Raw genomic sequence first — 144179 nt, 5'->3', positions numbered from 1 at the left:
GAAACGTAAATTCAGACCTAGAAATTTTAACATAGGCTGCAAAAAAAAAAAAAATTATATATATATATATATATATATATATATATATATATATTCTACATGCTAAGTCAGGAAAAGGGCAAGCTCTCCATACAAGTTCACTTTGGTACCTGGGACAAAGTTTGTGGAAGTCATTGGTGTCTATGATACAATTATGATGCAATGTTGTTTTCTCTACTTTCGGTTCGGAACGAGGGCATTTTACATTCCACTCCACCAATCAGGGGAGAGGGTGTGCCCGAAAGCGCTGCCATTTTGCAGAAGTTTGCCTGGAGGCCAGACTAATCAAGACAGAATCCATCTGCTATGTTCTGGAGCTTCACAGAGAAGCGGACAAAGAAAGACACAAGGGGGATTGAATGAAGAACAAGAAGATGCAAGAGAAGAATAGGAACTACGCTGGAAGGAGACAGGCACACAGAAGTGATCGGCGGAGAAGTTAGGAAGACATTCAGAGAGAACGTGAATGAGAGTGTGAGTGAATGAGAAAGAGTGTGAAAGAGCATGAGTAAGAGTAACATAGTAACATACATAGTAACATAGTTCATAAGGTTGAAAAAAGACCAAAGTCCATCAAGTTCAACCTATATACATATTGTGTCCCTACTGTGTTGATCCAGAGGAAGGCAAAAAACCCTTATGAAGCAGATGCCAATTGCCCCATACCAGGGGGAAAATTCCTTCCCGACTCCAAATATGGCAATCAGAATAAATCCCTGGATCAACGTTCTGTCCCTATTAATCTAATATCCATAACTTGTAATATTATTGCTTTCAAGAAACACGTCCAGGCTCCTTTTGAACTCTTTTATTGAGTTTACCATCACCACTTCCTCTGGCAGAGAGTTCCATAATCTCACCGCTCTTACTGTAAAGAACCCCCGTCTGTGCTGGTGTAGAAACCTTCTTTCCTCCAGCCGTAGAGGATGTCCCCTTGTTATAGATACAGTCCTGGGTATAAATAGGTCCTGGGAGTGATCTCTGTACTGTCCCCTTATATATTTATACATAGTTATTAAGTCCCCCCTAAGCCGTCTTTTTTCCAAACTAAATAACCCCAATTCTGATAATCTTTCTGGGTACTGTAGTCCTCCCATTCCCCTTATTACTCTGGTTGCCCGTCTTTGAACCCTCTCCAGCTCCACTATATCTTTCTTGTACACTGGTGCCCAGTACTGTACACAGTATTCCATGTGTGGTCTGACTAGTGACTTGTACAGGGGTAGAATTATTTCCTTGTCGTGGGCATCTATGCCCCTTTTGATGCACCCCATGATTTTATTTGCCTTAGCAGCAGCTGCCTGACACTGGTCGCTACAGGTAAATTTACTGTTAACTAAAACTCCTAAGTCCTTTTCCATGTCAGTCGTCCCCAGTGTTTTCCCATTTAATACATATTCCCAGCCTGGATTTTTCTTCCCCATGTGCATAACCTTACATTTATCTGTGTTGAACCTCATCTGCCACATCCCAGCCCAAGCCTCCAACCTATGCAGATCCATTTGTAATCGTGCGCTGTCCTCTATTGTGTTAACCACGTTACAGAGCTTAGTATCGTCTGCAAAGATTGATACTTTACTATGCAATCCCTCTACAAGGTCATTAATAAATATATTAAAAAGAATAGGACCTAAAACTGACCCCTGTGGTACCCCACTAGCAACAGTCACCCACTCAGAGTATGTACCATTAATAACCACCCTCTGTTTCCTATCACTGAGCCAGTTACTTACCCACATACACACATTCTCCCCCAGCCCAAGCATTCTCATTTTATGTACGAGCCTTTTATGTGGCACCGTATCAAATGCTTTGGAAAAATCAAGATATACGACATCCAGCGATTCACCCCGATCCAGTCTTGAGCTCACCTCCTCATAAAAGCTGATCAGGTTAGTTTGACAGGACCGATCCCTTGTAAACCCATGCTGATATGGAGTCATACACTTATTTTCATTGAGATACTCCAAAATAGCATCTCTTAGGAAACCCTCAAACAGTTTACACACAACAGAAGTTAAACTAACAGGCCTATAATTCCCCGGGTCACTTTTTGTCCCCTTTTTGAATATTGGCACAACATTTGCTATGCGCCAGTCCTGGGGAACAGACCCTGTCACTATAGAGTCCTTGAATATTAGAAATAGGGGTCTGTCTATTACATTACTTAACTCCCTTAGAACGCGGGGGTGAATGCCATCTGGACCTGGTGATTTGTCTATTTTGATTTTTTTTAGGCGGCACTGCACTTCTTCCTGCGTTAGACAGGCGACATGTACTGGGGCATTTATCTCATCCTGCTGTATATTACCTGGCATTTCATTTTCCTCTGTGAATACAGCAGAGAAGAATATATTTAATAGATTAGCTTTTTCCTGATCCCCGTCTATAACTTCTCCCTCATTACTTTTTAAGGGGCCAACGCTTTCATTGTTAACCTTTTTACTATTTATATAGTTAAAGAACATTTTGGGGTTTGTTTTACTCTCTTTGGCAATGAGTCTTTCTGTCTCCAATTTTGCTGCTTTTATCTGATTTTTACATATTTTATTTTTTTCCCGATAGCTTTTTAGTGCTTCCTCACTGCCTTCCTGTTTTAGTAGCTTAAATGCCTTTTTTTTGCCATTTATTGCCCCCTTTACATTTTTATTTATCCACATTGGTTTTCTCTTGTTCCTGACTCTTTTATTCCCATACGGTATGTACCTTTCACAGTGAGAATTTAAGATATTCTTAAAAATCTCCCATTGAGCGTCTGTACTCTTGTTTTTGAGGACATTTTCCCAATTTACAGTGTTAAGGGCTTCTCTTAGTTGATCAAACTTTGCCCTCCTAAAGTGCATAGTTCTTGTGGCTCCTCTAAGAGTTCCCTTATTGAAGGACAAGTTATAATGTATCATATTGTGATCACTATTTCCTAGATGTCCCCTGACCTGCACATTAGTTACTCTGTCAGGTCTGTTGGTTAATATTAAGTCCAGTAGGGCGCCCCCTCTGGTCGGGTCCTGTACCATTTGGGACAGATAATTATCCTTACTTATAGTCAGAAACCGGTTTCCTTTATGAGATTCACAGGTCTCGGTTTCCCAGTTTATGTCGGGATAGTTAAAGTCCCCCATAGTAACCACCTCATTGTGATTAGCTGCCTTGTTTATTTGCTTTAATAATTGATCTTCTGCTGCTTCCATTATATTTGGTGGCTTATAGCAAACCCCGATCAGTATTTTATTATTTTTCTTTCCATATATTTCTACCCATAATGACTCCACATTATCATTTCCCTCACATATATTCTCCCGCAGTGTGGCCTTTAGGCTGGACTTTACATAAAGGCAAACTCCTCCCCCTTTTCGTTTTTTCCGATCCTTCCTGAATAGACTATACCCCTGTATGTTAACCGCCCAGTCATAGCTATCATCCAACCATGTCTCTGTTATACCCACTATGTCATAATTTTCTTCAGACATTATTAACTCCAGTTCGTCAGTTTTATTGGTCAGACTTCTGGCATTAGTAAGCATACAATTTAGAGGTGTATGGTTTTTTTCCCTATGAAGCCTATCCCTATTAACTATTATAACCCCTCCCTCTGCTCCACCCCCAGGTACATTTATAAGCCCCAGCTCTCTATCTACACTATCTTCCCCTTCTATATTGTAGTTTCCCTCCCCCCCTTTCCCTAGTTTAAACACTCCTCCACCCTTCTGACCATCTTCTCCCCAAGCACAGCTGCACCCTCCCCATTGAGGTGCAGCCCGTCCCTACCGTAGAGCCTGTATCCGACAGAGAAGTCGGCCCAGTTCTCCATGAACCCAAACCCCTCCTTCCTACACCAGGTTCTGAGCCACTTGTTTAGCTCCCTAATCTCCCGCTGCCTCTCTGGTGTGGCACGTGGTACAGGTAATATTTCAGAAAATACTACCTTGGAGGTCCTTGCCTTAAGCTTGCTACCTAAGTCCCTGAAATCATTTTTAAGGACACTCCGCCTCCCTCTCACTTTGTCATTGGTGCCAATGTGCACCATGACTGCTGGGTCTTCTCCAGCCCCTCCCAGTAATCTGTCAACCCGATCCGCGATGTGCCGAACTCGAGCGCCAGGCAGACAACACACTGTTCGGCGATCCCGGTCTTTGTGACAGATCGCCCTGTCTGTCCCCCTAATAATTGAGTCCCCCACTACCAGCACCTGTCTGGTCTGCCCTGCGCTCCTCCTTCCCTCCTTACTGGAGCAGACACCCCTCTGGTGGTCAGAGGCAGTGACTTGCTGCAGTACTGCTAACTCTGAACTAACATCCCCCTCATCTGCCAACCGGGCAAACTTGTTGGGGTGTGCTAGATCAGGACTAGCCTCCCTGGCGCTTTTCCCCCTACCCCGCCTTCTAACTGTAACCCAGCTAGCTGCCTGACTGTCTTGTACCTCCATCCCACTATCCTCCCCCACCTCTACCTGCGAGAGAGCTTGCTCAGTGAGCAGCAGACTCCTCTCCAAGTTGTCAATAGATCTCAGTGTTGCCAGTTGCTCCTCTAGACTCAGGATTTGTGCTTCCAAATGAGCAACCCGCACACATCTCGCACAGCAATATGCACCCTCGAAGCGCTGCTCAAGGATTGCATACATTGAGCAAGATGTACACCTGACCGCATTGTCAAACATGGAGGACATCTTGGCAATGGGGATAGCTCCAATAACTGGCAAAAACAGACAGTAAGGCGCAAAATATATATAAATATATTATATGCAATCACAAGGATTTATACTTTACCCTCCTTCTTGCTTTTTAACTCCTTCTTTGCTTGTAACTCCTCACTTAGAGATGTCACTTAGGAGATTCGCCCCAGCTCAGGATTCGCTTGTGTGTCCAAGCTAAATGCAACTGCAAAAGCCAAGCAGAACTCACAGAGAAGGTTACTTAATTAGCAACACACCTGAAATAGCCCTTACCCTTTTTTATTTTGCTATTTTCAACAAAACTTTACACTGAACACAACACAAACAAACACAGTGCTCCCCCTTGCAATAGTAATGAATATACTCTCCTTCTTTGCTTGTAACTCCTCACTTAGAGATGTCACTTAGGAGATTCGCCCCAGCTCAGGATTCGCTTGTGTGTCCAAGCTAAATGCAACTGCAAAAGCCAAGCAGAACTCACAGAGAAGGTTACTTAATTAGCAAAGGAAATTCAAATTATTTGTTTTCGGATTTGTACGAATCCATGTGCACTTAAGGCTGAAACGTTGGGTAAGATGTCACAGGTACAGGATAATGCTCTTCGTCGTCCACTACAGTGCTTGTGAAAACAAGGTGGTCGGTGATCCAAACTTTGATAGGGCCACAGTGGAGCTGAGTCCCTAGTCTTCATCTTCTGGGGCTGCATTCCCCCAAAAGTATATGCAGCCTATCCCTTCCCACCCAGGCAAAAGCCTTGGGTGGGCTGGATCTTCTAGGGTTTCCCCTATAGGAGACCCACTGAAGTCTTCAGGTCCACAAACAAAAGTCTTCAAGGGGGAATGGGGGCGATACAGTGGTGCTTAACTCATTCGAAAGCAAAAATCAAGTGTGCACTAAAATAAAAACAAAACTGAGGGGTCCAGGTGCTATAAAAAACATCCACAGGCCCCAGCCAATGCCTGGTAAGTTAACCCCCCCCCTCCACCATCGGCCATAGGCCAGGGAAGTTTAAGGGTGGGTATAAAAATGTGCACCAAGAAGGGATCCGGGTGAATATAGTGCACTTATCAACCCATGCACACCACTCCGAGTGCCGAGTGCCCCAGCTGATCCATGCCAGCGGACACTATAACGGCCTCAGGCTTTCTGAAGCAGGTCCAAGCCTTATGGCCAGAGGACCAAGCTTTCCTTCTCTCATAGGTACTCACTTGATTTTAGCCAACAGGCCACGAAGCGGCTGTTACACTAATGAAATGTACTGTTCATTGTGGAGAATATATTATATTAGCAGTACTGAAATGCTGTCTGTTTTTTGTTTGATATGTGCTCATTATTGTGATGTAGTCTGGGTAGACAATCCTTTTATGGTTAAAGCCACCTTTCTTATAGTTAAGGCAGCATTTGTTGTGCCTCTTTGTACGTACATAGATCTTCAGGTGCTTTCATTAGAGCAGCCATTTCAAAAATAGACTCTAATATTTGTTTATAGGATAAAATAAAATCGGATTCTTCTTCCTTCTTCTGGCTAGGGAAATCATTTTTTTTGCATGTACTTTTCTAAGCACGTTCTGAGCAAGACTGTTGTAATGAAAGTATCCACTCTCTGACAAAGTTAAGCATGAAGGCATCTTATAAAAGGAACGATGCAATGTCCCATACAGACCCCCAGTGTGTGAGAACTTTAATATATATTCTACCCTGTATACTCATAGCTATCACAGGACAGGTCTGTGCTTCACTGATCTCCACCTCTATCACACTGGCCACCAAGGATGGAGCTCCATCAATGGCTGCAGGACCAACTGGGATGAACCAGTGCCTCATTATTATTAAAGAAGCCCCTAGAATTATGTTACATGACTGTAATAATACAAGATATGAGATTTACTAACTTATATTTGCCCTGAAGATTTTATTGCATAAACAGCTTGCAAATAATTACATCTATATAAAAATTTCATGATGGCTCATTAGCCATGCCATGAAAAGCAAACAGCAAATGTTTTTCCACCACTGGAGGAATTAGAAGGTAAGACAGACTGTGACTCCTTACTATTTTACATGTTCACAAGTTACTTTTTAACCCTCACCTTCAAATGGATTGCTCTGTTTAATTTCTTTTGACAGTTTCTCTTAGACTGGTGCATTCGTATTCAAGGGAACCTGAAAATGAACACGAAGGGTGTGTTTTCGTGGTTCAGCCCAAATACCGAACATACGAACATGGCGGCGGCAAAACGTAGACGAAGACACACAACACTAAAAAATCTTTGTGTGCGTCTGCATCTTCGTTTACTAATCTCCCTGGTCCCTTCCCCATCTAGCCTACCTGAGCTATGGAGCATAGCAGGCGTTAATGGGAGCGGAAACCCGTAGGCCAATAGACTCACTTGCACGGCCCTTTAACTCCTGACGGCGCAACTTGACCTGGGCAGACCATGGTGCATTTCATTGGTTGATGGCAGAAGAGGCCACTGCCGGCGACCAATAGAGTTGCTCGTATGGACATTTAAAATCCTGGTGTCAAAGCTGCTGCGTAGTGCGTACTGCGTTAACCCCGTTTTAACCCCTTGTACAAAAAAATGTACACGAATATTCGCCCAAACCGAACACAGGAACTGGCGAATATACATGGAATATCAAGATTTTCCCCCCACGAAGACGAAAACGAAGAGTTGGCCGGTGCCCAAGTCTAGTTTCTCTGTTCAAGAGCTATCTTTAATTTTAGGCTGTTTTCATTTGTAAATGGGTACTTAATTACCAAATCAAGGACTCATTTTGGGATTGACTGGAGAACCAACAAATCATATTTAAATACATATAAATAGCCTGCAACCCTGTGCTTTAAATTAAAAAAGGAAAGCAGTTAATAAGTAAATACTGTAAATGCTAAATATGAAATGCACTGGTTTAATAATTTAATCTGCGCAACAGTTTATTTTAACACAAAAGAATCCTGCCACACCTTCCATATATAACATCATATCATAAATATCTTGGTGTATATAAGGATCACATTTTCAATATAGGGAAACTCCTAACAAATTGTATACCAAAGAAGAAAAAGAGTTCTACACAAGCCCTTAAAATATATTATTTTATTATACAAAAAAATATATAAAAACACACACAATATTTCATAAGTTTGGACAACAGAGGTCTCTAGGAAACAAATCAGAGCATATGGAGGAACTATAATTGCATATATATAAAGTGACTCATGTGCATATGGACAATCAATAAAGAATAAGGTGCTTTATCACTTCAATAATGCTATCAATTGCTCACTATGGAGTGCACCCATTAATTCTATAGCATATAATGTTCTTATGGCGTACATAAATAATCTAATAATCAATAGAATGTCCATAAAGTGCTATCGTGCTTACCCATAATTACAGCCTCCACTTCCCCTATGCCGTTTCGGTTCTCCTTTTTCAAGGGGTCGCTATTATTGCCTTGTTGTGTAGATGTATATATACCCCTCCCATAGGAAGTTACGTGCCGAAACCAAATTGGCGCCAATTTAATAATAAAATAATATATTTTTTATAACATAAGGGCTTGTGTAGAACTCTTTTTCTTCTTTGGTATGCAACAGTTTGCCTAAATTCAGAATATACAACTGCACTTTTTCTCATCACACATCCTGTAGTGCGCAAGCGACGTCGATCGTCTCAGCACTCCTATTGGGATTAATTAACAACCCCTTCTAGAATGCCATGACTTTTAAATTGAAGAGGTACTAGAAAGAGGCTCTCCAAAGTATTTCACGTCTTTTCCATTGATTCTGCACTGCTTACGACAGTAGGTCACGCCAGCAGCTCTAGATGACGTCGTAACAAGCACAATACGGCACAAAGCCTTCATTTTTGTACTCTATAAAATGAGATCTCATGACCTCTTGCATCTGCTTTCTCTGTGAAATGAAAGGGAAAGAAATAGAGGCAGACATCCATTTATGCAAATATTTAGGATACATTTTTTATTGGTAACCTGGACCAGTTTCATAAATATGAATAAGATTAATTACCGAAAAAGATAAGCTTATAGATATAGTGTTTTAAATGGAAGGAAATCCAATCTATATGTAAAGCATAGGCTTGATGTTGTGTGTCATAGTATGTGACTACATTTGGACTCCTTCCTGCTGATTTGTAGAGAGGGCTACAATTTAGATCTGCTGTGCTAATTATAATTCCAGCACTGTTTAGATATTGCTGAGACCGGTTTTGTCCACCTTTACAATGGGAATAGGCTATGCATTGTAAAATAATCTTAGCGTACAACGCAAGACACTATTAAATCAGCAATGTAATAGGATAGAACCTGATGGCTGCTTCAAACCGAAGATAATATCTTGCCTGCAGGCCATCAGTTAGACAATACTGACACTAGCATCAGTCTTATTGTACTCGTGGTTGAATTATAGCAATTACAGAAGACAGGACCCTTGCCACTAATGGTCAGGTAAAGTACTTACATGAATATTTTAAGCTCTACTCGCAGTAGACTTGATACAGGCTTTTGGCATAGATTAGTGGTGGCCATTGTTTAAGATTGTATTGATAAGATAGAATTCTTTTTTCTTTATTTTAATAAACATTCTCTATTAATTCAGTAATTCTGTCTGTGCTTTCATATATTTGTACATTCTTAGCGCAGCAGTCTCAATATACAATTCCAAGCAAATGGTTTCTGGTGAGATTTTGCATTTCTGCCTGGCTAACAGGGTTCTTCATTGCTTAGTACAAGCAGAACTGAGCCAAATAGCAAACTTAAGTGAAGTAAGTGGTTAAAAGTCTTCCATATCAGGGTAACCAGGAAGTTGTAGCGAGCCAAGTATGCTCTACAACCAAGGCCTAAGGTCATTAAATGTTCCACATCATCATTATTCTTCAAGGGATGTTCATTCATTTTTTTGAATGCCAACCCAGAGAGATATATTATATTGACAGGTCATGTACTTACCTGAAGCTTTTCACATTGTATTTTGATACAAATAGCCAATGTGGTCTCTGTATGAAAATGTTTCTTGTACTTTGAAAAGTGGACTTATCACTAAAGCAATCAGCGGGATGGCTAGCTTTCTGTTCTGGTGCATTTTGGGCAATACTCTTGGCTTGTATATTCCACTGTGTAGGGTTGCAACAAACTATGAGGCTCAAGGTCCCTTGCAATAAAAACTCTTTAACTGGACTTTGACTCCTAATAGACCTGATTATCCCTAAAATGACAGATCACCTTGGATTTGTACTCTCGGCTGTTGGAATACAACATCCCAGGTTCACATGTTGTACAACTGATACCCTATCAGGCAGATACTGATCTCTCTTTGCCTTCTCTTGGCCTTCCTGTTGCTGCTAGGTTCGCAATTTTATTTATTTGTTCCAGATACTACCCATATTCCATTTTCCCAGAGTTCCTTTGGTTCCCACATTCATGTGCACCAGTACGCCGACTTTGTGTTGTTGCTTAATTCCTGCAGTTCCGTTGGTTCTAGTGTTGCTTTTCTCTGTATAGTTTTTCATCGATTACTGGTACACTGTCCTTAGCTTGTGTCATCATACATTACTTGTTTCCACACACCTGTGTTCCCTACCTGTCTCAATATTCTACTTCTGACGTGCCACCATAGTCTAAACTTCTGAGAGAGTGGCATTAACGGAGTTTTCTTTTTGTGGCCCATGCAGCAAAAGTAGTACTTGCCAAAAAATAAATGGCAGTGCTAGCACCCTGCAAGAACAGAATCCTAATATAATCTGGCACGCACTTGACAGCTTCTGCTTGCCATGTTGCCATAACAGCGACACCTTGCCACCAAGTAGCTGTGAAGTGCCTAATTAAAATGATATATCATACACATGGAGTGTTGCACTTTTGGCACCCTTACATAGAAAAATGAACATGTTTAAGATAGATGTACACCGTTTTTATATAACTATTGTTTTTGTAGAAGAACTGGGCACTTAAAGTGCGACTGTGACTTTTTGTTGCTGCTTTGTTCTATTAATCACTTGAACTGCAGAGTGTTTTTTCAGTATTCTACACAAGGACTTGTATATTAAAGATTTTGACATTAAAATGTCATTGTGAAAATATTCCTCTGTTGTGCCAATGTCCTTTGTCCTTTTTATAGATTGCTGGTGTCAGCATATCATAGCCTTTGCCTGATAAAGAAGACAAAAGATGGACAGAGCATTGTAACCATTTGAAAGCGTTGGTTCATTTTGTAACAGTTTAGTTATTTAATAAACTATGTTTCATAAATCCTTTGGAGTTTCTATGGTTCCTTAAAAAAATATCAGTAATATTATTACATAAAGCAATAGTTTTAACCATTTTCTCCAAATACACAAAATGTTTTACAAAATTGTAGTAAGTATTTTGTAAATTAACCTTTTTATCTACATGGTATGGATCTCCAACAGACCAATATACCTTTTTTATATTCTGTCTTTATTGTGTTAGCCAAATTGCATGTGATGCTAAATATAAATTGGTTATTATACCTAGGGCCATTTAAAATTGAGTACCACAAAGTTCAGTCCTTGCCCCCAGTAATGTATTTATTAATGATCTTAAGCGCTCTGGTTGTAAATTTTCAGATTGTTCCCTAGGGAAGGATCCATGGAGAAAATCTATTTAAATGGTGGAGAGTATAAAAATAATCAACAAGAACGTTCCAGGCCAGTACAAATACATATACAATATAAATATAACCCATACAAGGTTGTTACAGTTCCATTTATGAATTACATTCAACTAAGGGCATTTTAAAAGAGAATTCTCATAAAAATATCTTATTGTAAGTTTGAAATAAAATGTTGTATAAAGTTGTGATGTGTATCCGCAGATCTATAGGTCACCATTGTATTAAATCATGTTATATCATAGGTCATTTTCCCTGCTCGACCACCAAACTGAGCTTATTCCTTACGGCTCTTCTAAGTCCAAATCCAATATGCTATAATATCTAGGGCCAGGCCCGTTCTGACAATAGGGCACGGCGGGCAAAATTCCTGTTGTGGCTGGTGCCATTCGTGAGGCTGACATGTTTATGTATGTGGCCCCCAGGTGGATGCGCTGTTGGATGCTGCAAAAGTGTGGATTTAATTTATCGCCTAGTGGCCTTACAGTTCCAGTGCTGAGTTTTTTAATGTTAATAGTTCTCTGTAATCTCTATCTGGTGTCTTTCTTCCCATCCCCTATGCATGTTTATGTTAATACATTTTGTGGCGCACACGTCAAAAGGAAGATGACAGATTGCAAACACCTTGGAATAGATTATGACATGTATAGTGATTTGCAGGCTATGTTTTCTTTTCTAATCACTGTCCATTTTTCATTATACAAAGACACAATTGACAATTCTGAGATACGGCCACCATTTTCTGCCCTCAGTAGAGGTGTTGTGCTAAATTTTCAAGCAGCATTTTGTGTGCACAGTTGTTTCGATAGATGACAATTTGCTCTGTAGAAAATACATTCATCATGTATTAAAAAAAAAAACTCCCTGAAAAATAGAGATCCTAAATGACTCTACTTAACTTTGTCATAAAGGATAAACCCTGGTAAAATAAGAGTCAGTGGCACTGTTTCCAAGTCATATAGAACACAGGGGAGGCAAAATGTGCAGAACAGACAATTCTGCAGTATGCAGGAAGGAATGGATTATGGTGCGCAGGATTAAACGGATTTCAAAGTGCCCAGGGAAATACAAAATTAGGACTCGGTGATTTAGTGTATATATGGTTGAATGTGCAATGCACAGAAATTGAGGCTATGTACAGACAGTGAGGATTAAAATGTGTGTGGTAGGATGGTACAGACAGGCGCAATGAAACACAGCACAGGCAGAATACTTTGAAAGGTACGGTATTAACGAAGGTAACAGGAACAGCAAGTACAGGCAGTAAGTCTCTAGGGAGGATGCCCACTGGCAGGGCGGACGGCAGGACGCCCACTGGCAAGGCCGACGGCAGGACACCCACTGGCAGGGCAGACGGCAGGAAGCCCACTGGCAGGGCAGACGGCAGGACGCCCAATGGCAGGGCAGACAGCAGGACGCCCATTAGCAGGGCAGACAGCAGGACGCCCAATGGCAGGGCAGACGGCAGGACGCCCAATGGCAGGGCAGACGGCAGGAACAACACAGGGTCAGGTACAGGGCCAAAGCAGAGCGGTCCAAACACTTTAATGCAAAGGCCCTGACTGAAGGGCAGGGCAGGTCTTTTAAAGGCAGGGCTTCACTCAGGTAATAAGGCTCAGCTGTATTTGGTAATCTGATTCTGAGCACTCCAGAGGGAGGAGGGTGGCCACTAGTGGTAGCAGATGGACATGACAGCAAAATAATTACGCATGGTCCGGGCTAGCAGGGTGGAATCCTGACACTGGGTTTTCTGGAACGTTGAACTACTTGACTTCACTCTACAGTATAAAGAGCCATCATAGAAGCCAGCAAAGCAAAAGCTGGAGGATACCTTTAGAGTGAACGGCCAAGATTGGCCATTGGGGCGCACAAGGGAAATGCTGATGTCTGTATGGATGATTTATGCACTGCTTTAATATGCAGTTGTCTGGTGGGTGCACAGAGCCTCACACTGTGAAGGTGTAGAGAGCGGCTGTGTGTATACAGCAGGCGGCTGCATACCTGTGATTTATTGTCGCTGGTCTCAAAGTTCTTTAGTTGAAGTAAATTTTCTCCATATTTCTACAGGGTCATATTCTCCATAAGCATAGTTGTCAAAAACGCTATATATATACTAGAACATGTATGATAGCTATGACTGTGTCACAGCTCTTGGCAATCTCAGCAGATGCAAACGTGCATACCAAAATTAAAAAGATATCCATTTATTGGTTGAGTGATGGTGCATCACCCTATTGCCCACATATTGGAGGTATGTCCAATGGCATTAGTTTTCAGGAGCAAAAAGAATAGGTTATTCCTTTGCACAATTTCTTGATGTTTTTGTGTCAATGCCACCTGGAATGCATACATTCCAAAGTCCTGCTTTAAAAGAGACTTTTTAGATCCAAAATCCTCTGTCTCTTTCTTCCTCTGAAGTCCCTCTTCTATAGGATCTGAGAATGTATGATGGGGGTGCAACACAATGCTTGACAGTCCTAAAACTTACAATAATGTATGTATGTAACAAAGGTGTGTTTTCTACAGTGAATTGTATAATTAAAATATATTATTCTACCTCAAAACAACCATCAGTTGGTCACAATGGTACCTAAAAAGTCTTGGTATGGCACACCTCTAACCTCACAAAAAGAAGGTCCCCATCTTTAACAATTTGAAATATTCCTGCAGTTGTTTGTGCCCATTCAGCCAAAAGAGCATTGAGGTCAGGCACTGATTTTGGATGAGAATTCCTGGCTCGCAATCAGCATTCCAATTCATCCTAAAAGGTGTTTAGTGACATTAAGCTCAGGGCTCTGTGCGGGCCACTCAAGTTCCTCCACACCAAACTCATCCGAACATGTCTTTTTATGGACCTTGCTGTGCACTGGGGCACAGACATGCTGAAAGAGGAAACAGCCTTTCCCAAACTGGTGCCACAAAGTTAAAAGCATAGCATTGTCCAAAATGAGCTTGCATGCTCTAGCATTAACATTACCCTTCACCGGAAATAAGGGGCCTAGCTCAAAACCTGAACCATTATCCTTCCTCCAATAAACTTTACAGTGGGCGGTATACCTTATGATAGGTAGAATTCTCCTAGCATCCGCCAGATTGAGATTCACCCATCAGACTTCCAGATTCATGAATGATTCATCACTCCAGTGAGCATGTTTCCACTGCTCCAGTAGCATACACAAAAAGAAAGGTTGGAATGCAGCACTCAGCAGTAAAATGGTGCACGAGCCAGGGTACCACCAAGTCCCTCAATAAATCCAAAATAAAGAAGCAAAGGCTCAGCACTCAAATGATAAGGTGAGTTTATTTCACGCAGGCAACGTTTCGACGCACAGGTCTTTCTCAAGACCTGTGTGTCGAAACGTTGCCTGCGTGAAATAAACTCACCTTATCATTTGAGTGCTGAGCCTTTGCTTCTTTATTTTGGATCCACTGCTCCAGTGGCAGTGTGCTTTACACTGCCGACGCTTGGCATTGCACATAGCGATCTTCGGCTTGCCTGCTTAGCCATGGAAACCAATTCATGAAACTCCCAACGCATAGTGCTTATGCTGTTGTTGCTTGCAATGGCAATTTGGAACTCTGTGAGTTTGCATGGTGTACTGCTTCATGTCTGAGCTGTTGTTACTCCTAAACATCCCTACTCCCCAATTATAGCAATGATCCCTCTAAGCTTTATAAATTTATGTGCACACAAGACAGGCGTCTCCTCACCATAGGACTGGACTTGAATGGACTAGAGGTGCTGGGCCGGTTGCAGAGATCATGGATCTCGTTATAACCTGTCCAGAATAAAGGGAGCAGGAGGCCTGCTCATGCAGACCTGTTTTTCCTTTGCTGCCTCACGATGCTGCAAGCAATTGATGCTCAGTGTTGGGATATAATGTCATATCTCAGTGCTCAGGTCAGAAGCTGCTCGCACTGAAACTCACACTCCCACCACAAGACTTTAGATAACAGATGGGGAGAAAGTGGAGATAGATTGTAAGAAAACGGAGAGGTAAAGATAAAGATATAGGGGAGAGAGAGAAGGGGTATAATGGTATGTGGTATAAAGGTATAATGAGATGTGGAAAAGGGGGAGAGATAATCAGAAAGTAAAGGCATAGGGAGACATGGGAGAGCTAATAAGAACAATGAGAGATGGGGACAAAGGGGAGAGATAAAGAGGAGCAGAGATAGCGAAAGAAGATGGATTACGAGAAAAGAGAGATGAGATAAAAGGAGGGAGATAATGAGAAATCAAGAGAAAGGGATGGGGAGAAAAGAGAGATATAAAGTGAAATAGGAGGATAGATAAAAAAGAAGAGAGATAATGAGGAAGGGGTCAGAGAAAATGGGCAGAAATAAAAGAGAAAGAAAGAATAGGAAAAAAGGAGAAAAAGGGGGAAAGATAAAGAGAAGGGGTTGGGGAAAGATAAAGAGAAGGGGTTGGGAGAAAAAGACAACAAATAGAGATGAAACAAAAGGGAAGCAATACAGAGAAGGGGAAGAGATAGAAAGGAGCGATAACAAGAAGGACAGGATCAAAAGAAGGGGTGAGATAAAGAGAAAGAAGAGAAATAAGGAGCAAGGGGAGATTTGAGAAACAGGAGATATAGGGAGAAGAGGGACAGGGAAAGAGAGGAGGAGAGATAAAGAGAAATGAGAGAGATAATGAGAAACCAGAGGATCAAAGAGAAGGGGAGAGAGAAGAGAAAGGGTGAGATAATGACATAGTGAGACCTGTGGCTGCAATCTGGGTGCTGGGTAAATCTTGTGGGTTCAATCTGGGCAAGTCATGTGTCTGTGTGTAATCTAAATGCTGGGGCAAATCCTGTAGATGCAACCTGGCTGCTGGGGCAAATTAGCATCCCTTTAAATATGTGACAAACAGCTAAAGTTAACTATTACCAGTATAGAATCCCTTTGTGATAAATACATAATGTACACACAAATATCATTGCAATATGTATATCTTCTTTGGTTTGGATTCCCTGCATAATTAATGAATGCTAATATCAATGAGTGTGGAAGAGGTCAGCATCTCACCACACAGCAAACCTCGGTTATTACACAATAGAGCTTTTAGGACCCCGCGGAGTGCCGGCGGATGCTGATGTGGCCCCGCCTACCGCCCGCCCCCCTTGTGTTCAGCGGAGGGGCATAGTGTTTGGATGGCGCGAGGACAGAGTGGTGGAGCGCGCGGTGAGTGCGGGCGGCAGGTGCAGCCAGTGCGAGGCTGATTCTCCAGGTAAGTCACGGGAGGGATTAACCTGTGCAGTGCTGGCGGCAAGTGACAGCCACTGGTTGCCTTATTCGGGGGAGGAGGGAGGGAGCTAGCTGCCTATGCAACCTCTAACGATATGCCTTTAGGTGAGCGCTTGTTGCACCTGTTTACTTTTTGCCCCGCGGGGCATTTAATGTGCTCACCGTTGTGTGTCTGTGCGAGTCACCTGCGCTGCCTACATATCAGCGTTTGCGTACTGTACATGTGCAGTGTGTGTTTGCAGTGTGTGTTGTTATGCAGAGGTTGGCTGAAGGTTTGCAGAAAGCGTTGCTGTATTAACTCTTCCGCTGCTGACACAGGAGTGTACGGAGCTGTTCACATCTCCGGAGGTGCTGATCTACTATGTCTACGGAGCACACATTAGTGATGGCTTCAGTGACTTAAATCACATGTGATCTTTTCTAGCGCTGAATGTCTGTAATGGTGAGGAACACTGCTTTCTATGGAGAATATGGTCTATGTACATGTATTTGTACTAATGATCTGCACTGTGAAACTTGCTTGTGTACATGAGATTAGCACTAGGATCTATATATATATATTTATATATCATTCAGCCAGGATAGATGAACATATGTTAACTTCCTTCTCATGGAGATGATGAACTGTACAGGTCATTGTTAGTTATATATGTATATATATGTATCCATTGGTCCCTAATCTTCTACAATGACACAGGTAAGGAACACAGTGTAATGCAGAGCTGGCCACCTGGCAGAGCCACAGCTTTAGTTAAGCCACAACTCATATGATCCTCAGCCAGTCATTTAGGCCACAGATTGGATGGGAGTCACAGGGTACAGGCTTGTCTTAGTTAGCCCATATATTGTGCATAAAGGCAAAGCATACATGAATCCTGGCAAAGTTGGGATCCCATTTAAACAGAAACGAAGCATCTAGTCTGCCTGTTTTTAGGGACTGTAGGGACTCAGAGGTTAATCAGCTCATGGTCTTGTCTTAGTGTATTAGCCTCTACCACTGATAATGAGAGGCCATTCCACGTATTCACCACCCCTCTCAAACTGTTTTCCACTGCCATTCGAAGCCCTGTTTTGGGGCTCTTTCTGCAAAATGTTCTCTGACTTTTCAGATAGTGTAGTGCTGTGTCTTTCTGTGCTTTGATTGACATTCTGAATAATACAGGACTTATATGTTATCTAGGTTAGCTTTTAATTAGAGCTGTGCTGCATGAATAGTAAACTTTCTTAATTATGTAATCAAAAGCATTGTATTTGTCGAAATACGTATGATTAAGCCACGGAGAACCAGTCCAGCAGGTAGTACAAGAGGCAAGATGGATCATGAAGGTCATAGGCAATCCGTTATCAGCAGTCACACCCAGCCTCTTCACTTAAGTGGCTGTGATGTCACGAAAAAACCACCTGACTTGTGACATCACTTGGATGGAATCCTTTGATTGCTGTATCAAAGTGACCTCTACACAGTTGCGATCTACACAGTCAGGTCTAGCTATTATCTTTTGGTTTATTGCGAACAGAACATTCTCCATCAACGACATTCTAAATAATATGATACACGTGCAGTTCCCTGGATCAAAAACAAACATAGAAATCTAACAGCCGAATGAGGACTCCTGTATTCATTAGGACTCCTGTATTCATTAGGAGTTTAATAAATGGAAAATATATGTCAAAGATTCTGACGTTTTATTTTGATGTTCTGGGAAATTAACCCTTTTTGTGAAGGATTAGCAGTGTTATAATTTCTTCATAATTTAATATTCTTACACAGATCCTTGGGGGGCTTCTTTAACCTCTTTATCAGCTGTTACTGAAGCCATTATCACAAAATGTAATGTTTTCTGTTATCTGCTGCTGGTGGCAAATGATATAGATATATAAGAGCAGCTAGCACAGATTCTATACTATACACAGAAATGTTCCAGCTAAGCAGTCGTGTAAATGATAAAACAGAGGTGAGATGTCCTGCTATGCAGTTTGGAAGCGGTGTAGATGTGACAGTTTCATAATATTTTTGTTGACTGTACATGTCCATGATGCTGTATGGAAACTGATGCTATGACAGTTAAAAAGTGGGAATATCTAGTATCTTGCTATGACATTCATGGTTTATATCCACTAAAGTAGAAATTTGCATAGTCGTTGCTGTTTCAACCCAACAAACCCAGTGAACTTCTTATTGAAGAAGAGCTTACTTGGGACTATGTAATGACAATATAAGTCACTGAGATTATTGGGGAGTCACACCAGTTATTAAACTCTGCAGTTTGCAGGGCCAGAAGATACTCAGTGGGGTGGTCCCTTCATAATGCATAGTGAAGTAAAAAAAATTGAAACTTCAACTGTCCTGCAAACTCCTGATTCATTGAATAAACCCCTCAAAGCAGTGAAGATCCAAAAAGTCACACCAAATGGATGGGGACAGTAAGAATACATAAACTGTAATATAATGATTGGAGTCCATGTAGATGTACATGGTCTACAGTGACAATACATAGACCTTGAGGACTGGGTTGTGAGTCACTAATATAGGACATTGTCTTAAAACTGACACAGTGCAAGTATTGTGTTACGAGGAATGGCGTTGCTATAGGCGGATGTAATGCTATGATGATTGGATGGATAGTTCAGATGAATAGTTGAAATTATGGTTGTAAAATTGTTTTTTGTAACATTTGAAATGAGTGAAAATATTAAATGTGCAATAAGGATTGTAAGCTGTGTTTATAGATATACAGAACAAAAGAAAGATGGGAAGCCACGAGGGTGTAATAGTCATTCTATTAAGATGATGAGTAATGTTATGATAGATGTAAAGGTCATACTATAAAGACTGAACCGTGAGTAAATGGATAGAACAATGTGGTTATGTAAGCAATGCAGATAAAAAGAAAGCACAATGAAAACTTGAGGCAGTGCAAGTGCATATGTAGAGGCAATGTAAGGACTGGAAGCAGTGCGGTTGGGTGTGTAGAGTGCAGTGTGAGTATAGGAAGCAGTGCGGTTGGGTGTACAGTTTGTGGTGTGAGGATTGGAGGCAGTACAATAGAGTGTAGCGTATAGTGTGAGGATTGGAAGCAGTGCGGTAAGGTGTGTAAAGTGCAGTGTGAGGATTGGAAGTCGTGCGATTGGGCATGTAAAATGTAGTGTGAGGATTGGAAGCAGTGCAGTTGGGTGTACAGTTTGCGTTGTGAGCATTGGACGCAGTGCAGTAGAGTGTAAAGTGCAGTGTGAGGATTGGAATCAGTGCAGTTTGGTGTATAGGGTGCAATGTGAGGATTGGAAGCAGTGAAGTAGAGTGTAGTGTACAGTGTGAGGATTAAAAGCAGTGCAGTAGAGTGTAGAGTACATTGTGAGGGTTGGAAGCAGTGTGGTAGGGTGTGTAGAGTGCAGTGTGAGTACTGGATGCAGTGCTGTTGGGTGTGTAAAGTGCAATGTGAGAATTGGAATTAGTCTGGATGGGTGTGCAGATTGCAGGGAGAGGACTGGATGGAGTGTGAGGATTGGATATAGTGTGTATTAGGTATGTAAGGTTCTGTACGAGATCGGGAGCAGGGCTGTATGTAGGTGCTATGTAGATGATGCTATGAGGCGTTTACTTGGTTAGCAAAGGTTCACCTAGTTTCAGCACCGTGAAATCGACACCAGCAAAGGTCATGAAATTTGTACAATTTGCCGTGGGTGCAGTTGGCAAATTCTCAGAGTGTGGCAGTTGGTGTTAATCACTTCTAATCTAAGAGCATTGTTGGCTCAGGACTAGGTCGATATGAAATGGCTTTTTAGTCTTCTGCATCAAACTCCCTTCTTCATGCAGGTGCTACAGTTTTAATCGTGTACCTGCTCCGGGGACTCTGAGCCGTGTAAACTCTATGCAGTCTATAAACATATCTTATTATTGTAATTTATTGATATATATATATCCTGACAAGGATAGCTTCATTCACTCTTTCTGCAGCGGACACTAAGCTTTTGACCTGGAACTTGAGAAAATGGAAAATCTCCCTAGGATTAATAACATTTGTTGGTAGCTTTAAGATACAGCCGTAAGCATACATATTTAAGCAAATATAACATGTTTCAATGTATCTACGCCCAGATCTAATATAACTCAAGATGTTCTGTACCATAATTTTTAAATTCTGAGGACCATAGCTCTTAAAGGTACAGTAACATCACCCCCCCAACTTTTTTACTAGATAATTCCCTACTTGTCTCTACACAAAGCAAATAGTTTTTTTTTTAATAAGCACTATACTTTCTGTAAGAGGTAAACCCCTTTTCTGATTATGAACAGGCTGTGTTACAGTGGCATGGAACGAGCCAGCTGGGTTCAATTCTGAGACTCCTGCAAGGCAGAAATTTATTGGGAAAGCCTGATGTCACTAAATTGCTGACTGAATTGCATAGTTTGGATCTCTGATTTCACAAAAAAATTGCATGCGGTAATCCTGAAGCTGAATAAGGACTGATTGGGGTTTGAGCCTACACATCAAGAAAAACTGGCAGACTAGATGGGCTGAATGGCTCTTATCTGCCGTCAATAATAATTACAAATAATTATTTTGCACTTTTAAGCTTAATTCATTAATCAACGCTGTAAGGCGACAAGACAAGCAATGGAACAGAAAAGTGAGAACTCTATAAATAAGTATCTGCCAGGTTAAAATTTGGATGTGCTTAAAGAAGCAATGGAAAATGCAGTTTTAATATACAGTTTATTGTGCCCAATGACTTCGTAACACCTAACACCAATGAGTTACGGTTATCAGACAGCCGTGCATGTTCTGTCTGGATTGCAAACTCTTTAGGACAGAAATTTCATGCTTGCCTTTTATGGGCCCTCTTTAGTGAAGAAATTATATATATATATATATATATATATATATATATATATACGAATGGTGCTTTTTATACAGACATGACAGGGGTGCATTTTGATTTAGGTAACATTATGACTTGCAAAGGCTCTTCTGTTTGTATGTCTATTAGCAAAGCGGCTGAAATTGCAGATCACTTCTAAGTGTTATATACCACAGTGCTGGTGAATGATGACTAAATAACAACCTCTAGACTGCCGCTGCTCTTATCCTTATTATTGTCTAAGAACTGAATTATTGCATCTTATTGTTACCTCTAGGGCAGGGGTTCTCAAACTGCGGCCCTCCAGCTGCTGCAGGACTACATCTCCCATAATGCTCCTTCAGCTAAGGGGCTGGCTGAGGAGTATGGGAGATGTAGTCCTGCAGCAGCTGGAGGGCCGCAGTTTGAGAACCCCTGCTCTAGGGCATGACAGTCAGCAGTCTGAGCTGGTCTAATCTGAAATCTACTCAAAGTGGGTTGCGTGTATATTCCAAAAGCTGCTGATTGGTTGATTGTGATTGGTATTTTGTAGTTTGTGATTGGTAGTTTGTAGATAGCAGTTGGATCAGTATTACTGCCTAGATCAGCAATGGCAGTCCTATGGGCACAACTGGAAATGCCAAGGCCTCTTGTGGCACATGGCAAGGTTGATGTCCAAGCGGTTTATTTTTTTGAATCGGTCCAAAAATAAAGGGAGCGCAGGGTCAGTTCATATAGAGTGCCTGGTATTTGGTAGCATCTCAGATGAAACCCATGTGCTGCTGCCACTGGCCTCTTCTACCTTAAGATTTGTGAAAAGAAGGGTTAAACATAAAGCAGATGATTATTCAGATGATTCAGATTGCTGCATTTCCCCCCAACTATATTATATATAGTTAATGGGTTCAGCTAGTCTTTGTAGGGTGAGAGAAGAGAGACTAATGTACGAGAAATTAATTAGGCAATGCTGGCCCTCTTATATCTACAAAATGATTGACAAATTAAAACACAAGCTATAGACAGTGTCATTGATTAATTGACTTACTATTGCTATTTATTGTTTTATTTAGCACCATTATATTCCCCAGCGCTGTACAATGGGTAAACTGAACATGTATTATATACTGTAACATAACAATTTGACTTACAGAAACAAGAGGTAAGGAGAGCTCTGCTCAAAACGAGCTTACAATCTTATGCTGAAAGCTGTGACCATTAAATGTGGTACAATATCAGTTAAAATTGCATTCTAAACTTGATATAAATCAGTCTGTTTGTAAGTGACCAAAGCCTGACCTTTTTTTTAGTTAATGATCTTTACTCATATTCATTTTTCCTCTTGGATCTCAAAGTCCCAAACTTAAGATATGACATTGGGGAAGTCTTTTCCGCTAAATGTGTATCAAGCTTCCATTACAATTAATGGACATACCAGCAGAGGACCACATGCAGGAAGTGTACCTAGGTAAGCATTCCACTTCTTCAGTAGAGTCAGCCTCACTTTCCAAGTTTTTTCTTTTTTTTTTGTACATTGGCGTTTTTTTTGTACATTGGCGGCGGAAAAGGTTGTAATGAAATGTCCCCTGCCATGACACCCAGATAATGGGCTGTTCCCTGCAACAAAGCAGAGGCAAAGACATAATGAATTTTGAAAAGAAATCTCCAAAAATAATCAGTTGGCACAGCTGTGTTTTTTATTTTGCAGGAAAGCGAAAAGCAAACTGTGTTGAAATTAGGGTAATGGTTTAAAAACTGAATTGAAAAATCCTAAAACTCTACATCGCCACATAAACAAAAATGCCATTAGGAACGTATTGTTCTGCCTGGCTGCTGAATGTTTAATGATTTGCTCTGCATTTGAAGTTAGAATTTCAAAATAGTGATAACTTTTACCTAAAAAGAAGGCAACAATTAACTAAATTACCATTTAATATTTAAAAGGAAAAAAAGTCAGAGGCTTAGATGTAATGTGAGAAAGGGTCAGATGTAACGTAAAGAAGTTTTACTATACTAAGATGGTGGTAGATAAATGTAACAGCCTCCCAGCAAAAGTTGTATAGTCTAATACAGGAAGGGGGTTTAAACATGCATGGGATAGACATATGGCTGTATCCTGAAGACGAGGCTATAGACTGATTAAGATCTGAGTCTTACATCATGAAAAATGGGCCGAATGGTTCTTATCTGCTGGTGTTCCTATGTTAAGATAAGTTTTTGTCAACATGAGTTATACACAGGGCCGGCCTTTGGGGTGTGCGACCTGTGCGACCGCACAGGGCGCCACACTGCAGGGGGCGCCGCCTCCCGGTCCGCCGACGCCGTCCGACGACAACACGGGGTCCGACGACGACGCCGCCGCCGCTGTGGGGTCCGCTGCCGCCCCCTCTGGACCTAGATTAAAACATCGGGGGGTTTTTTTGTTGTTTTTTTAACTTTATTTAAAATCCTCCATGTTAAATAAAGTTTTTTTTAACTTTATTTAACATGGAGGATGTTAAATAAAGTTAAAACAAACAAAAAAAACCCCCAATGTTTTCATTTATGACCCGGGCAGGGGCGCCGAGCGGTTGCTCGTGAAGTTCTCAGCAACTGTTCGCCGCCCCTTACTCTCCGTGACTCCGTCTCGGTGCCGGCATCTCATGTTGAGCGCCGGACTATTCCGGCGCTCAACATGAGATGCCGGCAGGACTCCTCAAGGTAAGTTAGGATAAGGAGAAGTAGGGAGAGGGGGGGTAGTTTGAAGGGGCAGGGGGTGTAGTTTGAAGGGGCAGAGGGGGGGGTAGTTTGAAGGGGCAGAGGGGGGGTAGTTTGAAGGGGCAGAGTGGGGGTAGTTTGAAGGGACAGAGGGGGGGGTAGTTTGAAGGGACAGAGGGGGGGTAGTTTGAAGGGACAGAGGGGGGGTAGTTTGAAGGGGCAGGGGGGGTAGTTTGAAGGGACAGAGGGGGGTAGTTTGAAGGGGCAGGGGGGGTAGTGAGGGGGGGCACCAGAGGAGTAGTTCGCACAGGGCGCCAGAACACCTAAGGCCGGCTCTGGTTATACACAACATTGTTGTTTAAAAACAGTAATGTTTCTTCATTCACAGAGGTGAAAAGTTGTATCTCCTTGTGTTTACTATGCATTGTGAAGGGACTGAACTGGAAAGACTTCCATATAATTTATGCAAGTCAAATTTTCTTAATTACCGTATTTGCTCGATTATAAGACGACCCTGATTATAAGACTGAATATTAACTTAGGAAAAAAAGAAAAAGCCTGAATATAAGACGACCCTATAGGAAAAAAGTTTTACCAGTAAATCTTAATTCATCTAAACTATTTTATTTTAATAAAAGCTATGATTGAGAAAAATATTTTGGTTTTATTTCCTTCTGTTTTCCAACCTGCCCCCCAGTTATGCACATCTGCCCCAGAAATGCCTTATACCCCCTATATGCCACTGTGCCCCATGATATGCCTTTTAACCCTCTAAATGCCACTGTGCCCCATGATATGCCTTTTAACCCTATATGCCGCTGTGCCCCATGATATGCCTTTTGACCACCTATGTGCCACTCTGCCTCCAGAAATGCCTTATACCCCTATATGCCACTCTGGCATTTAGAGGGTTAAAAGGCATATTATGGGGAAGAGTGGCATATAGGGAGGTTTAAGGCATTCAGGAGGCAGAGTGGGATTAAGGGGGTTAAAAGGCATTTCACAGAGCACTCTGCCTCCAGAAATGCCTTATGCCCCCCATTTAACACTCCCCCGCCCCCCCCAAACTTACCGGTGCTTCTGACTTCCCTGTCATGTAGCCGGGGCAGATGGACGCAGACAACCCCCGCTGCTAGTCACGCCTCCTTCCAGCTGCAGCGGAAGTTGTCTACGCGAATCTCGTAGACATCTACCACGCTGCCCCAGCTACACACCGGGGACTGTAAGTGGGGCAGGGGGGGCAGGTCCCCTGCAGCTGCGGGGGATCTGGATCTTAGTCGTCTCCTAGTCAGAACTATTTGAGGTCTGATTAAGACGATCCCGATTATAAGACGAGGGGTATTTTTCAGAGCATTTGCTCTGAAAAAAACCTCATCTTATAATCGAGCAAATATGGTAATTAATTGTATTTTTTAACTCGTCCCTTGCTGACTATTTTGTTCTGTAGCTTACCTTCCTCAAAACTGCTAGGTACTTCCTGTTTAGCTCTAGGGAGCCCGTTTACTAAAGTCTGTAAATTTAACATGAAAGACAAATCTTCATAGACTGACATATACAGCTAATTGGTAGATTTGTGTAAATCGACCAAAACAATTTAGACACATTTTTTGTTTCGTTGTTTTGTCCATTCCTTTTCGGACAACGAATTTTGTTTCCTGCCCTTTTGGTTCAGACCAAAATCGGAGGGCCTTTTTCATTTGGAAACAAACGTTGTTGTCACTGACCCTCATTCGCTCTTCCATGCTCTTTCACATTCTCTCACACTCTCACTCATGCTCTCTCATTCTCGATCTCACACTCTTCCATGCTCTTTCACATTCTCTTACACTCTCGCTGTATGTCTTCCTATCTTTTCCTTGTTCTTCCAGTCGAGGAGAGGGTGTGTCCAGATGCTCTGCCATTTTGTGGAAGTTAACCAGGAGGACAGAATAATGAAGACAGAGCTGAGAAAGAGAAATGTTTCTGCACTTGTCTTTCTCCACGAATTTATTTGAATTATTCTGGCCTCTCTGTACACTTCCGCAAAAGAGTGGAGCCACAAGAAAAGCCTCTCCTTCCTTTTGCCCTTTTGCAGAAGTTCACCCGGGGCGGCATGTCCACGGAGAAGCATACGAAGAAAGAAGACACAAGAAGCAGCAGATGAAGAAGGAAGACAGAAGAACAAGAAGATGAAAGAGAAGAAGCGGAGCTGTGCCACAAGGATACAGGGACACAGACGTGGTCGGTAAGGAAGACATTCAGAGAAAGAGTGCATTAGAGTGTGAGAGAATGTGAGAGAACGTGAATACGAGTGTGAGAGACCATGATTGAGAGTGAAAGAACCAACAAAATTCAAACGCAAATTTTTAGCTCTTTGCTTCACTTTTGTGAATGTGTATGAAATGACAAAATTGGTAAATTTTGTTAAAATTGAAATCTGCACGAATGTTCACCACCTTCACAGTCAATTCCCAGGTCAAGTAAGTGAGATCTTACCTCGAATTATGCTTTATAAGATATTTGTGTACTTTTAATGGCCACAATTAAATGTTTATTTTATTTACTGTTGGCCAGTTCCCCCTTCTACAGAATTCCTGTTAATTAATCAATAGGTATTGGGTTCTGAAAACAGAAAACCTCTTGAATATTAAGGTATGTAAGTTACATTAATAGGTACATAAAAAATATAAGTGCTTCTGCCCATATCAGAATTCCCCAGATGTATCACCACTAATCATTTGGGCCTCCCCTAAGTACTTTGTAAAAATGAATGTATTTTTAATGTCCTGTAAAGCAACTTTATTAAAAATAAATCAGTCATGGCAAACTGGGATGATCTTTCTTGCAAGTAAAATGAAGCTGAGAGACCTCTCATTGTCAGAGGTGATGGAGCAAACATGCTAACAAGAAGAGACAACCCTTTAAAATCTATAACATATATATATATATATATATATATATATATATACTTTTAATTTGAGTACTTTTGATTGTGCCATAAAAATAAATACTAATAAATACTAATGCCAAATTGGTAAAGTAGGGAAAATAAACGCTGATGACAATTTCCAGTGTAAAAATGTTGGCAAAAAATGAGACTTTTCAAGTTTTTTTCAAGTCAGGACCCCCCTCCATATATTGGCACCTGGAATTTATAGCTTATCAGACTGTTACCATAGAAACTGTAGCTAGCATTTGATAACAAATATACTACACCTAGGGATAGTAGATACAACAGAGGTTATAGCACACTGCTGCTCACTTCAGCTTATGTGCCTGTGTCATTTTAACTTAAAGTGACAGTCTAATGTCCCTGACGCCCCTACTATAGAGGAGCGCATATTAACCCCTTAATGACAAAGCATTGCTTTTCAATGGGTTTAGGGACCGCCCATTGTCCTTAAGGGGCGAAAGTACCAAAACAAATATTTACCTTGCAATGCTGCAGAATCCTCTTTATTGCTCCATAATCTAAAATTTCTTGCCACTTATTGGCTACTTAAGCTGTCAGTCAATGGCAGTAAAGTACTTCCAATTAAGTCAATGGGAGTATGTCCTGTGACTAATTGACAGCTTAAGCAGCCAATCAATGGCAGGAAACTGTTCTTATTGAAATCAGTGGGTAGACTTTACACATGTACACTGGGATCTAAACAGACCGCCTGCATGTACCATTCAGCAGAGCCAGGTGACTGTAGGTAAATATATTACATGCAAGTAGATGCATTCGGCGAATACATCTCCTGCAGGACATTTAGGTGTAGGACTGTATTTCTTATCTGATGTCAAATTCTGTTTTTAATAAATTAGACTGTATATGAGAAGAGGGCAGTTTATCATGGCACAGATTTATAAAATAAACGTTTTCTATCACTGTTATCAAAATGGCTAATGTTAAGTACTTATATAAGTACGTAATAATAATACTACTAATATAGGGTATAGATTCCAGGTTGGTCACTGTTCTGTCTGTGTTAAGCCAGACCACAATATCACATTGGATTCATTCAGCCTTGTTGCTATGGCAACAGCCATGTAAGGATCATTATTTAAAGCAGCTAGATGTTCTGCAGACTAAAATGGTAATTGACTTAAAATGATCATTTGAGTGTTTTATTACAATTATTCAACATTCGTTGCAGGCTTACGTTCAACTTCATCTCTATTGCTTTCAGGTCCCTTCATTAGCCAACGCTAAAGGCTGATATTATCATTGGGATTAGATCTCCAGCTATCTCTCTACTCCACAATATTTATGCAGAACTAAACATAGTTTTTACAACACTGTACACATCAAGAGGCTAGTGCATACAATACAGTCTATTCTGGTATGTGTTATGATCATGTATTAGTTTGGTTTGAACAACATTCAAATAGACGGTGGGTTTTCCCAGGTCCGGGCAGCATGCGTTGAACTGGCTGGAGACTATAGTGACAAATCACCCCTGCCACTTTAACATCTGGGGTCTGATCATCCATTTACGTAATCCTCATTCGTTAGGGATCCCCCTCAATCCACTGAAATATTGAATGATCCATTTGTACTGTTGTAGACATTCAGTTAAATGCAATAAAGACTGACTTTTTGGCAGCACTGTTTTAAGGCTAGGTGTATGTATACTACACAATGATGCTGCCTGCCAGCTCTGTTAAAGTTACACTCAAGACATCATATGCTTTTCAATGCTTGTGATAGCTGTGATCCACCTTACACTTTGCCTTTTTTCATCCAAGTGTATAGAGGGCTTCATCCAAAACTTCCCATGCATATGCTCTATTTCCCAAACCACCTCCAGCTGTCTGCCTTTCAGCAGATGCATTTGAGATCCCCCAAAAAAGGGGAACCACTGATGCCCTCAAGGGACCAAGTTGAACACCACCCACAAAAAGGTGATTTTTTGGGAACCCACTTATATCATCGGGTCATCAAAAATGTGTGAAAGTGATAGAGAGCAGGTATAGCACAGAAAATGGCAACATATTCTAAAATGGCAACATTTTAGAATATTTAGAAGTTTGTAAATAACTAGATTTTAAGGGTTATGGGGGAGGAGAAAGTACTGTATGTTTATGTGGTATATATATTTTTGGAGAGAGTATTGTCTAGCATGAACAGTGATATCTGACAAAGCTACCAAGCTTTTACTTTGCAGTCAGTGTTTATTTTCTCTGTTTATGATTAATGGGAATGAAAGGAGCATATTCATACACATACTGCTCAGCATTGTGTCCAAGTAAATGTACAAATTAAAATATGGAAGCTTGCAGGTTGTGTGTTTCTCACCTTATTTACAGATTTCATTATACCCCATACACTCTCTAAGTGCAACATAACTGATAATATTAATGTTAAAGGTGCTGTTTCACTTGCCCCTCTAGGTTTAGGAGTAACATTTTCCTATTAGAAAGCTCTCCTAGAACTGTGGAAGACATGACGCAGAGTGCAACATAATCACCTAAATGTCAGACGTCCTTATGCAAGCCACATAATATCACCAAAATAGCAAAAATATTCTTTGGAAGTTGTCTAGCCATTGTCTGGTTAGAAAGGCCAACACACAATTGTAACAAACACTGGGTGCATTGCCAGTAAATCACACTGGGAAAACAAGAATCAAAGGACGCTTTAACAAAACTTTGTCTTGGTTTTGCCGAATGTCTTCCAAAAAAGAGTAGGGCAGTGCACATGAATAAATAGCAGCGACACTAAATTTAATTTAATAAACCAAGAGCAGAAGTGACAAAAATCCCAAACATTTCGGCGAGTGTATCCCTAGATAGTCTGCGGCCCCAAACAGCCTCACCGCTGTTGCTGATCACACCGCTGTTGCTGATCGCACTATGATCTATCTCTGTTTTCTACCTTTCTCCTTCTCTTCGCGATCATGAGCTGGAGAGAGTCAGAGAACAGTAAGAAACCGTGTTCCTCTTGGTCCTATGCCAAAGGTTTAAAAAGTATCAGTTTTTTTAGTTTATATTATGTAGTTAGCTCATTGGGTGTTAGCAGGGAATTCGTTAGATATGGTTAGGGTTAAAATGTTTATGCATACAATATGGTTAAAAAAAGCATTTGTGAGTATATTGAATAAGAAAAGGGGAAATAATGGTTGAAGAATGCATGGCTTGTTAATGTTAATGATTTTTTAAAATTCCCCACTAAAAAAATAAGTTCAGCACGGAGGAAGATCACAAGTGCATGTTCGTATAATTAATGGATGCAACAATTAATAAATTGAATATATTGGTAACCTATGATGCCTGAATATTTAAGTGCTTTATAATGACTAATGAGAAGACCCCTTAGGGAGAATGCTGTATATGAAACATTAACATTTTCCATCAAGATATTTGCCACCTGACATTAATTTTCCCCCAACAAAACATATCAAACGTGTTGTTGATGAATGTAACGTTTAACTGCTTGCATGACGGAATTTATTGAAAGTCCTTTACATAGCTGTATGAGAAACAAGAATGGCTGTTTTACATTATGGTGGACAGAATATTGTGGACTTGGTCTAAAACACATTCTTGAAATTTGGGGAAAGATTTATAATCATGGTTTTGTCAGATCATAGTGTCATTTAAGAGGTCCATGGTGTCCAGAGAGCAAAGAAAAAATGGAATATCTGCTGTATTAACACGGTGTTTTGTAGTGTCCTTAACCTGTAGAACTAAAAACCAGGATGATCCTGTGCTGGAGTACCACAAACATCTATAAATATGAGTGACTCTCTGTTACCATTATATATATATATATATATATATATATATATATATATATATTTATATATATATATATATAAAATAAAATGCATTATATTTATCTAATGTAATATATACATAATATACATTTTGTATTTTTACTACAATACATAATTTTGTAGACTGTAGCAAAAATGCCCTTGGCGTGTTAACATCATTCTTTAGATTTGCATTATAGTTCCAATTATAATAGGAAATTCCATAAAATTTTCTACACATCCCATATTTTCCTGAAAGCATGTGACATTCTGTGCCTAAGAGGCAACTCCTTTTGTGCAGTGCTTTCCTGTTTACATTTATTTTTGTTTTGTTGAACATAAGAAGACAGTGTTACAAAGAATTACTAGTATCAGATTAATATGTTTTCACATATCTAGTTTTTTTTAAGGCAGCTACATATTAGTTTTGTGCATGAATTCCATCTTTATTATCAACTGTTTATCATATTCCCTCTGGGAAATAATGGAATGGCTCCGTCTTAATCACCCAGCCTGATGCTCTGACTAAGGAAAGTCTATGGAGGAAAGAGTAAGAGTTTTATTGTTTAAGCAGGACTTGATTAGCATTACTATAAGGAATCATCTTAACTTGGTGTTTGAACAGGGAAAGTTACCTACATTATTGCATGATTGCATACGATGGCAGCCTCCAGGAAGTTAGAGCAAAATGAAATAAAACCACATTTGTTTCTCAATTCTGACCTAAATTATGGTTACAGAGAAAAATAAGTTTCTATGGGATATGCCCTTTAAAGAAAACATGTTGAGGGGTGAGGAAGAATGGTACAAGTGCAGAGATGAATATAGGATTTTTGTATGTGAGAACTAATTCATATATCTGGAGAGAAGAAGTTGTCCAATCAGTCCAGGCAGCATTCTAAGCCCATGTTCCTAATTGGTACATACATTCCTATTTGTGTACGCACAATGTCAGTGTGCATCACTTTTACTGTATGAAACATATAGAGAAAGTGTATAGAGGATCCAGTCACAGTGGGATCAACCTTATTGTAGCCTTACATTGAATTAGTCGCGGTAGAAGTTTAAACAAAAAAAAATATTTTGTGCGGAATCTACAAACTTAATCTGCTTTACACTTAATCAGTTTTATTTATTATTAGGTTTCATAACATTGTAATTAAAGAACTCTTAAAACCCTGTCGGGGTTGAACAGACAGCAATGCCTTAAAGCTAGATCTGTGTGAAAGTCCATTAACCACATAAGAGAAATGATACTCAAAAACCAGGGAAAGTAATTAAAATCTAGCTTGTTAGGAAACTACGGCTTACCCATTTACTGCGAGTGGGGTTGTGTAGTGTGTTTAAAGCTATATTCAAAATATTTCTGATTGCTGTTTTAAAGAGAGGAGGAGCAGAGCTTCATTTGGATATAGTCTGCCTCCATCTTAGTCATTTTAAGCAGCATTCCAGCCCAGCTTTCATGTTAAATGCGTATTGCTCTCCATTTTGCAGTGCATTTTACTACATGCAAATAGTTGTAGGCATTATTGGGATAATTTTACCTCCCTTAACTCCTCCCCTAGCTTCCTCTTTTGAAAGCAGTGAGGATTCCACAGTATGCACCTTGCACATGCTCAGTAGCGCTCCAGTTCAAGTCATTGGAAGTTGAGTTCCTATTCATCAATGGGAGTAGCGGCAACTACTCACTGATTTTTTGGTAGCATACATTTATTAGGCTGCTACATTAGTGACTTCAGTTGGAGTACATCTGAACATGAGGATGTCTACATAATAATAGTTTGATTATTATTGGTTTCAGTAGACACTGCTGCTGGGGGGGACTTATGTCTCATTTTCTAGCTATGTTAACTGAAGAACCTATGGTTGCATCCAGTAAAAAAATAAATTTGGGGCTAGGCTGTTACTTTAAGACCTAGAGCTGTCATTGTAAAATAATGGACAGCGCTGGATCATTAACAGCTGGTTGATGGCTTTGCTTGTCACTGCAAGCTGGAAACACCTGAGCTTCTACTGTTGGATGGGACATCCTGCTGAACTTCTGCTTAATGAATGTAGGATGCACTTTGCATACATCTGGTGGCAGACACGACTTTACATATTTAATGCTCTGGATGACAAATAAAGGAGAATGGGAGATCTAAAGGATGTTCATTTGCAGAAAGGGAAATTAAAGAGTGTTCATACACCCAAATTAACACTGAGATGAGCTTCCTTAGTACATTTCCTCCTATTAAAAAAAGCTAATTTCCCATTATAAATATTACATTTAATAGTTATGGAAAATAGTTTTTTAATTTATTGGGCTAAAATTGGCCCAGTGTTTCCTTTTTTTCTATTAAAGCCCTTATAAATGTAATGATGCCCTTGTACTCAGTAGTAACATGTGAATCTCTGGAGAAATAAAGTGCATGTGTCCCCGGTGTAAGCCATTAATTCTCAGGACCCCTTAAGAAGATCTGCTTAAATGACCCAAGCTTTTAAAGCAGCTACATCTGTGTTATTAAACATGTGCATATTTTGAGGAAAACTGTATTTCTGATAGGCTTCCAAGTACTGGCTTTGAAATTCAGTTTTAAGCTAATGGTTTCCGTATTTTCTGAATAAATGCTGGGACAGTTTGGTGGTCGAGACAATAATTACACATCTGAAATTTTACATTACTCTTCATCACGCTTTTAGATTTACTTGTCTACAACACATGGTCTTATCTTTCTTCCGTTGCCTTCTTCCCCACCAATATCAAAGTATCCATTGACTTTCTTCTGTAACCTCAATGCATATTGGTTAGTGATGAATAAAGTTCCCCCTAGTGTTAGTAGTATTATGTTATTCCTGGTATACTTTTAATTTTGTTACATATTGTAACACAGCTTCTCATATAAAAAAAAAAAAAAAAGATTTATAAAAAAAAACAACAACACACAAATAGTTAACCTTCCTTGGCAGCGCTGGGTTAGAAACAAGGAGCATAATCTATTGTACGTGGCAAATCAAACCGTGTGACAGCCTTATCCCTGCACTTCATTAGGAGTTGTGAGAGGACAGATGTAGTCTCACTTTATGATTGAATCAAAGCTGGAGGATGCTGAGCTTTGTCAGTGTGTCAGCAGAAATGTGAGTCACCGGAGCAGAATAAAATGCTCCGACAAACAGTAATTTGGAGTCGTACCGCAACCCATATTAGCTTTATTATAAGACGGTGAATCACAAGCCTAATTAATTTCTTTGACCTCATTCAAAATTAGTGGGTGCCAAATGCTGATTTGGTGATCAAGCTACAGGGGGGCCATTGATATATAATGCTAATGTTTCGTTTTACTGTTGTCTTATACCTTCTGTAGTAGAACATAACAAAACGTTTTATATAAAAGGCCACTTTTAGTGTGAAGGACCAGATGTTACTAATTTAGCCATTTTCAGAGGGTTAATAATAACTGTAGTCCTGAAAACGGCAACAGTTACCAATTGTTTTTTGTAACAGCTATTTAATAAAAAGTAACATGGAGAAGAATGATGACATTGCGATGCACTGTTAGGTAATAATAACCCATGATGGCAAAAAGGCTGTGTTTTTTGGTTGGGCCGCCATCACTTCCAATTCTGGCCTGTTAAAAGATACAAAAATCTCATTTTATTGACTAATATTGATGGTTAACTAATATGTTGCATACTACTGGAGACTACATTGCATATTTATTATTATTATTAGTAGTAGTAGTAGTAGTATTATTATAGTTGTTTAAAAGGGTCAAGATAACTTTACAAAGAAGCTTTGTGGTATTAGGCGAACAATAGGTTATAAAAGGTAAGAAATCACTCCGATGATGAGCTTTTTAGGTATCGTGGTGAGCATTTCACACAGTAAGGGTGTTACTAGAGCAACAGTATAACTGCGCATCAGTGAACTTAACACCCTGCAGGAGTCCTTTTAGTAGTAAATGCTTTAAAATATAATTTCGGCTTTTGCCACCACAAATCCAATTAAGAATGAAAGACCAACTGTTGTGTGTTTCCTGTTTATGTTCCGTTTTGGCTGTTCTTGAGTGTGTAATGAAATCCTCATGTTCCCAAGTTTATGTGGGCTTTAAGATATGACTGTTAAAAGCTGTCATGTCTCATTTGTATGGGCCTGGCATCTCTAGATGGTGACCTTGCTCTACATCTTGCCAACAAGCAAGAGCCCAGAATGTTGTATTCAGTAGATGGCTAAGCGGTATTCATTCATGAGTACCCCATATAAACAGTTCTGTTTAAATGTCAACATTGAGTTTCTTTGATCTTACAACGTGCAAAGAATAGTATGTATTATTACAGTTTACAAATACTATCCTACTTGAGAAACACTTGGTTTCTTTGACTTCACTCATCTCAGGACATCCTAGTGTAAAAAGTGCAGAACAGATGGGAAACCCTGGTCTCATACCAAAGGAATCTGTGACCAGCAGATGAGTGCTGTGGTAATTAACGCTATTGATCGATAATATGATGTGTGCAGATTATGGATTATATGGGAAGGTCCCCAATGGTGTAATGCGGGATAGAAAAACTGAATGAAGTGTTTGTTATACAGTATGGTAAGTGATACAGGGGGGCTGGTCCTTCAAACCTGCTACAAACCATCATCTCAGCCTAGTGCTTTCAATTTAATTTATTTTTCTCTCCTGTCTCCATAGAAATATAGACCGACGCTGCGTGCTGACTTATATCCTGAAGTACCCTTGGATTTTTGCTCTTTGAATGCTGCAATTGTTACAATTTATCGTGAGGATACTTAGCGGAATTGCAAGTTTGGATTTTAAACGATACCCATGCCATATGTCAGGATCTTACTATAATGGATATTGTGCCTGCCTTGGTCATATCAGACAGGCCTTCCAGATCAATAACTCTTTTAAGCTGTGAGTACTTGTGATGTGGATGAGAAGGTCAGAAGCAAGTCCACTCTCCACCTTGTAATCATCTGGATATATAAAGCCTTTGTCATCCCTTAATTCCTCTGCCAGCAAGTTTGGATTATTTCTTGTTGCTTGTTTTTTCCTGTGACTGGTATGGTAAGTATCATTTCTACGTTGTTTTAACAACCATAGTTCTATACCATTCAGTTATGTTTTTAATACTAAGTATATTACTATGGTTTCTACTATTCTGGTTTTTTTCCCCAACACGTAGCTCATATCCTGTTTTTTTGGTTTGGGTTTTTTTGCACTTTGGGCAAACAAGCCATATGTAATATGTACTACCCAATTTTCATTGGTTGCCCAGCCTCCATTTCTGTAGTTATGGGGCACTCTGCTATAAAGGAACTGGAGAAATTCAACCTAGTTCGAATACTCAAATGTTGCTTACTTATAGTTAAGTATTAAAACATTCTGCACACTTGATGCTTTGATAGTCTGGCTTGTTAGGAGGGGGAGCACAAGCTACTGGATTGCCTTGTTGAGTTGTACCTTTCAGTTCTGTGTATGTCAGGCAGTCTAGGTTGTCTTAAGTGCAGTAAACTGGACTTTCCCTGCTCGGATCAACAGAAGTATGTTTGCTTCACTGTCTCTCATGAATCCGATACCCGAGAACCTATGCTTGGTTCCTTTCGACCCTCCTCAGGGAATCATTCCAACCAGCCATTCTCGGAGTTCGTTACCCTCTTGCAGCTGAGTTTATCAATGTACTGTGTAACATTAAATGTTTTGTGTTCATCCTCAAATATATTTCTAGCGATTTTATTATATTTGAAATATAGAAATAAAATATTTTTTAAGACAATTTTGTTTATATTTAGATTTGTAATATTTTATGTAATCTAATCTAATCTACTAATTCTAATTTAAAATCTATCTTCTTGTATGCATGAGTCCTCATTCATCAAACTATCTTTTCATTAATCAAAAATTGACTAATCGCTGCATAGATAACACATAGTCATAGGCCTCTAAATCTTACCAAATTGAAAAGATACCAAATGAACATGGTGATTGATGTGTCAATAGATATGGTCGAATGTAGTGTTTTGTTTTTTAACTACTGTTGATTGAATGATGGAAACACTGTCCATACAACTTCCATACATAGACAGGTGTTGTTATTCAGAGTAAAACCGAAGCTTTTACTAGTCGACACATATAAACAGAACAAACCTTTCCGTTAACATGAAAGATATATAATATATTTCCAATTAGTTCAGCAATGTTTTTAAAAACAATTACCCATTTTTAACTGCTTGGATTAAAACACTTAGTAAAGCATTTCCTGGCAAATATAATTTACATTTCTGTGATCCTGAAAGTCTTGGTGCCAAAAGCTGTTAGCACCTGCTAAGGACTACGGAAAAGCTTATATTTACATTCACTGCAGTCGGAAGTTCTCCAATGGATGCTTTAGAATAATTTAATTTATTCATTTTATCACCTTATATTCTAATTAATTATGAGGATAGCGAAATGCTGGAACATTCTCGCCCAGGCAGCAAATGTAAAGCCAAGCCCCCACCCTCTAATAATTAAACTGCGCACACACACACACTCTTGCCAATAGTGGAGCCTGTCTTCATAGTTGCTCACACAAAGTGAAAACTTACCTCACTAATGGCACTACCAATATTACATGGCCCCATTGCTTGTTGGCCCAATTCAACATCAGTCCTGTTTGAAGAACTTGGACTGTCCTCTCCCAGGGCCAGACTGTCCTTGTATAAACATAATTCTCAGCTAGCATCCCAAAAGATAATGAATGTGTTTATAGCTTTATGAGCATTACAGAAACTACATAACGGAACCTGCTGGTACTCTATAAATAGAGTTGTAATGTAATGTTTCTAGCCTTGCTCTGTAGTATTTAGAGTTATGTCAGCCATCTCATTTGTTTCTAAATCTATTTTCCTGACAGTATTCAATGTTTTTTCCTGAATGTTTGTAAAAAAAACAACAAAATTGATGGTAACAAAATTGCATAGCATTTTTATATTTCTTGTGCCATTCATGTTCCTAACCGTCCCGGATTTACCTCTTTATGCCCCTAATTTCAAGAAGGCATTGAAGATAAGCTGATGACAAGTGAGTTGTGTGTGTCTGCTTGAATATATTTGCCTGGGTATGTGTGCATGCGTTTCTGGGTGTGTGCGTCTGTCTGTGTCTGGGTATGTTAGCCTTTGTGGGTATAGTAGTGCATATGTGTGTCTGGGTAAGTGTATTTTTGTGTTTGGGTATGTTAGTGTGCATGAGTTAGTGTGAGTTTCTGGTTGTGTTCGTGTGAGTATTCATGCACATGCATGTTAGTCTGAGTGGTTTTGTTAGTTTGAGTGTCTGGGTATATTAGTCTGAGTGCCTGTGTGTGTGAGTGTCTGATTGTATTAGTGTCTGGGACCTAGTTACTGTGTGTTAGTGTTGAATGTCTAGTTGTGCAAGTGTGTCTGGTTGTGTGTGTTAGTTTGAGTGTCAGAGTATGTCTCTGCATTTGGGTACATGTGAGTACAGTATGTGTACATGTGTATTAGTGTAGAGTGTGTATGGGAGTGTGTGTTAGTGTGCCGATTGTGTTAATGTTAATATCTGGTTGTGTTAGTCTTTGGATGTGTGTGTTAGTATGAGTGTCTGTGTTTGTTTGAGTGTCTGGGTGTGCGAGTGTTACTGTGTTGCATGTTATGTTGCTTGCTGTAAGGTGAAGATTTAAAAAGGTGACCCTCAATGCTTGCTTCTTGCATATACAGTACTGTGCAAAGGTTTCAGGCAGGTGTGAAAAAATGCTGTAGGTAAGAATGCTTTCAAAAAGAAAATTTTTTATAGTTTACCTTTTATCATTTAACAAAATCAAAATAAAATATTAGGTGTGGCCACCCTTTTCCTTCAAAACAGCATCCATTCTTCTAGGTACACTTGCACACAGATTTTTAAGGAACTCAGCAGCTAGGTTGTTCCAAACATCTTGGAGAACTAACCGCAGTTGCTTCTCTCTTTTCATGTAACCCCAGACAGACTCAATGATGTTGAGATTTCTGTGGGGGCCACATCATCACTTCCAGAACTCCTTGTTCCTCTTTATGGTGAAGGTAGTTCTTAATGACCTTGGCTGTATGTTTGAGGTTGTTGTCAGAATGAATTTGGGGCCTATCAGATGCCTCCCTGATGGCATTACATGAGGGATTAGGTTCTACCTGTACTTCTCATTATTGAGGAGACAATTCTGACCAAATCCCCCAACTCCATTTGCAGAAATCCAGACCCAAACTGCAAGGAACCTCCAGCATGCCTCACCGCTGCCTGCAAATTTTGTCTGATCGTTTCAGAGCACCGGCTGCCATTTTTTTACACCCCAGCTGTGTTTTCTTGAATAGTTGAGTCCGCTTGGGATTGTTTCTACATTGCAGGTATGGCAGACATCTCTGGACAGTAGATCTGTGTATCAAGGTCCCACTGTTTTCTGCCAATGCTGATCAGATGGCACTGCTGGACATCTTCTGATTGCGAAAGGAAATAAGTATGATGTGTCCTTCATCTGCTGCACTTTTTTCTTGGCCAAGCACTGTGTCTACAGCCCTCAACATTGCCTCTTTCTTTGTTCTTCTTCAAAAGAGCTTGGACAGAACATCTGGAAACCCCTGTCTGCCTTTAAATTTCTGCCTAGGAGAGATCTTGCTGATGTGTCTTGTTGCCGTGCTCAGTCTTGACATGCTGTATGACGTCTGACATTAAACTGTCTTCAGCAATCTCACCTTGTTAGTGGGTTTATGCTGTTCCTCATCCAGCTTTACTCTTCCTACACAGCCGTTTCTGTTTCGCTTAATGATTGTGTTTTAACCTACATCTTAAATTGCTGATCATTAGCACCTGTATAATTGTTTAATCATACACATACTGTAACTATATGCCTAGAAAATCACTGACTTTGTGCAAGTGTACATAGAAGAATTGTTGCAATTTTTAAGACAAAGGGTGGTCACGCCAAATATTGGTTTGGTTTAGATTTTTCTTCTCACTTTGCATTTTGTTAAATGATAAAAATAAACTATAAACACATTTATTTTTGGAAGCATTCTTGCTTTATAGCATTTTCTCACACTTGCCCAAAACTTTTGCACGTACACTATATATATATATATATTGTATGTCTGTATATACTGTGTATGTATATATGCACTGCTCAAAATAATAAAGGGAACACTAAGATTACACATCCTAGATCTGAATGAATGTCAGGCCTTTGATACTGTCCCACATAGAAGACTTATAAATAAACTGCAATCTCTGGGTTTAGATCCCAATGTTGTTGAATGGATTAGGGAGTGGCTGAGTGACAGACAACAGAGGGTTGTAGTCAATGGCGTATATTCAGAACAAGGTCTTGTTACCAGTGGGATACCTCAGGGATCTGTACTCGGACCCATTCTCTTTAATATTTTTATTAGTGATATTGCAGATGGTCTTGATGGAAAGGTATGTTTATTTGCTGACGATACAAAAATTTGCAATAGGGTTGATGTTCCTGGAGGAAGAAGGCAAATGGCAAATGATCTAGGTAAACTGGAAAAATGGTCAGAGCTGTGGCAATTGCCATTTAATGTAGATAAATGCAAAGTAATGCACCTGGGGCATAAAAACCCAAGGGCAGAGTATAGAATATTTGATACTGTCCTAACCTCAACGTGTGAGGAAAGGGATTTAGGGGTAATTATTTCTGAGGATTTAAAGGTAGGCAGACAATGCAGTAGAGCAGCAGGTAATGCTAGCAGAATGCTTGGTTGTATAGCGAGAGGCATTAGCAGTAGAAAGAGGGAAGTGCTCATGCCGTTGTACAGATCACTGGTGAGACCTCACAGAAGGATATAGAAATGTTGGAGAAGGGCTACTAAAATGGTTTATGGATTACAAGATAAACCTTACCAAGACAGGTTAAAGGATCTTGACCTATATAGCCTGGAAAAAAGACGTGACAGGGGGGATATGATAGAAACATTTAAATACTTAAAGGGACTCAACAAGGTAAAGGAAGAAAGTTTATTTAAAAGGAGAAATACTACTACAACAAGAGGACACAACCATAAACTAGAGGGGCAAAGGTTTAATGGTAACATCAGAAAATATAACTTTACGGAAAGGGTAGTGGACGCATGGAATAGCCTTCTAGCAGAAGTGGTAGATGTTAATACAGTAAGGTCATTTAAGCAAGCATGGGATAGGCATAAAGCCAAGCTAGATATAGGATAAGGGCAAGTACTAAAGGAAAGTACTCGGAGGTTGGGCAGACTGGATGGGCCTACTGGTTCTTATCTGCCGTCACTTTCTATGTTTCTAATCATATTACATACTTTCGTCTTTACATAGTTGAATGTGCTGACAACACAATCACACAAAAATTCTCAATGGAAATCAAATTTATCAACCCATGGAGGTCTGGATTTGGAGTCACACTCAAAATCAAAATGGAAAACCACACTACAGGCTGATCCAACTTTGATGTAATGTCCTTAAAACAAGTCACAATGAGGCTCAGTAGTGTGTGTGGCCTCCACGTGCCTGTATGACCTCCCTACACCGCCTGGGCATGCTCCTGATGAGGTTGCGGATGGTCTCCTGAGGGATGTTCTCCCAGACCTGGACTAAAGCATCCGGCAACTCCTGGACAGTCTGTGGTGCAACGTGGCATTGGTGGATGGAGCGAAACATGATATCCCAGATGTGCTCAATCGGATTCAGGTTTGGGGAGCGGGCGGGCCAGTCCATAGCATCAATGCCTTCCTCTTGCAGGAACTGCAGACACACTCCAGCCACATGAGGTCTAGCATTGTCTTGCATTAGGAGGAACCCAGGGCCAACCGCACCAGCATATGGTCTCACAAGGGGTCTGAGGATCTCATCTCGGTACCTAATGGCAGTCAGGCTACCTCTGGCAAGCACATGGAGGGCTGTGCGGCCCACCCCACATCATTACTGACCCACCGCCAAACTGGTCATGCTGGAGGATGTTGCAGGAAGCAGAACGTTCTCCACGGCGTCTCCAGACTCTGTCACGTCTGTCACATGTGCTCAGTGTGAACCTGCTTTCATCTGTGAAGAGCACAGGGCGCCAGTGGCGAATATGCCAATCCTGGTGTTCTCTGGCAAATGCCAAACGTCCTGCACGGTGTTGGGCTGTAAGCACAACCCCCACCTATACATGTTGGGCCCTCATACCACCCTCATGGAGTCTGTTTCTGACCGTTTGAGTGGACACATGCACATTTGTGGCCTGCTGGAGGTCATTTTGCAGGGCTCTGGCAGTGCTCCTCCTGCTCCTCCTTGCACAAAGGCGGAGGTAGCGGTCCTGCTGCTGGGTTGTTGCCCTCTTACGGCCTCCTCCACGTCTCCTGATGTACTGGCCTGTCTCCTGGTAGCGCCTCCATGCTCTGGACACTACGCTGACAGACGCAGCAAACCCACTTGTGTGGGTTGTAGACTCCGTCTCATGCTACCACTGGAGTGAAAACACCGCCAGCGTTCAAAAGTGACCAAAACATCAGCCAGGAAGCATAGGAACTGAGAAGTGGTCTGTGGTCACCACCTGCAGAACCACTCCTTTATTGGGGGTGTCTTGCTTATTGCCTATAATTTCCACCTGTTGTCTGTTCCATTTGCACAACATCATGTGAAATTGATTGTCCATCAGTGTTGCTTCCTGAGTGGACAGTGTGATTTCACAGAAGTGTGATTGACTTCGAGTTACATTGTGTTGTTTAAGTGTTCCCTTTATTATTTTGAGCAGTGTATATATACCGTATTTGCTTGATTATAAGACAAGGTTTTTCAGAGCATCATCTTATCTTATATACTCCTCAAATATAGGTCTCCACCCTGCCGCTGTGACAAAACGGGGGACCCCCCTCCAAAAAATACATAAATAGGGAGGGACATAAACAGGTTAGAGAAACAGATTATACTGAGCTAACCCTTATTTATCCAACCCAACCCCTAACATTAACCACCAATAAAAGTAAATAAAACGCTCACCTAGGCCCACCCCCTAGCTCTGTCAGGACCCCCTCCGCTAAGCTGTGCTTGCTCCAAAGGCTTCAGGAGGGTAAACACCCATGGGAGTTAAAATAGACTATTTCATAAAGTGAAGGGCCAAATGGAAAAATCGGGAAGCAAAATTCTATGTTCCTTTCACTGTCCCTGTGTTTGTTTAGCTGTGTTTATGAAGAAATGCTGCATTGTTACTTACCCGAATGCCCTAGGGCATTTTGCCCTCTTACAGATGGGTTTCAGCGTCATGTCTTTTATCAGAGAGCTACCTTTATTAGAAAGGCTAGTGTGCCGGTCAGTGGCGACTCTAGAAACAATATATAGGGGGGGCACACAAGATATCACATTCAAACTGGGGGGGCATTCATAATTTCCAAAAATAATGTGCTATGGAATTATACTTTTGTTATTGGGCTAAAATAATACTTGATCATTCAACATGGGAAGCCTGAAGCCACAATTGAGTGCAACTAATCCTTGAAATAAATATTATAACACAATAAATAACTTTTCCACTAAATGATTTCAGGGCCTTGAACGTTTTGTCCCCTGAAGTCACTACAACTTCAGGAGGGCATTTTATCTCTGGATAAATATAAATTAAATAATTCCTACTGTAAGTTAAGTGCCAGGAACAGATGACCAAACACACACACCAACACAGGCTCTGTCACACCGACACCCAGACACACACACCAGGACAGGCTCTGTCACACCAACACCCAGACACACACACCAGGACAGGCTCTGCCACACCGACACCCAGACACACACACCAGGACAGGCTCTGCCACACCGACAACCAAAAACACACACACCCACACACATCAGGACAGGCTCTGCCACACCCACATCCAAACACACACACACACCAGGACAGGCTCTGACACACTGACACCCAGACACACACACCAACACAGGCTCTGTCACACCAACACTCAGACACACACACCAACACAGGCTCTGTCACACCAACACTCAGACACACACATACCAGGACAGGCTCTGCGACACCGACAACCAAACATACACACACACACCAGGACAGGCTCTGCCACACAGACACCCACACACATCAGGACAGGCTTTGCCACATCCAAACACACACACACACACCAGGACAGGCTCTGCCACACAGACACCCACACACACCAGGACAGGCTCTGCCACACTGACAACTGAACACACACATCAGGGCAGGCTCTTCCACACCCACATCCAAACACACACACACACACACAGACAGGCTCTGACACACTGACACCCAAACACACACCCTAGGACAGGCTCTGCCACACTGACAACTAAACACACACCAGGACAGGCTCTGCCACACCAACACCTATACACACACACCCGAGGACAGGCTCTGCTACACTGATAACCAAAAACACACAAACAGCAGGACACAATCCACGTCACAGACGTCTGCATCAGGATGGATTTTTCACACTGCATTGTCGTTTATACCCCCCTTAGTGTTTTTGCCCCTGCTGCCCATATATATTAATATTAGCCCCAGTTGCCGATAGCAGGTATAGATCAACACATTAACACACAAACCAAGCTTTGCATGGATAGATCAACTGAAATTCACCTGTGATCTCAGCACTAAAGATATATATCAAATAAACAGAATCAGACATACAAATCCTGTATTTGCAGGTATACAGTAGTATATAAAACGTAGCATTGCAGGTATAGATCAAATAAATACATGGAAACAGCATTGCAGGTATTAATCAACTGAATAAGACATACAAACACTGTATTTGCAGGTATACATAAATAATGTATGGAAATATATAGATATGGATCTACAGAATAACGCAAAAACCCAGCTTTGCAGGTAAAGATCAATTGGAATTCACATAAAAACACGGCATTAAAAGGTATATTTAAAACCCCCTAAATTACATTCATAGATCACAGGTTGCGCACCCCAAAGCCGGCCCTGCCGTCCACACTGCCCACACAGCAATCACACTCCTATCATACCCAGGCAACCAGTAAATGCTGGTACCTAGGCATGATGGGACTGTGCTTGCTGTGATTGCTGTTAGCAATCACACTCCTATCATGCCAGGTCAGCCAGTACATGCTGGTACAGGGTGGCTGTAAGTGATGTGCAGACCCCATACTGCTGGCAGCATCAATACACAAGGGGGGCAGCTAGCTAGGTTTTAGCATGTACTGACTGACTTGGCATGATAGGAGTGTGATTGCTAACAGCAATCAAAGTCCCATCATGCCTAGGTTCCAGCACTTACACATCCAACCAGTAAATGCTGAAACCTGGGCATGATGGGACTGTGATTGCTGTTAGCAATCACACTCCTATCATGCCAAGTCAGCCAGTACATGCTGGTACAGGATGGCTGTAAGTGATGTGCAGACCCCATACTGCTGGCAGCATCCATAGACAAGGGGGGCAGCTAGCTAGGTTTCAGCATGTACTGGCTGACTTGGCATGATAGGAGTTTGATTGCTAACAGCAATCAAAGTCCCATCATGCCTAGGTTCCAGCACTTACACATCCAACCAGTAAATGCTGAAACCTAGGGATGATGGGACTGTGATTGCTGTTAGCAATCACACTCCTATCATGCCAAGTCAGCCAGTACATGCTGGTACAGGATGGCTGTAAGTGATGTGCAGACCCCATACTGCTGGCAGCATCCATAGACAAGGGGGGCAGCTAGCTAGGTTTCAGCATGTACTGGCTGACTTGGCATGATAGTTCCAGCACTTACACATCCATGCTATCACACACTTCATTCACAGATTCATTCCCTCAATCATACATTCTCATTCAAACTCCCTCCCCACCCCCTTACCTGCACTGCAGCTCCTTGATGCCGCTCACAGACTTCAGCAGAGGGCGCGGCCTCCCTCTGCGTTCTCTGGTAAAGCACAGAGGAAGCGGGACTGGAGCAGAGTCATGTGATGTCACGTGAACTCTGCTAGGTTCCGCTTCCTCTTTGCAGTACAGAAGACCCTCCCACAGGTAAGTAGCTGGGCTCGAGGTGCGGCCCGCGTAAGATCGGTTGCCTTGGCTGCCGATCTTACTCGGGCCGCACCCTCTCTCTCCTCGGCGTTTAAAAATAAATTAAAAAAAAGAAAGAAAGACGGGATCCAAATTTAGCAGGGGGGCAACAGGGGGGGCAAAGATTAACCTAGGGGGGGCAATTGCCCCCCTGTAGCGACGCCACTGGTGCCGGTACATGCTAAATGGAGTGCCTTCAGCAATAAGAAAAGCATGGATCTTTTTTATAAAGATTTGCACCTATTATATTTTACCTGACTGTGAAGACAACTGTCCAGCTCAGGAGCTCGGCTTCCTTTGTAGACATTCAGCTTCTGGGGCAGGGGAGGGCTGGCAATATGGAGTCCGGGAGGTAGGTTAGTCTAAGTCAGCCAGTAATAAACCAATCCAAAATACATTTGGCACTCAATGCAGTCCTGCCTAAAACACATTTTGTGAATGGTGCTGAATAGACACAATAATCTTTGGTTATCCAAGGGCATGTGTATAGACATCAGTTACAAAACACAGTGGATGTCTGGAAAGAGCTCTTAGAACAAATCGAATATCAACCGGCTATGGAAAGATGTTTGTCAGATTTAAATAAATACCAGCAAATGTGGTTACCTTGGGAAAAACACACGCTGCACTAAAATGAGAACTGCTGATTTGAATAATATTATACATTTACTATTCAAGACTCTAGTAATACTAACATCCCGGTGCTAAAGAATGATGTAAATCTTACGTCATGTTTGTCATACGTATGTGTTGAATATATCCAAATATTGCAACTTTTTTAACAGTTATAAATGTTTTTTTTTTAGCAAACGGTATTTTGGATGTATCTTGTATGTTTTTTACTCTTTTATATGGTTTGCTAAATAAAATTGTAAAAAACCAAAACATAGTGGATGTGACTGAGCAAAAAAACAAACAAAACTAAAAAAAACTGTAAAAATGGAAAACTAACATTACCATGAATAGCCATATCAGTGCTAAATGGCATTAAGCATAAGAAAATACAACAGGCGAAATTTAAATGATGTCCCACAAATTATTTGGGTCTTGATGAGTAACATTATACAGAACAACATTTTTTACATTTATTATGTTGTTTTTTTTTGTGCAATATGTTTTCCAGCCTCCTGCTCGGCAAGGAGATGCTTCCTGAACGTGGCTGAGACCGCAGCCGCCGGAATATGCCGCAGGGGGGCTGTTCTGCCAACGCCACGGACCGTGTGAGGGAACCACCCAGCACCGGCCCAGGGAGGCATGGTGACGACCTTCAAGATTGCGGTGCTCGGGGCCCAAGGGGTGGGGAAGAGCGCCATTGTTCGCCAGTTCCTGTACAACGAGTTCAGCGAGACCTGTGTCCCGACGAAGACTCGCCGTGTCTTCCTGCCAGCTGTTGTCATGAATGGCCACGTCCACGAACTACAGATCATGGACTTCCCTCCCATTTCTTCTTTTCCAGTCAATACCCTACAAGTGAGTGGATTCTGAAAAATACATGAATGGACCTTCACCACTTTCTGAACACAATGTTGAATCTTTGACTTTGGGGCCAAAGCTTCACATGAGTGTTGTTAACTAAAATACACAGCTGTGGTAATGTGGGTGATCATGAGATGTCAATAGACGACAAAATTTCCCAATATATTGAGTTACTTACACAGAGTAGGAACTGTAGAGAACATTAGGTATATTGAAAGATGCTTAGAGTAGGTGCAGTTAATTGCACATTCATCTACCATACAATTACCCTTTTGCTTGCCCTCCTCCCTGAACCTGTATTACAGACGAGGCGGTAAATGTCATTGGTATTGTGGAAGGTTCAGTTCCCAGTCCCAGCATTTTTTTTTAACATTCAGAGTAACGTAATGATTTCGACACAAGTCCATCAAGTTCAACCTTTCTGTTCATCCAAAAGAACACAAAAAACGCCCACATTGAAGCAATATCCAATTGTGCCACAAAAAGGGTCCAAGTTCCTTCTTGACTCCAAAATCTGATTTCTCAATGGTTCAACGGGCTATAACTAATCTCATCCTTATAGCAATTTATATCCCTGTATATTCTTCTTTGCTAAAAAATAAAACATCCAGCCTAAATTTAAAGCGGTCTTTTGAACTTTATAGCGCAATGTCTGCTGGTAGTGAATTCCACATATTTATCGCTCTTAGTTTTCTCTGCTTGAAGTGGAAATTCCTTTCATCAAGTCTGAACAGATGACTACTATTCGTGAACAGAGCGTCAGAGAGTGGCTGGTATTGTCCCTGTATTGTATCATGATATCATATTGCCTCTAAGACTTCCTTTTTTCTAACTTAACTACATTTTCCAGCCTTTCTTCATAAACTTTATAGCCCGCCTGTGCTCTTTTTCAAGTTCCGTAATGTTTTTAAGAACAGGTGCCTAGACTTACACTGCATGTTCAAGGTGACGTATTACCAATGGCTTATACAGAGGCAAAATTATATTTTCCTCACAATATCCTATTTTATACATGCCAATATCTTACTGGCCCCTGCAGCAGTTTACTGATATTGAACACTGCTGCTAAGTTTATTGTCTGCAATTCCCAGGTTGTTTCCATTTAACGATTTATCTAACACAACCTCATTTTAGCTATAATTTATACATTTATTTATTTTTCCCAAAATGTATAACTTTGCATTTGTCATTATTAAATCTCATCTGCCACTTGGCTGCCCGGTCCTCCAATTTAACCAAATCTCCTTTCAGGGAAGTAATGTCTAGTTCAGACCGTACTAACTTACCAAACACTGTCCACTACAAGATCATTAATAAAGACATTAAATACCAGTGGACCAAGAACAGATCCCTGAGGAATGCCATTTACCACTTTTGTCCAGTGAGATAATTTTCCATTAACAACATCTCTGAAGTCTTATCTAGTTTTCAATCCAGGTTCAAAAATGTAGCCTATGCCTATATCTTTTAATTTTTACTGTAACTTTTTATGAGGAACTGTATCAAATGCTTTACCAAAATCCAAATAATGAAAGACTCTGATCTTAAGTTTTGCTCACCTTTTCACAAAATGCAATTAGTCTGATACCATTCGCCCTTTGTAAAACCATTGACTAATTTACCAATGGTGTTATTGGATAAAAAGTGTCTTCATAAATATTATCCCTTAACAAGCTTTTAAACAACTTCACCACCACAGATGTCAGGCTCATTGTCCTGTCATGCATTGATTTGTAAACATGTAGACGTTGGATCTTTATTGGTATACACAGAGGCAAAAAAATGTATTTTAAACCTTCTGCCTTCCCCTAATTATGGACAACCATGTTTTTCCGATTGCTGGTTCAAGGATGACACTTATGTTTTATGTTGCCGTGACCTTGATTTGACTTGATTAAGTTAAGCATTTATTTGGTATAGGAGAGTGATCAGATAAAGTCGGCCCCAATATACATTAAACCCGCGGGAAAATGTTGCAGGCAGTCATACGTTTTTTGCCATGTCTAATATCCCGTTGTCGTTCCTTTATACGACAAGTGTAAGATATTAGTGTTCTGTAAGTGAAGTCCCTATATACGAAAACATAAATAAAGGTCATTACTGCACTTTACCGTATATCTTTACTGGATGGTGGGTAATCTTGTTCTCCCCTGCATCATTTTTTTAATAATAAAAATAATTGTACTTTTTCTTGCTGTGCGTTCACTCCAATCATTTTTCCTTCCCACCTCCCTCTGGAATATTTTATTCTTTCTGTGATGTTGCTGGTTACATAACCACCGCTTCTTCAGGCAGGGGAAATCCTGTCGCTACACTGTCTTTTGAAGTTGTCTTCCCCCGGACTCCTATCTCACAGCATCTTCCCACGCTGAGATGTGAAAGCTTTAACCCCTGGAGGCAGGAGGGGTGACCCTTTCTCATTCGCCCCTCCTTATCACCCATGATAAGGAGCTATGTGTGGTTTATGGTGACAGGAGGAACGAGTGAAGATGAGAATCGAATGAAACAGCACTTATTTCTATTTAAAAGGGAGAGAGTACATAGAGATTCACTATCACAATGTAGAGCCACATTGGAGTAGGTGACAGTAGAGTCTGGTTAAGGCTCACATGGCGCATCTGACTTGTCTTTGACCTAAGTCAGAGTTTTAATTGGCTGTGGATTATTTGAGTTGTAGTCCAAAAACACCTGAAGTGCCTTGTCTGACTAGCTTTGGTGAATTTTCAGAACAGTTCCCCCTCCAGAGTCAAGTGAAAAGAACTTTATACACAAGAATAAATAGTCCTTCCAGTTCACTAAACTCAAAACCAGGTCACTCCGTTTAGGAAAAGTAGATCAGTACTTTGTACGGAGAGAAATAGGTTAGCCATGGCTCCCACAGTGGTCCCTGTAATTATTGTATAGGTTTTCAGAGATGTCTGTGGACATACTTCGTTTAGAGCTCATGAGAATATTGGGCCTATTCCCAAATTCTACAAAAAAATGTCAGGCTATGGTATAGCTGTAAGGATCAATGAGCAGTTTCATTTATGGCGCAACAGCAGTATACAGGATTTAAAAGAATCAGAAGAAAAAAGTCTGAGCACAAGAAGTGGCGCATCAAGGATACCTGGATTAGTAAATTGAAACAATTGCAAGTGTTTGATTAACAGTTTCTGCCATTCCGTCCTGAAAGATTGCTGTGATCAAGATTAACTTACCTGTGTGACCCTGCGTGGTACAATGGTGGTGCTAACGTTGTTCCTTTGTTACAGGAGTGGGCAGACTCATGTTGCCGGGGGCTCAGGAGCGCACATGCCTACATACTCGTGTATGACATCTGTTGCTTTGACAGCTTTGAATACATCAAGACCCTAAGGCAACAGATCCTGGAAACAAGGTATGTAACAAACACCCAGGGACCTTCTGTGCAATAGATGACACAGTCTGCCCTGAAATAGTGCAGGTAGCTGTTCTTTGATTTTTTTATAATACTTAGCTGATGGTCCTCCTTACTTTCTTCAGAGTAAAATGGAAAAGAAGAATAAACTATGTAGCTATGTAGTGATTTAAAGTAGATTTATCTACGTTGCTGTCTGAGCCATTTTTGGAGTCCAGCTGTTACCTGGTTTACAGTATGTATTGAATTAGTTTGTTCATGATTTAAAGGATACAGTTTATTTTGTACAGTTTTTCACACACACATCGAGAGTATAATCATCCCTACATAGCTATTTCATAGATCGGCTTTCTTGTGTCTCCCGAGCTAGAAACAGTATGGATTAGAAACAGATATGATCTGTTCACCATAGTAACCAGTACAGGTCCAAACAGTAAGAACATTTCTTTGGTTCCTGTGCAACTTTTCAAATTTTACACTAGACTCACAATCAGGCCCGGACTTGGACAAATAATAGGCATTAAAGACTGAGCAGCCCATTTTTATTTATTTATTGTTAAAGCCCACCCTTCATGTACCATCTTTGCATTTCCCCAAATCACTTAAACATTCATGATAGACACAAACACTTACTCACTCATTCACACAAATCATTAACACATACTCATTAATGCAGTCTCACAAATCATTCAAGCAATTCATCCACACATGAATTCATTAATTCTCATACGCATTCACACACTTCATCCACACATAGGCCGCATAGGCCCAGTCAGTCCAGTCCTGACTGAGCCTAATTTAAGGTAGGGGCCTGGATCTGCAGCTCCATCAGCCCCTACGTCAATCCGGCCCTGGGCTGCTCGGCCCACCGGGAAAATGCCCGGCGTGCCCAATGGCCAGTCTGGGCCTGCTCACAATATTAGACAATATTTTCTTTTAAAGATGGACCCCAATAATGAGTTGGTCAGTTTCTGAGTTTTGGGCAAAAATATCTAGTCCAATTAGTATTGTTCTCTAACATTGCCAAGGTAGACAAGAGTCTGCCAGATTAATTGCTTACACTATTTTTTTGTCGTGCTACAGAGTCATTGGAACTTCTGAGACCCCCATCATTATAGTGGGTAACAAGCGTGACCTACAGAGAGGTCGGGTCATCCCACGCTGGAACGTGTCCCACCTGGTGAAAAAGACATGGAAATGTGGTTATATTGAGTGTTCAGCCAAGTATAATTGGCACATATTGCTACTTTTCAGTGAACTGCTAAAGAGCGTGGGCTGTGCGCGTTGCAAACATGTTCATGCTGCAATACGCTTCCAAGGGGCCCTTCGCCGCAATCGCTGCTCTGTCATGTGAAGACCTCCTGTGTTCAGATGAGAAGGCTGAAGTCTCTTTAGCTTCTGACACAACAGAACAAAATTACTTGGTTTGACAGAGTTTGCTCCAACAAATGAACACTTGCTATGTGATGATACAGGATCTGCCACATGATCCCAATTTCATAGGTTTATAGGTATTTCCATCAGATGTCAAATGACCTTCCACCAGTACCTATGGAAAAGAGTGACTTGCTTTATATATAACACCTGGCTCATTTGATAGTCTTAAAGAAACTGATCTGCAGTATAATTTCTGCTCACGGCTCACGGAGCATCCATTTCTACTGGAAACTGGGACCTGTGTGGTCTCTTTCATGTTTTGTTGGCTTTGATTTAAATCTAACCAGCGTCTTCAAACATTCTAGAATGGATTGTTGGGTAGTAGAGCCAATTGCAGCAAAATACTAAACCTCTCAGGCAGATGGACCCCATGTGTGCCCTCTCTAAGAGAAGGGTATTGCGATTACTTTTGGCTACCTTTGCTGTTCTTCTGATCACACTCTTCCACTATTCATTACAGGGTATGTATCAAAGTATAAGTAGTTCACCAAATGTTAAAGTGACCTTGCCAGTGACATTCTTTTCTTCTGCCTATGTATGAAACAACTGCTTCTTCAGTATCATCTTTTGCACTGTAATAACTTGACTTTGCCAAGATATATTTCATACATAGATACAATGTTGCTATGGCACTAATAAAATCACTTTACTTTTGGGAGTGCCACTTTTATTTTGATCTACGAAGGCTACTGTGCGTGTCTGGCTTAGGTTCTTCTCCAACCATTTGGCAGGCAATACATGGAATCACTAAATATTGCTCTGTATCACCAAGCACTCTAGCTAAAGGCGCTGTATGGCCTACGTAACTGTAACATTTATAGCTTGTCCTTCTTCCTTTGGGTACCTGGTTTACTGTTTGAACAACAGAAGGGTTGCACACAATTTACAATGAGTTGAGGTGAAAAACATTTAATCACACTGGTTTTACAATTTGTTATTTAACGATTTATTTGTTATTAAAGGTTTATTATGAAGTTGTTAAATGCAACTAATCTGGTGTCCATAAAGCACAGTTGGATCCATACTTAACTATGAGGATCCAACTACACATTATGGACACAGCAGGCTCCTGTGCTGCCAGAGACCAGCTTCTACATTAAAGACCAAGGATAAGGTGGCAGGTGGAAGTGACCACCTGCATGTAAATGACATTTTTTCAAACAAACCTTAAATTGAAAGATTCTGCAAACATTAGTTTTATGTTAAGATTTGCTTAACTGTTTTTTAAGGCTCAAAAAAGTTTATTGCTGCTCTAACTATGCATTATGTTGGGCCAGCTCTGCTCTCCTGGCAAGAAAAACCTGCAGAATCAATAAACTCCAAAGTGCAAAAGACCCTTTTTGTATTTAGTAAAATAAAAAAGAAACTATTAAAGCGAGGTTCACATGCCTAGTGCTCCATTATAAAAATCATGGTTGTACTTTGATCTTCTTCATCCTCCTCCTTATCTACCTTGTAAGCATCTGTAGGCTTTTATTGAGCCATCCCCTTTCATCTCCCACACTTTAGAAATCATTTATCATTTCAACAATAACTGTGGTGTGACAGCCATTACCAGAGAGCAGTCTAAATAAGCAGGTTCTTGAAACTTCATCTACACAGAGTAGATTTGACTCTGAATCCAAATCGATTGTTTAACCAGCCAAAAATGTACTTTTTTGTGTATGTGTATGTATTTTCAACTCAGTTACTTTTATACACAGTTAAATGTTTCTTGGGATAAAATCAAGGTATCTAAGTGCAATAGGAACCCATAGTCCTCAAAGCATATTTGTAAAAGTACAGCTCCCATTATACAAATGTTATACTTCTAAAGACAATCTGGCCATCACAGATGTATTTTTGCAGCTGGAGAGCAAGCCCGGGAGATGAGATTTGCAGGATATCACGAATAAGCAGTCAGATCTCTCAAGATCCGATTGTGCCCCTGTCAAATAATACAGACTAAAAATTCTAACTTAGTCCATTACCAGGTTTAACCTTAATGCTTATTTCCAGTTCATTATACATATTTTTGTTGCCATGGTGTTAATTTCAATGTTTTGTCTTTATCCTCTAGCCATCTTTGTTCTTGTTCAGATTGTTGGGATTGACAAATAAAAAAAGTGGATTTAAGACCTTACATGAGTAATAAAAAAGTAAAAATTTCTTCAATTTCATGTTTAGATGATGTTGCTATTATAGATGTACATATACAGCTCAAAGTAATGCTTTTGTAAATTGAGGAATTATATTAGTAGTATTGATAGCATTTTTCTAGTGTGCATGGTAAAAACCATTTTCTGTCTCACCAAATGGGGCCCCTTTCTTTGTCTTTTATGTATGTCACTGAAGAGAGTAAATTGAATGACTCCTTAAAATCAAGGCAAATAATATATTCGCGCTAAAGAAAGAATATGTGGAACTATGTAACAAATGCAGATGGAATAATTCTGGCTGTTATCTAAATTTAGGTTGAATTCAAACAGCTACCTCTGGTGGTGTAGTTTAGTACTGCAGATTATGTAGCTATACGGCATTTGTTATTTTTACAACCATTACATAAGTTATGGTGGGTAAAAGGTGATGGAAACCCTTCCACTTAAATTTAAGGGGTAGTAGAAGTATTATTAAACACTCATCTACAGACACCAGACACGCCAGAAGGCTTGTTTTTCCCTCAGAAATCTCATGGTGCTTTCACAACCACAAGGGATTCTGGGTAGGCACATGCAAATAAGGTTCACAATTATATATATATAGAGGCAAAAGTGATAATTGTGAACCTTATTTGCATGTGCCTACCCAGAATCCCTTGTGGTTGTGAAAGCACCATGAGATTTCTGAGGGAAAAACATGCCTTCTGGCTTGTCTGGTGTCTGTAGATGAGTGTTTAATGATACTTATTTTTACAACAAAATATTACCATTTTAGAGAATTGAACTTACATATAAATGTTCCTAGGTTATGTACTACATATGTGAATGTCTGGAAGAAACAGTAATAAGATTTACTTTTTAGGAACATAATATTGATCAGCTCTCTGTGCTCACCTGAGTAGAAACACCACATTTAAAAAGATATTTACATGTTACTAAAAGTGAGACACATATTTATGACTCCACCATTTGTTAGTACCATTTTTTTCTATTCATTCATTTATTGTTATTAAATGTGGTGTCTGCTAACTAAACTGGGAGTTTGCAGAAGGGTTGAACATTTCAGCTTGGAGATACCACTATGATTTATGAAAGTTAAACCCAGAATCTCACTGGAGTTTACCATGAAAATGCATAGTGATATCAAGGAGCTGACATGTTCAGTGTTCCTGCAAACTCCCATTCAGTGAATATACCTTAAGGAATTATCTGTCCTTATAAATAGGTATAATTACTAAACAGTACGTTTGTGAGGTATTTTTGGCTACAATTTATTAACCACTTCAACAACCCACGTCTTTCTTAAGTTCCTGGTGTCTATTTGTGAAAGGCTGAGATGACTTGAGTGGCCAGTTAAGATGCTGAGGCATACATGACTCTATTGGCTTAAATTAAGTGACATCATTCACTGATATCAACTCAGTTTATATTTTCGGCCAACTTGACTGGGTTGTAGTAGAAAGCATAGCATCACGTCTCATAAATGCAAGTTGAATATGGCTTAGAGTGCAACAAACCCAACCAAAACCAACTCCACAGGAAGAGGTTGGTTGACCAGAACTGGTCATAATAGACTGACCAACTTATCTGCTATACTCAACAGAATCTTAGAGAGCAATTTGACATTAAACGCTCAACAACATCTCAATTCCTATTAGACAAGTTACAGTCTATGTTTGATTTGTTGAGGTCAGATGAGCTATCTCTGTAAGTCAACAGTGAATTAACCTGACAGTTCAATTTACTTTATTGTATCCAGTTTTGAACCGCATTAGTATTTTTTTGAAATGTAAGTTTTATTGTTCTAAGGTTTATTAGGATTTTGTTTTTATAAAAAAGGGGTTGACATTTTTTTAATGCAGTAGGGATTGCACAAAAGTTGGCAAAAAACACTGACTGATATGCAACTCCAATTGAAAATGAGAAAATGAAAATAGATGCACATCCTTTAAATATGGACTAGTTAAAATTAATTGATTCATTGTTTACTATTATTTAAAAAAATGGCTATTACTTAATTTGCGTTGTGAAATGGATTTGCCACAGTCTATGTATATTCCATCCATTTTACATTAATGTGTATGAATTCATATGTATCGCTTTGCCATGCCATTATGAAGTTGAAACTGCCTCTGTGACAGCTTGAAGCAAAAAAAAAATATCTAGTAGGACAGAAAATAAAACCAAGTTCAGAGTTGTGAAAAAGAATATATATTTTTTCCCCAGGTTATTTGAGTCAATAAAATACAAAAGAGCTTTAAAAAGTCTGATTAATATTGAGTTTTGATTTTCGTGCATGACATCATGCTGCATGACATCATAGGTGAAAAAAATGTCATTTAGTAAAGATTTCCTCTGTGCACTGAATATTTACACAAAATGGAATTATATAAACATGCATTTCTGTGCTTTTTTTATGAATCAATTTCAATTTAAATCCAGGTAATGTACATTAGTAGTATTTGCATCCAATCACACATACTATAAAACAAATTGTCATATCAACCAGAAGACTCCAGATTATACCAAAAGATGCACACGCGATCATTCTTGGGAAGCCATATTTCTTCTCACTGTTTAATGTTTATTTATGTTATATACGTTTTTAAATAACTAAGTTGTGTGTTATGAGATGTTATGTTGCTGCTCAGCACAAACTGGATTATGAAGGTCACTCCTTTCTTATTTATTTCTTTAGAAGATGATTGTTTTAAGTACCAGAAGCCAGTTTATACAAGATATCACACTATACTGTAATGCCTGTTTAGTAAGAGCTGAAATAATTTCTAGTATCTCACGTCACTGCCCATTGTATGGTTTACTTTGTGGTAAAGTGAAAATCAAACCTAGTAGTAAATACCAGTGCGATCAGCCATTGTTCCCCATGTCCTGTCGGACTCGGTCATGTTTCTATACTGTAGGTCATGAATTAATTGCTGCAGCATATTAGGGTGTTTGTGTGAAAGAACTCTTACTACATATACCCACACATGTCTACATTTAAAATGGTTTGTGAAGCTGCTTTTCTGTTTCTCATCATACAATATGTTAAATATGTCTGCAATCTCTTATACAACATGATTTTTAATAGAGAACCCTGATCAATGCTTGATTTTCACACCCACAAATATGGTAACTACTGCATTGAAAAGGCCGGGCCTCCCAATGGATCAGATGCTAGCAATCTACTATGATGATTTAGAAATATGTCATGAGTGCCCTGTAAATGGTGTCTTTATGGCTTGACAAAGAGAAAGATGGTGTGTTAATGATTGCTAACACACACTTTCACTTAGGATCTGTGGATTGTTATTAGACTAAACTAATAAAAGCCGGATGGAGAACATTATTGATCTGAATGGCTTGTGTTTTCAGGTTATTATTCCTGACATTAAAACATTCTTGTGGCAGAATTCATAGCTCTATAAATTTGTGCTAAGCACTCCCATAAGTATCAAAGCAGTACAACATACTATGGACCCAGAGTTTCTTAAAGGCACACCAGATTGCATATATACGTTGCATTGAATACAAAGAAACATAGGCAAATGTCTTATACCCAGGATTCTTCATCCTCATCAGTTCTGTTTGGATTTTCTACACTGCTGTTTTGATTGTTATGGGAATTTGTAACCTTTGTAGAAGCAGAGTGTTCTGAAGACCAGGCTCCACCATCAGAATCCAGGTCTTCTCCACTGACCACTGTGCTCTGTGACACATTCCGACTCCTGGCCCCTGTCGAATTTTGAATATTGTTTTGTGAGCTCCCTGCTTCTTGTGCCTTGGTTTTCGTTTGTGTTTGCCTATATGTAATGGGAGTGGGGATTCTGGATGGCTTTTTTTCAGGTCTGTTGTCCCGACGAGGGCGTATTTTTGGTCTTAGCTTAAGTTTAAAAATTGACGGAACCCTTTCTGGTTTTTTCAGGCTTCTTTTTGGTTTGGATGTTTGTAATGACTTGGATTGTTCAACACTAGCTTCATCGTTAGGACATTTGACAGATGACGTTTCATTATTACCTGAAGGCTCAGAAGTTTTCATTCTGGCTTCCATTGCCAGTTGTCGAGCTCTTTGAGAAGGCAATTGTTTCACTTTGTTTACTTTGGCTTCGGATAAAGGTGATTTCTTTCTAACAAAACCTTTCTGTGGTCCTGATCCTGGTTGTTTCTTCTTATGTGCAGAAGGCAAATCAGTTTCTGTAACATCACACATTGCGTCTTTTGATGGTATTTTGGAAATCCAGTTTTCAACATCTACCCTGTTTAGTTTCAACCGCCCTGTGGCAAGTTCTGAGATCACATCATCATAGTTTGTACCCTGCCATTTGGTGTTTATGTAAACCCCACTCCTTGGCACTTCCTTTTCTCCACATGGTGTCTTCAATGCATTTGTAAAAGATGGCACAGAAGATATGGATGATCTATTCATTTTAAAATCATGAACAGCAGAATCACTAGCTATACTGCATTCAGGGGTAAAATCATCAAGTCTGCTTTCTAAGTTGTTTTCATCTGAATCTTCTTCTAAAACTTTGATATTTGATAAGATTTCATCTTCCAAACTCTGATACATTGCTTTCTCTTGTTCTGGATTGATGGGTAAAGGTGTATATTGTATATCTCGCGCTATGTTATTTAAAACCTTTGTAGCTCCTAAATTGGTATTTGTTTGCTTGGGTTGTGTTCTTAAAGTATAGATGACATCCTTGTCTTTTAACTGTGTTGTTCCATTCTTATGAAGCTGGATTATCGGGGTAGACCGACCAGATCGTACATTACAGTGGTGGGCATCTTTTTCAGGTATACTTCTTGCACTAAGCTTCTCATGATTTGTGATGTGTTCACTGCTCATAGACTTGCTTCTGTCCCTGTTTTGTGAATCACTTTGGTAGCCTCTGCTTGGTGTAGGAGGCCTGTTGTAAACTGGTGTGGATACCACACCATTCCTTGTATGTAACTCCTGTTTTGCTGAATAGCTTGGTTGTTTGGTTGGAGAAGGTGGTCGCTCTGCATTTGCTGAATTCGTTTTAAACTTATAGTCTGTGACTTTGCTTTGCTGACTGTGAGCCATATGCATCTGCTTGGAAGGGCTTGGTGGCCTTATGAATCGAGAAGGTGTCTTAGGTCGTAACTCCTGAGAAGTTGCAGACTGCTGGACAGTCTTTGACATCTGGGTGTTGTCCTTATCTATTGCAGACTGAACTCTACTGTGTGAAATACGTAAATGGCCAATATGAACATCCTCTGTCAGAGTTTCCTTTAGACTCCGGGCCTGACTTTTTAACAGACTCTCTTGCTGAAATGCACAAGAATGTTCCAAAGCTTCAGAGTTTTCATCTTCACTTCCAGTAATTTGGGAACTCAAAAATGATGTGGAGAAGTTATTCCTGTCTTGCACAAACTTTGAGGAGAGGTGTAGATATCCAGCTTGACCCTCCTCACTGAACAGATGTCTCCTGGAAGGAGTGGTTGAGCGTGCCCTGTAACAGATAAGAAAGACATTTGTTGGCATAATTATTGCTTGCCTTTATAATGTAAAACAGTGAATACCGAAATCAATACCACCAGTATGTTTGGAATTGTATGCATTTATGCTTTCAATGTTTCCAGTGGTGCTATTTCTAGTAAAACACCCAATTTATTTCACAGTGGATATGTAGCATGTGTGATGTTCAACAAAAAGTGGGCTTTTCATGGGTTTTTTGTTGTTGTTCTAGTTGTTTTCAATATTAGTTATTACATTCATATAGCTAAGGATCTCCTAACTTTAACAGTTGTGACTGTTTCATAAGTCATGTCATTTCTGTCAGTTGTTAAACATTGATGAACATGAGAAGAGTCAGAAAACCTACACTCTTAGGAGGCTGATGAAGAGGCTGCTATATACTGTCTGGGATATTTGTAAACCATGGGAACTAACAGAGTTCACTCCATTTATGCAAGTCCTTTACCAAGCACTGCTCGTGAATATAGTTCTAGTCCACAAGGAAGCAGCGCAGGCAAGGTGCAGCCTCACAATCCCAGCTGCACCCTGTATCTCTTCATCCATCGAATTAGGAAACCTGTGTAAGAATGCTAAGAGGGTTGGATTGGGGAGTGGAGAAAAACATTCTGAAACATGGGGAATGAAGATTAAAAATGTTAAATCTTTAGAGGGTAGCTGAAAAGTTAGTCACAACTTCAATTCAATTTTGAAAGTGGTCTTTTTTTGCATGTTACCGCTAGTTAATGGGGAAGTTAGAAGTTTCTTTACCTTGGCATAACTTGAGTTGCTAGCTGTAAAACCCCATATAAGATAAAGCTTGGGTAATCCATAAACTGTAATAAAAAAATCCCTAATTTAACACACTTGGCAACACATATGTGGAATCAATGGACCCTACTGAATTGTTTTACCTGGCTGAATATTTCCAGCAGCAAAAGCGTAATGTATTAAAGATTATACATCTTTTGCTTCTAGCATAATGATATATTCAAAGTAGTTCTGGGGATTATTTTGTAATGCTTTCAAATACTGTTGGAGGTAGGATACAGTGAATATTCATTGAAAACACCAGTGGACATTTAAACTCTGTATTAGTCAGGATTAAGTTCAGTAAGCCATAAGTAGGTGGGGAAAAAAGTAAGTCACCCTTATATCACTTAATTACACAGAAACAATCTCTACAACACTCCATTTATCTCTAACCACGTTACTAATACAGGTCTTACTAAATATTAATGTTCACTGAAATGGTTACCAGAAAAGCAAAATCAATACAGAGCCCTGAACGGGCACCTTTAAAAACATATGATTTGAAAGAGAAAGTCTTATAAGAAAGGCCGCTAAAAGTAGCAAAACAATGTATCCAAGCAATAAATATATCCTGTTTCTATGATTAGATTGTTTTGGGTCATGGTCAGCAGTCTTTGTTTGTGTTTTACTTCCGACCACCGGAGTTAATTCCTATTGACGCATTTGAGTTGCATACAACTGGATTGCACATTCTATCTGACAAATGAATTTTTGGGTTGTTTCACTTCATTTAATGTAATATTTTATGCTACAGTCTTTAGTTGGCTTTCCTTACTTTTTTTGAACCAACTTCGAAAAAGTTGAGCGTGAGAAAGCTTATACAGCTATAATTGTCCCATTTTTTCCCCTCCTGGTTGAAGAACTGTTCTCGTAAAAAGCAAGCTTTAGTTTAATTGCATGTGAAATAAAATACACTATAAACCCTACCATGAAAATCAAATTTAAAAACTGTTGATGCCAATTGGACAACTGATACATGTCTCCCTTACCCTGAGCTAGGATTTATATATAACCCAGTCACAGGCCATATAAACATGTTGTGGTTAGGATTTTTGTGTACCTGGCTGGAATATTGGTCTTGTGATCTGGTAGAAGATGAGTCCTAAACCCTGTTGTCTTGTTTAGACCTTCTGGAGATGTTGAAGATAAAAGTGATTTATTATTGATGCCAGGGGTGTAGGTATTCCAGTCCACGGGTGGTAATGGACTCTGGGACCTGTTCACGATCAGTGTTGTGTAGGATTTGTTGGCGTTGTCAGGTCTTGATGTTAAATGGGTTTTGATCTCGTGAACAGGGGTTGCTTGCCTCTGTGGACCCCCCAGTTTCAAAGCTTGTTTATGAGCTGTAAGACACAAACATTTATTAGTATGTAAGGAACAATCATTTTAAACCTTTTCTGTAAGCACAAAGTTATGTAGGTTTATGCCTCAGCTCTCAAGTTATTCAGCTTATTTGGTCAGTACTCTTTTACTTCTTGAGACAGGTAGAAGTTTACATTGTAGATGGTGTAAGGTTACCTTTATTCAGCGTAGGAGTCATATTAAGCAAGCCTTTCCTATTAGATATACATTTCTTATTAAGACCTTTTTAGTTTCTGGTTTCCCATAAGTGTAGTGGTGTTCTGCTTTTGTGTAGCTTGGCTATATACTCACAGTGCTTATGATGTTCAAACTTCAGGTGTGGTTCAATTGCTAAACTGTATTCCCTACTGTACTCATTAGGTCCATACTGCTCTTTTTTAAAAGTACCACAAATAACCCCATTATCAACCCTTCCAATTCGATCCTATTGTTTTAGAAGATAAATTTTGCTAATAAATAAAAAGTGAGACCATACAGGCCACCTAAAATGCATTATGTCAACAATAATACACAATAAATGTGTGTTTTAGATATAATAATATTCTTTTGATTTTATTGTATATTGATCATCTACCTGATGCATCTATACCTTACTACATATTTTTAGACATGCATATTACAATAAGAGAGGCTTTATTGAATTGTACCTGACATGCCCAAAAGAACCAAGAGGTCCTGCTGTAAAAATTATTTTTGGAAAATCTGTGTAGTTTCGGAAAATCATGCATCAAGATCCACCAGAATTGCTCATAAACTTGGTTGTGAACTGTTAGATAATGCTCTTATAACATACTGTGATATGAACAGAATGTTACTGAGAGAATGTACAACAATGGGAAGACCATGACGTTACGTGGTATACGCTAATACCCTTTCCAGCAGCACCACTAATGACTTTTTTATTGTCTATTTTCTGTGATAATTAAATATCTGCATACAATGGAACATTCATTAAAGTATATATTCAAGCCCATAATTTAGCAATGTATGAGCTCATAAATTCCACACATTTGATTTTGTTAATTGGGAAATATCTTCATAATTTTGTTTGACAGTGATGTACAATACGTTAGAGAAGGTCACTTTGGTTAATTGAACTTCAAATTAAATAATTTGTCAGCATAACATCTCTTCTTTGTCGTCTTCAACGCAATGTTACACTGAAGAATGCATTTGTAAAATCTTGGCCCTGGATGGTAACAGACTGGATTGCTAAAATAAGCTTTCCCATTGACCTTGCTAAAGACGGAACACCATCACTCTTCCAACCCTGTGCTTGTTAGACAACAGATTGCATGCAAAGAAAGCAGGACTGGCAGCTCTGTCATTTGACAAGCAATGAATACATTTGGCCCACTAGAATTTGTATTTAAATAAATTGGTAAATGTGAAAAAAAAACAAAAAACCTTTTACATCACAGAGTCATAAGCAAGGGTGGCGTTATGGTTTTAGAGATCCAAGCAAAAATATTTAGCCCGCACCTTAAGTAAACTTGGTAAAAAATGACAATTACACAAACAAAGGATTCCAAGTTAGTTAAACAAAATTCTAATGATAAAAATATAAGTGAAATTTGTGCCTCACCCCTCCCACATCCTCTGGGGAGATCCTTAGTCCAGCGGGAGCTACTAAATCTGCTTATAATATGCTTATAATGTAGCATTACCTCTGCTTGTAAGCAATGTACAGAACGTTGCTTATATCGCATACTCATAAGCAACATATTGAAAGCTGATTACATAACACACAATATACAAAAGGACTATACATGCACTGTAGAGAAAGCTAATGACACTTGTGACTTTGGTGTATACATACAAAGAGATGTGCAGCGACAGGGGTCGTGTTTATCCAGATAATGCTCTAGGGTATCCCAGCCTCCCCCTACTCTGACCATCACATGGTTGCGTAGGATCTGTAAGAAAAAATCAACCCGTTAACATGAAAAACACAGTCGTGCATAGAAAGAAAAAAAATGTCTAAAAGGGTATTTTCTATTATAGTGCTGTGATATGTAATTCTCCTCTACGCTTTTTTTGTTTAATATTGCTATAATGAGCGAGCATCAAGGGATCCTGTATCATTAATAACTGAAGAATCAACAATTGTCACTAGATGGCAACATTTTGTTACAATACCTGCTGCATTTTATATATTTATTTTATTATTGTTTTTGTATTGGAAATATTGTTAGTTGCCTATTAGGGTGTTTCTCTCAACACAAAATGCATTTTAAATAAGTGTGGGTGCATTTGAAAGATCTTATACCATCTCTAAAAAAAACACATGACAAATGGGGTATAAGTGTACTGATTTAAAAAAAAAAGACTTTAGTAAGCAATGCTTCTTAATACTGACCCTAACGAAAATGAGTGTATTTGACTCTCCAACTTTGTACTTTCCCTCAGAGACTTTGACCATGGAAAACTGCATGGGACAAGTACACCTGCTCACCAAGTGCTGCACCTGTTGAAGTAACAAGAAATTGTTATGCCTACTTACAGTTTAATAAACCCAGGAACAAGCCTATCCAAGCAACGCAATAATATAGTAGCCTAAATCACACTTAACACACAGGCTACAACAAAATATTCAATGTCCATTGGCCCTGACCAAGACCCTCACCAAAAAAGACCTGGTAGAAAGTGCAGCTCCACAGTTGCAGCTCCCCTCATGCAATCTTAGGACAATTGACACAGATTGGTTGAAGCAGCCAATCAGTAGCAGGAAGTGTCTCCCATCGGAACCAGGTCTCTGTCCTCATCATTCTGTGAGCCAGGGGCCATGATTACCTTCACTTACAGGCCTTGAAACTCCTACAGCATAACCAGGGGTGCGCTCAACCCGTGCCCCCATGAGGAGTGCAAGCTGCACTTACTCTGTAAAGTAAAAGAGATGGGGAGTAGTGTGTGTGTTTGTGTGTGTACTGTGCTGTACTGTAGATAGTTTCTGTGTTGGAGGGAGTTCCCCAGTGCGAGCGGATACTATTCCTTAGCCAGATGTGGCACTACCTGCCTGGGCCTGTGGATTTTGTCTGGGGGAGATTTCCAGAATCTGTCTCAGGTCTGTCTGTTTGGACAGTCAGTGAGTAGTTGGGATGGCAGCAATTTATAACCCAGACAGGGGTCCAATTTTTGTGCACTTTTGCGTAAATAAAATACACAGTTTGCTTGAAATACTTTGTTCCTAAGCCTTGTTGCCCTAAAAGACCATGCTTACAATTCTTGGACGTGATATTTATGACCCTTGGCTACAGGGTTTAGTAACAATATAATGCAGTGCCCTCCACTAATACTGGCACCCTTGATAAACGTGAGCGAAGAAGGCTGTGAAAATGTGTCTTTATTGTTTAACCTTTTGATTGTTTCTTAAAAAAATACACAAAAATACTTTGCTCTAATGGATATCAAACAGTTACAAACACATCACAGATCCAGTTCATCCCAAGCATATCCAATGGGGTTGAGGTCAAGGCTATGTGTGGGCCAACCAAGTTCTTCCACACTCATCCAACCATGTCTTTATGGACCTTGCTTTGTGCATTAGGGAACCGTCATGCCGGAATAGAATTGCATTGTTCAATACGTCTTGCTATGCTGAAGGGGACATACCGAGACGTCTGTGAGCATATGGTGTGTGGGTTACCGTACCACATAACTGTGAGTGTGTTTGTCAGCATATAGTGCTAGAGTGTGTGTATTTGTGTACAGTGTTAGCACATGTGTGGGTGTCACATACAGTGTTATGACTGTATGTATCAGCATCTGGAGTGTCAGAGGTTAGCCTAGGGTTAGTGGCGTCTGGGAAATGGAGAGGAGGAACAGGAGAAAGAATCTGTGTGTATGGGAATGTGTACACATTAGAGTGACTGGGTTTTAGAATGAGTTTGCATGTTAGTGTGTGTTTGTTATGGGGACCCAATGAAATACTGCACACAGACACCACTAACCATAGGCTCACTCTTGAGTATAACAAACACTCAATGGTTCATCAGCACTATAATACAGTATATATGAATGTAACCTGTAAATGTAGATGTAAGGAAAATGTAAGTTTGCTTTGACAATGCATATGTACTGAATCCCCTTGTGAATTCTATGTATATGTTTTATCAAAAGCTCAGATTGGCGGTGCCTGTATTTCAGTAATAAACTCCATTTATTTTTACATCAGCTATTCATGATAGCGCTCTGAATGGCACAGCGTGAGTGTTCAAACCAGATGATATCCACAGTTTCACACAGTGCCAGGCACCTGGGATTTTGAAGCCTGGAAATTGATTCTCCTTAACTAAATTATGATTGACAAGACAATCTCCATTGATAATTTACAATAATTTGAAGAGCTCTAAACATTCATTATACTGACAATTTATACAAATATATAACATTTAATTTTAAAAAAATGAGCCTTAGATTATATGCATATCAGCAGCAAAACACATAAATAAAGAAAATACATTTTTCTACCAGCCTTACTTTGTTACATAAGTACCTACGAATAGGTCAAACAGTACCTAAAAAGATCCCTAGGCCCACCTCCAACCATACACACTAAAATAAACTTTCCCTTCAGTGGTTGTTTGAAATTGTGGTATTTTAGATTACATTAATTTCCATGCAAAGGACATCATTTTTTCTTAAGCTTTTTGTCTTAAGTTTACATCAGTGTGGTGAAACTTGGACAGTATAAATTTGTATCTTATCAAGATGTTGGCTGGTGGTAAATCAAACATGTCTCCCGCAAGCCAAGGAAAAGGAGTGCAGGGAAAGAGGCAAATGCATAGGAGATTCTGCTGAATGCTTCCATGCATTTCCAGGGGGAGAAATGATAATTTAAAGGGGACTATTAGCATATGTATTAAAGCGCAAATGATGGCTGGAGAAATATGATGATGGTGGGGGAATGAAGGTAGTTCCCCAAGGAAGTTGATTATACACAAATTATTTTCTTCATGTTTTCCTTTCACCACTGAAATATGACTCACCATTTGATCCAGGTTTTTGAAGTCACAGAGTTTTTTTTGGGGTTTAGGAATTGGAATTTCCACTGGAGGCAAGTCCAGCTCCTCGCGAATCTCCTCCTCTATCTGTTCCTCCATTTGTATGAGCATGGGAGCACTCATGCCAAAACGAGATGCCCGGCGGGCCAGTTCTAACAAGCACAGAACAAAGTTCTTTTCATTCTTCCTCAGAACCAGGTCTTCTGTCTCAAACATCAAGACGTCTGAAGGGTCAGAACAGTAAAGACATGTTAGGAATGGATGATCAGTTTTCTGATTATAGTATAGATTATCAGTGCCCAGAGACTTGTATCTAATAGTTAGCCATTACAAGTTGATGGAGGCATTACATCTTCATTTCATATCTCTCATTTCCATCTCTCTGCAATCAAGTGTTAAACTATTGTTGGTCTACCTTATGCTGGACATTTTACTAAAAACTTTTCACTGAACATCTAAAAAATAGGCAACCTGACAGATGAACATATTTTTGTGGAACATAAAGAGCTAATTTCTTTAAAAAAGAAATAAAAATATGTCGTACCTTTAATGTCCATTTCCTTTCTGCACCATTGAATGAAGTTGGACACATTATCTCTAGCTAAGAATGTCCCAGGCTGGGCCAAAGCATTGAATTTCACTCCTGAATTTGGTAGCTGGAGTTTCCGTGCTTGGACAGGGTACTCCACAGAAAATTCCCTGGCCACTTGAGTCACATGATTGGCATGCTGACAGAGTACAGAACCAGTCTCCAGGACCTCAGTAAAGTTATCAATTGTAATATCCAAGTTGTATAGCTCCGTCAGCCATTCAGCCAAGTCCTCTTTCATGGCAAACAGGTACTGCTCACTGGACCTAAATGGTCGGATACTGCGGACACTGCCCCCCTGGTGGGCTGACATGATGACAATAAAATAAAGTAACTTGGATGAGTACAAACTCAGAGAGAATACATTCACACACAGAGGCCTTTCATAGACTTCCCACTACTGCAGTAGTTCCAAATCATAGTTTTTGCTGCCAAAAAAAGTCTTTTTGAGCAGAAGGAGCATCACCTGTAATAAGAAATAAAAGTATATTTTATTTTATATATATATATACTGTATATATATTACATAATTCCCACTGTCTTACATATTGATTAGTGCACACAAAACAAAAGATAGTTTCTTTTTTTGCAGATTTAAAGAAGAAGCTGAATTTCTTTTGTAATAGACACATAAGAAAATGCCTGTAAAATTACAGGTCTGTGTTCACCTAAAATGCCCTAAGACGCCAAGGGCTCATTCTGCTGACTGCTGTTCAAACGCTGAACTCATAGTAAGACAATCAACAGGTGGATTCTCCATGTTATGCAAAAGGACTCCTTTTATAAAAGTCAAAAAGAACTATTGTCTCAGGCTAATATTGAGACAATGATGGGAGGAGCAGTTAACAGACACATCCATATGAAGCTCATAATTCATACACTTCTACATACTGATTTTACAGGGAAGTTACAATACAATTAGAAAAAATATATATTTACTGCTTATGTTTACTGTCTAGACTAGACTACTAATTCCACATACTCTTAGGACCCTGTTAATGGGTAGGCAATTTTTCATCCAAGGGGCAGCCCAGCCAAGTGGCCCAATAACATAGTGGTGCACACACTTGGAACACAGAAAAGCCCAGTTATTATTTGTACTACATTACCCCAGAAATTCTTTGTAACAGTGAATACAGTGGTCAATGACATCAAGAGAGCCTTGGCATGACCTAGTGTCTGACATATTTTGACCCAGTACTGGGTCCCAAACTCAAGTTTAAAAAAAGCCAAGACCAAAATACAAAAGGGTAGACCGAGATATATAGTTTGTCCTAGGCCAGCCCCTCTCAAAAGGTAATTTCTAATTATATATATATATATATATATTTCCTTTTTTTTGTAACAAAATAATAGACTGCATATACATGACATTCATGCACACTTGCTTTTTTTGTATGGATCCCTCAAAGACTTATAATTACAATAATCATTGCCTTGGAAATCCCACATTTTATTCCTGAGTGACGTTACCCTTAAAATGAAACACCATTGGTGAAACCAAAAAGACACTTCTCATACTTGATCATAACTGGTCCTTTGCCAAATAGCATAGAAAGCCTCTTTGTCACCACACCACACACAATGTCCTCTTGTTTACATTTAGAATGATAATATAGACACAGACCTCCTGTGTATGCCCCCCCCCCCAGCATTACATGGACTTGAGTACCAAGCCTATTTTTACACATTGGGGAAACCAAACCAAAAACCCTACATTTATTTCCACAGATCACTTTATTGATTTATTTAGTTAACATCCACCCCAGTGAAAGGTACAACCAGTCTTTTTTAACTATCCTAAATATTTGAAATTTTTTTTTTACAATATATCAGAAAATGCATCTCTCTATGCTTATCTATAATTCTCTATATTTCTTTTTTTGTTTGTTTTCTTAATCCCCCCCCACTTAAATCCCAAAACACAAAGTCAACATAAAAAAAAAATAATGAAACTTACATCCACCCCTCCAAACTTCTATATCGAAGACCTCCTTGTGTTGTTGTGGTCTTGTGTCATTCTTTGTTGAGCGTGACTAACTCTTTTTTCATCAGTTAAATCTTCCAGATACAGGAAGCATATCACTCTCACCCAAGTAAAAACCTGTATTAAAAATGCCTATTCTGAGAGACCTGCCTAGTGTTTTGTTTCCTTACCAATAGCTTACACTCTTCTCCTTGGTGACAAAAAGCTTGCTACAAACACTCCCTATTAACCCTCCCCAAACTTCAAACCACAGGCTTATTTCTCAATAACAAAAGGAAACTTTGCAAAAAGTAACTCATCGATTTCCAATGTCTGCTAAGTGGAGGAATAAAGGGGTTATATTTTAGAATATCACCGATCTCTGCATGCATTCATCGTAAAACTCTGTATATTTGCAGGAAAACATAATATTGCAGTTTGTCAATACTTCCAAAAGAATTGACCATAATAAAATGGGATTAGTAATCCATAATGATTAGCAACACATTGCTCAAAATTGCATTAATCCCCAAATAACATAGCAACATTTTCTTTCTTGTAAAATGCTTTATGTTTAATTGTAGAGGAATGCAAATAGCAGCAACCGCCCCAACACACGCAAACAGTGACAGATGATGTATCGGCAAGGTGCGACCCGCACCTTGTCAAGGATCCTTAATCAAGAATCAAGGATGACTAAATCTGTGGCCAACTAGCCATTAGTAATTCTCATGGAGGTAAACAGCAGTTTATATAGCCTCACACACACTTTGAGACCTAAATCTTTCTGCTCCTCTTTTCTAGAAGTTCAGAATGTTTGCTGTGTATCACTGTGTTCTTCAGCCCTAAATGTTAAATAATGTGTAGCAACTGGGGCAGGCTGGCCTAGGGGGTAATTGCCCTCAGCCGTGTCTAAAGTGGGGGGCCACTTGGCTGTATTTGCCCAGGTCGAAGGGTGCCAGCACTCCTCTGTGCAGTAGGTAAATGGTTTATATTTTTTTCTTATGCATCTCTTTCTTAATTACACATGTCAAAACTTTGTACAAACTTGCACTCTAGTCGTGCCTCTAACCATTCCTGATGCCAGATTGACTAAATAAAAGGGTATGAAGTAACTTATTTGAACATGATATATAATATATATATATATATTTCTATATCAGAATTTAAAATTTTAAAACAATAAAACTCAGGTGCCAGTTGTGGGTAGACTTGGGTGCCAGCAGAAAGTTTGTGTTCTTGAAAAAAAAAAATCTTCATATTTGACAAAATTGTCCAAGTCTGTCTTCAACGAAATTCATATTTTTTCCCCCCAGAAATCCCATTCATCCCTCCAGGTTGCCATGGAAACAAGATATAAACGCGTAGAAGTAGTTGAATTAAAATGGCGAGATTCTCCTCTTCTTAGTGTAATTAAAAAGGCAGCCACGGTGGCGAACGAATTAACTATGATTTTCATATTGCGCACATTCGTTTTTTGTTTCTTTCATCCAATGTTGCATTTATTCGTTCATTGTTCTGACAAATGGATTAAACGGTAAAACTTGGCTCAAGCTTATGTTACGGTCCCACAGCAGCAGTCCGATTGCCCATTAAATACTTGACAAGAACTGGAGGTCTTTAAGGCACGACCAAGCTCTATGCAGCCTATAGCATAGAACTCTACACTACTGCTCTTTAGTGTTGGTTCACCAATTTTATCATATCCAAGAACCCATCATCACAAGGCACACGGGCTATGAAGGTGGGATCAACAGTGCAGAGATCTGTCCCGCTGGCTGCACAGATTGCCACCACACTATGCCACCAGCTGGTAAAACTGGGTGACTGGCTCCTGGCGTAGGCTTTTACCAGCCCTCATTATGACTAAAGATGACCCTGGATGCCAGTGCAGTTCTGCAAACAAGAGTTTGCAACTTTCCATATAAGATTAAACTTTACTGTAGTAATCATGATTCTCAGCTGTGTCTGTGAAGGGATGTTGGCTAACATGTACAACGCGGTGCCCTGAACACCTTGCATTCTTGGGATGTCTTTTACAGTTTGAATTAAACTATTAATCTATTTTAACAAGTTTTTGTTAATCTTAATTTTTTCTGTCTGACAGGTTTAAGGATTTCTTAAAGCTAATTTAATGTTGATAGACTTCAACATGTTACTACTGTTAAGTATATTAATGCAAGACCTTGAAGGAAAACTAATAAAATCACATCTGTTATGAAATAGAATATGCAACATCTGTTCCCCATAGAGCCAGGACAGGAGAGTGAAAATAAAAGGTTTGGCTGAAGTGTTCATGGTTATTATCAAAGCATTACCCTGTAAGCTCATTCTCATTCATTGGGGCATGTGCCCCATATGTATCTCCTAAAGCCCCAGACAGAACCTCAGGCGCCTACAACCTCAACAATCCAGCTAGAGAACAGTTCCTCCCTGCCACTGGTACACAGCAGTGATTATCTGTGAATTAGAATGGAGCAACAAACAAAAATCTGGAAAAGTTGAGTACAATCAGCCTCAGTCATCCTATTATGATATAAATACCAGAGAAGACATGTCTCTAGGCCCAGCCGCACTCTACATGAACCTAAAAATGTAGCGTGTAGCCAAGCAGATCCAGCCACCGGCCATCAGGTGGATGCTGAGCTTAAACCTCTAGGGCCCCCTTGTGATCACCAGTCCAGCCCTGAATGTCTCTCATAGTTTTCAGAGAGTTTAAACAGTCTCCGTGGTGGTCAATAAAGTTGTGCGTCTAGTCTGAGACTCCAGTGAAGGGTTTTAAATACCATAGGAGAATTTCAACTATTTCTGTTGGGTGAAAGCCAAACCAGCAATAGAAGACAGTGTAGCTGACTACTTCAAACACAGTCATTGTACATGTGATTATTTACCTTGCTGTTGTGCCATAGGCCAATTCAAAGCCATGACAATATAGGCGTAATATAGCAACAAATGATTTAAGAGATAACCATGGTATGTGCTGCTTGAGGGTGCTGCCCAGTTGAATTTAATATTTATTTAACACTTATTCCTAGTACTGTTAAATACTCAGTACCATGTAAAATTTAGCCTTGTTCATTTTTCTTTGCCAGGAACATCTAATTGATATGTAAAGCTGATACCCTGGTAAACCAAAAAACAGAACTTCTTCAAGGTGTCTGTGTTTCTATGCAGAGAATAAAGAATAAAATTACAAATCTACAAGTGAAACAACTGTAAAAGGAATTTTTCTATTTTTTCAGGTTAAAAACAAGTTTTTCTAAGTTTATAGGTTATTATTTTTTTAATTGTGTTCTGGCATTTATATGACATTTTTATGAATATTTTTTTATCCATGTTTTATAGCCATGTTTTTTGCACTGTATCTCATACTAAAGGAGAATTTTTATATAGACTTTCTGTTTCAAACCCATGAAGTACATATATAATTTTTCAATGTAACTCACTTTTACAAATCCTGGGAGCCCATGGACTCTACTTCTGCTGCTGCAATTTAGCACTTTGTAAATTGTGCCTATAGAGTATTGGAGACCTGGTAACCTAACTCTCTATACATCTGTCGTACTATGTGTAACATCATATAATGGCACTTGTAAGCTAATATTTGAGACCCTCCTTTGGAGGGACCCACCATAGGGCAAGCTACAGTATAGCAGCTTTGTCTGTTTAACACTCTGTTGTGCAAAGTTTCTCCCTTTAGGAGCTGTTCTTTAGAGAAAAAGACGATAAAGGGGATGTCCTTGCCCACTGCTCCTAGTTGAACTATACCGATGAGTTGCAGGATGGTTTGTAACGTACATCTGGGATTGATGGCTTGCATAAGGGAATTTGCCTAACATTTCCGTTCTGGACTGCCCTCGTGGGTGTGATTATTCTAAAACTAAATTTTCAGAATATTATTGTGCACAACTCAAAGACTGACATGTAGAAAAACATGTTCCTTAAGGATTTAGCACCCCATATATTACATTTTACTCGAACCACCATTTCAAGTTGTACAGGTCTCAAGTTGCCTCAGATAAGTCAGGCGAGGCTATCCATCTTATCCTATCACTAATTTGGCTAACAGCTTAAATACTTAAATAGGTGAAAGGATATGATGACCTAGCTGTTATTTCTTTACTGACATCCTGTCTTCCTTGTTCTTAGCATGCACTTTAATATTGTTCTTGGCGAATATATATTTGTGACAGGACCAACTTGGTACACCCACCCGATGCTGCTTACTTCTCATAGCCACCAGGAATACAAGACTTCAATCGTCAGGTGGAACTAGCGTCGAAGACATCAGGAAACAACGCTTCTCCGGAACATCGGTGGCACTGTAGGATGGCAATACAGTGCTTTACTGCCCTGACAAGGACAGCACCACGACTTACCCCAATAACAAAACAGAACTCGTATTGAGGTAAAACAGGAGCTGACTTTATTGGGAACAGCAAATATATTTGTACATACAACACAATTGGATCAGGAGAACAATCTAGTATAAACTACCAGACAGCCCAGCGCCTCCATACAGTTCTATGGCCAGCAATTTCAGGGTTATCCCAAGGGAGTGACATCAATCCCAGGGTACCAATGGAGAACTCAGGGTCCGAGGATGTTATCTTCCAAAAAGCGACTTGATTTGACGTCGGGACCCTGAGCGTCAATGTCGGAAATGTCCCCAGGAATAGTCCGAGTTTCATAGCCGAGGCTAGGTAAACCCCGGTCCTAAAGATGGGTAATAAAACCAGGGTTCCCAAATGAGCACCTCTGAGATTTGCCCACCACAAGCATTGTGTAACCCCAAAAGAGCAACGTGGAAGGACATCAGATGTCTGTAGTGACGCAGTTCCAATTGTCGGCGGGCACCTCTCTCAAACTCAAACCTACCCCCATGTGATCTCAGCCTCAGGGGGTTACTGTGACAATATGTACACTGTTTTTCATATTCATTTGGATAACTAGTTGCTGTTGAGTACTTGGTTTAATTAAAATGATCTACAGAAAAAAATGGCAAACCTGTCACATGGCAGCTGTGATGTCACAACAATTACACTTGTATGTTGCACTAGTCCTGACAGCTGATAGCTGATAGTCCAGCTCTAAGTGAAAAGGTTCTAGGGTAAGATGTTTGACAAACACTAAGCGGAGTCAAATGAATCAGAAGGTAACAAGTAACACAGAACAGAGATTTATAGACCTGACAGTTAAACACCTAACATGTCAAGTCAATATTTTGCCTTTGGCCTAAGAAATCAATAGGTTCAAAGCATTAAAGATCCATGCCTGCCTCTTGGGCAATTACATCTTTGTGTGGCCGTCAACACACAATATTCTCTAACAAAAGAGTGACTGGACATTAGACTTTCCTTCAGTTCAAAAGCTTGTTTTCAAAAAGTGATTAAATAACATGCCAAGTAAAAGTCAATATGTGTAATGTGTGTTACGCAATAATAGACTAACAGTTGTTTACGCATGCATTCCAATGATCAGCCAACGGTGGAAAATACGGTATTTCCTTTGTCCATTTTTGCCTATTAAGGGTGGTAATATGTGGCATGTTTTCGTGAGCCAAATCTTAAATTTACCTGTAAGACATCCCACAAAAAGAGGTGTCCTGACCTTAATGGAAATGGTTTCATCTGTGTACATCACACACACCTCAGACACGTACATATATATAATATATATATATATATATATATATATATATATATATAAATTTATCATATAAAAAAGAGCTTCGACACCTCCCCAAAGTATTCCAATGTGGACTTATATTGTGACTCTTTGGGACAGGACAGGCAACATTTTGACCTACTTCCATACCTGGGAACTTTCCACTGCTTCCCCAGGTCAACGTGGAGATAGCAATATCCGTCAAGTAGCTATACCTATGCCAATGTGAGTATAGGGTAGCCTATGCCGTCAAGGTCCTAGGTATGCCTTCCTCCGTCTTTTTCAAGCCTGATAATGCGACTAATAAAGCAATAACTAGGGTACAAATGTGATCATGTGACAGGAAACGGCAAATCATTAATCCCTATGGTTACTAGTACAAACAAAAAAGATAAAGTCATAGGGATACAAAATATATCATGTCACTAATGATACAGTACAACTATATTATTTTTCATAAAGATACATTAAAAGGCTTTCAGGTGTTGCAACTCTTATTTGTTAAGTTGTGATATTGAACAGTGTTGTGGAGCTCTGCTGCTATTTGCACCCTCACTGAAAATCTTGACATTGTTTAGGGTGTGCTTTGACAATTATTGAGTGCTCCTGCAATCACCCCTTATTGATTTGACTCCAAGGTCCCAGTTTACAGCTCACTCTAAGGGAGAACGAAACTTTAAAAGAGTAATCTAGTTGGGATATTAAGCCCAGGAAAAACACTTAGCCCAAAATGTTAAGAAATCAAGGAAACAGGTCAGGCATATCCAGGACACGTTACCTACTACTCAATACAATTCAAACAGCAGCAACAGCATCACATTTCAACAATGAGAATGCTGCATGTGCTACTAAATAACACATATTGTGAATGTTTATCCCCTCCTTAATTTATATTTCCTGCAAATTTAGCAATGTGATTGTCTTGACTTATGACAAGACAATGATAAATCCACCATGTCCATAAATTTCAAACTCAGAACCTTTTGCATCCAATCCAAGACAAATCCTCAGCCCACCTTCCAGAAGCAGTAACTCTCAAATCATTCTGGTCAAACTTCCAGTAGCTGTCACCTTTGAAAAAGTAGACAGACCCATCCAGATGGGTTAACACTCCATTAGTCGCAGATGGTATGCCTTTCCAGTCCTTCAAACTACGTGGGTAGTAAGGCTCCACAGTCATTGATTCCTCGTTTATCACATAATACTTGCCCCCCTTAAAAAGTACTAGTTGCCCGAGAGGCTGAAAGTATAGGACTGTGTCAGGGTGACGAGGAAGCCCGTTAGTGCTGCACTTTTGAGGAAAACCACCATCCAGTTTAGAGTCTTTGTATCTCCAACATTTCCCACCTGCAACAGGAACCAAATCAGATGTTAAAACAGTTTCCATAACAATATAAAGTAAAAACAAACAATGACAGATTAGCATCTAGTGTTAAATGCCAGTACCATCATTCCAATGACCTTTGTTTGCATTATCAACAATTAGAACACATTAAAATGTAATTCCCTCCCTGAGAAAAATAAATAAATAAATAAAGCTACCAATGGATTCCCCCTTGTTATTGCTCAGTGGTGATTAACCCCCTAAATGAAATGTATGCCCCAAAAATGCCAACAACTAAAACGTAACTTTTATTAGCAATTGCATTAAAATGATCAGAATATTCTTGTACAAAAGAACACAAAAACATAAAATTACAGAAAGACCTAATATCTCATAGATGCTTCCTGCATAACAAAATTATGCCAGGCTTCCGAGCCCAGTAGAGAACCAATTAGCTTATTAACTAATACAATACAACTCCGAAATTGGGCTATAATCAAAGTTTTCCCTGTCATTGGCAGGATGCACACAACCACACACTGTGAGATTCTACGACCATAGCCACTTCTATCTAGCCAGCAACTTAACGCACTTTTTAAAGTGCCAGGGACAATTTTATTCTTCAATTTTATACTATCTTCTGGTTGAGAACAACAACTTTGTTGCACAGAAAAAAGTGATATCACTAATTGGATTAATTGACACCCCAAACCTTTTCATCTCTGATATCAGTAAGGTTAGGAGTAACAAGAAGCACTAGACGGTATATAGTAAACTTGCAGTCATAGAAACCCCTTCGGGAAACAGCTATTAGTGGTCCGTACTCCGCATGTCTCAGCAATGTGGAAGCTACAGTGTCAGACTAAATCACTCAAGAAGATCACCACCAGATACTGGCCACACACATTGTCCAAGTGTGACTCTATTCCAGTTCATTAATGCCAGGGAACAAACATGAAATGCCATGGGAACCAGACTTAATTGGCAACACCACTTACCTTCAGAAAATGGGTTATTTGTTTTTCTCGTTAGGAATTATTAGCTAAATTGCCTGGATTTGCTTTCAGCAAAACTATAGCATGGATGTTATATGTTCAGAACCTGTCTAACAACATGATATCTGAGCTGTTGAGAGTTTTTTGGTCGTAAGGTTTCATTAGTTTAAATAGCTTAATTAAAGTTAACACCAGATGAGTGAATGTGTACTGGGACTTCAGCTTATGACTAAATGCTCTATAAACTACAGCTCAGGCACTTTACACATACTGGTCAACAACATGTGAAAGTGATATGTGTCCTGGAAAACATGGCCAGTGTGGTCACCCTACCCAAGACCCAATGATGGCACTTGGACTCTCCATTGGGCATCAGTGGCTTGTCACAGATGCTTTGCTTGTCCCAGGGTAACAGTGACATAAATATGGGACTAGCAGGGGCTATAACTGCAATTAGACACCTCCCCAACCCTTAGACAGGAGTATGAAAACAGGAAAGTGATTGTGATAATTAGAGTCTAAGGAGATTTGTTTGAAAGAATCTTGTCTGTCTTCTGTGTATTTCACAGTGTAACTTTTTATGGAAATAAATTATTATTCGCTTAGTGTAAACAAAGTTTACAAAATATTACTTTATTGCATGTTAATTCTAGCATCCAGTTTTTCCACTATCCAAACTGTGTACAAAAAATGATCACATGACTACCAAATCTCAATGAGAAAATAGGTGTTAATAGCACCTTCTTCGTAGGCTTTTGCATTATACTCACACCCAGACTTTTTTATTCAAATCATATGCAGCCAAAGACTTAGTTAGCAATGAGACTATTATGGTATGTTACAACATTGGTAATAACAACAGTATTGTCTCCTTATATTCTTCTTATAACAGCTTTGTAACCCACCAAAAAATGAGGTCACGCTAAGTCCAGGAAATCTGTATTTTATCAAATCTTTTAGAATAAGGCATAGAGATCTTACAGAAAGAAACTGGCAGCTCATATTATTTCAAATACTGGGATAACATAGTTCATATCTATTGATCTACTGTTTAAAGTAGGAAAGCACAATAAAAAAAAGATATCAGCTTCAGTAGGGCACAGTAGGTTAGAATTTTTACCAACTACGTTTCACCTTTAAAGAAGTAGAACTTTCCAGTTGACCCAGACACGGCTGCAGCTTCAACATAAGCTGGGAGCTTTTTCCATCGCTGTCGCAGAAGATGGGGCTTAGAGACATTTCCATTCTGTGAGACTGTCCAGAAGTAACTGCCTTTGAAGATGTGCAATGTATTTTTCTTATCTGTATGAACAAATAGTTATGTGTATCTATTTGGCCATGATAAATAGGAAATGTTGTAAAAATGGAGATTGTGAGTTGACAGATAGTAGAGGAGAGAGCTGTTTGCATTGACATTCATGTTGTCTGCAACAAAAGAAACCCTGTGTTTTTCGTAGTTCTGAGAAAAGTACCCTACATAAGCATTTCTTTCCTGTGTATGCGTGTCTGCTTACATATAGGGTAAAGGAGATGCCTCAAGTGGCATGGCTGCGTCTAAATGGGGTGTTAATGGTTCCTGTTAAACCCTCTAATATCAGGGATGCTCATGGTATACATGATATTGGTGATATACAGACTAATACAATAAAAAGTTGAAATCCATGCTCAAGAATGTTATCTCATACACTGATTCGAGGAAAGCTCTTACCCCATGTGATGGCATCAAAGACAGACTGGCAATAGGGAGGTACCCTGTTCCCCTTTTCGAAACCTTCATTATTTTCTGGATTCCAGTCCTGAAAAAATGTAAACTCCTTTCCTGAGAGCTGCACTGTCTTGCCACTTGGTGGAGCCCCTGGTACAAAAACACAACGCAATGGGTATAAATGCCATCAGTGGAAGCTCCAGCTTATATTATTGATTTATACACCGCCATCATATCCTGCAGCACTGTATGATGGCAGAGCACTAAATATCCAGCAGAGAGGACGATATTTTCGAAATATCAGGAGACATATATATATATAAATATATAATAATATATATTATATATAATATTATATATATATATATGGAATATATATTCCATTCCCATACTATAAAAAAACACATGGACAACACAGTGCCTGCAACTGAATTACAACTAAATTTCCCATTGTGCCTTACCATACAGATTTTGGATGGCTAGGATGTCATCAAAATTCAGCACATATTCTTTGCCTAGTTTCTTGTAGTAGGGAGACATGAGAGCATTTTTGAAGGGTGAGTGCTGAAGCCCCAAGGTGTGTCCAATTTCATGCGCCATGACAATAAAGAGGTTCCTGCCCCTTCCACTTAATGACCAATGCTCCGCATTGTCAAAATGAGCTTCCCCTCGCCTTGGGAAAAAGGCATGTGCAAGAGCGCCTCCTGTTAGGAATTAAAATATGGTCATACATTAGGACAACTGTAGCTGACTAACTCTTTACTTTTTATTCCGAAGTAGTAGAGTTGAGGTTGTAGCCGTTTTAGTCCAGTGGCGTCAATATAAAATTACAGATGGAATAAGTATCTTCTGATAATACCTTTTTTATTGGACTAACAGAATTTTGGAATGACAAGCTCTTAAGAGCTCCCGAAAGCTTGTCATTCCAAAATTCTGTTAGTCCAAGAAACTTATTCCATCTGTTACTTTTTATTCCATAAATTCTATTTACAAACCACCATGTTTAGCTCAGGCTAGCATGCCGAAACTTACAAACGCCAAACTGTGCTATGATTTACCCATTTACTCCAGGACTTTTTATTTCCCTAATGTTCAATCCCTGCTGGATTACTGTACCAGGGGCCTGAAATGTGAATGCCTAGCTGGAATCTCAAGGGGTGGGCAATGTTGCCATTTCCCTTTGAGTTAAAAAACAATGTAGAAAAGCCCATTAATTTTCTATGGACCTGGTTGGTGTCTGGGATAGTGAGTGACCCTGGAGAGTTTCCCTTGTGACTAGGGTTGGACTGGGTCTATCAGAGAATACCCAAAATGCAAAGTTTCATCTTGGGACTACACCACAGTCAAAGTAGCCCTTAGTTAACCAAGACTTGGTGGGGGGGGCTATAAATGGGAAGACCGAACCCCCCACAAAGACTCCTCTACAAAAGAAATTAAATACTTTAACGCAATAAGCCCATTGCTCTGATTTAACAGATCCTCCAAATATGATTGCTCCAACATCCTTACTTTTTATTTATACTCACAATATTTGACAGCATAATAGTCATGATAATAATAGAGATAATAGCCAGTTTTGTTGACTGCTTTTATCCACCGTTATGCACTGTATACGTTGGACAGCACTGACTTATTGTATGTCCACCTCTCTATTAATATCACAGCTTTAATTCTTGAGTCTTGTCAATCAGGTCCAGCTACTTGAGCGTGCATGGTGCACATCTGCCAGGCAGAAGTGTACATTTACAATTAATTTGCCTTCCCAGTAACCGTTTCAGCATGCTGACAGCATGAATGCCTGTAAATCAGGGTCAATGTGTGAGGTAAGTAAAGATACATTCTGTATGAGTGTTTCTAAATTAAAATGTTTAACTTTCCTTTAGGTGATCAATAATTGGTGAATGAAACTAAAATATGAACCGATTCAGGATCAGGGCTTTTACGTTGACCAGACGTTGACCAGAGCAATATTTGTGTTTTTGCTACTCACACAAATACAATATTTTTGGGGAATATAATATATGTAAAATGTTATTTTTTATGAAAAAAAAAAAAAAAATTAGATTAAAACAAATTTATAGTTGCATAAATGTGAAAAAAATACCCAAAATATATTTATTAGGCAATATTCCCATTTTAGTTATAGTAACTTTTGTAAATTAAATTTTTTTAAGTTTTTTTTATTTTTATTTAACCCCTACCTAACCCTATCCCTATCTATTTTACCACTAACATCCACCACAATAACTACGCAATAAATTTTTTACAAATTACACTGTTACTTACTGTTCTCTGTCTCCCTCCAAATCACAATACCAGTGAGTGGCAGAAAAGACAGACTGTATCAGTGCATGTGATGTGTAGCAGCGATCACATGTACAGAAGGGCAGATTATCTGCTGTATGTTGACCTTTCTGGTCACAGAGTGCTCAGCTACAGCAGTGACCCCTCAATCACAACGTGGGACCAGATTTTACTTATGACTTACTAGGTATATCATTGGTCCTCTAGGGACATCTTTTCATGACATACCTGGTGTTAAACAGGTTTGACTGTTGTATAAAATAAAGTATTTATTAATACTAAAAAAACAAGAAAGAAAAGCTTACGAGGAGATATTTTTAGCACCTGGTCCGTCAAAAGCATTTGTGACTCCGTCATTGTGATCTCCATCATAGAAAGCCAAGCGAATGTCTGCTGGTCCTGTAGCTTCAGAAAATGTCAGAGACGAGACATTGCCCCACAGCTGGAATGCAGTTTTCACTGCTTGTCTCACTTGGTGCTGGGACAAATACCATGGCCAATTGACAATATGATATGTCAGATGGCGTTTGTACCATTTATCTGTGGGACATAAAATAAGAATTGATCACAATTCTAAATGTGTCAAAGGCATATAGTTTGCAAAATGGAACAAGCTTTAACGTTTCTGTTAGTATTTAAATAAATGTCAATAGAAAGCATGTACTTAGAAGTGGAACAATTCTCACTGTTTCCCTTTGCTGATGATTAAACCATGTAGTACTGCACAATCACGCTTCCAAGTGGTATCCTTTGTCACTGGTTTCTAAGTGACAGTAGACCTGTATGGTGTTCTATACAAATTTACTTTTAAAGGAACTTGTAAAAGATCTTAAGGCTCCTTAGCATAAACACATGTACACATGGACAAAAGTATCGGGACACCTGACCATTACACCAACAGAGACTTTTATGACATCACATCTAGACACATAGACATTATTATGAGGTAGTTCCCTTCTTTGCAGCTATAACGGCTTCTACTCTTCTGGGAAGGTTTTCCACATGATTTCGGAGTGTTTCTGTTTGAATTTCTGCCCGTTCATCCAGTAGAGCATTTCTGAGATCAGGCACTGATGTTGGACGAGAAGGCCTGGCTCGCAATCTCATTCCAGTTTATCCCAAAAGTGTTTAATGAGATTGAGGCTATGTGGGTGCACAGTCATGCTGGAATAGAAAATGGCCTTCCCCAAACTGTTCCCACAAAATTGGAAGCATAGCGTTGTCCAAAATGTCTTGGTATGCTGAAGGGGACTGTAGCCCAGTGCACAAAGCAAGGTCCATAAAGACATGGTTGGATGAACTTGACTGGCCTGCAGAGAGCCCTGACCTCAACCCCATTTAACACCTTTGGGATGAACTGGAATGGAGATTGAGAGCCAGGACTTCAGGTCCAACATCAGTGCCTGACCTCACAAATTCTCTATTGAATGAATGGGACATTGTGTCTCCTGGGCTAATATGGCTTCACCCATTTACATTATATATATATATATATATATATATATATATCATTAACGATGCTTCATAAATATGTGCACATAAAGCATGTTCTAATATTCTTGTTGTATATTTTCACTTCACTTCCCCAAATGAAAGTAAAAGTCTCCTGAATTTCTTCCAATATCTGGTCAGACTAATAGAAAACTAGCAAAGACTCACTGTATAAAAATAGCGTTGTGATAAATTTCTCCATATGGTCAATTACTGTGACCTTTCAATTGGGTGGGGTATAAAAACAAACCAATCTCTTCCTATTCTTAACAGGGAAAGTTAGTATCTGTGAAGCCAAAACTTTCTCTAAATATTAACTCGTTCAATACTAAGTTGTCAGATTTGAGTCTATTCTATTCAGGCAAGAGAATGCGAGTTGGTAATCAAGGAGGATTTGCAGCAGCAAATTTACATAAACTGAACACAATGTCCAACCTGCATATTCACTTCTTGCATTCACACTAGAAGCTAGAAATGGTTTAGCTGAAAAACAACAGCAACTTGTGCTTTATTTAACCCTAAGGTGCTTGAGAATTGAGAATGTGTGTGGAAACAAATTACACCTCTGTTTCAATGAAGATTAAAAAAAGTAAAAAAATTAAAATGGAAAAAATACAGGTGGTTCTAACATCGCATGCCAGTGCTCCATCTGCTTACCAACCCTTACAAAGGCAAACATGAGAATAACATTTACAAATTAAGAATAATATAATGGAGGGTGGGTTAAATTGTGCAGATAATTACTATTCCTGGTAAAAGGAAGTTAACATAGTGGCTCTCACACAGTGGGTCTCTAATATTTGAATACAAATATAGATACATAGATACAGACACAATTATAGATAGGTTATATATAGATTCATTTTGTTTAGTGTATTGGATAATGCTGGATTTGGCAAATTGACAAATTTGTTTTAAATAAAAAGTATTTTCTTGCCTTTTCATACAACCGCAGTCTTATACACACACACATTAAAACACACACTAATTGTTCCCAGGTTTTTATGTGAGAGTTACCATTATCACACTACCACACTCAGCCTTGCTTTGCATTCCTGCCCTGTATGTCTAGACACGGAAACCTTCTACCTTCTGCCTTCCTAATCAGAAATCTCCAGGAAATAAAGAACAATCATTCCCTAGAATAATTTGAGTTGAGCAAAACCCATTTTAAGCCTAAGGTTAAAAACATAAAGGCTGAATATGGTTACAGCCATACTGGAAAGAAACCAAACTTGACAAGTGTGCAGCACACAAGGAACAACTACAGATATGCAAGATGAGCAAGAATACGTAAAACTTTTTAATGCTACTTAGTACCATACAAGTAACATATGGTAAGGGGTAACATGATCATTAAGGTGTTTAAAATCACCCATCAATACAGTCATGTGAAAAAGTGTAGGGGCCTATCTACTAAAGAGAGCTTCAACAGGAGAGTATGCAGGAGAGTTCTGGCTCCTTGACTTCACTATAAGTTGTGAAGAGCCAACTGCAGTGAGCTCAGTATAATATATATAGTCAAATTTGTTAAGATTCTTGAAAGTGTCATTATACATTATACAGGGCCGGATCAGACCTTCTTGTTGGACAAACTTGCTAGTAATGACCCTTCATAATGAATAATTAAGTAGGAAAGTGAATATTCCTCATTGTAGGTATAAAAGTATAAAAACCTGCAAAAGTACCTCCATGATCTTGGGACGTGGAGAGAAAGCTCCAGTGGTCACCAAGAAAATACAAGCTCAGTTGAAATATTCAGCTTTGGCAAGGAACGTCATGATATGCCAAATTCACCAGTTGTAACATAGCACAGCAAAGGAATATAAAAAAAGGCTGACTCAGTATAACCATTGTGTTATTTTAGGTGAATAACTTTTAGAATTAGAAATCATGTCAAAACAAGCTCAGGCAACCAACTGCTCAGATCTTCCAAAAGAAGCTTGAGTATTGTTACTCTGTTAGCTTTAAGTTTGCTTCAGAAGGGCGAGTAACAGTAATAGAACAGCCCCAAAGCGCACAATGCTTGGAGAATCAAGACCACTTAACCAAGTATCTCAATTAGTTCACTGAGGCCACATGAACAACATTCATTCTTCAGTTTATAGAAAGAGATATAATTATTTTTTCTCTACTTTGAAGTTGTTTTTAGCTAACAAAACAAAAAGAATTAGTTTACGTTAAATGGAAAGAAAGACCAGAGAGAATGAAAGATATGGAGATAAGAAGCCCATTTGTCTTGTATAAGCTGATCTGAAAAAGCACAGGTGACAGAACCCCAACCAAAGTCAAACAAAAAGCCATATTTCTCAGCTAAAGTATCAGCCCCTTTAAAAATGTGTTTCCTTTTATTGCATAGGGTAATTTTTGTGGAGCCTAGAACCAATGTGTAATTAGAATCTACTTCAAATCTCTTTCATATCATATGTAAAACCCTTTACTGAGCAGGAATAACAAGCAAACAACTGAATACACCCATTTCCTCACACTGAGATAATGATTACTGTACATTCATCACCACAGACACCTGGGATCTTCAGAGGCCTTCAGATAAAATTCTTGGCATTTTTGTAAGCTGCCAAGCCTTAGGGTGTGGGAAGTGTTATCCAGCTCTAAAAGCAGGTGTGGTGCGAGGCCAAAATAACACAGTAAATGCAAACGGAAAATGCACATATTTTAAGCTGTTTCTGGCAAAAAAAAATATTTTATATTCTCATATATATGTTTTGTACACTAAAGGCAGATTCTTGCAATTTACTACATGCAAATCAGGGCAATTGTTACCTTTCTTTCTCCCCTGTCTGCACATGCCTTTTAAGTGTCCTTATTAAGACAGTTCCTCTTTTGCATTGAAATACTTCTACCCCCCCCATGCCCCTCTCTTCTAGGAGATGAAAACATTTGCAGGGTATGAGTGTATTACAGTGTTCTGCAGCCCTAAAAGTGTATAGAAACAGAATAGCATGTGCCTAGAACATCATTATGAAAATAAAATGCCCTTCTTCTAAATCTCTTAATCTAGGGGCATCCAACATACAGCCCACGGGCCAAATGTGGCCTGCCAGACACCGAGGTGTGGCCCACATGAGATCTGCAGCGGTAACTGCATCTACAACAAGAGCTATGCCTAGGCAGGTGCACTAGCTGCACCACACCACGGCGCTCTAAATAGCAGGGGTGCACCAGGTGGGGAATCTGATCAGGTGCTGGCTGATTCTCCCTACTTTCTCCACTGACTGCTCCACGTTCCTGTCTCCTGTTCTGCTTCTTCTCTTACCTCTTCTTGTTCTTCTGTCTTCTTTCTTCATCTGCTTCTTCCCATGTCTCCTTTCTTCCTCTGGTTCTCTGTGAACCAGGCCTCCTGGAGCACTTCTTCAAAAGGGCTGAGCCACGGGACAGCCTCTAATCAAATCATATTCCTTATAGGAGTCATGCTGTATATTTTCCTACACACACACACACATTTCTGATGAAGTGGTCCGCTGCAGAATAAACTTGGACACCCCTACCTTAGGGTATATTAGGGTGAGTTTATGTGATCACAATACCGTGTACATGCTCAGGGGCTTGCATTGTTTAAGTGACTTGCTTTTTATAAGTGGCCAGTTGTGCACCACAAGAGTTGTAAAGAGAAAGTAAGGTAAGACAGAGATTGTTTAAATTCTGTAAATATGCACGTCCCTCCATAAAGTATGAGCAAGCTTGGAGATCTCACTCAATGCACATCATGCCAGATATATGCATGCTTGGAACAGCAGTTCCTGGGTCCATATCGTTGTGGCAAGTGTGAACAATTGGCCTCTCTAGAAGCTTGGGTTGAAGCTCTGAAGAGGCACATTGAAACACTGAAAGGGATTGGTAATCTTGAGAGGAGTCTGGGTTACATTACAATTTGGCAAAAGTAAAGTAATGGTGTAGGTGTGATTTATAGACGCCCAGGACAAGTAGAACTAGATGGGTGACTTTAATCTCCCTAATGTGAACTGGAAAACCAAAGTAGCTGGTTGTGCACATATTCTGAACTCCCTACTGGGATTATCTTTAAAACAAGTAGTTGAGGAGCCAACTCGTAAGGAGGCCATATTAGATTTAGTGTTCACAAATGGAGATTTGTTAACAAATATTTCTGTAGGTGAAAGTTTGGGATCTAGTGATCATCAGTCTGTGTGGTTTAATATACGAACAGTGACTGAGTCGCACCACACAAAAAACAAAAGTTTTAGATTTTAGAAAAGCTGACTTTTCTAAAATGAGAATATGTGTAGAGAAGTCATTATCAGACTGGGGCAATTTAAAGGGAGTCCAGGAGAAATGGGATTATTTAAAAGTTGTATTATTACAGAAAATTTTATTAGGCTAGTCAGTAAGGGTAAAAAATTAAAGAAACCTCTGTGGTACTCTGCAGAAGTGGCCAAAATCGTAAAAGACAAGAAGTTAGCCTTTAGTAAATACAAAAATACCCAAAGTGAGGAAGATAGACAGATCTATAAGATTAGGCAGAAAAAACCAAAGCAAGTTATAAGAGCTGCCAAATCACACGCAGAAGAGAGAATTTCCCTGTCAGTAAAAAAGGGAGATAAAACATCGTTTAGATATATAAATGAGAAAAGGAAAGTAAAACAAGGATTAGTTAGACTAAAAACAAAAGAAAGAATATATGTAGAAGATGATAAAGGTTTAGCTGACTGCCTCAATGAATATTTCTGTCCACTTTTTACAAATGAAAATGAGGGAAAGGGATCTCGGTTAGGAAAGAAGAATGAGTCATTTGGTACATGTGAGTTAATCGAGGCGGAGGTTCTACTTCAGTTGTCTAAAGTAAAGACAAATACCGTATTGGCTCGGATATAGGCCGCACTTTTTTCCCCCACTTCTAGTCTTTAAAGTGGGGGTGCGGCCTATATTCGGGGTCTAGCGCCCTAACGCCCGGGCAGGCAGCGGGGTTAGGATACAGATCCCCCGCAGCGGTGCAGGGGACCTGCATCCTACTCCCCGATACGCTCAGACAGCCTCCCCTGCCAGCACTTTCCACGGGGGGGGTGCCGGCACGGGAGGTTGTCTAAGCGCATCGTGCGGTTGTCTAACCGCACGATGCGTTTTACCTCTGGCACATCCGGCACCGGAAGTTGTATACGCGTATTGTGTAGATGTCCCCCGCCGGCCTCGCAAGACACCCGGGAGTCAGCTCCGGTAAGTCGGGGGGCAGAGGAGGACAGTGGCAGCATATCTCGGGGAGGGAGGAGGACAGTGGCAGCATATCTCGGGGGGGGGGACAGTGGCAGCATATCTCGGGGGGGGGACCGACAGTGGTAGCATATCTCGGGGAGGGAGGACAGTGACAGCATATCTCGGGGGGGGGGCAGAGTGGCAGCATGTTTTTTTGGTGCTTTTTTAAAGAAAAAAACTTTTTCTTTAAAAAAGCACCAAACTTTTAGGGTGCGGCCTATATACGGGGGCGGCCTATATCCGAGCCAATACGGTAAGTCGATGGGGCCTGATGGGATACACCCCAAGTTATTAAAAGAGCTTGGTGGTGTACTAGCAAAACCGTTAACTGATATATTAAACGAATCATTGGTAACGGGAGTCTTCCCAGGGGATTGGAAAGTAACGAATGTTGTGCACATTCACAAAAAAACCAGTTGGGAGGAGTTGGGCAACTACAGGCCAGTTAGTCTTACATCTGTAGTGGGGAAATTAATGGAAACAATGTTAAAGGAAAGGATTGTTGAACATCTGAAGTCACATGGGTTTCAAGATCAAAAACAACATGGGTTTTCCTCAGGAAGATCACGCCAAACAAATCTTATTGATTTTTTTGATTGGGTGACTAAAGTAATTGATCAAGGTGGTGCAGTAGACATGAGGTTGTAAGGGACATTAAGCATAAACACATATACATAAATACACATACCAAATAACCACACTTTGATAAATAAACACAAACACCATGTTTGGATGAAACAGGCCGTGGACTTTTATTTAGTTTATCAAACATACAAACTTCCAATGTAATAACTTTGCAACCATTATAACATAAACATAACACGCCCTTGGCACAAGCCCAGGGCATCCGACTAAAATCACATAATCTTGCCAACCGCCATAAAAGCCAGCCGGCATAACTTAAATTTACAGTTCACCCCAACCGCCTCAAATGGGCTCTAATGACCATTTGAGGCCCTACCCCACCACACCACGGCCTGTTCAACCATACACTGCAAATCAACATTAAATATGTCATTACCAATGTCAGACAGATGAACACCATCCTGTCTATAAAAACCTGCACATCCTCCTTCCAACTCTGTATGCCGAAAAGAAAAACCTCCTTCCAACAACATACATTTTTCCATTGCTCTATTGAACTTGCGACGTACCCTTTCCAACGCCTTTAATTCTGGCCTCTGCAGCCACAGAAGGCGTGGAATAATCTCTGACCAAACCAATAACACATCATGAAAGCATTCTTTAAAACATAAAGTTAAACATTCTCATTCTCAGCAAAACCTAAATTCTCTCCATAGCTTCTTGCTGCCGCTCTTCTTTGCGCCCAAAATACGAAAGAATGCCCAACAATCCAAACTATAAAAGTTGGACGACCTGTAAAAAATGCAAAGTTAACAACTACTAAAACATCATAACAATACTATAACAAATTTGGCCTAACATATATTTTAAAACGGTTTGACTGCCACCTACCTAACCTCTTAATCACTGAATCATTTAAACCTAATAAGGCAGCTTCAGTAGCAGCGCCAATTCTAAAAGAATGCGTTGTATATTTTTCGTTAGCTAAACCCAATTCCTTTAACCCCAAATTCAAAAACCCCCTAAATTGAAACCTAGTTAAGGGTAACCCTGACCGATGCACTAACCAATTCCCAGTAACCCCAGGCCGAACTTCATTAAACGCCTCGGCAGCTCCCACAGGACAAATATCTGAACCCTCCAATCTATTCAAGACAACCCAACAACCTTTAGCTTCCCTATCCGTCTTTGAAGCTCTAACAAACAATTTCAAATTAACGTCACATATCACATCTCTAACCTGTAAGCCAGACTCACCATTCTTATTATTAGCAACTAACTCACTAATCCTAAAAGCTCCGAAAAAAGTTGTCACAAAAGCAGCTTTAAATAACCTGCATTCAAAATCATCCCAACAAATTCTATACAAAATACTTATTAAACTTTGTAATACCCCTGACGACAGAGGTCTCCTATCATCAGGCATCCTAGTTCTATTACCATAACCTTTGAGCACCTGTTTAATCAAAAAATCCCTAAACGAATGCTGCTTACCGGCCAACTTGAAAAAGAAAGCTACACCAAAAACATCTATCTATACTAGACTTCGCCATACCCTTATCAAGTAAACTAACCACAAAAGATAAAGCTCCCTCTAAACGTCCTTCAAAAATATCCAAATTTCTCTGTTGAATAAAAACAATCCAAGCCTTCCAAGCCTTGGAATAACCCTCCCATGTACTCCTTGACACAGATTTCACCAACAGATCACTTAACTGGGTGAAGTTGAATCCCAAACCGACTCCGGAATTACAATCCCTTCTTTGCCCGCTTGTGGTGCCAACGTCCTGAACAGCTTTAAATTGAAACGAGACAGTGCATCAGCCAAAACATTCCTATTGCCTGGTATATGCTTGGCCTTAAGCCATATGTTACCTTTCAAACATAAAAATACTAAATGTCTCAAAAGATTAATCACAGGAATGGATTTAGCCCGCAAGGTATTAATTACCCAGACCACACCCATATTGTCGCAGTGAAGCAAAATCCTTTTATTAACCCATTGGCTAGACCACAATTCAAATGCAACCACAACTGGAAATAACTCTAGTAAAACCATATTCTTAACCCAACCAGCTTCAATCCACGTAACCGGCCATTCCGTTGCTGCCCACTTCCCACTCCAAAATATTCCAAAACCCGTAGCTCCCGCAGCATCGGTAAAAAATTCCATAGCATTACTATCCACAAATTCTTCTTGCCAAATAGCTGAACCGTTAAAATCATGCAAAAACAAATCCCATACTTTAAGATCCTCTTTTATCTGTTTCGTTATCCGAACCCTATGGTGAGGCATCTTTTTCCCTGAAATGGCTCTCGCTATATGCCTAGAAAAGACCCTACCAACAGGCATCACCCTTGATGCAAAGTTAAACATACCTAGCAATGACTGAAATTCCTTGACCTTCAACTTATTACTAATTAAAACCTTCTGAATAAACAATCTCAACTTAAGAATCTTATCAGAAGGAAGTTTAAAGCACATATTCTTCGTATCTATGACTATACCTAAAAACTGCAACTCCGTAGACGAGACGTGGTGTTTTATCACCAGCTAATGGAACACCAAAACTATCAGCTAACCGTAAAAACGTATTAAGCATAGACAAACAATCATCAGAATCCGCTCTACCAATAAATAAAAAATCGTCCAAATAATGCACTACCGATTCAAAACCTGAAACATACTTAAAAACCCATTATAAAAATGTTGAAAATGCCTCAAAATAAAAACAAGACACCGCACAACCCATGGGCAAACATTTATCAAAATAGATCAAACTGAAAACCTAGCGATCTAAAACAATCCGGATGAACAGGAAGCAATCTAAAAGCCGCTTCAATATCAACTTTAGCTAACAAAGCATTTTTTCCCCATCAATCCAACCCACTTCAGCGCATCGTCAAATGAAGCGTAATGCACTGAAAAATCTCCTTTTATTATTTCATCATTTAAGGAGCCACCATGGGGAAATGACAAATGGTGGATTAACCTAAAAGTACCAGGTTCTTTTTTAGGTACTAAACCCAGTGGGGATAAACGAAAACAAGAAAATGGAGGCTTAGTGAACGGACCCTCAATCCTTCCTAAACTTAATTCCTTGCTTATTTTAACTCTCACCACATCCTCATTCTCCTTAACCGACTTTAAATTGTCCACCCACACAATACCTTCCTTGTCATAAACAGGAATTTTAAAACCTTCATTAAAACCATCATAAAGTAACTTAGCCATCTGTCAGTTTGGATAACTTGCTACTCTCACCGGTGTCACTGCCTTTGGGAAGGTCCTTTCCTGCATGTAACAAATTCTTACGAAAACAACGAAAAGCTGGATGATTTCCCGAACAAACACTCATGCTTAAACTTGCAAGTGTTGGGCCATTTACATTGATTCTCATTAAATGACCAACACAAACCCTTTTGTCTATTAGGTTGTGATACATTTCCTGTCGACCTGAAGCTATTAGCATTTCTCTGAGGTAACATAATGCTTACCCACGAGCCTACATCCTTCATCCCCCATTTTAAATTCTTATGCACCGAAATTTTTTGCCTCAATGTTTCATCATAATGAAACCACGCTAAGCTTCCAAAATTCTTATATGCCTCTAACACCGCATCAAGATGCTGGAAAAGACCTGCACTGCTTTCTTTATGTTTCTCACAATAAACGCTTGAAAATATACATTAACTACACTGCTTCTCATACCAACATTTTCAGTTTGCACCCAAGCCTGAGCTGGACTTTGTTTCTGAAAACCTTTCAAAATATTCATTAACGCTGAAACCGCTTCATTAAAAGTGTTAACAGATAAACCAACAGACTCACTATCTTCACCAGCTCTGCCCTCAGGTCTCAAGACACTCTGTTCAGCATCAAGCTGTTCTGCAGCATCTGGAACAGCCTGTGACAGACGCCTGCCCCGGCTGCTCAGTTGTGTGCTGCAGCCTTCACCCGGGTCCTGCAGAGTCTTGGACCACTTCCTCACCTCCTTCACCCGAGAAGCGGGCCTTTTCTTCCTCAGTATGGTGTCCGGAACACTTCTTCCGGGTCTGCTACGTCTGTCACACGTAACTGCGATCCGATCACCTGATCTAGATGAACCGCCGTCACCCCGCGATAGAGCGCCATCTTGCGGGCTCTTCGCCGGTATAAAAACTTCCTCCGGCTCCTCCTCCGCCACTTCGTCTTCTGCATCGCTCGGAGTAACAGCAACCAGTTCATCCGGACACGAAAAAGCTTGCAGACAACCACGAAGCCAGTCTTCTCCTCCTTTTCCTGCAACTCGTTCCTGCAGCATCTTCATTAATTCCTCCATGGAGTCTTCAGCTTACCAACCTCGCCACTGCTCACCAGACTCAAAGGTCAGTGCAGTATCGGCTCAGCGGTTCGCCAGGTAAGTGAATGGTCCCCTCACAAACGGCCCTATTTATAGGTGATTTTCCCGCCCATTGCGCAGCGCAAAGCGCCCGCGAGGCAGGCACGCGGCAGCACGAGACCCATAAAAAACGTGGCAAAGCGCTAGCGCATGTGCAAAAACTTACATAAGCTTCACATTTTTTAAATTTTTTTTTATACAGACACCTGACCTTTCCCTGACCCCACAGCCTATCCCTAACATTAAAATCTGACCTTTATTTGCCCCCACAACCTCATGTCACCCTGCCCTATGGTTGCAGGCTTCATCATTACGTATCTGGATTTCTCTGACACTGTGCCACATAGAAGACTTATAAATAAACAGCAATCTCTGGGTTTAGATCCCAATGTTGTTGAATGGATTAAGGAGTGGCTGAGTGACAGACAACAGAGGGTTGTAGCCAATGGAGTACATTCAGAGCAAGGTCTTGTTACCAGTGGGGTACCTCAGGGCTCTGTACTTAGACCCAGAGCTGTGGCAACTGGCATTTAACGTGGATAAATGTGGATTTAATGTGGAGAAAGCATAGAAACCCAAGGGCAGAGTATAGAATATTTGATACTGTCCTAACCTCAACGTGTAAGGAAAGGGATTTAGGGGTAATTATTTCTGAGGATTTAAAGGTAGGCAGACAATGCAGTAGAGCAGCAGGTAATGCTAGCAGAATGCTTGGTTGTATAGCGAGAGGTATTAGCAGTAGAAAGAGGGAAGTGCTCATGCCGTTGTACAGATCACTGGTGAGACCTCACTTGGAGTATTGTGTACAGTACTGGAGACCGTATCTCCAGAAGGATATAGATATGTTGGAGTGCAGAGAAGGGCTACTAAAATGGTTTATGGATTACAAGATAAACTTTACCAGGAAAGGTTAAAGGATCTTAATATATATAGCCCGGAAGAAAAACATGACAGGGGGATATGATAGAAACATTTAAGTACTTAAAGGGAATCAACAAGATAAAGGAAGGAAGAGGACATAGTCTTAAGCAAGAGGGGCAAAGGTTTAAAGGTAACATCAGGAAATATGACTTTACGGAAAGGGTAGTGGATGCATGGAATAACCTTCCAGCAGAAGTGGTAGATGTTCAGTGAACACATTTACGCAAGCATGGGATAGGCATAAGGCTAAGCTAGATATAGGATAAGAACAGGGACTAAGGAAAGTACTCAGATGTTGGGCAGACTGGATGGGCCTAATGGTTCTTATCTGCCGTCACTTTTATGTTTCTATGTTTAGAAATTTTATTTTATTTACTTCTACAGCAAAGTTACAAAAATCCGATGATTCATATTTCTAAAAAGCATTCACCATGGAAATCAATGAAATGCTCGAGAGGACTGCCTCACATTTAGCACTTTGCATCAGAATTGCTCTTATCAATAGATGCCTATGACTGTTTAGAACTGTAACAGACCATCTGTGAAAATACTGTGTGCCCTGAACTTTTAGACTAGCACTGCTACTTTTAAAATGAAAAAAGTGATTTAAAGCTACAAAGACAACATGTTGCAGAAGTGTGCAATCTTATCTGGATGACAGATGGAAACCTGGTTTCAATAAAGTCCCTTGGGAACCTGTTCTGTGGCACTCTAATAGCTTGACTGCGTGTTGCTATTTGACCATTTATGACATTGCTGGCTTTGGGTCATTGAGTATTATGCTGAAACAATCACTGTTCTTCTTTTACAAACATATATGCGTTTCCTGTCAACCCACCAAGCACATGGGTTAGGAAAAGGTTATGAAAATACACTGGACGTGCCATGGACATATGTTGATCTCTGTAAAGACTTTTTGTATGTTCTATTCCATTTTTTTTTCTGAAAGCAAGAAACGGCATGGACATCCATCTAAAATATTAGATTTTCCTAGTCATTTCAGTATTCTTAGGATATTGAGACCAGGACTTCCAACATATGGACACCAGAGTCTTAATTGTAGTTAGAATTTAATTCGTAATCAACCAGCAGAATGGAGCCCTAGTTAACTTGGCCAAGCCCAATCAATCTGTCTACCCTGATTATTATTATTAGCCATTAAGAAGCATCATATTGGGCCCGATAACTGTGGGTGTATCCCCCCCCCAAAAGAAAAAACCCCCAAAAACAAGCAACTTTATTAAAGGTCTTAGGTGTGCTCTGATAAAACTGTTAATATAATTATTTAACCAGTCACTATTGAAAGGAGTAGTTTGGAAACGTCCAACTACATACATACTAGTAAGACTTTTGTCAGCTGGTAAAAAACCAATGGAAACCATGTTGAAGGAGCGGAATGTTAAATGCAATATCCTAAACAGTATTTTTTTTTTTTACTAAGTAACTAACAGACTTTACCAGGCTGGACGGTAGATATTGCTACTATATTGCAAATTAATTGGATGATAAAATAATTAAAATATAGTAAATGATAAATATTTAGAGGAAAGTCTTGTTAGTAGCAAGGTACCTCAGGGATCTGTACTGGATCCATATAATATTTGTGTTATATATATTACAAAAAGTCTCAAAGGAATGGCATGTCTTTTGCCAATGATACAAGGGGTAGGGGTTATTTCTTGAAATAAGCCAAATGATTTAAAGGGATAGTCTAATGTCCCATACAACCCAACCATTACAAATACTTTAATATGCATTCTTTTACTGGCCAAAACTACTTGAGGCTGCCAATCATTGGCAAGAAAGTGATGCTATTGAAAAAACCCTTGCTCGAGACAGCATCAAAACTGGCTGGAATTTAGTATGTGCACTACTGTTCAGAAGATGCATTTGGCCAAACACATCTCCTGCAGTGTATTAATTGTAAGGGGTGACATAAACACACTTGACCCAAAAACCAAGAAATTTTAATATATCAATATCTTCAACTCCAGGGGCGACGCCTTAAATCAAGATTGTGGTTTTAAAACACAGTACAAACTTTTATAATAAGATCCACTATTAATTTGGTTACACTCACCTTGGGTTAAATAACCCACTGTCCCAGTGAGTCTCCTGTATCCCCACTTCTTATTCATTATTACTTTATATTTATCCCAACCAACTAGAGACTCCTTCTTCTCTCGGACCAATAAAGCTACATTCTCATTCCTTATACTTATGCTTAAAGAGATACTTCTACAAAGTACTTATGAAAATAATCTTGTAAAGCTGTACATGTCATTCCTAGTGATTCTAAGGATGCTTAGAATCTGTCATACATATCCATAATATAATTGTCTACCTTTATTTGCTGAGGGGCACTAAATGTTACTCACTTACTTACTTTTGCTTGTGTACCGTCTACTGCGTTGTTGAACGGAAAGGGGTCTGTTGAATTGGTCCATCCATTGCATGTGGCCTGTATCCTTCATACCACAACGTGGGACAGTCATCTGAAATAATGTGGTGGCATCTAGATCCCCACTGACTGGAAGGTTAGACAACCTCTGGAAATCTCTACAATTCAACAGTAAAGTAAATACTGAAGTTATCTGAAGTTTGGAAAATAGGAAAAATGTGAGAGTAACCAAGTATCTATAGGGCTAATTGTACAGATTAAAGAGAAGAAAATAAATTAGACATTTCAGGAGCTTGGTGGCCCTGAAGGGAAGTCTTATATGAAAGTCTATGTTACCAATTGTAAGTTGATAGATGGTTGGCTTGAATGGTAATATAAAGTAAATAAAGAGCTAGACATAAGGTAGCTTCCAGCTGGTGATCTACAGTTTGCATTAAAGTTATTTAAAAACAAATCATATTTTTAATCTAATAAAAAAGTAGATTTTTCTTTAAAAAAGTATGCATTTCTACACTAAATCAAAACAAAGATAAACATTTGTTTGCACACCACCAACTTTTCTATGGGTTATAAACCTTTTGCCCACATATTATTTTTATAATTTCACACTTTGTCTGAGCCAATTTAGATATTCTATACAATACATGGCATAATAAGAAAGGATGTTCACAATGCACAATCTACCATAAGCTTTTGGGCATTATGTAGGAATCATTCACACTTTCCCTTTTAATATACAATGCTCTACCTGGCAAAACATAACTTGAAATTGGAGTTTTAAGGTCCTATGTCTTAAAGTTAGTTTTAAATAATAAATGTCCCTATAGTTATTTTGTTTTCTTCTTTCTTTGAAACAATATACAGTCCACTGAGCAGACCAAGTACAGATCAGGAATAGGTTATAAAAATATTTTGAACATCCCACTGAGCATCATTAAATCCATTATTAAGAAATGAAAGAATATGGCACCACAAAAAAAAGAGAGGGCCACCCACCAAAACTCACAGGCCAGACAAGAAGGGCATTAATCAGAGAGGCAAGAAAGAGTCCAAAGATAACTGAAGGAACTGCAAAGCTCCATAGCGGAGATTGGAGTATCTGTCCATATGACCAATTTAATCTGTACACTCGACAGTGCTGAGCTTTATGGAAAAGTGGCCAGAAAAAAGCCATTGCTTAACAAAAAATAAGCAAACATGTTTGCTGTTCTCCAAACATATGGAAGAATGTACTCTGGTCAGATGAGACTAAAATTGAACTTTTTGGCAATCAAGGAAAACGCAATGTCTGAACAACGCTCATGACCCGAGAACACCATCCACACAGTGAAGCATGGGGGTTGCAGCATCATGTTTTTCATCAGCAGGGACTGGGAAACTGGTCAGGATTGAAGGAATGATGGATGGCACTAAATACAGGGAAATTCTGTGAAGATATTCCATTATCAGTACATGAACCCTTATTAAATATCTCCTCTGTCTGCCCCCACACACCACCAGCTGCTGATTGAAAAGCACCTTTATTCTGACAGATGTATGTCTTCTCTAAGATCTAAGGCTTAACTCTGGACAAAGCATAAATCTTCTTGTGTGAAATTTAGTATTTCACATCTTCAGGCTGGTTCATATTTATATAGAAAAACAAAATACTGTCTGCGCTTTTCACCCTAATAAAGTTGGCAACAAATATATAAACATAATATAAATGAAAGGTTTTGGTTATATGAATTGGCCGAAGCATAATTAAGCTCACCCGCCACGTCAAGGCACACTCTCAATAGGGTGAGATCCTACTCTCACCTCCTGCATAGTGGGCACACAAAGCAGTTTATACTGCTACCAAAACCTTATTAATGTGTTGGGGGAGGTGCAATTAAACCTCTTCCCATTTAACCCCTGGACAGCAAGCTGCAACCAGACTGATGAGGAGCCAACAACCTCAAATATGTGCAAACAGGGAAAAGAAAAAATGTCGGCCAAAGCATAATTAAGCTCACCCGCCACGTCAAGGCACACTCTCATATTGGTTCTTGCCCTATTGAGAGTGTGCCTTGACGTGGCGGGTGAACGTAATTATTCTTTGGCCAATTCATATAACAAAAACCTCTCATTTATATTATGTTTATATATTTGTTGCCAACTTTATTAGGGTGAGAAGCGCAGACAGTATTTTGTTTTTTTGTATACATTGTACAGCCAACACACTGTATTTGCAGCATGCTCACACTGTTTGGTAGGCCTCATATTATACATTTGTATTATTTGAGCCTGAGACTAGCTTAGCGCACCGACATTTTTTCATATTTATATAGGCAAGGAGAAAATAGGGGTATGCACACCAAAAACTAGTAAGGCAGAGATGCACCAAGCTGATGATTAATCTCTATTGAAATCCAGTAAAAATATAAATACAACGAACACAAACTCTTAGGCTAGGTTTCCACTTGTTTTTTTTTTGCTAAAAACGCCCATAAAAACGCCAATTCAGCCACACGGCGTTTTTTTTGTGAAAAAACGCTGCAGCCAGATGTTAGCTGTTCTTCAATAGGAAATCGCACAATGCCATATCCACTTGGCGTTTTTCTATTCGGCATTTTTTCAGTCCTTTTTGGCGTTTTTCTGCTTTTTTGGGCTCTGTGGCAGTTTTTCAAAATCGCAGCATGTTTTTTGCAAGGAAATCTTGGCGTTTTTCTCCAATAGAAGTCTATGAAAAAACCATGTGGGTTTTTTGCCTCAGCGTTTTTTATGGCGTTTTTTTCCACAGTTACAATGCAGAGGATGGACCCAGTATCTGTGTGTCCTACGAGAAATAGGCTGGAAACAAACAGTTTCACACAAAACAAAGTTCATATTGAATTTTACACCATTTGGAACAAACACGCCATTACAAACAAACATACCCAACTGGATCCTGCGTGCCAAAAGCAACAGCAAACAATTTGCACCATCATTTGGGGCCAATCTTCCTAGAGGAGCAGACATTCGGAATAAAGCATGCCTTACAAACCACAGAAAAGAGACAAAAGGGTCCGCCGGGGCGTTTAAGTAGAACTCTACCAAGTAAATGACATCAGGAGAGGGCAGATACTTGCCATTTATCCTAATCCCTTTGACTGGGTGAAACTTCTAACGTGTAAAGGCTGGAAAAACTGCCTAAGGTCAAAAAAAGCAATTTCCACAGAAAGGCTAAAACGCCAGAAAAAAACGCCAAAACGCAGGTAAATGCAGTGGCAGTTTTCTTGGCGTTTTTCCTGGCGTTTTTCATCAAGAAAATAACGCAGGACAAAAACCCAAGTGGAAACCTAGCCTTATACGTAAAACAAAAATACTAAATTTTGTATCATTTACATAATGCCAACATTTTGACCAAAAGTTCTTCATCGGGGCCAACAGCAAAATGATAGGCACAGGCATGTCTTTTTGGCATGTTAAAATGCTGGCATTCTGTAAGCAATAGGTAATTTTGTTTTCTACAAAGGGTGTGCATAGTACTTTATTGTTCATTGATCATATTCATAGTACTTGGCATGCTCTCCTATTTTCCATATATTACCCTTACATTTAGTTATTTAATTAAAATATATATGCTACAGTTTGCCATGTATGCGTTTATTCAAGAGAACTTTATAAAAGTGAGCCTTGTTCCATTAACCACGCTCTAGTGTGCTAAACTAATCTACCATAGTAGGTCAGGCATTGTATTCTTTCTTCTGAAAGAAAACCAACACAGAAACTTTTAAGAAGCTTTTTGCGTTTCCATGGCGACAACAGATCAGTGTCACATGACAAGTATTCCAGGCTAAAGTTCTGACTGAGGCAATATTTTACATGATTAAATAATTATTTCTGGGAAGGGTTTGGCCATTCAACCATACTAGGAATTAGGTTTCTAATACTGCACTTAGTAATTAAAGCTCTAAATTCAGTAGAGCATGTGGAATCCTTTTGAAATGCTGGTCGGCTGTTGAGCGAGGGAAATCTATATTTTTTAGTACAGGCTATCCATACACGCCTAGTTCAAAGCAAACATCAAATGATATAATGATACAATTGCAAAAAAATAAATAAAAAGGTAAAATTAACCCATAATTTAATTTTTAGCTGCCCATTTTTGTCAAAATAAATTATAAAATAACCACTAGAACATATGCAATTACCAGAGCTGGCAAAACTGTTACACATGTTTCCAAATGATTCTTTCTTCATTTTATTGACACCAGAAGAAAAAAAAATTACAGCTATGAAAAAAAATAACAAAGGTGTCTACAAAATGGAGTCTGGGATGCTTGAGACCAGGAGAATTAAAGACTGGAATTCAGAGCGCAGTATAAACAGAAGAGACAGACTAGCCTCAAAGACATAGAGAACTGATAGGACAGGACTGATTGGAAGAAACAGATAATGGCCGTGAAGTAATGTGAAGCGGATCCCACGCTCAGTACAGAGGAATGTAAATGATAGATGTATGTATTCGCAGCAATGATTAACAAAGTCATTATATTTCAGATAGTAGCTCATAGGGTGGAGTAGTGGGGGGAGTGATGCCACCATGGGAATTTTGGTAATTAGTACAGGGGGGGATTATCAGGGTTCCTCAGAGTTAAAGCTGCACTTGATAATTTCAATGACCTTAACCCTTATGACGCAACTCATTGACGTAATATGACAAGTAAACTGTTGGTAAAAATCTAGCGCTAAATTTTAAAAGACAAGTATATGCGATCCAAGCAGGAATCGGTTCTGCTCACTGTCAGAAGACTTAGGTAGACCAGCAACGGCCTGCGCTCTGCAGAAGCCAATAAATGGGAAAAAGCTGTAAGAAAAAAACCTGTATGCTGAACGATTGAACTGGAGGATTCCCTTGCCCGCAAACAATTTTATTATTAGTTTTTGTTTTATTCATATAATTTTGTTTTTTCATTTTTGATGTGCTGCCAATGATTCTTTATGCTTATGGTGGGCCGAAAATTTACATTTTTGCAATGACATATAGCAGGCACATACAAACGAGGGTGCTCACAAAAGTAATGAAAAGGGGCATACTTTGTGCTTGTGTGTGTTCTTAGACATGCCCATGGTTACATAAATGTACCTTATTCTGCTTGCTACTTTCTCATGATTTGCAAATATGTATTTAACATGTCTTGTGGCATGCACATGATGCATAATTTATATATAAACAGAAAAAAACATCTGACATTTATTTACATAATATAAAAACATGATGTCATTACCTTAATGCTACAGCAAGTTCTGCCTTACTTGCATCCTTTTTTTCTTCTTTAATGTAGGCATACTTCTCCAGAAACACCTAGAACGTGTATTAACAGAGGAAAAGATAATTATAAAGTATATACCATATATATATATTCTTACTATATAGATGTATACATTGAGGTTAATGGTTTACATACTTGCCCCTACAGATTGGTGAGTGTTTTATTGAATTGTCCAAAGTCAAGTCATGTTATTACAAATATACAAATCAGAACAGAAGATCTAATAATTTAGTACAGAGAGGTAGTACCACACGTTCTAGAACAAGAGTTATGAACTGTCTGTCCAAAGCAACTAAATGGATCCTACAGCCAACTTTGCTTCTGGCATTAGCTCATCTGACATCTCTTTTCACAATTACTCAATCATACCTCTTTAAGGACAGTCCCTCTTTAGTCTTTTTTACCTAATGCCAGAATTTTTGAGTTCTACAGCCCTAAAAACGGATGATAGCGTGTGTAGAAACAGAAGAACTGGGCTTAAACGAAATCCTTTACTCGGTTGCATTAAAGAGCTGTCAATTGGTCACAACGTCCAACCCCCTGGCCACACCCCCTAAAACACATCTTCACATGGACACATCAAGTGGACACAACCAAAATTGATACCAAATTATCCACAACCATATTTGGGTGTCCTCTTGGGGTGTCAATGTATGTGACAAGGCTTGTCTTCTGTACCTATGGGGCATTGTTCACCACAAGGCACAGGTTCCCCACCACTTCTACTACACTCCAAATATTTTTCTTATGCATTTCTACACCAATGATATTGGTTGTTTCTGATACAGAGATAAATAGTAAAGGCAAAGGGTTCATATTTGTCAGATCTGTATTATAAACCCTGTTGACCACAGTAGTCTTGCCAACCACATATCAGGATATTGGTAGAGACAGAGGAAATAAGACCTTTCCTGCGAGATGGAAAGATGAGTAATCAAGGAGCTAAAAAAAACCAATTCAATATAATTTTCTTGTTTTGCTATTTAAGTGAAACAAAGGAAAGAATTTCCTCTGGAAACCAGGTCTCGTATGTATTTTTACATAAACAAACTTTATTGTTCTTTCTTCACAAAACCTTAGTTAGTCATCTTATTGCACGCTCCGATTTTTTATATTGACATATGCATGATACACTGAAATACAATAGAAAGTTTAGAATGTATTATGCCAGACGAGGGTGAGGTTCAGCTTCAGAGGACTACATGGGCATCCAGCTTCTAGAAAAAATCTGTAATAGAATTCTAATTTAAAGAGAGTCAATGGCACTTGTTAGAATACAGGCCAACAGTATTCAGTGGTGTGTATGTTTGCATACCTGGGATCTCGCCAGGTTTTTCCCAGAGTCTCTCCACTAGGATGGGTAAAAGACATGTTTGGCCAGGTTGTTTAGTGTGATGTCATTCCACCCCACCCTGCAAGTTTTCAGGCATGTCTATAGCACACCAGTTAGTCTTCTTCCCACATGAGGATAATATTAGGTCATAGCGTTTGCTGGGTATGAGTTTATCACAGTGATCTACACTGTTAGCATGTACTTTTATTTCAGGTTTATGCAAGAAGAGGCTTGCAATGTTGTACCAATCTGTGCTTGATGGCTCTCAATGTCTCTCAACATAAGCCATTTCTTAATTTCCCAGACATACATATATGGAAATTTGAAAATTTACAAACATAGTGTGTTTTAAAAACCATTTACACGTGGCGTCAGATATCTAGGCACACCTGGGGTGCCTAGTCAGCTGCCAGTATTTACCATGCATGGTGAGCTACTTGGAAAAGTACCAAAATCGTTTTCCTTTTAAGAAACATACATTACATCTCCTAAAAATGTCTCATAAGTAGGCATAGATTGGTCGTAACAATAAGTAAAAAGTGGTGATAATAACCCCAAGCCCAAACCACAGCTCTACCCACACTCAAAAAGTGATCTTTCGACAATGTGAAATGCTGGTTGGTATGCGGAATGTTTGCTGGGTATGAATGAATCACAATGCTCTACAACCCTGAAAGCCACGATAACATGTCAAAAAACAACAAATAATGTGTTTATATATTCAATTGTGCATACATCACATATTATTCTTTTAAATGCCTCAGAGATGGTTATCAGTAGATCACAGTCACATAAAAAGTATTTGCGAAGCTCCGGCCCCTTGGCACGCCTCTAAATATACTCCCTAAATCTAGTGTCCCTCTGTCCATCACATATACTGGATATACTGCTGTGATGATACAGAACTGAATACAATGGCTTAATAAGTGATGTCGCTGAAACACCGCATGCAACCAGCCTCTGTATTCAATGCTGAAAACAGAGGAATGATTCATATTCCTTTCTTCGTAGGAACAAAAAGGCAGCAGTAGAGGATCCTTAATCCATGCCAAACTGATTCATAACATGAAAGGATTCCTTTCTGCGGGGTGAGTGCTATAAAACGGGGGGCAGATTAGTACCGGACTGTGTGGATAGGATATAAAGCACAGTGTGAATGTTCTCAATGAACAGAAAAATAGTGTAACCAATACATGTAAAAATAAATCTGGCCTAACTGATAAAAACTATATCTAAATTGAGACCGCTGTAAATGCTTAAGGCATATTATTATTTTTTTACTTTGGGAACAAAGCACTACACCATTTATGTCCAATGTTCTCAAAGCCACAAACCACACAGAATTGTGAAGTTTATGCATTAAATGTATCCTTGAATAGATTCACAGGGGGCTGTGGATAAAGTGATTCTGATGCAAAGTTTAAAAAGTGGTCATATCACTATAGCAACAAGTTGAATATTGCACTAGCCATTGTACTAGAATCACTTTTTTTTTTAACTTATACTAACTATAGTACAAAACTGTGTTATGTTTCACACTGAGGCCTGTAAAATAACATCATGGATACTTTTTTTTTTCTGTCTTCGCCGTACTTTATCTGCCCGTGTGCTTTACTAGATAATCTTATTATGATTAATATTCAGCATTGTGTTGCTGTGACTTTCCTATCTTCTGATGAACAAAAGCAGATCTGAGCCAGTGACAGACATAAATTACTCAAAGAGAGCATAAGATATACTAGATCCAGGTGAGTCTCTGACCCTGTTACTTTTCCATTCCATACGAGGGAGAATAGCTAGATAGAGTGGTTTCTGGATGTCTTTGGATGTACTAGGCATAGCTTGGCTATATGTGTGCTATGAGCAGTGGTTGTTATTCAGGAGGAAAGTCAATGTACCTGAAAGTCACATTGTCAAACTGTAGCCCTCACAATTTTAAACTGTGTCCATCTACCAGTTGAGTTGAGTAGTAAACAGATAGGTTTGCCCAGGGGAACTGGTTGTGTTCATCTGCATTGTCATGGAAAGTTGCCCCAAGCAGCTGACCTTGGTATGAACATACCACCAACTCAACACTAGCGCTCATCTGATTTGAGCTGTAGAGAACACAATAAGAGGGTCATCTTGGGTCAGCTCAGTAGTCCTACACAAGTTTCCTCTGTGCTTCATCACGTTTTATCTACTCAAATCACTGAGTTCCCAGTGTGGATTTTGGCTATGATTTATTGTTTTCTTATAATTTATATGCAGACCACATTTGGACTTATGAGAGAATGTATAGTTATAGTAGCAATCTGCTAACAGAACAACACTTTTAATTCATTTATGTCAGTTCCAGAAAATATTGTTTTGGACAGCTGCATGCATGATGTTCCACACACAGTGGCATCTGTGAAAATATTACTCCTTTCCCATGAATAATGGTTCTCTAGAACGCCTGTAGAGACAATCCCTCTGTCTCCTTGTAAGATGACCTGGAGACTATACAGAATGAGAAATGCCATGAAGTAAAACCGTCTTGTAGCAAATGCAGTCATTAATGCAGTGATGGCGAACCTATGACACGCGTGTCAGTGCTGACACGCGTAGCCATTTGGGGTGACACGCGCAGGATTTCATGCGATTCATCCTCGGCTCCTGCACGGCCGCCGAGGATGAAATAATCTGTGCTGAAGGAACGGGGGGGGGGGCCAAACGTGTGATCTCCCCCACCCACACTCACTTACTGTATCGCCGCCGCCTGACAGTGAAGCACAGCCCCTTTCTGAGCTCAGGGGCTGCTGGTAAGGCGTGCGTGCCGTGCGCACACAAGTCATCAGCACGGCGAGGACGTTAGGGAGGACCCGCAGGAGAGGAGCGCGGGAACAGTGCGCGCCTCTCTCCAGTCAGGCCGCAATGCAGTCGCTGCCAGACCTGACCTTCACAGTAAGCAGGGGAAGGAAAGTGGGGAAAGATTATCATTATTAGCAATAATGCTACTTAGGTTTGGGGTCTGCGGCAGACCCCAAACCTATCAGGGCATGCTGGGCGTTGTAGTTTTGGCTCAGCTGAACTGCTGCAGAGCCATAGGCTGTATAAGATCATGCTGGGCATTGTAGTTTTGGCTCTGCAGCAGTGCAGCTGAGCCAAAACTACAACTCTAAGCATGTTGCACCATAACCTATACTACTATATAGCATTTTGAGAAGGCCAGTGCAGCTGTACGAAATGAAGTGGAACTCTTGCATATGAAGTACCAGCATGTTTTAGACTCGTTACTTGACCAGTTTACTGATAGATTTAGTCAATTTAGAAGCCTAGAACAGACCATGAAAATAATTAAGTATCCTGATGTAGTAGTCTACAATAGTTTGGAATTAAATGGTTTCCAATGGATGCAAATAGATGATTTGGAGATGCAGCTTGCAGAATTTCAAGACAGCATCTGGGCTCAGGTGTTTGTCGACTTGAGGTCAAAGCCTGAGAATCTGGAAAGGGGCCGCTTGGAGAATAAAGATGAGTGCCACTACGAACAGGAAATTTGGAGTGCCTGGAACAGACTACCAGACACTTTTAGCACCCTGACAAATATAGCAACAGCTTTACTCACAATTTTTCCTTCTACGTACTTTTGTGAGACCTTATTCTCAGCATTAAATAATATCAAAACCAACAAAAGAAACAGATTGACAGATGAGGTTAGTAGCGCTTGCTTGGGCCTGAAGTGTACAAAATACCAACCTTCAATTGAAGATTTAGCCAATGAAATTCAGCAACAAAAAAGTCACTAATAGGCAGGTTAGTTAAAGAATTCGCCCTCCCCCTCACTTATCTCAGTTCACGGCAGGGCTGTGGAGCTGGAAGCAGCCGACTCCACAGCCCTGGTTCACGGCACCCCAAACAAGTTCAATAATATCAAGGGCAACATACGAAATCGACTGATGAACAAAGAAGTTACTAAGCAGGTATGTTAAATAATTTGTTTTTGGTTTATTAAATACAATTATATATTGCAATTATACATTTTTGTAGTTTGAACTATAAATTGCACAAAATTATGTTTTTTTGTCGAAGTGACACACCACGCGAGTTATGCTCGATTTTTTGCCGATTTTTGACACACCACGCCAAAAAGGTTGCCCATCACTGCATTAATGGGTAATTGAAGCAGCAGTATTAATACCTACTGTCCAACATTTGAAATTGTCAAAGTAGTGTTTAGGTCGGGTTGTGTTGAGAGAGGAGAGCTTTCCGAAGACTTTTTATATGACCATGTGACCAATTGATAAGTGTAGCAGTATACACATACTTGGAAGAAGAATCAAGTATTTAATTTACCCAATTTAAATATAACACATTTCTTGCTTTTATTGTGGTTTTAGGATTAGCATTTTAAGATGAATTGTCCCTCCTTAACAGGAACACTTGGGAGGTAGGTTTATATACATTTACTTTGCTATGTGTAACTACATCCTGCCAATTTCAAATAGCATTGGTGTTGTATGTATTGTCTAGAGTATTGTGTATTTTGGGAAAATAGGGGGATTTCATTGTATTTTTTATATTGGTCAAATCCCCATGTGTTCATATATTCCTTTGCAGATAACAGCTACCTGTCCTCTCTTGTACACCGTTAGCTTACAATTCACCCTTGCAACATAACCTCAACATTGTAATGCAACCTATGCAGTATATATTAATTATACAGTGATCTGTTTGTGTAAAGAAGAGAGAAGATCATAATAATTATATACTTTCTATTATAATGTTGAAATAGCTTAGGGTATTCAGTACCAGTAAATTAACCTGCAAAAAGCTTCCTTGAGACCCAAATCATTCAACTGAACCCCAGTTTTCTCAATTAAGAAACTTAGACTGTTTGGTATTTAAGTATCGTAGAGCTCCTCAGCCATAATGCTCACAATTATATGTATTACATGTGCTTCTTAATGCTGCATTAACCTGTGTGTTGGGAACATGAATGTACATCCATTGCCTGCAGGGGCAAATGGCCCCAAGATCGGTCCAAAATTGTTCACAAAGGCATAGCACTTTGCGTGTGTAAGCATGATTGTGCAAGTGTTTGCGTGTTAGCATGGATCTGTATGTGTAACTGTTTGTGTGTTAGAATGGCTGAGTTAGTGTTTGCATGTTAGAATCAATGTGTTTGTGTGTTAGCATGAATGTGCAAATGTGTGAGCATGAATGTGTATGTAAGTGGTGTGACAGGCAGTTTGTATTAGCATTAGTGTGTAAGTGTGTGTGAGTGAATAAGTGTATGTTAGTATAAGCATGTGTATGTGTGTTGGGATGCTTCTGCCAAAAATACCCTGTCCCGTTTAAATGTTTCCTTTACTTCTTCATAAAGCCCCACATCTCTTTTACGCATGAACACTCATGCATGGCTTTGTGTGATGTGTGACTCAAAATCTTTACAGATTTTATAAATGTCATTGTTGGATTCAGACATCCTGAACTGGTTTCCTGCTTTGTTTGGGTAATATCTGTATGGAGTGATGCCTCTTCCACTCCATAATAAAGGACTTCACTGTGCTGAGAGGAATAATCAGCATATTTCACATACAATTGTACCCATTTCCTGTTTTGTACATTATAATGACTTGTTTGTAAAGCTCATTAGTCTGCACGGAAGCTTTGCTGGACTAAACTATGTGGATATTGATGTCTATATGAAGAAATGGTAACAAATCTTCAGGTACGCCCACAGGAGAAAATTTGCTCTGGACAAATTCTAGGACTACTAAAATGATTTTCCCAGTATATTACACTCATGTGTCAGATTTAAAGTACTGATATGCATGGATATTGGCAAAATTCATTATTAAAACATGTATTATGTATTGAGAGCAGCTGAAATCTAGGATGTTCGAATGCCAAAGACAGGGTAGAGCTAGCAACAGGCTGAAGGACAAACTCAATAAATTGTCCAAGTACGGTAAGTCACCAACTAACATTTTGCAGGCCACATACAATATGGACACTGTCCAGCTCTGTCCAACGTATATTTCCAGAAGGGAAGTAGAACCTAAACAATGGACACACAAAGGATCCAGTTATGTGAGGATCACCAATATAATATAATTTTAGCTTAGGAAAAGGATTTAACAGGCCTGCCATCGAGTGGGTACTTCTTGCATCTGGAAGGGCCCTGGGGCTTCAACAATTGCACAGTGATGTGCGTCCCCCTTCCCTACCTTGAATACTGGTGCATTGTTTTCAAGATGGGTAGATTTTTTTTTTTTGTTTATCGGAAATAATCATCTGGAGGGCTCTACTATAACACGGAGACACTGGGAGAAGAGAGGATGCTATGATGGGGTCTTACACACTAAAACATTCTTATTGAACATATGGCATGGTCAGCACTTTTCTTTACTAAAGGACGTCAATTCTTTTATGTTACTTGCTAGCATTTGAAAATACTTAAAAGTCAAGATTTTTAAAAACAATAATGTAAAAAAAAAATAATCAGTTGGATTCTACGGAACATTGTATTATTTTTTTTTAAAGTCACTTTGCCCAATTACTCTACTTTCTTTTCATGACTGTAAAGCTTACCTTTTATTTAAGATGGAAACCCTACCCCCAAAGTGCCTTGTTATTTGAATACAGCCTTAAGCTAAAAAGCCACGCTGGACAGCACTTAATGCCATTGTTATCGTAGAATGCGGATTGCGGGTTTGCATTGCTGGCTCTCTGCATAATCCGCAGCACAGGAATGTTTCAATGAAAATTGTTACATTGTAACTTTAACTCAAACAGCTGCAAATCAGTCACACCCAACCTCTGATAGATTCTACACACATCTGCTTTGTCTAGAATATACGGTAAAATCCATAAATTATACCCAAAATTCCAGGAAAAGCACTATATTTTGTTAGAAGTGTATATATATGTAGCCAAATGTATTATACTTGTTGGCACAATCTGTAATATGAAAACAGGAATTACGGTATTAGCAAAACATAATGTTACTTTTTATATAGATTCTGGAAAATAAGGCAAACTTGGTGCTGGTTAAAAATGAATCCCTTTCCAATCATATAGTCTGTATCTTGGACATTTTGGAATGCGCTGATCCTGATACTCTAAATATTAACTACTTAATAGTTCATTGCAAAGACCCTGCTGTTAATGGCTTGCTAATGGTGACAACCCAGTGCTTCTAGTAAGGGTCCTTATGTAAAGCATTATTACTTGGCAGAAGGTAACAATTTCCAAATTGAATCACCTGCATACAAGTAGAAATTTCAACCCTTTAAATGCTGTTATCATGACTGTATGTCCATGAGAATTTGCTCATTCACCCTGAGACTGGGGCAGAAAGCCTGAGAGTTCACACACACAGCCTCTTCATGCAGTTAAGATACGTTCCTTGCCCCACTTTCACCCTAGTACACTTCAACTCTTCTCAACACCCCATTTTAGCTCTTGACTCGCCCTCTATATTTTATTACCAAACTGATTAACTCCCAACAGCTTTATATGGCTGTTTTTTGGACCTTACAATGCTCACCAGTGTTGGTGATGAGAGGCAGGTACTTAATAATTATTAAACATTAATAAGAATAATGTAATCAGTAAAAGTACTTAATTATACCCATGAGTCAGCCTTACCTCTGCAGTGTGTAAGAGATCCTCTGTGGCAGGATAAGCTGTGACACCAAAACCAATGATGGCAAACTGGAGAAGCAGGGAGTAAATCTGGACTGGCATCTTGCCTCTCAGAGATGCTCCTTTTATTCACAAATATACTTCAAATCCTCTGTTGATGACCATCACACCCGTGCACTCATCTGCAGAGTATATTATGAGCATGTAGTCCAAACCCACCAGTGTATTTGGTAATTGATCTTTCCAGGTCCTTGGTGGCTTGATGTCCTTCAGCAGCATTCAGCTTGATCCAGCTTCTCTTTGATGAGATGAGTTTTAGGCTTTGATTTCATGTGCAGATTTCAGCTAGAAATACCATTATAGTATCCTTTTCCACAGAATCACTTAAAAGTTCGAAATCCATTGAAACACATGTGTTTCTTATTTGATGTGCACAGCTGTATAGTAGGTAACACTTGGGAGATGAGTTACAGGGTGCAGGCTGCAGTGTGTAAGCAGCAGTTTCTCTGTTCAGCAAATGCATCTAACTAAGCTCTATTCTGTAATGCAGGCGCCTCCCCGGACAGGAGGGGTTTATGAGTAAGCAGCTCATCACCCAGAGACTGGATACTCAAAGGAAAACAGCTCCTGCAATGCTTGCTTAGTGAATCATGCTGTGTAATACTCAAGGCTGGAAAATGATCACCAGACAAGGTAAAAATGTACTTGACAGGGGAGGACCTACATGATTTACTGATCTGCTTGATGGAGACATGGACATTCTCAGGCTGGTTGGGCAGACCCAGCAAATGATTACTATGAATATTTCAATAGAAATTTTAAATTGATGTCATTGCAGTTTTTTCCCTGTGAACTCAAAAGTTGTGCAACATGGAATCATTTTGTTTTTGAAAAAAAAAACACCAGAGTAAAGGGACAGTTGTGTTTCATCTCCTTTACTTCACTATGTATTAGAAAGGTCCAACTTCATTGAGGTTCTGCTGCAAGACATGTGCGTTTTCTCCAGTCTTCTTCTCATTTCATTATGCACTGTACAGAGACAGCTCAGCCCATACTGCTTGGCAAACGTGCCAATTTAGTGAATTACCCCCCAAAGCATTCTTGTATTAAACATTCTAGTCATCTTTATATCCTTCCTGCTAACCAGCCATTAGCCATTCATGTTATTGTTTTTTATAGCACCATCATATTCCATAGCGTTGTACAATGGGTACACAGGACAAGAGGGAGGTGACATGAACACAAGCGCCAGCATATTGCCCTCAGGTCATCAGAGCAAAATGCTTGCAGCGACCTCCAGCTTTTATATTTAGGGGGGGGCAGGGACCATAGGAGGGGGCCAATTATAAAATGCTACATATACACTATATATATAAAAAAATGAATGTTGACAAGAATATTTATTTCACAAATTGTAAACTGTCAACTGGAAAAAAAAATAGGAATCTGAAAAAAATTAACTTATAAGCTTATTTTACATTTACTGAACAGATATGATACAGCATAACTCATATCACTGTATACTGAGCCAGACATTAATGGTGGCACAGCATAACTCCCATCATGATACACCGAGCCAGATATTGACAGTAGTGCAGTATAACCCCCATCACTATACACTAAGCCAAACGTTGACATGGTACATCTCTGCCCTTGAGGAAGCCTGCCTGTGCCAACTCTGCCCAGCCCAGTCAGCCTGCCTGCACCATTTCTGCAGATTATATAACAATTATTTCTCCACTATAATCACCCCACCAAAGCGACTGATGATTGTATTGGGACAATGTGCAGTTTGGCATGGATGTTGCCTAAAAATGGGAGGATATGAGGTGTTCACACACACACTCATTGCACCATTTATTTTGGTAAGTATGTGATAATGAACCACCATCTCATCATATCCTTCTAAACAGAGATACAATGCAAGCTGCAGGTGATGGGTTTCAGCATCTTTCATAAAAAGCCAGGGCCCCCCCCATCAGAAATGTTGGGGACCAGTACAGACTTAAACCTGCCCCATGTTCAGTCCATTGCCCCACCCATCACCCCCACCTTATGATCCTCCTATAAGCACACCTTATAAGAGCAAAGGCAAGCCTAGGGTCAGTGGCCCATGGGTGCAGTCTTTTCTTATGCACCTCCCCATAACATACACACTCTTACTTGAATACTATATACAAACTACATATATATAACCCTGGAAACAGTAAGCATTGCAAATGGAGACTTGCCATACACAGTGAAGTGTGCATATTACGGAGATATATCTACATCAGTGACTGTAGTATGGAGTAGTGATGACCAACATATTTTTCAGTTGTGCTCTCCACATATATATATATAAGTAAAACTTTACATTTATGTGGTGTACTCCTTGCAGATGCAGAGGGAAAATCTGCAGAATGCCTCCATATGTCTCACCAAAGTCAGCTACAGAGCTAAGCATGCCACGGAATCTCGTTGGCCATAATATGTACCTTAACGAATAGAATAATGGCCTAAAGCTTTAAAGTTTTCATGATGTCTGCTTTGTAAAAGCATTTGGGGGGGGGGGGATTCACACTTCCCTGCATGTGATATCTGGAAAAAATGTGAGAATAGGTTAACTGCTGCATGCGATTGTGTAATATTTAAAAATGATGTAGTTATGTGGCGTACACTGGGTATTTCCAAGTCGGAAGACATAGTGGGAAACAAATGGAAAGAACAAAAAGAGATATTGAATGTATTTACTAATTTTACAGTTTTTGTTGTATCATGTTGAGGCTATGACCACAAACATCAATGACCCAAAGAATGCAGTCAAAAAGTAACCAGCTTGCCGAAATAAAATAATTCCATATACAAATAAAAGATATTTATTGTATTACAAAAACTTATTTTGGCAATATTTCATACTTTCCATTTCATTCAAATTGAATAAGTTGAGGACAAAACTCTGTAAATTAAACTCCACAAGTGTTTGCTACAAGGGAAAACAAATTATTCTCACATTTGGGGGAGGACAAAAAAAAAAAAAAAAAAAAAAAAAAATCAAAAACAAAGAAAGTCAAGTAAGAATCCTGTGACATTGCTTAAGTACAGGGATGTGTCTGGCAAGCCAGGATGGTGACATAGGATGAGTTTCAGTATGGTCGGTTGCGCTGATCTCCTCTATCTCTATAATCATTCCTGAAAAAGAATGAAATAATTTTATCAGCAGCCAATTTTTAAAAGTAGTACGCTTGTTCACCTATAATCCTGTAAAATATCCAGTATAAAATGCATGCTTAATTTAAAAACTTTTCAGGAAAACCGCATAGGCATATAGGCTACATTGCGTGTATAATTGATATACTAAGTGTCCAAAAATGGAAAATACTTGCTATATACAATATTTTAAAGTAAATCTGTTCATTATTATTGTTTTTGCAGTAGCAGCGGTTTCAAGAAAAAGAAAAAAAAAAAAAAAAAAGAGCCCTCGGCTTTATGGCATAAATACAAATGTTTGATGTGTGCGATTGCTTAATTCTAGTGTACACCAAGTTTTATGAGGTACAGTAGATTAAGACTCATTGGAAGAAAACCTTTGTAAATAGTAATAATTTTTTTTTTATATTTTGTAGATTGAATTTGGACCAAAGAGTCATCAAAATATAAAGCTATATGACATAGTTCAAGAATACTAAGAATGTATAGGTGTAACTCAGGGTTATCCTTACCGGCCTCCCATCTTCCCACCATATCCACCTCTGTCGCCTCCCCTTCCACGGCCTCTGTATCCGCCTCTGTCCCCTCCATACCCACCTCTTCCACCACGATCTGCAAAACATAAATGAAAAGATGCAATGGTACAATCAAAATGCGAACTACTTAAGTCCCCAACCACATATATATAGTTTGAGGCGCAAGCTTTTAAGCTTTAGTTTCAAAGGCAGTGTTCAATGAATAAATCCCTTGAAAAGCACACTGACCATCCTAAAAGTATCACAATAGTTTACTAACCACCACTTTGTCGAGAGTCCTCTGGTCTTGGTTCGCTGCACTGGTTGCATGAATCTCTTCTCGCAAAGTTGACGTTGCCGCAAGAGCTAAAATGATTTAAAAAAAAATTAAAAAAAAGTTATGAATCAGAACTCTGCAAACTAAAAGAAAAGTTACAAAATGAGCCGGTATACTTACGGATTAGGACAGAGCCAGTCTCCATTCTGTGGCCCACTGCTACCACCTCTATAAGAACCTCGACCACCACCGTAGCCACCACCTCTATGACCTGAACACGAAAAAGAATTGCATTACCAGACAGACGGCAAACTTTTATACAGAGATACCACAGTTACTACACCAATGCAAGCAGATGGAAATGCTGATCTCAACCACCATGTGTTTGTGTCAGACAATCCAGTTGAATACAAGTTTTAAAAGGAATGATATACGTTATTAAACTGCCCGTTACTTCTACTAGATTCTATCAAATCACCAAAGCAGCATAGAAAAAGATTAAATTGGCAAATTCAATTAGATGCTGGCCAGGATAATATGAACGGAGAACTATACAGATATTGTTCTTGTTTGGCTACATGTCTCAGCATATCCATTCCATGTGTAATAACACTTGGTACAAACATCAAATACTAGGTTTCCTTTACACCACTAAAGAAATAAAAACAAACCCCCACCATAGTTTGTTTATAATACCTATCAAAATGTAGTGTTATCTTCCATTTGAAAAGCAAGTTTCACAAACATTCTATAGCTGTTACAAACATTGCACTATTATCTCTGTCAGTCTAGTAAACAAGCATGTCAAGTTCTCATCATACAGCCCTGCGGTAAAAGATAGAAAGTCTCAGTCTTTGGAATCTATGGGGAAAAAGGACTTCAGAATTGCCATAAAGAATAAGCTTAGTGTGGTATTTGATCTGGGAAAGTCACAGAGTAGGATATGACTGCCTACAATGGCAACCTAGGTCCGTAGATAAACCATATGAAAAAACATGCTGTATTCAACAATTGTATTTAAAACTTTTTTTAATCACATAGAGAAAATCTATTTTTTTGTATGATCGTCAGCGACTCATGTGGCATACTTACCACCACCCCCTCGTCTTCCTGCACTTCCACTGCTTCCACTACTTCCACCACCCCTCATGAACTCTGGCCTCCGGGTGGCAAAGGACACTTTGATAACGGTGCCTTGAAATTCTTTTCCTAAGAGAAAAAACAAAAACACACAAGTGATAAAGATGTAGATGAACAAACATTGTTTATATTCCACCACTGTATGTCTGGCTCACTACAGTGAAGTATACACAACATAATCTAGTGCTAATTTACTTGTGAAAACAAAACACATGATCATCTTACCATCAAACCAATTAATAGCGGCCTTGGCCGAAGGAGGATCATCGAAGGACACTGTCGCTTCTCCTTTGGATTTGCCTGTTTCTTTGTCGGTGTAAAGATTTATCATTGGCTTGCCAGTCTTCTTATTGATCTAAAGGGTGATATACTTCCACATTAAGTTCTTGCAGCAACACATGGATGCACTAGTAATAAGGCTGCTAACTGCCAACCTAAACCAAATTAAACTTTTGCTACCACATATTCGCTAAAAAAAAAAAGCCAACGTTGCTAGCACAGTAAACGACACAGTATACAACGGCTGCCTAACTGCTTTTAGGACCTGTTTAAAGAGTGTTGGGCTCTAACAAAGTTAGCACATGAGACATGTCAGCATCTTTGCTAATATTTCCTACTAAAAGCCTTCAAAAATGGAACAATGCAATAATTCACCCAGATCTCACCTTTATTATACCAATCTGCTTGAAGTAGTCAGACACCTGATCAGGCGTTACATCCTCACTTAAACCCTGGACAAATATGGTGTTATTGTCAGAGTTGTCTTCAGTATCTATTTAAAAGAAAGAATTATAGGAAATTAGACAGATGTTGGCTAAGTGTTTTTCAGGGCAAGCTAAATGAATGGGCTTTTTGTGATTAGACAATTGCTACATTTTAATATACCCAATCTATGCATTTCTTTAGACAATGTAACATACTAAACACAAAATTAGTGGTTCTCACACACTTTACAAATGGGAAGAACTACGCTGTAGGCATTGTGCTATATGGAAAGTTTAAATGCAAGTTCTCACCCCCGTGATCTGGCTTGGTTCCATAATCTCTAGAGCCTGTAAAAGGGGAACAAAAGAGAAAACTAGGATGAGAAAAAATAAAATTTGATTTTGTGATCTAATAAAAATCTTTACTTCTAAACACTATCAGTGAATACTGAGGGTGCGCACATATAATGCAGGTGGAAAAGCTTAGCCACATCACTACAATATACAGCAGATTACCAAGGAGTTAATGGAACCCATTTCCCCCCCAGTTTATTCGAAAGGTTGAGAGTACAATACGTCATTTTAAAAACAGTTTCTTATTAGGGGTAGGTGCCGCCAAAACTCCCCACCTCAAAAAAGTAAGAGTATATATAGATGACCTAAGATTTTTAACCTCCAATCAGACAGCCACAATGAAACAGAAAACTGTAAATTTATGGATGTGCTCAAGAGTTCACGTTAGTTGCATACAACTGCTGGGAGGTTCACTAACTCCAGACTTTGTCAAGTTGCACCGAATAAGGCAGAGTTTGGTAACCAATGGGATCTAACCCATGAGGATGTGCGATGTGGATGCTGCCATTAGACGCGGCTCCTCCATACTCCGCAAGGACCTCTGTTGATTTTAAACAATCTTTGAGGAAGCGGGGTTCATCCATGAGAACATGACTCGCAGATAATCTCAACTCTGTGCCGTTACCCCCGTGTTCAAATCTAGAAATGATCCTTTCGAATGTATATTTACAGACAGATGTAGTAGAGCGTATTACTGGCCTGAACCAAGAAGCTGAGGAGTCCTGTTCAATGCGACAGGATATTCATGGAAACGGTCTAGGTTCTGGGCACTTACCACCAAAATTTTTGAAGCCACCTCGGTCGCCACCGCTGCGGAGGAAAAAGCGGAGACATGATTTTTTTGCCCTCTTCATCAATTAGGGCTGCTGAGCTCAGAGAAGGTGCTAAGACCAGTTTCATCTCCCTTGTGATAACCCCATTAAGAGAATATAGTCAACGCATCGATCCATTCCATGTCTTACTTAACTTACCCAACCTACAAACAAGAGCTTAGATGCTTTCAAAAACGGTTTTGGTCTGTAGTTAAAGTCCACCATTAAGCAAAAACGTAAACCGACACAAGCCTAAATTATATAGAGTTCTTTGCAGACCTTTAATCAGAATGCATATATTTCTATGCAATAAGTATCCCTTAGAACAGGGACCGACCTCTCCATCATAGGCTGGTAGTTTTACCTGCTTTTTAAAGCATTGTAATACATTTTGTAACGCGCCAGCAGAAAATGGGAAAGAGCGCTTAACATGATTGTCCTTTTCACAAAAGAAACATTAAACAGATCACATCTCTAAATACTACCATGCGGTATGTTAAAAACGTTAATGCTAGTAGCTTAACTCTCAATGAACTGCTGCCGGCTTTGCAGGTTTAAGATATTTTGCTCAAAAGTTAACCTCACAGAAGCAGCATTTGACAGGGCCAGCATTACCCGATTCATTTCTTACCCCGTAGTTCTCGGCTTTTTGTTTACCCTTTACATAGGCTCCCACGACACTCATCAATTCTATTGGAGATACCAATGGGGTGGACTAATCAATGTGCATATTTTATGTATAGGCTGTAGTGTATAGAACTATTAAAAGTATGATTTGGGAAGACACAGGAACGCCCAGGATACTTGCGGTAAAACAGCAGAACATAGCATGGGATTGTCAATTGGGAGCTATTACAACTATGGCTGAAATACAACACTAAGCATCCTCAGGCACAAGTGTATATCCTCTTAAGGGTAAACAATCTTAATGTCGCAGATATCCTATACTGACTAAAGTCACATACATACAAATTGAGAGATTGGTATGTGACTTTTCAATTTACCGTTACCGATTAATTTCAGATGAAACGTGGCATTTATCACCCTGACTTCTAACCTAGCGGGCTGGGAAGAGAAACTTGTAGAAACAGTTACAGAACGTCATACCTTAGAGATCTTCCAATAAGGTTCACATAGCCCACTTGCAAGATATTTCATGTTTTCTAGAGCCATTTCAGGCAACACTATACTATTTTTTCTGTGTTTTCTTGAGTTTCTACTTATAGTTACACAAGTAAACTGTACTACTGATGCAAAAGGATGCATTTTTTTTTCCTGGGTCCCAGTTGATTGAGCGCTGTTTGTAGATCCTGAAGGGTGTACTGCACCTGAAACAGGCATTGGCGTTTCTGTGCTAGCAATACCTTCTTCCATAGAGGTATGAACAACCTCCTGGAGCGCATTCAACAAGACAACACACTGGGGAATGTAGCCCTGCTTTCACTCTACGGCGGGCCACTGCAATTGTCATGTACTAACATGCCACGATTGGAAGAATGGTTCTCGGACACCGATAAGGAGCAACGTCTGTAAATCCTGTAAAGTTGTCCTATCTGAAGTGTTCCATTATATATTTCAGAAAACTTTATCATCAGAAAAAAAAAGGCTTGGTAATCAGTACTCTAGCTCTATATGTCTTTATTAAACCAAATACTTAGTAATAGAATTGGAATTGTTTTGACAATAGTTACATACATTTTCAGTAGTTTTAGCTAATTACATTAATAAATGCCTCAATGAGGGATGGGAAAACTTACATTTGAATCTAAAACAAACACAAAAACAGTGTTTTCCCTTTAAGGCAATTAGATACTTACCTTAACTCGGGTAGCAGGCACATACCACCATATCTGGGTTTTTGTCAAAAAAGCTAGACGTACACCTACACATTTTTATTAAGTGGCTATAACGGGGTATAGATGTAGATATCATGCACTATATGAAATGACAATGTGCTTTCTTTTGGGGATTGTTGCAGTTTAAGGCAGCAGAGAAACAAGAGCAGATTATGCTACACAAAAAAAATAAAAAATGTAAATGTGGCAGTTTCCTGGCATGCAAAGTAACTGCATATTTTTAAGAAGCGATTTGAGCAGTTATGTTAATACAGACTTGTTGAAACCTCGGCCAGGTTGACATTTTGCATTAATACCACAGACCAGAAAATGCACACGCTACAACAACATTAATGGCATGTCTTTTATTAAATATGAAGTTAAGCCACAGAATGTTCCTATACACACACACACACACAAACCACCCTTCCGTGGACTTCCATAATGTAAGCCAACAGCAGGTAAATGACGTTGGTTTACTAAACAGCCCCCCCCCCCGTTAGTGAATAAAGCACAATGTCACACAGAGACACAGGTCTTCTTTAAGTCCGCCTTGTATATGAAATGTATGTCCTGTGTTTAAATATACTCACACAAGCCATCTATAGATGTAAATATAATAAGGCTTACTTTCCAAAAGGGTGTTCTATTCTTATAGAATACAAGCTTTATATTGCCAATATTTGAGAAAATACCTGTTAAACAACAAAAGGTGAATGCATGCAGACAGGATTGAGTGCACATCATGTTGTGTATTTTACTACTACTTAGCGGTCTTATGGTATAAATATTTTGTGTGTGTGTTTCTGTGCTTTTGCTCATTCCTAATAAACCTCAAAATGCAAGGCTTGCAAGCGCACACAATGAATTTTGCGCACACAGGTATGCAATGCGTGGACTAGACAACAGTACCAGGCGGCTTAAACTTTGTAGGATTGCAGAGGGCAATAGTTTCAATAAAGTTTTCAACCCAGTGTGCACAGTAATATGAAGGCTAATAGAAACTCACCTCATGTCCCCAGGATTGCCTCTTCGGTCCATATCATAACCCCCACGCCCTCGACCACCTCCGTAACTCTGGGACCCGCCATAGCCTCTGCTACTATCACCATACCTGCCCGAGTCCTGCTTCTCTTCATCTATAAGAATAAAAACCTCATATTGTGGACAAGAGTCTTGTATAAATATGTAGAGTTATGCATGTTTTTAACATACAACTAAGATAGCACAAATGTGTGTATATATTATAAATATATCAATACACGTAAACATTAGCCTGGTACATATCTCACAGACGTATATAATTTTGATACCATCAGCATGTAGAACAGGAAATTTAACACACGTATATACTGTAATTATTCATGAACCACCTGGGAAAAAAAACACGTCATACTTATTTTATGCAAGATAAAATCGCAATATGGTTTTATTTTGGTAATAAAGGCAACAAAGAACCAATAAGTCATAAGTTGGAGCTATTCATGTTATACCTTGGGAGGAATGGCTATAGCCTTCTTTCCTTGATTGATAAGAATTCTGCTGTCCATAGCCAGACTGGTCAGAGGAGCCTTGCTGATACGGTTGGCCACTGTTACTGGAGTAAGAATCACTTGATGGCTTACTGCTGCTGTATCTGGTAAACAAAAAGTATTGTATTCAATGGGAATGGCAACGTCCCTGCAAACCGGAATACACTTTTTAAGATACATCACATGCTTGTATATTCATCGGCGGTCATTAACCTTACCCTCTGGAGGAGTCTGTGCTTTGCTGTCCATAGCCTCCATAAGACTGTTGATTTTCGTAGGTTGAGCTACTCTGTCCTTGAGAAGACTGTCCATAAACTAAAATCAGAGTAGAAGGAAGCGTAATAATCTCGCTTTTTTGTCTACTGTTCTGACTAGTATTTTTCCTTATTTGCCTTCTTTTCTCCACCAGAGCCAGAAAAGTGAACTGGTTCAGCAAGACGGTGGGCTTTTAATAAAGTAGAGCCCCAGTTCCTTTTGCAATACTGAGCGGCTTTGAACAATGCGACAAGCTCTAAGTATCAACTTTACTTTGATGTATTTGTGTGCTGCCCAGATACATTATAACATAACTTATCAAACAAATTCCCTCGGAATTGGAACTAATTGTGCTCGTTTTTAGTTTTTGGGGTTTTTTTGGCGTACAGAGGTAGGGTAGAAAACAGTCTGATTTCCAAAAAGGTATAAGGGTAGACATTTTCATAATGGGGATAATATGTAATGTGTTAGTATGCAGAACTTTAATTCCCTTTTACAACCAAGACAACAGATGCAGAACTTACCCACTTATGAAAACAATGAAGTGTCTCTGTGATAAAAAGTGCAGCACGGTATATAGTGTACGGAGTAAAATGGCCTAGAAAGTATTTTTGTGTCGCTCCAGATATTCTGACTCAGAGAAAAAAAGGTAAGCTAGAGTATTCACCTGGCTGACTTTGCCCATAGGCTTCATACGTGTTTCCATAGGCAGTTTCAGCTGTCTGTCCATACCCGGAGTAGTCCTAAATATACAATAGAGAGAACGTGTTATGTAACAGAATCCTAAGAGGTTACTCTATCAATTACAATAGGAAACGGCTGTGTAGGCTGGACTGGAGAAATATCTACAATCTAGGAGACAGAACGACCAAAGGGCACCGGTTTCACTGATTTTAGGGGAAATAAAATAAAAAGATACATACATACATAGAGATCAACACAAAATAGTACAATGTAAGGATTAACAGACCTAAGTCACCATTCATTCAAACATACATCTTGGTTTCAAAAAGGGCTAGCAGCGAGAAATTCTATATAACATTTAAAAAACAAAATTAATTAAACTACCTGTCTTCTGGGATTAGTCAAATCATGTCTAAGCACATTAATACATAGTTAAAATAACCAGATTTATAAGAACTCTAAACACAAATAATGTAAACAATTAATAGAGCATTAGAAATGTACAAAAAACACCTACTGGTATCGTTTGTCCTATGTTTTGGCCCCCTTCACCTCCATGATATCTAAAAATACAATAAGGCATTAAACAGAATTCCAGTACAGTACAAAAAGAAAACCTTTATAAAATTTTTTTTAAAAAAAACGAAACAAAAAAAATAGATATAGCAATGAAACCTACACTAAACAATGTTGTCTTTATAATACATATAGTTCGCTTTATAGCACAATAAATTACCTAAAAATCAGGTAAAAATGTAAACATACCTTTGCTGCTGTTGTCCACCGTAGTTTCCATAGCTGCCAGGATCTAAAAGTAAAACAAAGTAATTTCATGTTTTCTGAGACATTTAAAGCCAATTGTTTAAACCAGATGCATTGGATATTTCACTTAAGTAGCAGAATCCTTTTCACCCTCATTTCATTTTGTTAGGCTGATATTAAGCAAAGTACCACCAAAGCATGCATGTTACACTTGACTCAATCATTTAACGTCTTTCATTAGAGATCGCGAATCCATATAAAGCACTAAGAAACTTAAAGGTTGTGAGCTTCAAGTACCCGCAGTATATTTACGTCAAGGAATGGAAATGTACAGCCTTTTTTTTGCAGCGACATTAACAAACGTTAAGAATACTGAAATTTCATCATAGACAGGGTATATAAGTCAATATCACATATGTTGTATGATTTGAATCTCTAGGTTTCTTGCTTTTATAAGAAACCATATATGGTGGATTTTTTTTTTTATTTTAATACTGCTGGGTTTCCGTAACGTCCATTGAAAAAGGCACTCCAGGCACTGCATTTAAACCCAATTGACCCAAAGGGTTTCGAATGTCCTCTTCTCTTTCTTTACTATAAAAAAAGCACCAAATGTGGCACCTGAATACAGAACTCGCAGATCAATGGATTGAAGCGGTGATAATCTGTCGAATACAATTTTTTGTGTGCCTTAAATATACCCTTGAAGATACAATTGAAGTTTGGGCAACCGTTCTTAAAAAGGACATTATGGATATGGGGATAAGATACACAAATGTAGAGAGGGACAATAGCAGCCACTCTCAAACGTGAACAAAGGAACTCTTAACTTATAGCGGCAAAAACAGTCCTTTACAGTAAGAACAATAAAGATGTGGAATTCACTACCCACACACATTGTGCTACCAAAGTCAATAGATGAATTGGTGCATATGATGACTGGACCGTCCCTTTAAAGAACATAAGCAACGCTTACCCCTCTAGGACTGTGCTAACCCTAAACAATGTAACTTTACCTTCCGAGATCAATCGGACGTCACAACGGGCTAATCCTGCAATTATTTTAAGAGAAACCCATCATCGGTTCCAACATATAGAGCAGCCGGTTTAGGGAATGGGTTTAACCCCTTGTGTTCCACCAGCAGCGGTTTGCAGCCCATAAACAGAATGTTAGCCATATTTCACTGTTCCAAACTACATGGCCTACAATGCCTTAAATATATTGGCACACACAACGCATAGTCTAAAGCAATGGATAGGAACGTAAAAAAAAATATACGTTCGTTTTCCGTACATTATATAGTAAATCGTTATAAGCCCGAGCCTTTGGTTATTTTATTTTTACGTGTCCGTGTTACAGCCGGCCACCCGACCCTGGAGAAAAAGGCTTATATCGCTCGCTCCCTCTATTCTCCATTTTCCTGCGTCACCCCCCGCTACCGAGTAGGCCCCAGCTCTAGCGTGTGAGAGAACCTATAGAACTTAATATTAGGACACCGCCACCCTCGTCCACGATCCTAGTCCCTTGCGGTTACCTGAGGACATGATGGCGGCACAACGGTGAAACCGGCGTTAGAAAAATAATATGACCACCACGCGTCGGAAATAAGCGACAGGGTGCACGAGAGAGACGTAATCGACGGCGCGACGGAAGTTGTGTGAGCAGAGGAGGCTGATGCTAGTACGGGCAGGAAGCGGCGCGTGCTGGATTATGTCACTTACAGGAAACTGGAGACGCAGATAGAGAGGAGGAGGGGGGCACATTTAATGATGGAGGAAAATGAAAGTGCAAGCTTACAAGACAACCTAGGTTTCTTCTTTAGGCATGCTCAACGTTCCCAAAGGAGATACCTAAGCTTGCACTGTAATTCAACTCGCCCAATGTATCGGCTTGACTGTACTTGTCGCCCGAATTTCACCGTGTAACACAGTACTCCGCTCTACTTGTATCAACCTACATAATTACCGCGCTCGCAATGTACCGAAATAAAAATCCATAACGGCTAGTGGAAATATAGAACGAAGTTGAGGAGGAATTAAAAAAAAAAAAAATCCCAGTATTAGCAATTTAAAATAAGCCAACTCTTTGTAAACTCGCTATTTCTACTGCTTAGTATTGTTTTGATTGAAACTACAGTATCCTGGCACCTATTTCCATGCTTTTCGGGTGTGATCACATGAGAACGGTGGCACGCAAATAGAACGCGGAAGTGGGTGTGGAAGGAACTGCAGCTGTATGTTATGGAGGAGAGCAGCGACCAAAAAAGACCCTGGTGGAAGACGGCTTTGTCTTGGTTTCCGCGAATTCAGCTCCCCACTGGCTCAGCTCTTACCACCTTGCTGTGTCTAGCCGTTTCAGGCCCCGCCCTTGTAAGGGTGACCAAGGGCGATGAGGCGGGTGACAGATACGATTTAGAGGCCGGGGTGCTGGAAAGCATCGCAGGTACTGAGGGCGGAAGTCTGGGAATTTAGTTCAGAAGGCAGCCTGTTGATGCCCAAAGAGCTTCATATAGAACCTTATATGCTATAATAATACATTGTGTTCATGTCTTCTCTATTGCAAGCCCATCCTAAATCCAGATCCATATTTAATAAAGATTATCAGCTCATATAATGTGTTCTAATGCAATGTATACTCATAATTAAGTGTTTTGTCGCAAATTATAAGTTATAATAATGAATAGCTCTGTTTACATTTTACTTCCTACGTGATCTCTGTTCTGTGCTGAGTTTTCAGGTAAGTCATTGCGCTACGATTTGTCTTATAATCTGACTTGTTGTTCCAGTCTACAGGTTGATCACGTACGTTTACTACCACGATGATATGAGAGCCTTGGCATGCAGCTGCCTGACCATTTGGTATTTTGGTGGCGGCTTTGAAGAGAATGTTGGGACTGTAAAATTTTGCTTCCTCACGCCTCTGTTTGCAGTATGTATCGGGCTGATTTATCTTGCTGTTGTAGCCACGGGCCTGAGCCTGCCGGTGGGAGATGGGAGAGTCCAGGGCTTCACAGCTGTGGCCTTTTGTATGATGAGTGCCTTCAGCACCCGAACCAGAATCAGACGCCTTCCATTCTTTGGGTTCATGGTACCGGTCAGGGTGTTGCCATTTTTGTTCTTATTCCCTGCCCTGTTCATTCCCCACGCTCCTGTGTTCAGCAACATGTGCGGCATCCTGATTGGCGTGCTGTGTATCCTTTCATGCTATATTGATGTATGTAGAAAAAAATACTGCATCACGTATCCATCAAATCACCTGGTTATGCAGTTTGCTGCCACACATCTTGATGGGTATGACGGTAACTTTTTACAGCTTGACCCGGTCATATGTTTTATTATCGATGGACTATATAAGTAGTCCCTACTGTAGTGCAGGGGGTCTGCTGGTTGTATGCTTTATGATATAAAGGGGCATCATACAGAAATAGGGCAGGGATCACTGGGCTGTATATTTTTTTTTTATCAACATTAAAGAAGTGAATTTGATACCTCCTGGTTAACTGTAATAAAAAGCTGGAGTATGATGTTTCACACGGGTAGTCTGTACATCTGTACAACAATAGTTTGTAGGGAATGACATGGTCAGAGTTTTAAACCATATTATTTATCTTCTTAGTATCTTATTCAAAGTATACATCATGGTGGTCCTTGACTCCAGTTCAGATGGTCTTGGAGGCTGCTTTTGTCTGGATCTCCCAGAATCCTTTCTGTCTCGCTTGGAACAGATGCTACCATTCAGACTATTGAAACGCATCCCAGTTTTTAAATACATCCCTGCATCTACAGCTGAACGCAATTCTTCCCAAACAAGGAAGTAAGTGTTTCTGTATTTTCAATATATATTAATGCTATATTTGTACTTTTTTATCACCAAAAGAAAATAAGTGGTTAGTTGCGAACGTGTTATTGTAACAATCATTTTGAAGTCACAAACTTGCAGAGAAGCCTAACTGATCATGTGCTCACATTACTTTTAAAGGGATAAAAAATGTTTATTTACTAAAACAGGTACACTTTAGTAAGTAACTTCTGTATACAGTATATTTCAAACTTTGCAAGTAGCTTGACACCTGTACAGTACAGTTCCAAATAAATATTTGGTAGTAGAAGTTGAGCTGTTTGACAGTGATGGTGCTAAATACCTATGGTATTTTATATGATGGATTGATAGTGTTTTTTTTTCTTCTAGGATAAATCCACCCCCGGGATCATACCCTGTGCAGCAGTATTACACTCCTCCCCATGACCTCCCTAATAGCTACTCTCCATACCACCACATGAAGCCAGCTGGAAATGGCCAGCCTTATGGCCATCCTGCTGGATCTTCATCCTATCCAATAGGGATGGCTCCTGGGGCGTTTCATCAAACTACCCATGTCTGCTCAGGAGGACATAGTCATACACATACACCTACACCTTCACCGTCAGAATTAACACATGTTCAGACGCAATGATATGAACATTATCATGACTTCCCTGGTTGAGTCATCTAATCTGGTGGTAGACTGTAGACTGAGGAGATCTAGTACCAGCTTAAAATCAGACAGATATTACACAAGAGCCCTATCTTAAAGCAGACATGTGGGGTTTCTTTCTCTTCAGTGACTGTTTCTACCAAACTAAAACTGCGAACATTATACAGTTTGGTGATGCTGCCGAGTTAAATAATTTTACTTTTATGACCTATAATCTAGCTCTGACTTGGTATAAAGTTACACTTAACAGGCCTGTCATAACAGCAGTGTCAGATGAAATGCCACTTATAATGTTTCCATCTTAAACTTTTTTATACAATATATTTTTTCTCTCCCCACTATGATAATCTGTATCTCAGATTTTCTTGTATTAGCTAGTTCTGTCACAACAGGTAGTCAGTGACTCCTCTTTTCTTAGTAATAAGATGCAGCTTGCCTATTGACTCATGCTAGTAAACACGTGGGGCAAAAAAGCCACAAGGTGAAGGGTATACAGGAAATATGTGGATCAATTTCTCAGAGCCTTCCATGCATCCCTCTGCTTCCCGTAGCGACTGTGACATTGGCCTTGGGCAGGACCCCTGACCTTGCCCCAGGTACTCAGAAGCCCAGTTTCAATTCTGTTGGGAAATAATGGAAAGTCCAAATATTTATAATATTTTGCCATTAAATAGTATATATGGGCTGGGCTCTTATTATGTGATATAGACCATTTTCTGTTCTACCTACTCTTAAGTGGTTTGGGAAGACAGATCCAGAAGGGGAAGTGGTCTGTTTTGCAGAAGTGCTTTTGCGTGCATCTTTTGGTACCAAAGAGTCTTATTTAACCCCTTAATGACAATTGCCGGTCCTGGCACGGCACGGAAAAGCATGTGCTTTACGACAATTGACGTGCCAGGACCGGCACGTCTTTAAACGGGTGCAGAAAGCGATCTACTATCGCTTTCTGCACCCAAAAAGCGTTGCTGAATGCCTCGACCTCGAGGCATTCAGCAACGCCGCGATCGGCACGAAGGGGCCATCTCTGGCCCCTCCACGGGGCGTCAACATCCGCCATACTTTGTATGGCGGCGGACGCCCGTTTTAAAAGCGTTTAGGAGGCGATCGACGATCGCCTCCTAAACTTAAATGGTGTCGCTGGAATGCCTCGATCAGGAGGCATCCAGCGACACCAAACACTAACCTTTTGATGGGCTGTGACCGCTCCGGAGAGCGGTCACAGCCGCAGCTGCCGGCAATCTTCGCCATCAAGGAAGATGGCCGCCGTCCTGTAACAGGAACCACAAATTTTAAAAGTTCGCTAGATAGTCCAGACCATCTAGAGAACTTTGGCTCCACTTGCAGGTTGAATACAGGTACTGCATTCACCATGCAAGTCAATGGAGCCCAGCTTTCTAATCACAGTGTGATTAGTAAAAATAAATTAAAAAATAAAATAAAATTAATAATAATTAGAAAAAAATAGTAAAAAAACAGTAAAATGTAAAAATCATTTCCCACTGATGTCACTATCAGGGGAACCTCCAAGTTGAAAAAAAATGTTAATTTAAAAAAAAAATAAAAAAAAAAATATATATATATATATATATATATAAAAAATATATTTTTGTGAGCAAGTCCTAAAATTAGCATATTAGCTTAAAACAATTCTCGCATGGAAAGAGTTAAAATACTGGCATATTAAATGCCCGTGGGGTGTCTACTTTTAAAAAATGTATGATTTGATGGGGTAAATTGAATGGGCCAGGTTCAACAACGTCCCAATTAACACGGGGGGAAGGATGGCCACACATCTAATTTCCAATTAGAAAAATGCACACGTACCAAATGTGGCCTTTTAGTTCCCCCAAAAAATGACACACCCATGCATGTGGGGTATCACTGCACTCAGGAGATGTTGCTGAACACATTATGGGGTGTCGTGTGACAGCGGCATATACCAGGAGCTGTAAATTCATACATAAAGTAGGTGTGTGTGGGAAAAATACACACACAAAAATATTACTGCAAACTTTGAAAAAATGCTGGTGGTAAAATATGTGCATGCAAAGAGTTAAAATACCAGCATTTAAAATACCCTGTGGTGTCTAGTTTTGAAAAATATATGGTTTTGTTGGGCACACTGAAATGGCCCGGCTCAAAGATGTACCAAATAGGGCATGGGCAGTGGATCCCAAAGTTCAACATTGAAAAAAGCGCATGCCCCAAATGTGGCCCTTTTGCCCCAAAACAGCCAGGCAAAATCATTCATGTGAGGTATCACCGCGCTCAGGAGATGTTGCTGAACACATATTGGGGTGTTTTGTGATAGTGACATATACGAGAACATTTTAATTCATACCTGAATTAAAATGTGTGTGGAAAACCAAATGCAAAAAAATGACTACCACAAAGTTTGACAAAGACTGGTGGTAGATATGGTGCATGGAAAGAGTTAAAATACTAGCATTTGAAATACCCTGGGGTGTCTAGTTTTCAAAAATATATGGGTTTATTGGGCACACTGAAATGGCCCGGCTCAAAGATGTACCAAATAGGGCATGGGCAGTGGATCCCCAAATGCCAAAGTTCAACATTGAAAAATGCGCATGCCCCAAATGTGGCCCTTTTGCCCCCAAACAGCCAGGCAAAATCATTCATGTGGGGTATCGCTGCGCTCAGGAGATGTTGCTGAACACATATTGGGGTGTTTTGTGATAGTGACATAAACTAGAACATTTTAATTCATACCTGAAGTAAAATGTGTATGACAAAACAAATGCAAAAAAATGACTACCATAAAGTTTGACAAAGACTGGTGGTAGATATGGTGCATGGAAAGAGTTAAAATACTAGCATTTGGAATACCCTGGGCTGTCTAGTTTTCAAAAATATATGACTTGATGGGGTAAATTGCATTGGCCGGGTTCAAAGATACCCGAAATGGCACATGGGGGGAAGAATTACCAGATTTGGAAAAAATGGCTTTGAAATAGCAAAACGCTACCTGTACTTATTGCCCCATAATGGGTAGAAAAAAGCAAAAAAACATAAAAACATTGGGTATTTCTAAACTCAGGACAAATAGTAGAATCTATTTAGCAGGTTTTTTCATTACCTTTTATAGATGAGTAAAAGATTTTTCAACTAAAAGTTAGAAACAGTCATTTTTTTCTAAATTTTTCACCATATTTTATAATTTTTTTAATAGTAAATAATATGATACAATCAAAACAATGTCATCTAAAGAAAGCCCTTCTTGTCCTGAAAAAAACAATATCTAATGTGTGTGGGTTCAGTAAACGGGAAAGAAGAAAATTACAGCTAAACACAAGCAGCGCAGAAATGTTAAAAAGGCCATTGTCACAAAGGGTACAAAAAGTAAAATCAGCCTTTGTCTCGAAGGGGTTAATTTAGTTTCAGGTAATCATCTTTTTTTTGGGGAAAAAATCAGTTGGGTAAATAAAATAATGCATTTAGCTAGGCTAAAGTGGCTGTGCAAAAATAACGCTTAATATTTTAGATGTATGCTATTGGAGTGCCTTAACACCATCAGCTTAACACCTCCCAGTGAAATTCCTGGAGAGTATAGCTTTCTCCCCTAGTGTATAGATTTCCTTTTTGCCTCCCAAAGTGTGTATTTGTACATGTTATTTTCTAGTAGGGTGAACACATTGGGCGATTTCCCAGGAAAAAGTCCATATGTTGCTGACCAGAAGTTTGTGGAATGCACTTAGCGTCTGCCTTTGGTGAGTTTATGTATGCCACATACATCAGGTCAGCAACATGTGAAATGTATATATTGTGGAACTGATGAATGACGCGGTCACCCTATTGTGATCAATGCATTTAATGTGAATATATATATTTTTATTTTTTACGAAAAAAATGTATCTAATTTTGCATTTTCATCGTACTACTTGCTAAATAAACTTCTTTGTTTTGGGTAATAAATATGTTTCCAAGACCTTTCCCAACTAAATGAAACCATGTTTGTATTGATTACACCGATGCCCTTTTCACATTTTTCAAATGTTCTATATTTCACTATATTATACCTGACTGAAAAAGTAAAAAGAAATGTAAGAAAGCAAACTTGAGTGTGCTCTTTAAGATCGAGTAGAATTATGCCATTTGAGAGTGAGTTATAGCGCATGGATAGTTGGATTTTCATCTAACTCATGGTTGTGAATAAAATGTATGAACTTATGCAATACATCCAAATTGTTACATTATAAGAAATGATGTCATCAGCAGGATAGACGGCACAACAATAATATTGTATATAAAGTTTTAGTTCTTACGTGTAGGTTGTTTTCTCTGTGGCCGGTTGGAATGCGTCCAAATTGAATTACCGGTAATTTAAAGGGGTAAGTGAATAGGGATGTAAAGTTTGTAATCAGATTTCTGCCACCCACAGGTTAAATTTGAATTTTTTATTGTTCTCTAGGTTAATCTCTTATAACATTAAGTTTGAACTGGTAGGAACGTGAAAATAAATTCAGTCAGCGTTAAGTTGATTACATTTACTTACTTTTATTTTAAGACAAAAACACTAAAACAGGACCTTTGTAACAGCTACACAAGTTAACATGGATGATCAAAGTGTTTATATGATCCCGTTCATATTGAATTCTAAAACACAGTAAAACTACATATTTATTAGAACCCAAGGTTTTGTCCCACATTGTTCCACAGTGCAAAATAAACTTTTTTTTTTTTAAATATATACTACATCATAGCTGACCTTTAATGGTAAATCACAATTGTTTCCAAGGGGAAACACATCTGCTTCATGCACTTCACGTCAAGTGAGAATGTAGGACGTGATCCAGTCTGCGACAGGTCCGATACTAGTGTAGTTGAGACAAGGACTGCTCAAGCTGGTACTATTTTGCTGGAAAGATGAAATTCCATGAAGATAACCCCTGTTTTTCAAGTCTGTACATATCAATGAACTCCCCACACCCACCTGGAAAGCAAGAAGAAATGTCTGCTGAGGAATGGTATAGTAATCTAAACTTTAAACATGGTGCATTGCCCTTGTTCTTCAGTATTCTTATAAATAATTCATGACCCACAGGTGTCTTAGAGACTTTGTTTTCACAGTGCTGAATAAGAAAACAAGGTAAGGCAGATTATGCCTCTGAGCCTGTAGGGCATAAAGGCTACTGACACCCCACATGCACTAAAAAATCTGTAGGAATGCATAGGTGAAATTGGAAAGAGAGGGTTTATAAGTATGGAGCAGCGGGGTCATCACCCATCCCACAATTTGTCATTGTGGCCTCACCACCCTCTGCTGCTTTTTAAGAGGGGGGAAACTGAAATTTACAATAATCAACTGTTGCACAAGTGTGGCCCCCATCCCATTCAACCAAGTAGAGTATGGTTGTAGGTAATGTGAATTGACATCCACCATGTAAGGCCAGTCCCAAGTGAATCCATTAAGCATATTGGCAGCTTCTGGTAGAATGGTGCAGCCAGTGGTGTCCTAGATCTGACCAAGGGAATCGCACTAGCTTCTTGCACACGAGGGCACAGTCATTCTGAAACAGGAAAGGCTTTCTCCAAACAGGAAGCATACAAGTGTCTGTTGTTTTTTGTATGCTGTGGCATTAACATTACCCTAAGACCAAACCTTGACCCTTATCTCTCCTCCAACAAACTTTACAGTAGGTACTATTCATTCCGGGAGATAGCGTTCAAGAATCCGAATTTCTGCTCTAGACTCCGACTGATACTTGGCATTGGGCTTAGTGATCCTTGACTGTTCTTGGGCCCTTCGGTACTACCCATTCTGATGCCAATGCCTGTCTATAGAGATGGCTGCCTGTAGACTTGTTTTTAAACACCTGTTAGCGATATATGTGTGGAGGGATGTCCACATACTTTTGGTCATATTGTGTGTGTATGTATTTAGAATCGCAAGCCCTTGTGCAGTAGATCAATCAGTATTGCCTGCCAGAAAATGAGTAGCAGCTCTAAGAGAAAGAACAGTCTACAGAAAAAAAACTTCAGAGGAAAACACGGATTACTGTTTTAGCTGTTTAGAAAATATGTTTTTTTCTTCTTGAATCTAGTCACATAAACAGGCTATTTATATGAAAAAACACCAAAATAGGACCACCATATTATGTCAGATTTGGCAAAAGCTTAATTGTGGCTGGTTGGGATTTTTTAAAGGGTTAGTACAAAAATCTTATGGTCAGCTGATTTGTAAGCGTTCTAGGTATGACTATCAAGCTTTTGCCTATTCTCAACTGTACTTGTTTCAGCTGTGCTGTGTATTTTAGCACAGTGTCACTAGATGACACTATTACCAAGTGAATTGCGACCTGTATACAAATGAACTATTGGATAAAGGTGTGTGTCCTTTATTTATACGACTTCAGTGGAAGCCATGCAGCTTTTCGATTCAGAAATGCTTGCTTGCCTACCTCGGGACTGTGTTATGATGTCAGGCAGCTGTGCCAGTAGTTGTGCGTACAGATGCTTTGAGGTTTGGCAATTATACACCCCCTATCCATTCTCCTAGTTCGATAAAGACATGGATGAGTTTGGTGTGGAAGAACTTGACTGCCCCTCACCTCAACCCCATCGAACAGTTATTATTATTTATTCTTTTATATAGGGTTTCTAGTAGGAGCAGCGAGGGTGGCCTGGAGTAGTCGTCCACCGGAGCCCTTACTTCTAGGTCGGAGGTGGAGATTTTGGGAGTCATAGCTTAGTGTGACAGGGGGTGAAGAGAATGGTTCCAAACGTGGTGCGGCAGACTGTGTATGTTTCCTTTGTGGGGTTCCTGGGGGTTCATTTAAAATCTGAAGTGAAGGAAAAGGGGGAATTTATTTTCTGCCTCAGGAGTTGTTAGACCTGAATGAGGGTGATGAGAAAAATAGAAAAAGAAGAAGAAGAAGAAGAAGAAGGCGGAAGAAAAGAAGCACAGGTACTGAAGGATCCAGGAAACATTTGAGAACTGGCTCTGCATCTTTTGCATTCTGGTAAGCGTTATTGAAGAGAAGTCTCGGGATAAGTGCTCCTCATTGTTTTGTTATGTGGAAGGAATTTGGGAAGCGGAACTTCTTCGGCCTCTGGTAAAAAAGGTACCTACTGGCTGTTCAATGCTAGCGGGGAGCCTCATGCAAGTTCAAACATGAATGTTCAGTTTGCAGCGCAGATCATGGGCTGCAAGTTCGCTGATTTCAGACAATCTGCTTTCAGACAATCTGGGTCTAAGTTGGATAACGCCGGTGAGGCGTGATTTGATGCTGCTATTGCTAAGTCGCTACGGAAAGCATTCGTAACTTGAAGTCAATTGCAGACTTCCCCCAACTAGTGTAAATAATTGACTAAGGAAATTCTCCAGGGCCACATGGCAGGCCCTTATATCATGGGTCAGTTGGCAGGCTTCCGAGTTTTCCCTTTTCTGAGTGGTTACCAAGCGTGAAGCGGCCAATTACCGGCTCATCCACCATTTGTCTTATATGAAGGGGGGTCAGTTAATGAAGACACTGACAAAGACATCTGCTCAGTCTTTACAACCTAAATTTGGTTGTTTGTGTCTTTAGTTATCAAGGCAAACATAGCCCGTAAATCAAGGCTACATCTGTCACAATAAGCCAATGTTCTATATTCTAATATTTACTTTTTGTTAGTGAGTGCGTTAGCCCTCATCCAATAATGATTTCTAAATATAGCAAGTCATAGAACACAGATGAATATGTGTACATACTGCTTTCATATCAGGTTAAAAAACACTTGACACAAAGCGACAATTCATGTCTAGATAATAGAAAAAATATGCTCTGTAAAATTAGGGAGCAGAGCTATAATTGGTATTTAAATTCTGTAATATACCCCAAATAATATTTATTTATTAACAGAGATTCAGTCTAAAAGAATAGTAACACAAGTTATTAATACAACAGCAAAATATGATTGCTGATGCTTGATGGATTGCAGATGGAGTTGGCCTTGAGACACAAGGTTGTAGATAACATTATGGATGGCTTTAAAAGGCAAGGGCAGATGCTTAAATTAGTCATCGCCTTGGAACTTGGAACACATCTCTGGATTAAGTAAGTAATAAGGATAGCCTGGTGTCAAAGTCAAATTGTATTTACGGTACTTCTATGCAATAAGAGTGTACAAGGTGCAACCAGTTGTTCAATACACTATGAATCATCACTATAAGTGCATAATTAGAGATATGGTTGTGCAGAGTACAGAGTAATATACTATTCTATGTGAATGTGGGCAATGCATTGTTTGATCACAACAGAGAATTTGGCCAAACAAGACCTGTAATGTATTTACACCCATAAGAAATAGAGCAGCTGGTGTTTACCTGGATGTATGGAGTGTTAGAAAAAGTGGGATTGACATAAATCAGAGCATCCTGTGATTTACTGAGACAGTTTAGAGCTGACATCAATGTTCCAGCCATGTTCATTAATCCACCTATAGAGAGAACCACACAACATATAACACTGTTAGTATATTCAGTTTTTGAATCTATACATCATGTGACATATCTGGTACACAAACAATTTGATGTGAAATAGCCAACATATCAAGAAGCAGACTATGCGTTTGTTAATTTGTTTAACATGTAATTCCATGTTTGGCCATAGGGGTGAGATAATCAACTGCTCTTTACAAGGTATTCCAAACCGGTGTAAATCTTTTGCTCCCACTGCCTAGGCTATGGACTCTAGTTTAATGAGTATAGTGGTTGGCCAAGACTAATCAGTGTGCTTTGAACTTAAATGAGTCACAACATTTGCTTTTGCTTAACCCACATGAATGCCTCATATTTAATTAAAACATATGGACACACCTTCATCTCATTGTATTATGTAGAAATGCACATAGTGCTATAGTTCACTAATGTAAAGTCAGGGACTGCTATCTTACTAGTCTTTTAGGGTAATGTACCTGAAATCAAAGAAGACTATCTCCTGTTCACCAAATTGTCCAGAAAATTGTATATTGCAAGGACAGAATTCGAGATCACTGTAATAAACAGTTCAGATCAGGCCGTGATACTACAAACAATATTATTAGGCAATCTGGTACTTTCTGTTCCAGTTCATTTAATACAGTTTATTATATTCTAGTCTAAGAAACTCCCAACAGATTAGATATTAGATGTAAAACTACACTAATTAATTGGATGCTATTGTGACGATAAAGGTGTTTTTTGCACTGTTTGCTAAGATTTGAATGGCTTTTCACGATAGGGTAATATTTTTAATTGAAAAATAGAATTTGAAGGCAGAGAAGAATCATACGGCCAACGTAGTTTGCCTATTTTTCCTTATGTAAGGATTCAAAGCTCTGGTTGGTCTTTGCTGTATGCCTTTCCCCGCCACACGGCTCCCGAAGCTTGCAGAACACGTATTACCTGAACGTGTTTCCTGTTTGCCAATGTGCAAGCCACAAGTGGTGCTAATCAGAGACCACTGAGATGGCAGTGAGCTGCAGCTCTTCCTTAAACCATTCACGGGGAATGGTGTACCAGGTATGTCATGGGTAAAAAAAAATCCCATGTCACATTATGACAATCACGGGGACACTGCTGCTGCTGTCAGCTAAGAAGTCCGGGCAGACCAGCAACAGGGAGACATACACAAACTGTAACCTAACTCTAACACCTAACCGTACGTAACACTTTCACAATCCACTAATAGAACTGCACCACTACCCCTTCCGCTATCTCCTTACCTAACCGCTAGGTCTATTTTGTCTATAGTTGTTCGTTTACCTATTGGTGTGCTAGGTGGTTCTGAGACACTAAAAATGCATTTGGAAAATTAGCCCAAAACACCTAGTAAATTGCCCCAAAACCCAAGGAAGGAACTTCAGCAAAAACAATGCCATGTGTGTAAGAAAAAAATGCTGATATTAATCCTCATTATATGCAAGAAATCCTCATTAGGTAGAAGAAAAACATTAGTCTTTGCTTCCGTTATTCATTGGATAAGTAGCAGTCCACTTAGAGGGGTAAGTGGGGGTGTCTGAGTTTATATATATACAGTATATAGAATTATTATTTCAAAAGAAAGCCCTACTGAAAAAAAACCAATATACACTGAATGATAAATCACAGCTGAATAAAAACACAAAAATTGCTCTGGTTCTTTTCCGCAAATGTAGGAAAATAACACTGCTCCTTAAAGGGTTAAATCCAAAGTACTTTTATTTGCCTTTTTTTATTGGTGGATCTGTGGGTCACTAAACTGACTCTTTAACCAGCATAGAAAGCTCCATCACACCCTTGTCTGCTAGCAACGTTGGCAAATCTTCATGTCACTACTGCTTTGTTCTAGCTATTTCAAAATCTGTTATATAAACATTCAACTTGAAACATTATTTTAAATAAATAATTGTAATATTTACCAGAGGAAATATTTCCAGTTGTTATATTACACAACGAGCCCGCAATAGGGACTTCAACTGTTTGCGGAAGGCAGATGGGCCGAACCGACGTGCTAAACAAAACAGGAGTTGTAAGCAAAATCATGGCGATGTTGTTAGTGATAGGAGAAGCTGTGAAGTTGGGGTGCGGTATAATCTTTGCAACTTTCCACATTCTGTTTGAAGAGGAACCGTTTATACCAATGCTCACAGTCAGAATGGAGATATCCCTGAGACAGAGAATACAATGAAGACATTGAATAACAAATGTTAGCTAATATTACCATCGCCGTATACTTTATAAAGTTCTAGGTGGACTGTTAGCACTATATTGGGTACCCCTGTTGAATTGCTTGTCAACACAAATAGCTAATCAGCCAATCACATGGCAGCAACTCAATGCATTTAGACATGTAGACGTGGCCAAGATAACTTGCTGAAGCTCAAACCGAGCATCAGAAAGGGGAAGAAAAGGGAATTTAAGTGACTTTGAATGTGTATTTCAGAAACTGTTGATCTACTGGGATTTTCACGCACAACCATCTCTAGGGTTTACAGAGAATGGTCCGAAAAAGAGAAAATATCCAGTTAGCAGCAGTTGTGTGGACGAAAATGCCTTGTTGATGTCAGAGAAGAATGAGCAGACTGGTTTGAGATGACAGAAAGGCATCAGTAACTTAAATAACCACTCGTTACAACCAAGGTATGCAGAATACCATCTATGAACGCACAACACGTCGAACCTTGAAGCAGATGGGCTACAGCAGCAGCAGACCACACCGGGTGCTACTCCTGTCAGCTAAGAACAGGAAACTGAGGCTACAATTCGCACAGGCTCACCAAAATTGGACAATGGAAGACTGGAAAAACGTTGCCTGGTCTGGTGAGTCTCGATTCCAGCTGCTACATTCAGATGGCAGGGTCAGAATTTGGCGTAAACAACATAAAAGCATGAATCCATCCTGCCTTGTATCAACGGTTTAGGCTGGTGGTGTGGTGTAATGGTGTGAGGGCATTTTCTTGGCACACTTTGGGCCCTTTAGTACCAATTGAATGTTTCCAGAACCTTGTAGAAAGTACAAGTTCATGTTCTGAAGGCAAAAAGGGGTCCAACCCGGTACTAGCAAGGTGTACCTTATAAAGTGGCCAGTGAGTGTATATAAATAATTTCTATATTTTGTTTTTTTTTAGTGGTAATATACAGTGTTCACTCTCACCCTTGGTCATCATTATACAAATGTTGGCCATTATAAAAATTTTTTAAATGTGAATGTTTTGCATAAAAAAGAGAAAATGCATCACTAATTGTGACATTTCTATACAGAGTCCAGACAACATAAACTTTTACTAAGCTGTACTGATACTGACTTTCCATCTCTTCTTTGAGACACTGGATCTTTTGGGGGTGGGTGAGTGTGTTAATTATTCAGGCTCTTTGTTGCCATTGCACTGATCTTCCTCAGAACAATGTTTGTATATTTAATTGTCAATAAGATGTTGTTACCTCACCTTGCTCTAACCATAAAATGTAATGCAATACAGAATGAAAAGCTCAATAGGAAATGGACCCCTGAGTTATGATTTGGTTTCAAAAAAGGTCCCTTACACAGTAGTATATTGGTTATAAAGTGGTTATAAGATATCGCTGTCCCTTCAACAAAGGCACTTTTATCATCTGTAAGACTAAAGACATGGCGGATGTTATAAAATTGTGGTACCTACCTAGTGTTAGCACAGCTTGCAGAAGTGATCACCCACAATCCTGCCAGTAGACTACCCATGCAAATAGGGGTCTGGTTTTCTAGTATAACAGCCTGCCATGGCCATGTTTGTCCACTAGGTAGCGATACTGGGCATGGTGCTGCACCTTAAAGCAAAGGTTAAATGATCAAAAGCAACACATAACGTAATATATCTTAGGTCTTTGGCATTTAACAGAATACTGCCTATGAGTACAAACACCAAATTAATCATTTATGGTGAAACCTAGGACAACATCAATTAGAACAAGTGGCCAACTTATGAAGAGCATAAATGCTTATACTTGAAATTAGAAATTCAAGTTGCATATTAATTAATGACACAACTCCCTGGATTTATCTGGCAGGGATTATGACCTTCAAGGTTGTGACTGTGAAATATATTATTCCAGCTAACGAAACTATACTATTTGTGAGCTCTTTATAAATGCTAATGTGCTTACTACTTTTTAGCTTCCAGGTTTGTAAAAGGCTGTTGAAGTATCTTTGGGGGTGACCTCTCACAGACAGAAAAGTATCCATATACAGTATACAGTTGGGTCTGGATATATTTAGACCTATTTGGCCCTGTATGGCACCACAATGGATTAGAAATGAAACAACCGAGAAGGAATTGAAGTGCAGACTTTCAGCTTTAATTCAAGGGTTTAAACAAAAATATCGTATGAAACGTTTAGGAGTTGCAACCATTTTCATACACAGACCCGTTATTTCAGGGACTCAAATGTAATTGGACAAATCAACACAATCATAAGGAGCTAACGGTATCCCTCCTTTTGTATTTTGCATATAACGTTTCCTTATATCTGTGCTCTCATACCATATAATACATCCAATCTGAAAACAGAATGGCTTTAACTTGACTTTTAACCTTGGTGTGGAACCTATATTTGTGACTGCAGATCCTGTCATACTCTAAATAAATAACATGCTTGACGCAGTCAACACTTTCCCCAGGGCCGGCCCAAGGCAAAATGCCGCCTGGGGCGAATTTTAAAATGTCCCCCCCCCACTCCTTATCTACCCTTCCTCTCCCTCCGTCCCCCCCCCCCCCTTTCAGCAGTCCTGCGGCGAGTCTCCCTGTTTGGTCTCGGTGCCGGCTTGTAATGCTGAGTGCCGGAAATGAGGTAATCTTCCGGCACTCAGCATTACAAGCCGGCACCGAGACCAAACAGGGAGACTCGCCGCAGAGGAGAGAGGGGCACCGAGCGGGTACTGACAGCTTGGTAAGTGAATACCACTCAGGCGCCCCTTTCTCTCTCTTTCGCTTTAAAAAAAAAAAGGGCTTGGGGCAGCAAAGTGCCGCCCCTTCAAAAGTGCTGCCTGGAGCGGTTGCCCGACTCGGCTCCATTGTCGGGCCGGCCCTGACTTTCCCATAGAGTGAGATTTGGCCATGCTTCGTATTCCCTTCCTTCTTTCTCTTAGTTAATGGACACCACTAGGGTCACTGTAGTATTAACTGCAAACTAACCATCTGCCGGTTTGACCAATATGGCCAGTTTCTCATTGACTTACTGTATTTATCAATAGAGAAAAACACAAGTCGTGTTCAACATGCCTTATAAAACATCTCACATCTGAGGTAAAAACATAATTGAACCTAGCACTAAGGAAACTCATTGTGATATTATTTACTGATTATTTTCCATTTTTAAGTCATTCTTATTTATTATCTCCAGCTCGGGAATCTACCAAAGTCCCGGAGAAGGCATTATTGTACACTCATTTATTTATTTCATTTCCCACAATCCTTACTGAGAATTGTGTTGTACCTTAAAAGCTCAAGTAGGAAGATGTAACATGCCTCCTGGACTATAGTTACACTGCATGTGCTCCAGCGCTAGAGATAGTTATAGCAAATAACTTGGGCTGAAGCAACAATCTAAAAGGAGATGAAGCAGCAAGACAACAGCACCAACACAGTCCAAAATAAAGGGAAATATGTAAATTTAAAACTTTAGTGGGGACACACACACAAAAATGTTGAATAATTATTAGGATTGGTGCAGTTCCCTTTAATAAAAAGTAACAGTTTACAAACGTTGACAAATATATTAAAAACTGTGTTACCTCCCATCGCTACACTCTGAGCATCTAGGGATATATTAATGTTATCCAGGGGTCCGGTGAATTTTCGCAGGACTTCTGCTGCGGCGTCAACGTTGATTCCATAGCCAGAATTGCTAATATTAGAAAACAGCAACTGCACATAGATGGTAAATGGGGATGGGCTAAAAATAACAGAATTGTTAAACATACAAATTATTGATAAACCTTTAAAATAAACACCTTGGTGCTTACATTTTTGACTAATCAACTCTAATTACCAACATGCAGCTCTGCTCATGCAGCCAGGCTAGCTTTAAGAATCATGCTAGTCATGAACTGTAAATAGGACCGACATGTACAAGTACTATATATGTTACCTTATTGAAAAGACCGAAGAATTCTTATATAGGTCTTTTAGCAGGCTATTGTTGAATATGTTATTGAGCTGAAAAAAATAAAATGCTTTAATTACTTTTACAGTGTTTGGCTCTGACCTGAGCTTTTATTATATATATACAACAAAGTAATATATATTTATAAAAATTAGATATGTATTACATATTTTATTCACCAAATAAAACAATGATATGAATTCATCCGATAACCTGTATTAGGAATAAACAAGGACTAAACCTAGACACATAAAACATGGCTTTGGTGAGGTGCCATGAAGTGGTTCCAGTTTGGTGAGTACAAGAACAAGGAAACAGATGTTCAGGATGGAGTTCTGGCTATCCCAGACTTGGCATCCCGGATATGGTATTCTCTGGCAACTGCAGCATGCATGCTTTCTTTTCTTGAAGAGTCACCTCTTGTATTAAGCAATAGGTTATATAAGGCTTTCTCCACCCTTTTTGTAGGAGAAACTATTTTCTCATAATACATAGTGAGTACAGTAAATTGGAAATGCTGTAAACTTCTGCTTTTGGTAATTAAACCTCTCTGGTGGGGTTGGTGGATCTGGTCTGTCCCAGTGCCTGTTGGTATGGGACTCGCTTGGTCCATTCAAGACTGGATGGTGAAAGAGGGCACCTTTGTGATATAGATTTCAAAAAAGGGGCACTGAAAATTGAAGGGTTTTTTTTTGGTATCTTGATTGCATAAAGGCTGGAGGTTTGTTTTGCATCTAGCACAGTTTCAGGCATATTGCATACTGTGCTCTGTTTCCGAGCATTTTGTGAAGCTGCTCATTTCCTTCCTTCTCTGTGCAAATACTGGCAGCTGTGCCTCAACTCCATTGTAGTTTCCATGTAAAACTGCAAATTTATATTTGTGCACCTGTTGGATATCAAATGAGCCTACTTACTTTCACATATTTTTTGTGAAAGGAGAACAAAAGGTACATTTGAAATCACATCTCTATTTTCTAGCCCTTCTGCAATAAGAGACGTTTTTAAGAAAAAACTTCAACTTATGTATTTACTGAAATTACTCCGATGCCGACGCCCGAGATCCAAAATGTAAAGTAGTACTCAAGTCCAATTTTTATGTTAAACACATATTGGAGTGCAATTTGCATAGACTACAGCACATTAATGAACATTGATAAGGGTGGATCTTGACTGGTATGTCACATAAACTATTTTTTAAAGGAGATATAATGTAAAAGGGAGGTTAGACAGCGACTTACTAGTAGATATCTGAATATCATATCTTCATCTCTTTTTTTGTTAATATTTGCCCCAACCTGGGCTTGGGGTACATGCTGACAGATTGTTATAATAACATAATATAATGTTACACATGTTTAATTTCCATTTGTCTGATAATTGTTCAACAAGTGCTGTTGCCACTAGCACTCACCAATGATCATCTGTGGCCCTTGGCATATATAAGTACCTAGCCTTCTCCATCTATCTCTGGTAGCTACTCATTGACAGTGATAGTCCTGGAAAAAAAGACTACTAGATAAACCAGCCCTGAACATTGTGTGCATTAATAAAAACATGATAAATGAAACTTACAGCAGTTTGTATTCTTGAGGCTGCTGCCTGGAAACCAGCGGATGATGTATTGTCGTATTGGGAATGGTACGATTCATTTAAAAGCTGGAAGGATCCCATCAACACCTGGAACGTCTGGTTGCAGGGTACACAGTTATAAGACTCACCGCAGACACAGGCTGATCCAGAGAGAAGCGAGCTGGTCGGTGCATCGGCAGAGTCGGTTATTATTGCATTTACCACCTGGTTAGTGAAATTAGAGGTTCTCCCAAATCCATTAATGATGACAGGGAACTCTGGGCCAAAACATGCATTGTTAGACAATAAGATACAATGCTCTTGTATACAAACATATTGAATACCTCATTATTGTTTAGATGTTAACAGAGCTGCAACATATGAATTCACCTGTGCATCTCTAACTCCATTTTTATATGTTCAAGCTTCTTTCTGCATATTAATTAACTAATGTTTGCAATAAATTAAACATGATTGTCAAATACCCCTGCTAGACCTTTGGTACCAAATAAACAAAAAAGGAGTATGTCTACAGCTGCAAAAGATGCTGTCAGTGGGGTAAGTTTCTGAGGCGGAGGCAGAAATTTATTTTTGCCTTGGTAATGTAGACCTAGGGCAGCAGGTCTGGGGGGGCGTCAGTCTCCCTGCTGCAAAAAGTGGGGGGCCGATTACCTTTTCGGGTGACCAGGGCCCTTGGTCTGCTGCTCCTC

At 39.5% G+C, this 144179-nt stretch overlaps 4 protein-coding genes across 4 annotated transcripts; 1 reads left to right on the top strand and 3 right to left on the bottom strand.

The window, feature by feature from the left end:
• The first annotated feature begins 47152 nt into the window (after nt 1-47152).
• LOC149301019 (ras-like protein family member 10B) lies at nt 47153-52107 on the top strand. The gene is made up of 3 exons (XM_089484674.1): nt 47153-47368; nt 50629-50753; nt 51837-52107. Exons 1-3 carry the CDS (start codon nt 47153-47155, stop codon nt 52105-52107), a joined length of 612 nt encoding a protein of 203 aa, XP_089340800.1.
• Nucleotides 52108-57881: 5774 nt separating this feature from the next.
• LOC149301018 (GAS2-like protein 2A) lies at nt 57882-67887 on the bottom strand. Its single transcript, XM_089484579.1, has 6 exons — nt 67530-67887; nt 66971-67209; nt 64342-64449; nt 63802-63898; nt 61681-61963; nt 57882-59805 (listed from the first exon to the last, which is right to left on the bottom strand). The coding sequence occupies exons 1-6, from the start codon at nt 67885-67887 to the stop codon at nt 57882-57884; spliced, it is 3009 nt and encodes a 1002-aa protein (XP_089340705.1).
• An 8293-nt stretch (nt 67888-76180) lies between these two features.
• On the bottom strand, nt 76181-105969 carry LOC149301017 (matrix metalloproteinase-28-like). Its single transcript, XM_089484578.1, has 8 exons — nt 105880-105969; nt 101776-101852; nt 96527-96699; nt 81860-82075; nt 79693-79935; nt 79235-79381; nt 78661-78828; nt 76181-76554 (listed from the first exon to the last, which is right to left on the bottom strand). The coding sequence occupies exons 1-8, from the start codon at nt 105967-105969 to the stop codon at nt 76181-76183; spliced, it is 1488 nt and encodes a 495-aa protein (XP_089340704.1).
• A 7923-nt stretch (nt 105970-113892) lies between these two features.
• Nucleotides 113893-143663, bottom strand: LOC149301016 (uncharacterized). The gene is made up of 20 exons (XM_089484519.1): nt 143619-143663; nt 141886-141953; nt 141530-141690; nt 135628-135740; nt 125535-125803; nt 122830-122872; nt 122048-122123; nt 121344-121440; nt 121087-121229; nt 120708-120732; nt 120603-120668; nt 117722-117756; nt 116905-116940; nt 116554-116660; nt 116114-116243; nt 115844-115957; nt 114929-115019; nt 114752-114837; nt 114469-114568; nt 113893-113938 (listed from the first exon to the last, which is right to left on the bottom strand). Exons 1-20 carry the CDS (start codon nt 143661-143663, stop codon nt 113893-113895), a joined length of 1851 nt encoding a protein of 616 aa, XP_089340645.1.
• Nucleotides 143664-144179: the final 516 nt, after the last annotated feature.

The sequence above is a fragment of the Sceloporus occidentalis genome, unplaced genomic scaffold (genome assembly GCF_023333645.1).
Source record: "Sceloporus occidentalis isolate IW3139 unplaced genomic scaffold, rSceOcc1.0.p SCAF_22, whole genome shotgun sequence".
In the NCBI taxonomy this organism is placed as follows: domain Eukaryota; kingdom Metazoa; phylum Chordata; class Lepidosauria; order Squamata; family Phrynosomatidae; genus Sceloporus; species Sceloporus occidentalis.
Note: the sequence above shows the minus strand (reverse complement) of the source record. Positions and strands in the feature narration are given on the sequence as shown.

Excerpts from the sequence above, each read along its gene's own strand:
- LOC149301019 (XM_089484674.1), top strand. The coding sequence starts at position 47,153 with ATGGTGACGACCTTCAAGATTGCGGTGCTCGGGGCCCAAGGGGTGGGG. Across the intron at positions 47,369-50,628 it reads TTCCAGTCAATACCCTACAA|GAGTGGGCAGACTCATGTTG; the intron begins GTGAGTGGATTC and ends CCTTTGTTACAG. Across the intron at positions 50,754-51,836 it reads CAACAGATCCTGGAAACAAG|AGTCATTGGAACTTCTGAGA; the intron begins GTATGTAACAAA and ends GTCGTGCTACAG.
- LOC149301018 (XM_089484579.1), bottom strand. The coding sequence starts at position 67,887 with ATGTCAGCCCACCAGGGGGGCAGTGTCCGCAGTATCCGACCATTTAGG. Across the intron at positions 63,899-64,341 it reads ATACACTCATTTTCGTTAGG|ATCCTACGCAACCATGTGAT; the intron begins GTCAGTATTAAG and ends TTTTTCTTACAG. Across the intron at positions 59,806-61,680 it reads AAGACCAATATTCCAGCCAG|GGCACGCTCAACCACTCCTT; the intron begins GTACACAAAAAT and ends TATCTGTTACAG.
- LOC149301017 (XM_089484578.1), bottom strand. The coding sequence starts at position 105,969 with ATGACTTGTGTGCGCACGGCACGCACGCCTTACCAGCAGCCCCTGAGC. Across the intron at positions 96,700-101,775 it reads GAACTTGCTGTAGCATTAAG|AGATTTCCAGAGGTTGTCTA; the intron begins GTAATGACATCA and ends GTTGAATTGTAG. Across the intron at positions 76,555-78,660 it reads AAAGTTCTACTTCTTTAAAG|GTGGGAAATGTTGGAGATAC; the intron begins GTGAAACGTAGT and ends TTCCTGTTGCAG.
- LOC149301016 (XM_089484519.1), bottom strand. The coding sequence starts at position 143,663 with ATGCACCGACCAGCTCGCTTCTCTCTGGATCAGCCTGTGTCTGCG. Across the intron at positions 122,124-122,829 it reads GGTGGACAACAGCAGCAAAG|GACTACTCCGGGTATGGACA; the intron begins GTATGTTTACAT and ends TTGTATATTTAG. Across the intron at positions 116,661-116,904 it reads AACCAAGCCAGATCACGGGG|ATACTGAAGACAACTCTGAC; the intron begins GTGAGAACTTGC and ends TCTTTTAAATAG.